We start from the raw sequence: 111,236 nt of genomic DNA, 5'->3' as shown, positions 1-111,236 counted from the left end.
CGTGGCTACAGGCTGTGCTGAGCTTGGCCAGGGCAGGATCACCTGTTTCAGTCCCTTTCCCCACTGTCTTTATGGCGTTGGGACCAGGTTTGTCTCCCAGGTCGTTCTGGAGAGCCGGCCACACAGGGACAGTCCCTGCTGGAGGAGGGACAGGGGAGCTGAGGGTGACATGTATCATGCTGGTTCCTAAGGGACCTCTGGGCACAGAGATGCCCTGGGGGCAACCCCTGTCACTGCGCTTCATGCCAGCTGCAGTGGTGAGGAGCTGGGCCCTGGCACCGTGCTTCATGCCACCTTGGCCACCCCCAGCAGCCAAGAGGCTTTGATGCCATTCAGCCCTGAAGAGGTGGAAAACCTCTTAGGTTCTACTTAGGAAAACCCCCCCGTGCGGAGGGGGAAGGCCCTGTGGCAGGTCAGCCAGCCTGGAGACCTGCTGGATCCAGCCACAGTCCTCAGCTTTCACCCTGCGCAGCCGGGCTCACAGCGGGAACGGAGCTGCAGGACGAGCCGGGAAGAAGGAAGGCTTGGGATGAGGCAGAGGTGGGGAGAGAGGCTTGGGGAAGGCACACTGGTGCCCCGCTCCTTCCCTAGGCTGGTGCTGCAGCTCCAAAGCCATCCTTGCTTGCCAGACCCCACTGGAATCCTAATGCACCGTTTATCTCTGCAGCTCCACAGCTCTATCAGAGGGAGATGCTGTGCGGGAGCCAGAGCAGGATTTCAAGCTAATTGGATTCTGTGTCTCCGTGGTTTCCCGTGTAGGCAGGCGACAGGGATTAGCTCAGTGTTTCTGAGGAATAGAGGAGAGCAAGGATGACCTGCATAGGGATTTCCTCCTGCACAGCCCCTGCTGCTAGCTTCAGCAAAAGACTTTTTTGGACAGGCTGTTGAGGTGGAAGGGCCCAAAGCAGTGTGTCCCCACTCTGTGACAGCATCGCTGTCCGTATGGCTTGTGCTTTTCCTAAATCTTTGAGCCAGGTGCGGTCCTCTTCCCAGGGAAGGGAACAGCTCAAACACCTCCTGAGCCTGAGCAAGCCTGACAACCGTCTGGTCTCTGCCGCTGACCCGCTGTGGGGGGAACCAGACAGGGAAATCAAAGAACTGGTGCTTCCTGCGTGCAACCATCAACCTGCCCGACTTTGCTCCCCTTTCCCTCCCCTTTTCCCTTCCCAGACCTAGCTGCTGGCTGGGAGCAGCGTGCATTTGAACCTTCTCCCTTCCCCCAAGTTCCCAGCCTTTTTTTAGAGCCTGTCAGGGCGGGAGCAGGATTCACCTCATTAACACAGATTTATTCCTGTATAAACATTTCATTCCTTTAATTGCAAAGCAGTCGTACTGCAGGCAGCAGTGGTAATGGCTCCATTTGCACTGGGTGTTGAGACAGCGCCAGGTGCGTGAGCCTGCAGCACTGTGCATGGGGCACGCGGCCGAGGGCACACACAGTTGTGACGTGCCGTGGTGTCTCCGCGTAGAGGTGTGTGCTGTGCAGTGCGGGATCAGGCAGTCCGGGTAAGCGCGTGGCCCTGAGCACCATGCTGTCCCGGCAGGTCTGTGGTGTCACTGCTTCTGTGGCAGACCCAGAGTATCGCCCTCGCTGTGCCGAGGAAGGGCAGAGGCCCCAAGGTGCCAAGACCCGGACTCTACAAGCAGTAGAACATCGAACAAGCCCATGTGTCAGCACTCCCTTTGCCCTGTGTCCATGCTGTGCCATGCACAAAGACGTAGTCACCTTGTTGTGCACCCTGAAAGCCGCCAGGGTGCTGGGTGGCCAGTGTCTCTGCTGTGCTGGCAGACTTGCAGGTGTCCCCAGCTCAGAACTCATGGAAGGGTCTCAGAAGTGGGATACAAGCATTTCTCCAGATGCTTGGAGCTGTCTCCAGGGACAGCCCTTGGTCACCTGGATGGTGCAATGGAGTCCTGGGGCAGCAACAGAGGGACAAGGTCTTCTTAGGGCCTCTTGGCCTCTCTGGGGCAATGGGGTGTGCCTGGGGGTCACCGTTTCATGGCTCCTGGCACAACAGTACATATCTTGGGCTCCCTGATCTGTAGAAAAGCGTGTTCCCCAGGTCCCATTGCCTTGCCAGATTTGGTGCTTGCTCAGACAGCACAGACTGAGCCATGCAGAAAGCTGGGGGTGGAGAGAGGGTCTGAGCCTCCCTGTCCGGTCTAAGCCAAACCAAGGGGAGATGCTTCCGCTAGTAGGGCCAGGGAGAGATCCCCCCCCAAGGAGATCAGGGATGTAGCCTGTTCCTGCCCTTGTCACTGACTCCCCATGGCACTACCAAAATGCCACCATCTCCCAGAAGCTCCCTGGCAGCCCGGTCCTGGCAGTAGAGCGGCTCTGGGGCCCCGCTCAGCCAGGCATCGGTGCGGGAGGATGCACCCAGTCAACGGTGTCTGCTGGGCTCTAAATGCAGGGGCAGCAGGTACTTGTCAACCTGCTGCTGCACTTCATGGGCGCTGCTCTCCCACATACTCATCCAAATGTTAATTTTATGGATGCCTTTATAAATCTTGCCACTTTCCCCTGTCCACGGGCTACATAGATTTCATCTTGTTGAGAGGTGACACTTCTGGCCTTTGGTACCAGGCTATCAATTTAATACTCTGAGAGTAATAAAAAACATGGGACCATATTAACTCACGATTACTCTGCTGCTCCTTCCTGTAACTCTTTCTGTGCCATCTGAAATCCTAGGATGCTGAATAAGTGCCTCAGCTGCTGGCAGAGCCACAGCCAGAGCCAGCCTCCCAGCTGGAACAACTACATGGCTTCCAAATTGTGAGCTGCGCTTCTCCTGCTTGCCAAGAAAATGGAGGTTTGTGCCCACCTCTCTGTTAGACCTGGCAATCTGGAGAAATGCTTGTATCCCACCTCTGAGACCCTTCCGTGTGTTCTGAGCAGGGGACACCTGCAAGCCTGCCAGCCATGCGGCATATTGATTTGCCAGGCTGAAAGGAAAGGCATTTCTCTGCTCGCTGCGAGACAGCCTGGCTGCCGACGAGCCTGGAAGAACATGTTTAGGTCATTCCATCAATGTAAAGGTTAAATGTTTAGCTGCAGCTATTGAAAACAAAGCAACAGCAGCAACAACAACAACAGCAAAAGAGTCGGATGCCTTATCAATGCCTGGATTTAAGGTGTGCATCTAAGCATCTACCAGGTACGGTGCGCTGAGGTCCTCCCTGGCCGGTGCCCTGTGTCGAGGGCGCTGCCTCTCAGCACTTTGTCACCTGTGGGCAGCTGTGCAACGGCTCGGCCCCACTTCGCCCCGCTCGGTGGCTTTGCAAAACGGATTTTTGGACTCACAGTTCTGCCTGGGGATTTTGAAGAAGCGCCCGGTGTTTTAAAGCGTGTCCGTACAATTTCTGCTCTCTCCGCTGATTAAGAGGGCCTCTTCATGCTGTAGCCTTACTTTCAGCCACTCAACCTCTGTGAGAATGCCGGTGACCTGCTCTAAGCGTTATTTGAATATAGGTCTTTTGTTGAGTAAATACGGGCCTGGAAGAGTCATTTTTTCCTGCCCTGCACATATCCCATTTCAGTAAACCAGTCGATTTCTCATACATTTGACTTGTATTGTTTTGAAAAACCACGTTGTAAGTTTCCATTTTAGCATCATAAAGCAGGTTGTCTTTTGGGCAGCATGGCTCGCAGATTTCATGCCTTCAGACCAGGACAAATATGCATATTATTAAAAGAAAAAACTAAAACCTCATCATGACGCAATATGTTTAACAGTCCCATAATGCCTGAATTCCCTCTTCCTTTCACATTTGTGGGCACGTCACAGCAATTATCCTGCTGCCGGGCCATTGCCTCTGGAGTCCAGGCTCATCCTTTGCAATGCCATGCCTTGAAGACCTGCAGAGTCCAAGGCAAACACCAGGAGACGCTTCTTCCAAGTCAGGGGCAGAGGCCCTGCTCCATGTGTATGCCCCCCTGCGCTCTGTCTGTCTGCGTGCCTTTTCTCGTCACCCCGTCTCCCCAGGGTGGGAGTTCCTCCAGACTCTTGCTGGCGTGGGCTGCCCATGGTAGGGCCCTTTGTGCAATCACACCCTGCCAAATGAGGGGCCTTTGCCTGCTCAGGAAGGGTTTTTCAGTTTATAGTCGTGTCCGCAGCATCCAGAGTAGCACCAGGTGCTCAGAGCCTCCGTTCCTAAGGCCAACTCTTTGCTGCGTGCAGGAGGCAATGGCTCCTGGCAGCGGCTGTGTGGGAGCTGGCGGGGGGCTGTGCTGAGCAGGTCGAGGTGCTATGGTGCTGCCACTCTGGTGCAGGGTGTTGGCATTAGGTGCTGGTCCGTGTAAACTGCTCTCTATACCCTGTCACCCCATTTCTGTTCATCTCTGGCAGTTGCTGCCCCTGTTAGATGAGCGTATGGTCCACTGCAACCCACAACCAGCTGGCTCCCGTGATGGGAGAAGCGGAGCAGACTGATCCACTGGGGGGACTTCATCAAAAGGCTCACTGGGGAGCAGCCGTGTGACTCCGCTGGCTCCTAAACTGGGCTCCAGTGTGATGGATGCCGTGGGCCCCCTGTGCTGCTGTGCATCAGCCCAGCCACAGGCTACGGCTGAATGAGGTGGCTCTGGGTCGCAGGTACCCAGTGAGCACCCAGGTCCCAGCTGAGCTGTCACCTGAGAAGCAGCAGCAGATGGATGTGGAAAGCCTTTAAATTCAGCACATGATCAATACTAAACTGATCTTCTGGAGTCTCTTATAAAATTACCCCAGCCTCATGCATCTAATTGTAAAAAAATCACTCAGCACGCTAGGGAGGTGTGAGAAACGCCGCAGACCCTATTTAGGATCCACAGAGCCAGAGTAAGTGACTTTACAATTGTTTCTTGCAGTAAATAATTCATCCACTTTACATTTGGTTTTAGTGCTACCCCCATGCCCCTGTCTCAGTTCCTTTCTACCAGTTTCCCTCCCTTGTCCTGGAATTCCCACGCTGGGTAGTTTCTGTCATTGTGATTCCCTGCCATGCACACACGTGGGCTTGTACACACACACACACAGACACAAACCTGTCCCAGTCCAACTTTTATTGATCGCTGTACCAGGGAGAGCCGTGCTGGGGTAGAGGCGATGCTGTTTGATGGCTCAGTCCGGTCCCTGGCCTGGCTTTGCCTCCTTGGTCTCTGCCTCAGTGCTGCTTTCGCATGGTGCCAACAGACGGAACTGTTGGGAATGCATTAACGATGCTAATAGTATTTCTATACTAATTAGTAATGCCATTTGAACAAACTCTCTCTTTATGATGCAAATTATCAGCCAGCCAGGTGCGGAGTGGGGGCTGCAGCTGGCACACAGAGAGTGGCCGTGAAGAAAGCTGTCCTGGCGTGGGACCGGGCTGTGGCAGGAACTCCTCACCGGGCGCCCATCCCGAAGCCCGGGGCTTCCCTGCGCAGTCAGAGCCACGAGGGACAAGGCAGCAGCTGGATGGGACACGGTATGTGGGGCATGTCACACCTGGGCTAGGGTGCCTGGTGGGCTCTGTCAGGATCACACACGCTTGCCGGTGTGGACTCTGGTGGCTTGCTGAACCGGAGGGCTTGTGTGTCAATGCAGGTTGCTACAGCTTCTAAAAACAGGATGATGGGAGTCCCTGCCATGGGATGAAGCGCGTCTGGCCCCGTCAGCTCAAGCAAGGCTGTTCTGTGCATCTCTGGAGGCCCCTGGCAGCACACTAGCTCCTGGGGCATCCTGCTTCAGGATAGTTTTGTGGAAAAGACTGAGGGCTAGAGTGCCTCTGGCACAAGCTGCTTTGCCAGTTTCTCACCCCTGCTGCTCCTTGCGCTGGAATCTGTCTGCCAACGGGCTGCCCCTCCATGAGGTGTGAGTCCAAGGCCCCCAGTGCTGTGGACATGCAGAGCATGATGCTCCCAGCAGCTCCGGGTAGGCACCTGCACACCATGGGCAGTGTCCCCAGGAGGGACCTCTAAGCTGAGTAAAAGGAGTCCAGTTCTGGGCCCCCCACTTCAAGAAGGACAGGGAACTACTGGAGAGAGTCCAGCGGAGGCTACAAAGATGATCAAGGGAATGGAGCACCCCTCTGATGATGAAAGGCTGAGAGACCTGGGTCTGTTTAGCCTGGAGAAGAGAAGACTGGGGGATCTTATCGATGTTTATAAATGTCTAAAGGGCAGATGTCAGGAGGATGGGGCCAGACTCTTTTCAGTGGTGCCCAGCAACAAGCCAAGGGGCAACGGGCACAAGCTGGAACACAGGAAATGCCATCGCAACATGAGGAAAAGATTCTTTACTTTGAGGGTGACAGATCACTGGCACAGGCTGCCCCAGAGAGGGTGTGGACTCTCCATCTCTGGAGACATTCAAAACTCACCTGGACGTGTTCCTGTCCAACCTCCTCTGGGTGACCCTGCTCTGGCAGGGGGTTGGACTAGATGATCTCCAGAGGTCCCTTCCAACCCCTGCCATTCTGTGTGTTTGTGTGTCTGTGTGTGTGTGTCTGTGTGTGTGTGTGAGAATGTGTGTGTGAGTCTCCACCTGACCGTGGCCTGAGGTTGCCTGTTAGGGCAAACTTGAGCATAGGAAGTTCCACCTAAACATGAGGAGGAACTTCTTTACCTGGAGGGTGGCAGAGCCCTGGCACAGGCTGCCCAGAGAGGTGGTGGAGTCTCCGTCACTGGAGACATTCCAAACCCACCTGGACACGTTCCTGTGCCACCTGCTCTGGGTGACCCTGCTCTGGCAGGGGGTTGGACTGGGTGATCTCCAGAGGGCCCTGCCAACCCTATGATTCTACGATCAGCAAAGCCCAGTCCCTAGCCTGGGATCCCATCAGGGTGGGGAGGGTAGGGAGGTGCGTGCACAGCCCTGCTGGCCCCCTCACCACTCCGCTGGCTGCCAGCGAGTGAAGGGGGATGGAGGAGCACAGGGCAGGCACCCGGCATCTCTGCTGTCTGTGGGGCCAGGCCCTGGAGCCGAGCACTCCGCGTACCCCTGCCAATGGCAGCTGGTGGCACTTGGCACCTCTGGAGCCATCCTCAGGGCTCTGAATTTGCTCTCCATCCAAGCCGTGTGCCTGGGCTGGGCCCCACACGCTCCCCATGGGTTTAGGCAAGTGGTGCCCATGGGGCTGGCTGCCAACGGTCCCCCTGTGCCACCAAACAGCAGCCCGTGGGTCTGGGGCTGTCGCGGCCGTGTCAGGCTGAGCTGACAGGCCGGGTGTGAAAGCAAGATGAATGGGCTGAAGTTGGTGAAAATGATTCTAATTTATAATCTGCTGCTTTGCGGAGCTCCTCAATTAATTCTCTCTAGATACATAAGTAGGCCACATGTTTGCTTTGCTTCAAATGTAATAAACATTACACTCTGTCCCCTGCTTTTGGTGCTGGTTCCTGTCAGAGCATTCCTCCCCATGGCTAATTCCTCACACCTGTCTCCCGGGCTCCTGGGACCTGGGCTGAGCATGGGGCGGAAACGCCAGGCTCCAGGAAACCTGTGGCACGGAGAGATAAATGGCTGATCAAAGGGCTAGTGCACAGTGCCTCTGAATATTTAGTCGCCGGCAAGGCAGCCCAGCCCGCTCGGGAAGGGGTTTTGTTCCTGACGAGCTGTTTGCCCAGCTCCGCTCCGCGGGGCGAGCAGCTGGGGCGGGACGGGGTGCTGTGATCCGCGTGCTCTCAGGCCACGGGGAACTGGCAAAAGGTGGGGTGTAGCACCAGTGGGGAGGCATCTGCCATGGAGCCAGGCCAGGAGCTGCAGCACCCCTGCCCAGATCTCCTGGAAAAGCCAGAAAGACGTGGGGAAGGTCCCAGCAGGTGGAGGGGAGCCTGCTTGGGACATTCATGGCCCTGAAGTGTCAAGATGCCCAAAGAAAGGCCTGACTGCCCCTCCAGCCAAGGACAGTACCTCCCAGGAGTTTGGGCACTGCTGGCCCAGGTAGTGCTAGTACCTTTGTCAGGTGGAAATAGAGGTGACGGGCAGTTTCTTCTTCCTTCAAAGGCCTCCTCTGCACGTAAAAACAGAACCGATTTTGCATTGCCTTGCTGATCCCTCTCACCTCCTTCCTCACCTGCAGGGGATGGAGGTTGGTTCCAGATTTGCTGATAACAAGGGTGCGGAGAGGTTTGCATGAGAAAAAGCCGTGTGCTGGACCTTGGGCTTCAGTTTTTGTTTTGATTGTTTTGTCACTGATGACAATCTTCACTCTCTCTGCCTTGTTCTCTACCTCCTTCCCCAGGACAGTCATTGTGGCCTCTTCACCTGCCTGACAAGTCAAGCCCATCTCACAGGCACTGAGTGTGAAAATGGGTTGAAAAGCCCAGGTTTTGTCTTTGCCATCACAACTATCCCCCATCTAAACCACAAGGCTGCCAGGACTGAGGCAGCAAGTTCTGGCGTTGGAAGCGTGCGTACCTTTTGCTGAACTAGTGACCCTCCTGTTTGTCCTGCCGCCTGTGGCTTCCATGGGCCCCAGGCATCGGGAGACCTTCCCCAGGCCTTCCTCTCCTTTCCACACCCAGGAAACACCCTCCATCCTTGCTTCGTTTCCCCAGCCTGCTCCGCACCCTGGCCTTGCTCTGGTGCTGTGTTGGTTCAGCAGGTGAAGATACGTAGAGCTGCTCTGCTCATTGAGATGCCTTTGGTGGAGGGTGAATTAATTGGAATCGGTATGTGCTGGGTGACGGTGCCCACTTCCATCTGTTTTGATGGATTATTGATGGCTGTGCAGAAAAGTGGGGGCAGCTTACTTGGCACTGTGTTTTCACCACCTCCTGAGGAAAGAGAACTTTAAAAATCAGTTTGGAGTGTAGTTTAATAGTGGATTTCAGCACTCCTGCCACTAACAGCCAGGCCTTTCTCTTCTCTCTCACGTGGCTTTCCCCCTTGCACCCACAGCTTCTCTGCTGGCATCTCAGTGCAAGCAAAGCACTTGCCTGGCCTTGGGCTCCCGTCCTGCCCTGACTGGTCCAGAGCCAGCCACACTTGCTGGTGGCCCAGAGCCAGCCGCTCCACGTCCTGCAGTCCGCCTTAGGGCAGGGACAAATTCCTTGAGCCCTGGTAGGCAAGAGGTGCTGGCTTCTCCCTCTGCACCACAGCACCCAGTTCTGCGCTTGCCGCAGGCGTGAGGAGCCCGGCTCTGCATCTGCAAAGTGTCTGACGGCACCGAGGGCACGCACCTCCCGCCGACCCTCACGCCGTGGGGGTGAGCATTCACTCTGCGCTCCCTGGGGAGCTTCTAGCAGGAGGAGCTGTGTTGGGGGCTCTCAAGCACAGAGATGCCAGCCTGGCCTCGGGGCACGTGGCACCCCCTTTTCCTGGAGCCCCAGACACCAGCACTCGTGTGCCCCATGCAGGCCTGCCAGGGAGAGGAGCCAAGCAGCAGCTGTTATCAGGCTCACACAGACCTTCCCATCTGGCTGCTCTTCTGAGGAGTGATCCATGCTCCCCGCAGGTGCCCGGCAGCCTTCTCTGGGAGGTGCAGCCGTGGTGGGAGGTGCAGCTGCTCTCTCTGCAGAGTCTCGGCGAGAAACAGTCTCAGCCCGTCCCCTCCCAAGCCAGGTTGGTACAACCCCGGCAGTGCCTGCAGCCCCTTTTCTCCTCTCAGATATGCAGCTGGGAGCTGATACGGAGCCCTGGGATTTGAATCGGCTCAGGCAGCTTGAACTCTGCTGCAAGAGGCTGGAAACACAAAGCTCAGCCTGTGCCTGGGTGCGGAGCATTGGGGATGGAGAGCCGGTGGGCTGCAACAAGAGGATGCACAAGGCCCTTGAGACTCTAAAGCCACTACTTCTCCCAGCTGCTGTGAGGCGCAGTCCTCTGAGTCCTCCCCTCTGCCCTGCGGAGGTCTGCCAGGGCACCGAACACCTGGGATCAGGGATGGTCAGTGTCCGCAGTGCTGCTCTCCGTCTGTCCTCCTCACGGACGTTTGCAATGTGCGGCTGGAGCAGGTGAAGGTGAAGGGAGAGCTGCCCCTCTGCCTGGACGGAGCTCAGACTGAAGACCTTCCCTGTGGTGTTGTCAAGCTCTGTGACTGCAGAGACTCAGCCAGGACATTGTCATCTCTCCTGTGTCTCCTGAAGCTTCTGGGAAGGGCTGGTGCCCCCCACCCCGTTGTCAGACCCTCTTGCTTTTGTGCAGCCTGGCCTGAGGCAGCGGTGTGGGGCTTGTGCTGTGGAGATTGAGGTGGGCTGCAGCTGTGCCACTGCCTGCAGATGCTTCTGCATGGCACAGGGCAAAGCAGCGGTACCCTCGGGTGCCTGTCCCTGGCATATGGGGAGAGGTGCTGGCTCCTGGGGACCTGTGCCAGGGTGTGTTTCCAGGCCTGAGATGGGAGTGTTTCTCCCCGATCAATGCAGTTTGTTTCAGAGGTGATGGAGCACTCACTGCAGGAGCAGACCGAAGCTGGTGGGCACAGGCGCAGCCAGGCTGGTGGAGCAAGACATTTTAAATGCTTTTCATTTGAGCCCTCTGCAGCCCGTGCCTTGCCAGGAGTTGCTCTCTGTTTTCAGTTGGCGTTGTAATTGCGTTAGATCCCAGTAAACAAGAACTTTTCCAAGTATGTTGCAAGAACCAGGGCAGTTCCGCGCATGTGGGTCATGTCCCTGGGGACAGGGCTGCTGGGTGCTGCTGGCCCAGTGACACAGCTGCTCCGCACCTTGGCTTTGGGCATCCCCAACACCTTCTCAGGGGAGGCTGAGCCGGGGATCTGGCTGCGGAGAGGGAGAGGGCAGTCCCTTGGCCACCACCCTGGGGAGCAGGACTCTGCTCTCAGCCTGGGCTGGACGCTCCTAGCACAGCTCTGCTCCCTCTGCGGGTCTTTCCTGCTCTTTTCTCACCCCATCTACATCCCAGAGAGAGGACAAAGGACCGTGACAGGTTAGAAAAGGTAACAGAGCTGAGAACCCAGGACCACCAAGCCCCACCAGCCTTCTCAGCCTCAGGTTCCCTCAGCTTTCTTGGTATTGCCCTCATGCTGAGAGAGCTGCCAGTGTCAGACCCTGCTTGCACCCAGCTTCCCCATCCTGCCCTGGCTCCTCTCCTAAATATATTCTTACATTTTATGACTCTCAGAGGTTTTTAAATTTAATGGGTTCTTTTTTTTCTTTCTTCCTTCTTATCACCTGAGCTGGATCCTCTCTGAGCTGCTGCCAGCTCCAGGGATTACAAGTGAATAATTTAGGCCTGATGGTGCGTTTGAAGTTTAAGAGAAGGAAGTGGCACGTGTAGCCTGCTCCTCATCCTGCTCCAGGGCCATGGTGCAGGCTGCTGCTGTTTCTCCAAAGGCAATTTCAAGGATTCCCTAAGGAGCCACAGGCCGAACATTGCACAGCTCTACTCGGGCATGGTCTTCCAGATCCTGGCAGCCTGGAGGCCGAGGCTCCCAGGGTACCACAGGAGCAATGGGCTCGTTTTCCCCAGCTGCCCTCCCAGGCTGCTGCTCTGCAAGGAGGCAGCTCCCCAGCACCAGCCCTGGGGGATGGCTGGGTGCACCGTGGACTGGACCACAGCACCGGACCTGGGAGAGGGACTCAAGGCTTTGCTTGCCAGCCCAGGGCCAGGAGGGCTTAAATGCCAAGCCCACGTGTGTGTCTTGGCAGCTCTGAAGCACAGTGAAGAAGACCATGGGCAAACAGGAGCTGCTGGAGAGCTGACTTATGGGCTAGCTGCTGCTGGGCGAAAGGAGGTGCCTCGAGGGTCACCAGCCTGCTGTCTCCAGATACTGGTGGGGGAAGGAGGGACTTGCAGCGTGCTGAGCAGTGGCAGTGCAGAGCTCTTGGCTGGCTTGCTCGTCTTTGCTGAGCACAGAGCACACGGCTGCTTGGGTCTGCCAGGGAGCACCGAACTCCACAGGGTCCGGCAGCAGACGAGACTTCCCTCCCCATATCCCATCAGTGGCCTCTGTGGTCTGTGCTTGCACAGTGTCAAGTGTTGGTAGTTCTCAGGACAGGGGGCACAGAAAGATACTCTGGGAAATAATTTTTAACCCCCTGCAATTCACTGTTCAGAAAGGTACACCACTTTGGTGGCAGCCCTGATGGAGGCAATCTTTTCCTCATACGCACAATTCTCTTTGCAAGGTGGCTCTGATAAAATTTAAGTATGAACTTTACTTGTTTCCAGGAGCTCTTGGAAGAACTAAAAACGTATCACAGGGTCCAGCATTAAATCCTTCCCTGCTGGGATGCAGCAGAGAACGGAAACTGTCAGGCAGTTTGAGATCCACTTAACAGCAATTAGTGCAGATGAAAGAAGCACTAACGCGAAAGCCCCAGTCTCTGTGCCTTGGGTGGGAGGAGGAAAGGAATGTGTAAGAGAAAATGTAAACATGAAAAAATGTGGCTGTGTCTCCCACAAAACAATGAATCATTTTAACATTTCCAATCCTTTTCATGCAAGCAGAAACAGTCGATCAATATGTGACAGAATTAAAGACCTGCAGTAAAACCTTGGAGCTGAGGATCTGTGAGAATTGTGAATACAGAGTAATCTGCGGAATTCTGCATACAGCATAAAAGAAAGGCAAATGTATGTACAAAAGCCGGACGGTGCAACCGCAGAAGTCTGCTGGGCAAGAGGACTCCTCTGCCCACCCAGAGGAGCACCCGTTGGAGGGGAGAAGCCATCACTGGCAACGGATATGGAGCACCTACAGAAAGTAGGAGTATTTCCCAGAAAATTCCAGGTTACAACAAATGTGGCCCTAAACCGCATCCTTGTAAAAGCCAGCAACATGGGATTCAGAATGTGCGTTCACAAAAGCTGCAGCTGTAGCCATGGCTCTGGAGGACTTTCGGCCAGTAAGGGCATCTCATAGACTTTATCCTGTGAAGTGGTGAAAACAGTCAAGAGATGCTATTCTATGATTCCATGCCACAGCTGACTTCAAGACAATGACAATTTCAAGGTAGGTTAATAGGATGATATCCCTGGGAAAAGGAAAGGCAGGAGTACAACAGCTAAACAGGTGAACACTTAGTTATGTCCACAAAGGGTGTGATGGACTATGGTTGAATCTATTCTAAAAGAGTCTATACTGGGCCATTTGAAAAGTTGTAGGGAAGGCACAATTGCACAGTTTGGAAATACCATAATTTTTAGGAAGTCAGGATCATTCTCTGGATCATGGTAATTGAGTGAGCAGAGGAGCTCGACGTGATGCACTTACAACGTGTCTTTTGGGAGGTTCAGATTCCTGCAGTTGCACTTTGGAAAAGCTGTAGAAGCTTATCATATATGCAGGGAAGGCTGCTACTGGCAGCAGCAGAACAATAGATGGCACAAGGAAAGCATAACTTTGAAGAGAACTCAGTACAACAGGGGCTGCCAGGGGGATGAAGGAAGCCGGGATCTGTGCACTGGATGTGCACAGATATTGTCTGTTAAAAGCAGTGGATCTAATAGTAGTGGCGGCTGAGCAGGATTTGTGTTAGAGGGGACTGGGCTTGATGAAAGATAAGCAGAGCTGGGTCTGATGCTGCGCCTTCCAGGTGTAGGCACTGGATAGGGCTTCCTTTCTCTTCGGTGTAGGAGGGCTTTGCTGGTCCCTCCCAACCACATTATGGTGGTCTTCCCAGTGCGTAGCCCATATCCTTCAGAGGGCTGGGCTCGGCACTAGCGGACCCCAGAAGTGGTCAGATCTCTCCGCCTTTCTGGGATGGGAGTCCAAAGACCATCCTAATACCAGAAGTAAACAACTATTTTTTGAAGCTTACATCCTCTCCACAGCTTTTTGCAGCCAGATTGTGGCTTTCGCCGCATCACAGTTTTCCTGCCATTGTTATGGGAAGATTGCGATTGCTTTGAGCCCTGTTTCTCCCTGCTCTTGGCTGGTGTCAGGGCCACAGAAGAGTGTGTGTGAGTGTGTGAGAGAGTGACTCTGTGTGTGTGCATGTGTGTTTACTAGGGAGAGAATGACAAAAGGAGGCTGTATCATGCTCCTCCTGACCTGTCCTAAGCTTTCCATCTATCTGGGACCCTTGGATGCAGCCCAGACCTGATAGCCCGAACCTCTGCCTTTCCTGTTTTCTTTGCTCTGGTTTGTTATGTTGCATATCTGGAGCACAGCCTCAGTCGTCCACTCTCTTGGAATGCCCAGGTGGTGAACCGCGCATCTAGCTGTAGGTCTTGGGAGCAAACAACTTGGAATGAGCTCCTGTGGCACTGACAGAAGGGCATTGTGTGAACACATCCCACAGCAGGGTGTCATCCTCCCCAGCTCACCTCGCAGTCACGCTGGCTGCCTGCCCGCTAGCAGAGCAAACACTTGCCATTGGGCTTTCTTGAGGACCCAGTCTGGGACTGGACCATCAAGGCAAATGCTGAACGTCTGCTACAAATAACTGTCCCAACCATTAATTTTTATAGGCTGAGTGGCAGGATTTCATGCTGGGCACAACCAGCAGAGGAGATGAAAGCTCGAAGCCAAATAGACATCACAGAGCCAGTACAAATGCTATTTATTAAAGAAATGCCTGGATTGCAGAGGAAGCAGAAAGGTGCGTCTTGAAAGGAACCTTTAATGCCTGTGAGTGAAAAGCAACAAGGGCTGGGAAGCAAGAGGAGCTGCCAGAGGCAACAGCTAATGGACCTGGTCCTGGGGTGAGCTGGCAGCAGGGAGCACGTGGCTGGGAGCCAAAGGGTAAGTTGCGCTGCTTCTCCTGTGGCCATAAAAGCAAGAGCGGAGCGAAGGGGCTGCCCGAGCTGAGCTGAGGGGCAAGAAAGTGCTGCTGGGGAAGGGGATATCCCCAGGCTCCCCCGGGGAATTGCTGTTCTTTGCTGTGGTCCGTGCAGAGAAACTGATAACTGTGCCCCGCTGTCAGCAGGGTACGTTGCAGTTCTGCTCCCTTCGGCAGTGGAGCGGGACTCCAGCTCCCACCTCATGGTCCAGACGCAGGGCATCAGCCGCTGAGCTCACCTGAGGAGACTCCTCATCCATCCCTTCCCAGTGTGTAGGCACAGCCACTCCAGGCTGTGGGAGGGCTCCAAGCCCTCCTTCTCCCACCACCGCAGAGGCCTGCCCCATGCAAGGACAAGTTTCCCCCTTCAAACAGCAAACCGGTCCCTTTCTTCCAGCTGTACATGCCCCGGCCAGGCTTAGGATACTCATGGGGGTGAGCATTGCACAGACCACTCTTGCCTTCCACACCATCTCCCTGCCCTCAGACCTTGCGTTTTCCCCTGCGAGCCGCCCGATGGCACAGCAGCCTGTCCTGTCATGCCAGCTGCTCATGCGCATGCCTGTCCCCAGCCCCGGAGCCGCTCTGAGCAGCAGAATCTGCTGCATTAGGTCGATTTCAAGAGCCCCTCCAGGTCAGTTAGCAATTACCTGCACTAGATACGCGCTTGGAAAGGAGCTTCTGATCTCTTCAATGCACTCGTTTTCCTCTTTCAATTTCAAATTCGCCTCACTGGAAATAGGCACTTCAGCCTCTTTTACAGACCATGGTAAATTAGGATTTTGTCCAGTTCTGTTGGTTTTGCTGATACAGATGTTTTTCCCTACAGAGGCAATGCCATGGCCAATCTGAGGTGTGTCCAGACCCCCTCCGTTCAAACTCTCCCAGCTGAGCCTGCAGGTGATGTCATGGTACGCAGAGTATTTCTGCACAGACCACTGGCCCTGGCGTGTGCTGAGGAGCCTCTCCCAGGATGGGCACCCTGGTGCCAGCACTCTTGTTAGCAATTCAGACTGGTGGCCCGTGTCATTGAGACATGGCCAGTGAGCAAAGGCATTCCCTCCCTTGAAGAGTCAGCTTCCGTGCAAGTTTCCCATCTGCATGCTCCCGTCTTGTCCTGGAAGGAAAAGGACTGGAAAGAAGGCCAGCCAGTGTCTTTGCATCTGTCCTTACCCTTGTGTTGAAACTTGACTGCCAACAACTTGTCACAAAGATGTTTTCTACAGCGACGTACTTCATGCTGGGCTCTTCCAGCGTAGCACTGGTCACACTGTGGGAACGCTCCGGCTGGTTCATTCTGCTGCTCAGCTGAGGAAGACGCGTTCTCCTGCTAGTGTCCAAGGACAGGCTCCCAAGGGAAGGGAGTTGCACCGCAATCATGCAGCTGGTGCATCTGCGGCAGTCTTTGGGGCCGCCGCAGAGCCTTCCCCTAGCCCTCCCCTCCATGGGCTCAGCCAGGAGCGGCCAGGGCCAGCCATCTGCGTGCAGGACACTGGGGAAGGGGTCTGGCAGTTCACTGCTGTCCTCTCCATGGGACTCCTGGGGGCTGATGTGGTCACAAAACACCCTGTCCCCAAGCAGTGGTTCAGCGCTCAGAGGCAGAAGCAATTTTACATAAAGTTCAATTAAATATTTGCTTTATAATTGCGCAACAAATTATTCATAAAGGCTTTGGAATCTAATCACAAGGCTGACACCATGGAGTCTGCAAATGACACAGTACTTGGGGAGAATAAAGATGGGGGGGAGCTGCCAGACTCTGGTGACAGACAGTGCCTACATGTATGGGACAGTGGGAATGCGCCCAGGAAAAGACTGGAAGTGGCACCAAAGAGCCTCAGCAAGGCAGGGCCATTTGGCTAGCAGGAGTAAGTGGGGTGGCATGTGAGAAATGGCTCTGGGCAATAGATTGGGGGGGGTTGGCCCACGTGTGCCCAGCAAACGGGGCAGTGCTGGGCTGTGGTCCTCCCAACCGTGTTCTGTCCGCTCCGGCTTCATGTGGGCAGGCTCTGTGGTGTCTTAAGGAGTGGCCCCAACGCCACAGGACCTGTGTGAGCACAGAATTGCTGCCTTCAGCTCTTGCCCCCATCTCCAGCAGGAATCACAGGGGGTGCAGAGCCTCTCCCTAGCCATGGGGTATGAAGAAAGTCATGTGGTGCGACCAGCCTGCAGGGTCCATCCTTCTAGACCTGTGCCAGAGCAGTGTCCAGGAAAAGGCAGGTGGCAACCCGGACATGTTGCAACCCACATTGCAGCCCCCAGGGGACAGCCACGAGGAGGCAAGGACTTGCTGCTTGCAAGAGGTGGCTGCTAAGCACAGCAGGAGCAAATGTGACCACCCAGGGACCCTCGTTAGGGAGCTTGGCAGGGGGACTTTTTCCATGCAACCTTCATGGCATCTTGAGCTGCAGCTCTGGGAGCAAAGCCCTCTCTGCCAGTCCTAACACCCAGTATTCAGCTCCTTTCGGGGTGAACTTGGAGGGCAGCAGACTGATCCCGCACCCCTTGAAAAGCATGACCGGTGGGACTGAGCTCTGTGAACCTCTGTTCTGCTGAGATGAGCTCAGAGAATGAAATCAGGTCTGCTTGGGCAGACGCCACTGCAGCCAGGTGCTGCTTTGCCTAGCAAGCACCCATCCATCCCAGATTCTGTCCCCTGCTGTCATCCTGGGCAGTGGCCTGCAGACAGCCCCTGTCCCACCAGGGGGAAGCCCTGCAGGGCACCCAGCGCTGGGTAGGCTCTGACTGACAGGGGAGCTGGATCCTGGACAGAGAGCTGGACTGGAGATGGATTGCCTGCCAGCCAAATGTGGACATTAGACAGGGAGTTAGATTAATGGGAGCTGGCTCTGCCAAGAGAGAGGTGAGTCACAGAGCTTGTCCTGTGCTGAATCTGTTTCTCCAATAGGGAAGAAGTAGGAGGATTTAGCAAGATTAATTTCTCATAGAGTTGTGAGAATAGCCAGGATTCATGGGCTTCTCGGCAACAAATTTCCAAGTAAGGAGACAGGACTTTGACTTGCTCCACGTGGCACAGCACAGATCTGTACTGGTAACGCTGGAATTCCCTGCCACTGGTCACAGGTCAGATCGACCATGCTTCTGTGCTCACACATGAACCCTGCAAAGCACAGGCTGCACAGAAGTGTCAAGAAAGCAGTGGCTCAAAAGCACCTCTTCCCCGAATTTTCCTGAAGTCGTTGTCTGCAGCTGCTGTATCCCAAACAGTGCTGGACCCCGCACAGAACACGTGAGAAAGTGGTAAGAAGGAACTCTTCTTGGCACCTGGGAGGGGTTGGTGACACGGCACCTGGGAGAGCTTGCCAGGTCTCTGCCACCTTTGCTTGAAGGAGGAGCGGGGAGCAGGACTGGACAAGAGCCAGAGCATCTTTCCTGGTGTTGATCAACGCTTCCCTCTGGCTAGCAGCTTGTGACACAGCAGGAATGACAAACCTGGCCAGAGCTGCTAGGGAGAAGGGAGGGAGAGCAGGTGGGTCATGGCCACTTTTGGGCAGGAGGTGATGGGGGGGGTCCCCCGCGTCTGTCCCTTCCATCACCAAACACACCAGGGAGGAGGATGAGGCCAGGAAGAGGAAATCTTGGTAAGCAGCTTTTATGCTGTGTTTACAGAAACTGTGGAGAGAGAACCTCAGTGCTAGTGAACCAGGAAGATTTTCTTGGAGAAGGCAGGTTTCCATCCCATGTTGGGAGTCCTCTTTCTTTCTGATATTTCTTTAGTTGTTCATGTCATGGCTCTTCAGTCTGAGCAGTTTTACAAATGTGTTGTGGAGATGAAAGCACCAGGGAAAGCTGCTCAGGATCAAGTTGGAAAAGCTTTTAACTTTCAACTCCTTACAGACAAAGGCACACAAAGGAGGTGGGGGGGGGAGTGCAAAGACTGGGAAAAGGAAAAGGAAGGAGCAAAAAGAGATAAGGAGAATAGATGAGTGAAAGAGACAGAGCAGAGAAGACAAATCACAACAAGAAAAAGAACAAGTCACTAGCGGAAAGAAAGGGAGAGATAGGGAGAGAACAAAGCAAAGGGGCCTGGAGCTCAGTGAGATGGGGAAAGTATATCAGAATACGGGAAGAGTGCTGCAGGTGGAGGAGAGCTAAGAAATACAAAAGAGCTATCTGAATGCTGGGATAAAGCAATGATGGGAATAAGAGGAAAGGAGAAGCCAGATGAGGACTAAATTCCCATGGAGATAAAGGGGATGGCAGCAAAGTCAAAGGATAACGCATCCATCCTTCTGCCGCTGAGAATACAAGACATGACGTGAAAGCGACAGGTCGACTTTTGAGAGAGGCTGCGGGACGGAGCTGTGGGGGCTGTTGTTCAGGGTTCACGCGTGTGGGGAGCCACGTTCACAAAGGGAGTGATCGCGTCACGGCTGGTCCTTGTTCCCCTGCTTTGCATCCTCCGTCATCCCTTCCCCACGGGGCCCGGGGCGGCTCCTGGCCTGTGCTGCTGCGTGACCTGGGCATACTCTGAAGAGTTGCTGATTTCAGGGCTCACAGAAGGACTGTCACAAGGGGCCTTGTTACCGTGCTCCTTTGGGAGCTGGGCTGGGGCAGGCCTGGCTGGACTTACCAGCACCCTGCAGGGCAGCAGCAAGAGGGCATAGAATCATAGAATGATTTGGGTGGGAAGGAACCTTTAAAGGTCATCTAGTCCAACCCCCCTGCAATGAGCAGGGTTATCTTCAACTCGATCAGGCATGGAGCAGCTGTGACACAGGGGAGGTGGTGACGGCAGGAGGAACAAACTTTCCCTGGCTCCCAAAACAGAATGGAAACAGAATGAAAAAGGGCACCACAACTACAGACAAGAGGTGGAACCGTCTCCACCCAGTATCACACCAGCTTATTGGATGCTTTCTGCCAGGTGGGCTCAGCTCCATCTGCACTGCCGCTGCACTGTGAGAGGCAGCTCGTGGGAAAGGATCCGGGTGTTCCCAGCGCCTGTGTCAATGTTGGCACAAGAGCCTAGCAGCTGTCCTAGGGCTAGATTGGCATTGAGCAAGGTCTCTGTTTGCAGACAGTGTTAGCGGTGGAGCAGCTGTGCTCCAGGCTTTGCTCCGTTCCCTACAAGAGCATCAGGCACAAGTGGGACCTACTTTGGCAGCAGTGCTTGCAGCTGGGAGGCTTCTCGCTCTCACACTAGGATTGAGGACATTTCTAGATGCTTCCACATCTGACGGGGCTGGTATGGAGCATTTCCTAGATCTTTTTCAGAGCCCCATTGGCCTTTGAAGGTGGGAGTCATGCAGTAGTATGAGGATGGGAAACCTTGTGCCAGCCAGTGCCAAGGTGGGGAGTCCAGCTGCCTGAGCCTGCTGCTGGATCTGAGCCCTGCTCGCGTCTTGGTCCTGGAAAGGAGGAGTCACGCCTCCCGGATTCGTGCTGTGGCTATAAACCACTCTCTTTTGCTTTCGATTCACCTCTCCCTGACCTGCAGGCCACCTGCAGACCCAGGTGCTTTGTGGACAACCTGCCACTGGGTTACCACTGTTTCTTGGCCCATACTGGCCAAGCAGAGGATTTTTTTGCCTTGTGCAAGGCACTGCACGCATGGAGCAACAGGGCATTCCCTCCTCCAGTGTTCCCTCGTGTTCCTTCCAGGGCCAAACTCCAAAGCTCAACACCAGAGATGTTGGTGGTGGAAGCAGGGGAGCATTTTCTCCCGGTAAGATCTGAGACCCTGGACAGTGGAGACTGGAAAATGTCCCACTGCGGGCCATTTGCCTGAGTTGTGGCTAAACCCTGACTTGCATGACCAGACTTATCTGTCCCAAAAATGATATTGCAGCCTCACTAGCCTTGAGCTTCTTCCCTGCTTCCACCTTCCACCCATCCTGGTGATGTCCAGAGTGGTCTGTACAGTTGGCACTCTGCTGTGGATCCTGCCAGTATGTGACTCTCTACTGCAGGTGACAACCGTTCCTGCCGCTGCATCCCCAGAGTGCTGCTGAACCTGGGTGGTGCCCACCATGGTCTAAGCAGGGCTTTGGAGGAGGCACCTGAGACCTGAAGTGGGTGCTGAGGATGCTAGCTGCCATGGCCACCCAGGAGGAGGGTCTGCTAGCCCCAGCCCCTGCAGTGCCCAGACCCTGCCTGTCATGCCCCAGAGCACCTGCCAACCTGGCACTGGGCCATCGGGATCTGGCCCCATTCAAGGGCTGGGGAAGGGTGTGCTGGGGTCTCCCTGACCTGCTGGATGCCCTGGCACCCCGGCCCAGCGCTGCGCTCCCATGCACAGAGTTTGTGCGTTCTCAGCCCCGCTGGGCCTGAGCCGGGGGAGGCAGGTTCTGCCCTTCGCCCCGAGCACGGCGGCTCATCCCTGACCCCGGGGTGGCCCTGGCCGCTCCCGACGGTCCCCGGGCAGGGACGGTACCGGGGTCAGCGGAGGCGACGCGGGCGCCCGTGGCGGGGGGCACGGCAGGGCGGGTGAGAGGGGCAGGGCCACTGAGGCACGGAGCGGGCCGGTCCCCGCGGGGGGGTCCCCAGGGCCGGTCCCCGCGGGCGGTCTCTAGGGGAGGTTCCCCGGGGCCGGTCCCGGGCGGGGGGGAACCCGGCGCTGCATTCTCAGAGTCTCCAGCAGAGGCTGGGCTGGGCTGGGCTGGGCAGGGCTGGCGGGGAAGGAGGGAAGGAAGGGAGCGAAGGAAGCGAGGGGGAGGAAGGCGGCTCTCGCCGCACATGCATCCCCAGCCACACACCCCGCCGCCCGCGCCCCGCCTCGCGCCGTGCTCGCCCGGTGCCAGCAGCCGGCTCCGCTCGCCGCCGCCGCCCGCCGCGCCGCGGCTGCCATCGGCTGCGGGGCCGGGGGCTCCGAGGCTGCTGCCATCCCCTCCCCGCCTGGCTGCCGGGGCTGCGTGCCCAGGGATGCCGCGGGAGGCCGAGAGCCCCGCACGGGGGGGCCGCCGCGGCCGCCGCCCCAGGTAAGAACCGGGGCGGGCGGCGGGGCGGGGGGAGCCCAACTTCTCCGTCCCTCTCGCCGCGCCGCAAACTTTGCCGCCGCTCGGCGGGGCTGCGGATCGGCGCTCCCCGCAGGGGAGGGCGGGCTCGGCCCTGTCCCCCCCGCCCCGCCGCCGCCGCCGCCGCCGCCGCCGCCCCGGGACCGCGGGCTGCGGGCAGGCTCGCCGCCACCGCGGGCCGAACGGCCCCGGCACCCCCGGGGTGTGTCCCCGGCCGGCGCCGGGGCGGCAGCGTTGGGTCGGTTGGGTGTTGGAGGGCGGGTGAAGCCGGAGATTCGGTGCCGCTTTGGGCATCGCCGCCAGGATGCTCAGCGTGTGGTACCCAGGGCTCTGGCAGCAGCAGGGCTTCGGCATACCCTCAGTTAAAGCGCTCGGGTGCTTCAGGAGCTGCAGCTCTTTTTTAAAGCGGTGGTACCTTCAAACGTTCTCTTTTGGGCTCCTTCCTACCCCAGAGCTGTCTTCTCATTTTTCTTACTGAGACCAGAGCCCGTCACGCTAATTACCACAGGGGCTTTGCTCGGGCATGTGTGTGAACGTGCAGCCGAGATGCCTGAGGAGTCCTGCCCGAGTCCTTTTAGCAGGCAGGGTAACATCTCTCTTTACGGAGCCACATTTTTCTAACAACAAACTAAAAATAACTGTGCTAAAACTAGCACTTTCCTCATTTAAAATGTGGTTCCCAAATGGCTGTGCACAGGCCTTCTGGGAGCAAGTGCTGCAGCCACGTCTGCTCCTCCTGCATGGCCAGCTACAGCAGCTCACCCAGGCCCAGAGCTGCCAGCACCGAGTGCGTCTTGCTCAGCGTCCTGGGAGCACATCCCGTGGCACCCAGGCTCCTGCGGTCGCTTGCGGTGCCGGCAGGGGAAGGAGGGATGCCATAGGTGCCTCTCTTCTCTTTTCTGTTTGATTTCTGGCACTTGTAACATCCCTTACAATCTGGAGAGGTCTGCGTTGTGTTTTCTTCTAACCTCATTTTATGCATGAACAAGACCAGTCACAGGGATGATGGTGTAGATAGCAGCAAGGAGAGGCAGGCTCAGACTTCAGACGTAACTTCATAAGACAGCGCAGTGCATCTCAGGGAAGCACCTTTGGACCTGAGAGGGCTAAGAAGGGTGGCTCCGCCAGAGCTCTGGTTCTCCAGAGTTTGTTTGCATGGCCTGCGGAAATAAATGGGGAGATGCGCCTCTCAATCCCTGCAATTAGGGTTAAAATACCACACGTTAAAATACCATGCATTAATATATCTGTGCTGTTAAAATACCATGTGTTGCAACAACAGCCGATACCATAGTCCTGCATGCCACCAAGAAAACCTCAGATGATGACTGCTTCTTTGGGATCTGTTTCTGTCTCTTCAGGGTGCCTAACGTTCAGAGAATGGCTGAAGCCTTCAGTCTCTGTACTTGTAGATCTCGTGCCCAGCTCAGACAGAGCCCGGGCTTTGCCATGTTTTCCCTTACGAGACCGGTGGATGCTCTCCACCCCTTTCATGAGCACCGGGTAAGGAGCACTCGCAGCAAACAATTATCAGGGTCGGAGATCGTGATCCTGGTCCGTCAGTTTTCAAATGCTGAAAATAAATTTCTTCTCTGGCTTTGGGTATCACATAGCAGGGGGAAATGGAAACAAGACTCTGAAACGGTTTTCCTGTGCTGATACTGTGTTTGTTTGTGTTCAGGGCCAAAGGGTGGTTCTGCTGCTCCTGGATGAAATCCCTGAAAATGTTGACGGGGTAGAGCCCACTAAAATCTGAATAAACTGGCCCAGATTCTGTACTGACTTTTGCATCACCTCTGCGCTCCAGCGAGGTGGGGGTCAGAGCAGGCGAGGCGAGGTCTCTGTATGAAATGCCGGTTGCTGAATAACGCAATGTTGAAATTGGTGGGCTCGAGAAAGAAAAAGTGTGTGCTGTTTCATAGGTAAAAAGAGCCAGCTTTGTTCCTGCCTGAAAAAAATATATATAAAAAAATGCCCTTTGCTTTTTGGTGCATTGACACTTTATGATATGATGTGGTGATTTCATACCTAGGACAGAGAAGTGGCAACTGAAACAAGGTCAATTTTAAAACTCTTTTCAAAAGAACGTAGCAGGTCTCCAGAAAAAAAAAATAAAAAAAAAAATATGAAAAGGCTGCTGGTGCATTGAAAATAACAGTTAATATCCTCTTTTTCCTAGCTCCGTATCAAATAATATGGTATTTTCATGATTTAAAATGCAACATCATATTTGAAAAATCCATAGCTCCTTGCCTGTGTGTAAGGATTCTCAGAACAGGGTCATAATTTACCGTTTGTTGTATATATTGTCTGATCAGCTTTTCGGTTTTTTGCACTTCGAAAATGATATTGAGCCAGCAGGCTTTTTTCCTAGCCAATTTTACTTTCCTGCTCCTAATCACTAGCCCATAGTAGTATAATTCGGTTGCAAATATTTTGGGGGGGGGGGGAAATATTTGTTTGTTTGAAATCCCTTTTGCTACCCCCAGACTTTATTTCATTAGAAGGATTAGACCGTTCATGTAAGCTTTGAAACAAAACTGGACTTTAGGTGGGATTCGATCTGATGTTATTCCTTTGAAGGAATTTTTCCTATTTTTCATATATTTTTTTTCAAATATTTTTCAAATAATTGTTTTTGCATTTTGAAAGCCCGTATTTGAAAAGTAAAGAGAAACAGATTGAAGAAGAAAGAGCGTGGTGATCCTTGTGTTCTTTCGACATCAGGTCGCTAAAGAGTATTTGTACCTAAGAATACACCCATGTATGACTTTGTGTCGTTATCTTTTAACTATGCGGTTATGCAACTGTGTTTGGGTTTACAAGCAATGACACTTCTCTGCAGATAAGTCCATACATACCCCGAGGCCCGGGCCATTTTGAGCGATCTGCTTTTTTGGAAAAATTACATGTAAAGATTAGGTGGGCGTGAGTCCCAACAAAATTCCTTGCCTGAGGTGGACTTGGTGTACCGCGCCTTGCTGTTCCCTGGATCTCTCTTGGCTCTGCCACCGGTTTATTCCATGGCATTTCTTTGGAAAGGGAATGACCGATGGGGAGGGATGTAACCGGCTTTGCCCCCGACCCTGGTTGTAGCCCTGGGGGCGTCCTGCCCCACACCCTTGGCTCTCCAGCTAGCAGGGCTCCCCTGGTTCTACCTTGTCCTGGGGTGACGTCTGTGTGTGGTGGTGCCCTGGGCTGCAGGCGAGGGTGCCGAGCTCTGCCCCTCGGATTCGGCTGCTCTAGCATCTGCAGAGCCCATGCCCGCACATCCCTGCGAGCTGTGTTGCTTTTCCCAGCCACAGAAAAACTGGGACTTTGTGGCTGGGTTTGGGCAGCAAACTGCTGCCTATCAGCCTTCCCTGCTCCCGTGCAGACCTGGTGTGTGGGGAGCTCATTTCAGGGGTCTGGACTGGGACTGACCCATTCACCGAGCATGGGTTGGGTGCCCACTACGTGCTCAGCCCTGTGAGGCATCTGTATCTGCAGTTGCATCCAGTTTGTGAGTTGGTTTCTCCTTCGCAGAGCTGTGCAGGGGCCATGGAGGGGTCTCTGTCCCTGCCAGTACCCGCTGCAGAGACCCATCCTCCCCGTTCATCATTTCTTTTTCATTTAATCATCACTTTTTATTATTTGCAAAGCCCATAAAAGGCACATTATAGTAATTTTCAGTCTTATCCTTTGCAACAACCCTGTTTACAGAAGCTAGTCCAGACTTTACTTTAGGCTGGCTCTGCGTTTCCTTCATTTTTCTTTCTTTTCATTTGTCTTTCATGCTGTGGCTGAGAGGAGATAGTTCTGCGTTATCCTCTGGGGGACGGGTTGCTGGATGGCACTTTAGTGCTGGTTCCACAGTGCAATGCCTGGGTAACAAAAGCGGACGCCTTCTTCAGCAATCCGTGCCTTCCCTAATCCCACAGGACCCGCCGGGATGCCTGAAGAGGGTGTAGGTTCTTTCTTTTCCTAAAGAAGCTGTGGGTTTTCTTCTTGGTGATGCAGTTCCTCTGATCCTCTCGCAGTGTGGTTTGAGTTCTCCCTGCAAAGGGATGTCTCTGGCTCTTTTACAGCGTTGTGGCACCTTTTTTTTTCCTTTGAGGGCCCATGGGACACTCTGGTCCGTGGTAGGTGGCAGCCGGGTGTGCAGCCGCTGCAGAGCTCCCTTTGCTGTTAACATCGCCTGGTGCGTGTAAGGCGAACGGGAGGGGGGTGCATGGGTTGGTCTGGGGCTGCCTGTGCCTCGGTGGGCTGGGCATGGCTTTTATCTTCAAACTCTGGGTGACAGAGTGCCTGCTCTGCCGCCTCCTTGCCGCGCTCACCCGGCCGCTCTGCGTGGGGAAGGGCTGTGGTGGAGACGAGTGTGTGCACCGGTGCACTGTGGTGGTGGTGGGTGTCTACACCGGGGATAGAGGCCCTGGTGCTGTCGGGGAGTTCTCCCCAGAGGTTCTATAAGGCTTCTTTGAACAAAACGTTGAGGACAGACCCTGCTAAGCTGAAGCCCTGCATTGTTCTTCTTGAGAGTGGGGGCAGTTGTGCCCTTGGGCACTGGGAAGGCAGCCAGCCCAAAGCTGGTCCACCTATGCTGCAGCCCAAGGGCCCAGTTTGGACTGGATCATCCTAAAAAGTCCCTCACCAGCTCTCATGTATCTTAAGGGGGCCATCAAGAAAGCTGGTGAGAGACTTTTTAAGATGTCGGGTAATGGTAGGACTAGAGGGAATGGAGCAAAACTAGAGATGGGTCGACTCAGACTGGACGTTAGGAAGAAGTTCTTCACCATGAGGGTGGTGAGACACTGGAACAGGTTGCCCAGAGAGGTGGTGGACGCCCCATCCCTGGAAGTTTTTAAGGCCAGGCTGGACGGGGCTCTGAGCAACCTGATCTAGTTGAAGATGTCCCTGCCCATGGCAGGGGGGTTGGAACTAGATGATCTTTAAGGTCCCTTCCAACCCTGACAATTCTATGATTCTATGATTGCTACAAGCAGTGTTGAAAATCAGAGTGCTGTTCAGAAAGTGTCTCCTTTCTGCTGGGTGCCCCATCTCAGGATAGCTCACTAAACACAAATGAAGGGTATAATACTCATTGCAACCTAAGGACATTTTTTCAGCAAATGGCAGCGCTTCTCTGGGCTCCCCATCCTGCCCCGCTTCTCTCGTCTGTGGGAAACCCGCACTGGCCTCCTCTCTGCGTGCTGTGCCCCATTCGCTGCCCTGCTTTTGCCCGCTTCCTTGCCCCTCACTCTGGCAGCACCATCAACGAGCCTGGAAAAATAAGCCCGACAGAGCTCATTCAGTTTTGACTCTACTCAGCGCTGCGTTTCCTAATTTCGGATCTCTTGTGAGAGAGCTACCCTAGCTCACCCTGCAGGACTGAGACTGGGCAAAGTCCCTATTAACACCACTACCAAACTGTGGCGTGCAGGGTCTGCTCCGCAGAGAGCCACCTTGCCTCTCCCGCACGCTCTGTCACTGCTGTCGCCTGGGCTGAATTTGGCCCTGACTGGCTGATGATGGGAGCTGTGGGTGCCATGGAGGTGATGCTGGGCCTGGTGCCTGTCAGCAACAGCCATGGACCTGCAGCTGCCCTGTAGAACTGTGTAGCTTGGTCCTCACCAAGCAGAGCCAGGAGCTGGGCTGGGGAGCGGGGTGTCAGGGGCAGCCGCTACAAGGGGTGAAGTGGTCCTGTGCTCTGGTGACAGCAGCTGTGTGAGCCTTGCTGATAGGGAAGTCCTACCAGGGAATCATGAAAGCAGAACTGTTTGTCCAACACCCTTTTGCAGATCCCCCCTGCCCTTCCCTGTTGCTCCCTACAGTACTCCAGAAAACACCCAGGGAAAGGAGACATGGGATCAATCCTCTTCACTTGCTGGTCTCACTCACCATTGCCACTTCAGGTGGGTTTTTGTTAATCTCTTCCTAATTAACTGTAGCTGGTGGCATTAACAACTGCAGGTGACTTGAAGCTTGAGGTCCTCAACTCACCTGAAGCTGTTGATGGCCAGAAGCTTTCTGCAGCCAATGGGGGGATGTGAAGGGAGTCGCCATAGAAACATCGTGGGCAATAAATGGAGCCACAAAAGCTTTGAGCTCCTTTTAGCAGAAGCCAGTTTGTGAGTGTGGGCATGGGCAGGTAGTGGTGTGCGTGTGGATGGGAAAGGTGTGTACACCCAGCAGAGCAAAGATGCCAGGCGCTTGGAAAGAGCAGCTGCAGGAGCGAGCACGGGATTTAAACACCGCTTTGGTAAGCTAGCCTTTGCCTGAGGTTTTTATTGCAAAACTGAGTCAGAGCGGGAGTGTGTGGTATGGTCCTGATGCTGGGCTGGCAGGAGAGAGCTTGTTCTTGCAGCTGAGCTGTAGCCCACACCTTACAGCACGCAGCCCCTGCTCCAGCTGCAGGCTGGGTGGCAGCCAGGGAACCCCTGTCCCCCGTCGCTCTGCACAGCAGCACCAGGGAGCTCAGCACAGCCTCTGCGGGTGGCACCCGTCTGTCCCTGGTCCTTTCTGGACCACTGCTGCCCTTCCCTATGGCTTGACACTCCGGAGCTGTGTGCAGGCAGGCCCCTGGATGCAGGGTCTGAGGTCCCATGCCTGCCCACTGAAGATGGGTGCCCTGGGGCATGCATCCTCCACTCCACTCCCAGGCACTGTCCCACGGCTGCTCCTCTCGGTTATCCCCGGCTGCCTTCCCTGGCAGAGCCTGGATTCCCCTTGCTGCCTGTTCCCTTGTAGGGTGCTGGGGGGCTGCAAGCTGGCCGGGGGGCTGGGCTTCCTGATTGTGATTGATCCTCTGGGTCTGAGTCCCCACATGATCCGGAGTCAGGAAGGACGGATAAAGGTTTGGCTGCTCCAGAGGCTTAGAAACCCTCATGGTCTGGCCATGAGGAGCCCTGGGCCAGGCTCTTGTTTTGGCAGAGTCTCTCTACTGCAGGATGCTGTTCCCCCTGCGTGGGATGCCCTGTGCAAGACAGTAGCTTCTGCGTGTGCCTGGGGATGCTGCACTCCCTTCTCCAGCATCTCTGTCTGTCACACTGGGATTATCTCCCTCTGCTCCTACTGCAGCTGCTTCCTGGAATCCCAAATCCCCAAAATGCTGTTTCTCCAGTAATCCTTGTCATTAAAAGTGGCTCCTAAGCTCAGAGCACCTCCTCCTCTCCACAGCCAGTGCCCTGTCACCCTCTCTAGAGAGGAGCAGTTTGAGATGGGCACATACTAAATGTGAGCAAATGGGCTTTTTAACATGGGACAGGACACTGTCCCCCCCCGCCTGCTACCAAACTCCAGTTACCCTTGGCCTTGGTTCCTTATGGATTTTCACTGTTCCATTTTTTAATAGTGTGAAAACATATTTTCTCCCCTGTTGTTATGGCCCTGACAAAGCACATGGCTGTTGGGGATGCTGTTGTGCATGTGTGGGAGAGGGAATTGTTTCCTCTCTCACTGGGGTCTAGAAGGTTGAGGACATACAGTTGAGGGTTTCCTTCAGGAGCTGGACTTCACTGGCTTTCTGAGCTTGGCTGCCTTCCCGCTTATGAAATACAGCTGAACCTTTTGCTAGCAGGCAGGTAGGAATAGCTGAGCATCAGCAGAGTCCTTAAGAAATTTACATCCCTGCTTAAACTTTTAAAAGTCAGCTGAATGCCCCTTTGCCACAGCCCTCCCGGGCCCTTCCCCAATGGCATGACATTTTTTGCAATAAAATTCCTGCTCCAGTAATACTGTCCAAAAGCGGGCGCACCTTTGCTGGGCATCCTCACCTGCACCGCAACGCAGGAGGGGGGGAATGATCCCATGGCACATCTGGGAGCTGCCGTGGAGGTGCCGGCTCAGCTCTGCCCACCGACAGTTGCCCCACACGCTCTCTGGGTGGCTGCAGGGGTGGCGGGCTGTTTTTTCCATGGGTTTTCCCTGTTTTTTGGAGAGGAGAGAGGGCGAGGGGCTCCTCCTCGGACCGGGTGCCGGCAGAGGGAGCCATGCATCCTCGTTTCATATGCACAGCCTGACATGCCAATTAACGAATTAATTTGAAAGGTGCTGTGAGAGATGAGATTAGAACTAGGACCCTCCACTGGGCAGCGGCTCAGGTAGTCTCACTGAGGCTGAGAAGCGACCGTGCCCTTCCCAAATCCCTCCTCTCTGCATTGCCGCCCAAGTTCATCTCTCAGGTAAAGCCTTGGGTGGGTTTGATCTGGCCCAGCTTCTGGTGGCCGTGCAAGATGTGAACGGCCTCCGTGGCAGGTATGGTGGAGGTTGATGGTAGTGCCTTGGTGAGCTCGGTGTGTGGGCAGCGGGCAAGCCAAAGGCACGCAACAGACCAGGGCTGCAACTGTGAGCCTCCAGGGACTGTGGGGTGAGTGACCAGGGAACGTGGCAGACCCTGCAGACGTAGAGCTGACCACCTTTGCCTTGCCTGGGACTTGGCAGTGGATTAGCTAAGGCAGACCAAAGCTTGTGAGCTGGAGCTGGGGTTGTGAAGTCTGACATTGTTAGTCCTGCCCAGAGAAGTGACTGTTGTGCTGGCAGGTGATGCTGCTCCAGCACACCTGGAGCCCAGGGCTCCTCATGGCCAGACCATGAGGGTTTCTAAGCCTCTGGAGCAGCCAAACCTTTATCTGTCCTTCCTGGCTCTGGCTTGTGTGGGGACTCAGACCCAGAGGATCAATCACACCAGTACCACAAAGTGATTGAGGAATGAAGTGAAATGCAAGCACTGAACTTTCCCCAGCTACAGTGGCAACCACAGGTGAGCAGTTATGGACTTGGTCTGAAAAAGCTGTTTGCATTTTTGTGCAATGGGATATTCGTGTCTGGCTGGGAAGGATGCTGGAACCATCAGTTCAGGCTGGAATAATTGGTTTTGCATCTACAGTGCTGACATGCTTTGGTGAGTTAGAGATGCGTGGGGAGTGCTTCACTGGGAGGTGACGGCAGCCAGGTGAGCTGGTGGTGCTGGGCTGCTCCGGGATGGGAGACGTGAGCTCACATCACAGGACCGAGAGAGGCTCAAACTGTTGTGTGAGTGGCAGTTTCTCACTGTGCCATGGCTGCCGCTTTCTGGCGAATGCATTCGGAACAGGGTGAGCCTGACGTCCTCTGCTCTGGCAGTGAACCTGGCCAGCAGCGGCGCTGCTGTGTGTTTTGGGGCTGTTGTGGGTTAACCCCGGCAAGCAGCTAAGCACCACACAGCCGCTTGCTCGCTCCCAAATGGGACAGGAAAAGAGGAAGGGAAGAGTAAAAGCAAGAAAACTTGTGGGTTGAGATAGAAATGGTTTAGTAAGCGAAGGTGAAGTGGAGGAAGAGAGAAAGAAAACAAAACAAGGGACGCAAAAGCAAACACTCAGCGCCTTCCATGGGCAGGTTGATCCCCAGCCAGTTCCTGAGCTATAAACCCCTCCTCTCCCTCTTTATTGCTGAGCATGTTGTTAGATGACATGGGATATCTCTTGGGTTAGTTTGGGTCATCCACCTGGTTGTGTGCCCTCCCAACCTCTTGTGTAACCCCAGTTTATTTCCTGGGGGGCATAGTGAGGAACAGGGAAGGCCTCGCTGCTGTGCAAACGCTGTTCGGCAATAGCTGAAACATTGGTGTGTTAGTTATCAGTGTTATTTTGGTCACAGATGTAAAACGCAGCACCATATGAGCTGCTATGAAGCAAATTAACTCCATCCCAGCCAGACCCAGTACAGGGCCTGTTAAATGCCTTTAATTGCGTGTCCCTTTGGGGTGCCCACACTGCAGGAATGTGCCTGGTGCCCTTTGCAAAAGAGCCCTGTGTTAGACCTGGGCAGTGTGTAGGAGATGTGGCCTCTGCCCTGTGGATCTGACAGCAAAGGCACATTCCTGCTGTCCTGGGCAGGGGCACGCTGCTGCCTGCGATGCTGCCAGGCATGCTTTCCGGAGTGAGAAGACAGAGAGGGATGGAAAGCAAGCCTCACGGAGCAGGTCTGCACGCATGCGGTGAGCTGCTGGCTCTGCTGGTGTGAATTAGCCCTGGTCCATCCCAGCGCTGGGCTGGGAGGACAGGGTCTGACCTGTGACCACGCTCGGGGGCTGTGGCTGCTGCTGAGTATCTCCCGTCAGTTCCCGGGCACAGGCTCCGGTCGGGTTTGGTGTTTCTAGGGAGGCTTTTTCCAAACCTTAGGCTGTCCCAGAACTAGAAAATCCTGCAGCTGAGTCCGTGTTGCTGATACTGAGCTGTGTCCTGGCTGCAAAAAGCTGTCTGCTGTGAAATAGAAATGAGAGGGAGGGACCATGAAGCACCAGGCTGGAAGGCCTTTTCTTTAAACCACAGCTGAGCTGGGCTTAGGCAGAGGTAGGACACAGTGTCTGGTCCTGGCTTCCACAAGGCAGCACGTGCGTTTCCCTTGTGAGCGATCAAAGGCTGGTACTGAGACTCATCTCTATCTTTTTTTATATCTAGTCCCTCACTGTGCTATCTGGTGCCTCCCAAGTATATTTAGAAATAGTAATGATGGGTTTTCTTTCTCCTTTTCTAGCCGATGCGTGAAGCGTTTGATAAGTTTATGCTTTATATGGTTTGTGTGCGAGGTCTCTCCGCGTCTCTGTGCACCAGGATGAGGAAAGCAGTTTCATGAGCTAATGCTTTTGATGCACCCCACCATGGGGGCTGGACAAATGCAATGCTTGTGTCTGTTTCTGTCCTGAACCTCTTAAAAGTTTGGTGTCGGCCCTGCTCAGGGCACCTGTGTCTTGTTACTCTGTTTTTGAATCACAGTGACTGCATGCTCGGGGCGAGTTTTGGTGTCGGTTCACTGTCAGGTCTGATGGGAGAGCTGGGTGGCAGGTGATGTGTATGGCTCTGAGCCCAACATTCGGGAGAATGGCTTTTTGACTGGACACTGCTTGGCTTTGGGTGCCCAAACTCTGCCTGAGGCCGCTGCCAGCCCAGCGGGTTATTTAGAGGGGAGGACATGAAGGAGCACGTTTATCTGCATAGAATAGCTTTGGTTGGAAGAGACCTTTAAGATCATCAAGTCCAACTGTTGACCTGGCACCGCCAAGTTACCACCAAACCATGTCCCTCAGCACATCTTAGTTGGCTTCGGCCAGTCCAACGTTTATCTCCAGTGGTGTTAGGAGTGGTGGGGGCCTGGAGGCTGGTGTGGGGGCATGCAGGGGAATGGCGCAGCGTGGCCGGAGTAAGGCTGCCCGTGCCATTTGGGTTGTCAGCACTTTCACATCAGGCTGCTTGGGTTGGGGTGGTGGGCTCTGGATGGACCTGTTCCTGCTTAACCACGCATTAGGGACTTCGGGGCTATGTGTGTGACTTCTAACATGATTGTCACTGAACGAGCTAACGAGGAGTGTGGAGAGGGAGGAGGAAGTGAAACAGCCCAGGGAATAAGGGGAAGAGACAGCAGGGGTCTGCAGCGTAGTGACAGAGAGAGCGGGATGCAAATGGACAAAGTGCGTGAGGATGACAAAGCCAGAAAAAGCCACGTTTGCACACGGGAAAGTGGGAGTGTGTCTGTGTGCGTGTGTGCTGCCAGTGCACACACTGGCTCACTCCTCTCAAGCACGGAACTGCTTTGGGGAAAGGGTGGGCACTCCTGGTGAGGGAACTCGGAGCCACCTTCTTGCCATTTTTCTTTTGGCTGTGAAGATCTTTCACTGTCACCAGCGGCGAGTGGCTGTTGGGTCTGTGTGCTGGATGGAGTGGATTAGGCCACAGAAGTCCTGCGTGGGCACTGGGGTGTTCTGGGGGAGCCCTTTGCCCAAGCAGTGCGGGGCTGCGAACGCGCGGTGGGTCTGAAGGTCTCCGAGCTGCAAATGCCTGCACCTGTCCGTGTGGGTTTCCGTGCCCCCTCCTGCGTGCGCACGCACTCACGTGTGCCAGCACGATCCTGCCTGCTCACGTGTATGCATATCTCTCCTTGGCTCTATTCTTTCACATGCACTTTGTCCATTCGCTTTTCTGTCCTCCCTGTTGCTACTGTAATCTCTCTCTCTCTCTCTCCCTCCCTTTGTTCCCTGGGCTGCTTTGCTGCCTCTTACTTCACCATGTCCCTCTTTATTCCTTTTGATAATAATAACATTAGAACCTACGTACAAGGTCCCAAGGTCTTTGCTTTGTGCAGATACATCAGGAAAGACCCTTCAAAGCCTGTGTGCTGGAGAGAGAAGATTCTCATCGTCTCACTATTGCTGGGACTGGCGGAGGCAAAGGGCCTGATTGTGGAATACGTGACCTGTGCAAAACCCCACACTGTGTCCTGTGTCTGTCCTGGAATGTCAGAAGTTAAGATGCCGGTCTTTTTTGACGGAGTTTTACACCAAAGCCCTGAACCCTTATGCCTGATTGAGGAACTGGCCAATTAATTTCCCTTTATCACTTGTGCTGAGCAGAGTGGTTGTTCCCACAGCTCCCAGTCTGTCCCTTCCTCATTGTGCCATTGGTTTGGTAGTGACATTAAAGTGAAGCTACTTGTGGATTCTGTCCTAGTCTGCTGTGCTCACGTGCATCCAGCTTTCAGAAATGTTCTCCTTTTCAACTGCAATTTGCACATTTGGCCTCTGCTGAGAGCTGATGCTTCCACGGGATGCTGAAGCCCGGTGGTCGGGAAGCAGCGTTTCCAGTGACACAGGGAGGCTGTCTTGTTTTGCAGATGTGGTGCCCGCTACATTTCCCTTGCTCGAAAAGTCCTGTGTGACTGCTGGATGCTGGTCCACAGTCTGCAAACACAACGCTGGAGGGGGTGGGGGAGGAATTAAATTTTATTTATTTATTTTTTTCCACCTGACAAAGTCGTTGGAGTTTCTTGCAGAGGGAAGGCTAGCACTGCGTCTGGCTTGCAGAATCAGATCCAGAAACCGAAGCAGTTCTTGTTGATTTGTCATAAGGGCATGGCTCTGTTGTGCTGGTCCATCCTCACATCAATGATTCGGACTCTAACTAGGGAAGGGCTCTGAAATTAAGGGACAGATTTAACACTTTATTTTTTTCCTTTTAAAGTCCTCCAAGAAAGGCGTGTCCTGTCTGTAGCGGTGTCTCAGCTTCGTTCAGCCACGTGCCACCGTTTTCTGATGCTGGCTTCCACTTTGGCGCACTCATAGGTTATGCCTGTGTTGGTGCTTGTGTCCTAAATCTCCTTGCTGAGAACTGGCTTTGGGAAAGAGCAAGCAGCAGGCAGTAAAACCAAAAGCCATCACCTGTTCCTGGAGTCTGCTGCTGTCTGCAGCCCTTTTGATTTATACCCTGCAAAGGTCACTGAAGCAACAGGCCATTTCGCATATTTACTTACCCTGTGTATTCTCCTTGAGCACTGTGACCGGTATGTGGTGTCATTACTCAAGAAAAGGAAAATGGAACTGGGGGTGGGGTGTAGCAGCAGGACCCTCCGTTCTTGTCTCTCTGAAAGGGCAGAAAGATCAGGAGACCGTAAAGCCCGTGCCAGCCTCTTTGGCCACTGTGGAGCCTTTTTACTTGCACTTATGTTGGTGGCTGTGTTGGGACTGGCCACCAGCAGGACCATCTCCTCCCCTTTTGAGCTTTGAAGGGTCTTTCCTGCTGTATCTACACAAAGGAGAACCTTGGTATCCCTTCTGAGCCACAGACCTGGGGTGAGATGTCATTTGCTGACATAGCAGCAGCATTGGCAACTCTGCTTGTGTCCAAGGCATGAAGATTTTGGGAATCCAGACCAGGAGTGCCTGTGTGTCAGTGCTGGCAGCAAAGCAGGGGGCTCACAGAGCAGGTGGCCAAGGTCCCTCTTGATGAGGTGTCTAGTCCCGTCCCAGGCTCATCACCCTGGAAGAGGGGAATGGATGATTTGCGTTTCTCTGGTGTTAGCTGTTGCTGCTCTTAGATCTGCCCCATGGCATTCAGAGCTCTGGACTGCTGTGCACCTGCCCGCAGCTCTCAGGAGAGCCCCTAATAGCTGAAGTCCACCACCGGCTACCTCCACCTCCAGGGAGGAGAGTGGTTGCTCCCTGAAGAAGGCGTGCTAATGAAAAATAAACTGGATCTGGCCAGGTAAAGTCTTTGAACAGCACCTGTAAGTACTGACGGGGCTGTTCTGTGGTGGCTGCCTCTCCAAGGCTCTGTGTCCCATTGGACTCAGCCAGGAGATGTTTGCGATGTGGAGGGTGGCCGGCATCGTTCTGCTCGTGGGGGGGGTATGTGAGAAGTGTGATGGAGCTGGCGGAGCAGGGAAAGCCTGGGTCTGGCCAGTACGGGACACATTCCCTGGGCAGAGAGGACAGAAATGGAGCAGGACCCTGTCACCCATTGTGGCCTTCAGTGGTGTGTGTTGGACCTGCCCTTCCTTAAGGGGAGGTGAGAGGAGCAGCGCTCCTCACCTCTGTGTGCAGGACAAGGCGGGGGGCTGGTGTGCCTCTCCTCAAACCGTCCCATCGCTCCCGCTCTGCAAACTCCCTTCCTCTTGCTAGTTAGTATTAGCATTCAGTTTGCGGAACGGGCTATGCAATTAACACAAAGGTGCAGTCACTCACTCTGACTGGAGGACTCGTGGGATCAGATGTACTGGGGATAGGAAGCGGAGGCTTTCTGCTGGGAAAGAATGTCACAGCACAGCGGACACAGAAATGAAAAGCTATTAATAATGATCCCGGAACTTCACTTCCATCAGCTGTTTATTTAAAGGTGCTCCGTATTCAAAGCCTCCTGATTTATGTGGGCAATAACACTCACAGTCCTGGGATCACTTTTTTAAGCAAGGCTAATGGGGTGAAACCATCATACTGCGACAGTAGAGATCAAGCTGGGAAAATGATACTGGAGAGAAAAATAAACTATTGCCTATATTATCCAGGAGCTACGCTGGGCTGGGAGTTGATGTGGGCTCCCTGCTCTTCCAGCATTTATTAAGGCTTTTACTTCATTTTTTCTTGTTCTTTGTGAACAGAATTTACCGGGCATGGAAGGATATAAAAATTTGATTCTACCAGACAGGATGCTAAAAGCTTCTGGTTTTGCATTCAAGTGAAGTTTTGTCTGTAGTGCAGCCATGTGTAGCTGTTCTGCCATGCAAGGCCCCGCGGGAGACAACCTCCCCATCCTTGTCTCCAGGGGTTCCTGTCCTCACTCAGCCCCGTTCCTGAGGGGCTGATCCCTCTGGGGAAAGGGGTTTCTGTTGGCTCTTGTCGGTTCCTTGATTTTTGCTTGCACAGCTGTGGTATCAGGGCACCTCTGCCCTCAGCTGTGTGCCAGGAGGATGGGGCCAGGCTCTTTTCAGTGGTGCCTGGGGACAGGACAAGAGGTAATGGGCACAAACTTGGATGTAGGAACTTCCACCTAAACATGAGGAGGAACTTCTTTGCTTTGAGGGTGGCAGAGCCCTGGCACAGGCTGCCCAGAGAGGTGGTGGAGTCTCCAACTCCGGAGACATTCCAAACCCGCCTGGACGCGTTCCTGTGCCACCTGCGCTGGGTGACCCTGCTCTGGCAGGGGGTTGGACTAGATGATCTCCAGATTTCACATTCTGTGAAATGTTCAGGGCTGTGGCAAGGAGGGGGTGAAAGGGCCACTCTGCTCTGGAGGGAGACCAGTTTCCACGTGGATTCTCTTCCCGGGGCTGTTGGCCCTGGCAGCATCAGTGAGGACTGCTTGGTGGGGCCATGAGCGCTGGGCCAGCACTGACCTGTTCCCTCTGGCCATCGAATTGTAGAAAACCAGGTTGGAAGGATCATCTGGTCCAACAATTCTTGGCAAATCTGGCAGCGTGTAGGAGGAGTGCTGAATGTTGGCCATCCAGACCATATGTGACTTTGTGGTATCTGTGAAGCAGTGAGCAGCTCTTTGTGAAACCTGCCTGTTTTTCCTGGGGAAGTGAAATAGCACTTATGCCACCAAGGTCTGGGGCTGGTGGCTGAGGTTTGTGTTGCTCTGGACAAACTCTGACTCCTGGGACACGACTCCGAGTGCTGTGCATCATCAGAAGCTAGCAGTGGTGGTGAAATTAGTAGAATGGAACAAATTATTGCAAATAAATAATGCAGCTATCGTTAATGATTGAATGTAAAATTTAGCCTATTGTTGTTGTCTTCAAGTTGCCTACAAGAAGATTGTAACCCTTTAGTCTGTTACAGGCTGGAGAAAGCCTTTATCTACAGCTCATTGGTGATGGGTGTGCTGTGAGGATTGCTTGCTTAGAGACCTGGCCCATCTGCTCCAGCATGTAGGTCCGCAGACCAGCAAGACGGTCAGATTCTCCTGGTTGTGATTTGTGATGGGGAGGTGGGCTTTGCTTTGAATGAGTCTCTACCTGGGTGACCATCCAGAGGCTCTTTTTGGTCTGCGAAGCTCTGCTGCCCTTTCTCAAGAACATCTGCTCATTACTGGCCTGTTTCTGCTCAAAGTGCAGCCTTAGGGACCCAAGGAGGGACCTAGGAGGGCTCTGATGGCCTGGGGCAGCCCCGAGGGGTGAGTGGTGGCTCAGTTCTTGCCGTGCTCCTCTTGGAGATGCAGACTTTCAAATGGACTTGGCCAAAATGTGCTACTTGTGAAGGAGACTCAGCTACCAGGGATTTCTGCCAACTGTGGTGGATATTTCTGAGCACTGCTGCATCTCAGCAAAGCAAACTTGCTTCCTGTTTGGGGGATGAGGCTGTGCCACGGTCATCTTCAGGTTCCTGAATTTCTGTGGTACCAAGTTTCCTTCCTTTCTCCCCAGCGTGTTTGCTGAGGAATTTCTGGGGAGTGGGAAGGTTTGAGGCTGGAGCCTCTTCTTCCATGTGCCAGAAAAGCCCATGTTTGAGCAGGAGGGTATCGCTCAGGTGGTGGTTGTTGGTGGTGATGGCCATGCCTTGGGGATTGAGGTGCTCTGGCTGCTGCACAGACGCTGCCTGGGCAAGTCCGGTAGCCTGGGCGGCCGAGGAGTGCAGATGCAGAGCTGTTGCAGAAATAATTTTCTTATCCGTTAGACTATCTTGTTTCTAATTCTTTTTTAATGAGCTCCTCTGAAAATAAGAAAATCATTGTAACAGTTTTCTTAAGTGTGAAAGATCAGGCTGAAATTGGCATTAAAAAGACTAATCGCTCTCATTCTTCCACCTTTCTGACAGCTGTCTATTGCTGCAGACCTTGTCCTGAGGTGCTGAGGATGCCACTTGCCCCTTCAGGCTGCTTTTGGCCTAAGGCACCTGCAACAGAAAGTTGGTGCTTGCTTCTAATCTGGGCTGGGCATAACTTAATTGTCCTGTTACACCGGCAAAAAAGTACTTCTAAAGCTGCAGGAGAGAGACCTGCGGTGCAGCTGCCCCAGGTCTTCTCCTGCTTTTCACTGCTCTCCTGACCTCCCCACTTCAGTGTGAGTGATCCCGCGGTGACTTGGTCTGAGTCTCAAAATGAATGTGCTGCCATGGGAAGAGACTTCCCTCGCCTCGTGTGCTCTGTAAAGAGGGGCCACACTTCTCTGATCATGAGAGATTTCCAGGGACAGAATTTCCAAGAGGATTAAAATGTATAGGGAAGAAGAGCAAGCAGCAGCGAGACCTTCCTGAAAGCGACGTGTGCCTGCCATAGTATTTATTTAATCAGACGCCTGAGTCTGCATCTGACCTTGAACCCCGAGCGCCAAACCGAGGGAAGCTTCTTTGAACCCTTGTTGCTCAGTATAATACCCACTTGTTATTCTCTGTAGGAATTTGGGGAGACTTTCGTGAGACGTGGAAAGTTGCAGACAAAGCTGTGAACGTCTTCAATTTTCCATTTAATCACACAATATTGAATGATAAATAATTCATGCATCTGCCAAACATTTGCTTAAAAGAACCCAATTCCCTCCACATTTGTCAAAGTGTAAGAATTCCTTTTGTGTTTTTTTTTTTAAATAATTTTAATCTGTCCTTTAACTCCCATCCAGGTGCCCACTTGTCTGGGCTATCAGCTTTGATTCCACTTGCCTTGTTTGGGCCAGTCCATGCCTTTCCTTCTTGTCACTTCTGCTGGCCTCCAGGGCCCAAAGAAGTGGCAGCGGGAGGCAAGGAGGGGGGTGATGGTGGTTCCTGTGTGTCCTTGGGCTGTGCCAGGGGGGTCAGCTCTGGTGGTGGTGGAGAGTTGTGGGGGTTCTCTGCCCTGCTGTGTGGGGCTATTTCTGGCTCCTCACAAGGCAGTGGGGCATAAAAGTTGCGAGGTGGTTGGGAATGACTCCTGACTCTCCACAGGGGGCTTATAAGGGGATGACTTTCAGATGCGGCTGTCTATCCAGATCCTAAAATTAAAGACCTGCTCTGAGCTCTGGAGCCTTCTCTCTGCAGCAGGAGGAACTCCATCCACCCAAGAAGTTGTGACAGAGATGCTGCAGGCATCTTCCTCATAACCAGCACCGCTCACCTGTGGCCTGTAGGGGCCAAGGATCTCTGATGCCCTCTGTGCTGGTGATGCCAAGCCCCGGGCAAGGATGGCCACGGAAGCGTGGTGGCTGGGGCAACGGCCATTGCTGCAGGCATTGGAAGAGCAGCAATGTCACCTTGTCCTCCTGCCCAGTTAGAGCCAGGCTCTCCTTCATGTGCTCTTTGAGCTGTACCTGGGTGTCAATGCCAATTTGGCAGTGCCTTCCAGTCCCTGTTTGGCCGGTCCCCTGGCTCAGTGCTGTTCTTCAGAAGTTTCTAGCAGTAGCCTTGACTAAGATAATCTCCTGTAATTTATGGATTTTGCTTCCTCCATGGGGTCCCTTCTCATTTTCTGCCAGGTCATGACTGAACTCCTTTGGTTTTGTTTTTCACCCCCCTTTCAGTTTTTATATCAGATTTGGGCTCACAGCAATGGGGCTTCTGTTTTTTGCCTGGTTGGTTTTTTTGTGTCTCCCCTCTTGGTTTTTTTTTTCTCTCCCTTCAGCTGTTGAGAACTCTGATTCTTCTTGCCACTGTTAATGATTCTGTTCGCAAGCCTTTGAGAAGCCGGACAGGTATGTCGCATTTCCTTTCCCTGCTGAAGCAATCGGTGGGTTCAAGCCTGCACGGCGCTTAGCGGCGTACGGTTTCCTGTGCAAAGGAAAGCCGAGCCATGCCCTGTCAGATCTGAGTGCTCAGGTGCTTTGTTTTGCTTTTTTGCTAGCGCTTCAGGCAGTTTGTCAGGTTCGTGGGAAAGAGTGACTCGCCCGCGATCCCTTGAATTGTCCCTTGGGATCAGCTTTCTCTTTCCCGTGGGGTTGGAGATGCCAGCGCTCCCGATGTGCGGGGCTCAGTGGGGTGGCAGCAGGAGTTTGTGCCACGGGTGTTTTGCTCTGTGTCTGTGTGTCCAGCTGTGCCAGTGAACCCCGAGCTGCTGGATACCCGGCCTTTAGCACTGCATGGAATTGGCAGAGAGGGATGAGGAGGCCAGTGATGGTTCTGTCTGGTTGCTCGGGTGTCCCGGGCTCCCGCCCATGGAGCTGATTGGGGATTTATGAGGCAGGGAGACCTCCCCTTGTGGGAAGCAGGAGGGAAACACCTTCTGCCACTGTTCCTTTGAAGCTGTGTTGCATAAATAACTGCGGTAACCGGGATCCTGAGGGGAGCCACAGGAATGTCCAAGGAGCAGGAGGGCCTGGCGTGGGGCTAGCAGAGCTGGTGTGTAACGGGTGGGCTGTGCGAGCACCTGCAGTCCCTGTGCTGCATGTCAGGAAGGGACCTGGTGAGCTCAAGGGCTCGGAGGGTGAAATTCAGAAAGGGGAAACCACAAACGGCGTGGCAGAGCAGTGGCTGCTGTCTCTGGGGTGAAGCCGTTCCTGTGCCCCGGCCATGGACAGCAATCCTCTCCGGGGCTGTGGCTTCTCCCGTCTATCTGACTTGCCTCCTTGGCACTCAGAGGCAGAGCTTTTGCGTGCTCAGCTGGAACAGCAGCTTGCCCTGAGCCCGGGTGCTCTGCTTGGTTAGTTCGGAGCCTCCTGAGAGCTGTGGTTAGTTGGCTCCTGGTCTGGGAACTGGTGTAGATGTGCTGGCCACACTGGTGCAGCTCGCCTTGCCCACTGTGGCTAGCTGGCCAGCCGCACTCCAGCCTGTGGGTGTGCTTGGCGCAGAGTGGCTCTGTGTCTTCTCTTCCCTCTCAGCCTGGAGGTGGCTTCTCCCAGTCCTGGGCAGAGGGAATCACGTACGTGTTCAGGGCCGCAGGAAGATGCCTTTGCTTCCACCTCCTCTCAGAGATTGTTTTTTAAAGGCGAATTAAAAGTATTGTATTCACGTAGACAAGGCATGAAAATTCCATATTTGGAAAAGAATTGCTGCAGAGCGAGACCGTTATGGCTGTAAAACCCTCTTCCCTAAGGCAGACTTTGAGATTTTCTTTGCAATTAAAATTTCTTTGAAACTTGGACCAAAGAAGATTTGGAGGGAAAAAAAATAAAATCTCCTGAACTTTGAAAATACTTTTTTCTAAACAATGCTTGTGTGAGAGCTTTGACAAATACTGTTCCTCCCGGTGTGTCTGATAGCAGAAAGTGACTGAACATGAGAAGTCAAAAGGTTGTGAATAGCTCCTGCTCTGACAGTCGCTGCACTCTTCTATTAGAATTTCTCAAGGCAGCATCAAAGGGGCCAATAATTAAACTTAAAGCAACTTAAAAAGAAGGGAGAAAATGGGTGTTTAGTCATATAGTGCTGAGCATTGTGTAGGTAGAGGTTCCTCTGGAAAAACAACTTTACCTGGACCGTGTGCAAGTTTATCTGAGAAGAAAAGCAGAGGCAGAAGTCCCCTGCTGGGAGAATAATTCCAAGGAAAACAGAAAGAGGAAACTTGGAGATTTACTTCAAGAACAAGCATGACTAAACTTTTACTATGTATAATGGGCTTTCTGCCCTGTTGTCACAGCTGAGGCTAGGGTGACATTAGTGAGAAAACTTGATTTTTATCATTATCTGCCTGTCTTCTGTGCTCTGTATCAGGGCTGCAGACTTGCTGAAAGGCAGATTGCTATCAAACATTGCTTTGCACAGTCTGGACTTGCACTTGGGATGTGTTCAGCCAGTAACTGTGGTTACATGAGCCTTTCGCTGCATAAGTAAAAATAAAAGCAGTTTAAATATCCTCTTCAAAAGCCTCTACAGTTTTGAATCCCTTGGCCACTTATCTCCAGCATTTGTACAAACTGTGGTGCTGTGTGCCATCCAGATCAATATCTCGCTTGATTGGCAAAATGTGTCGAGATTCTGGAAAGGAGACTGAGTTAGAGCGTCTGCAGAACGTGTCTCAGCAGAGGGATGCCGTGGCGGTTCCAGAGCTTGCAGTGGTGAAAACCTGTCTCGCTTGCAGTTGTTTTCTGTGGCGCCACAGTATTCTGAGACATTCTTCAGCTTTGTTTTATCTGAACATCGGGCCTTCAATGTCACATCACTGATGGCATCTGCTATGGAATGGGAACTTTGCAGTGCAGTGGCTGTGATCATAAAAAACCCACTCACATCAAGACGGAATCCCACACCTTTGCTCTCGCCAGTGCTGATGTCTCTTATGGAATTAGCAATGCATGTTAATGTATTCCAGCCAAAGACACTTGTTTATGGTGCCTGTGGTACCATAGTGGGTACCGCAGTGGAGCAGCAGCCAGGTTGGTCCCTAGTGTTTTAAACCTACAGAGCACTCCCTGTGGGGCGGAGGGCTGGATGCCCTGACTATTCCATTGTCCAGCCCAAAGCGGTAATTGTAAAATATCTCTTGGATGCTAGGAAGGAGCTGCAGGAAGCTATGGGGATGTGGGTGGGTGCTTGGCCCTGGTGCAGTGGTCCTGGGTTGGTGTGGCACTGAGGTGCGTTGTCAGATGCAGTGTGTGGGGTCTTGGATGTTTAAATGCATTAGGCTTGCCATGTGGCCAACTCTGGAGTTGATAGGATCTTAACGTCTGGCAAGACTGCCTCCTCCCTCGTCTCTAGATTTCAAGGAGAAGTTTGTAAAAGCAAAAAAAGTATCTTTGCCTCATCTTGTCTTACAATATCCAGTAGAGGAAGTGAGCTCCAGAGAGCCCGAGTTCATGTCTTAGCCCTAGGCCTGGAGATTATGAACCATCTTAAAGCTTTGCAGCAGCTTTGCCATGCTTGTATTACCTCCATACAACAGCTACTGGAAGCATGTTCTAGGCAGCCTGTTCCTTTTCCCAGGAAAGGGAGCATTAAGTGGATTTGAATTCTGTTTAACAGGAGGAGACGTGGTTACACACCACGTGCTGCACTGTAGGCAGCACTGGAGAAGAATTGCTGCTGAACTAATTGCAGGTTTTTTGCTGCCCTGCCTCCCAGCAAGGTCCGCCTGAGGCTGCCCCCTTTGTCATTGCATGCTCTGCCCTTGGGAAGCCACTGGAGAGCAGTGTGAGGAGCAACATGAGAGTCCACAAGCTCCCAATTTTCCAGCTGTGAGGTTGGGCTTCCACAAGCAAGTGGTGGAAGCAACTGGTAGTCTGGAGACCGTCCCTGGTGTGCTGCTGTCTGCTCCTTCCTTGTCTTTGTTGGGTGACAGGGCTGGAGCTGGGTAACTGATACTCCCAGTCTGAACTCATCTGCAGATGGCAAACTGAGCAATGAGGGCCATGCCCGGGACCATGGGGTCAGGACTAAGCTGTTGTCCCTGACCTTCCTGCTGCAGCTTCCGTTTCCTTGTATCCTTTGGGGTGTGGGCATGCCATGGAAAAGCAGGAGAAGGCCCAAGCTTTAGAGAGCTCCTGTCTCGTGCTTGGTATTCATTCTGTGGCTCTGCCTTCCCAAGGGTGGCACAGGCAGTGCCTTACTCTTGCCTCGCTCCCCAGCAGCTTATGCAGCATCCTCGTGGCCATTCCCAACAGACGGAGCGGTCCTGATGCTCGTGCAGGCAGTTTGTGTGACTCTGCCGGGAGGTGCTGAGGAGCCGAGGCAGTGCATCCAGCCCTGCGTTAGCTCAGGCGGCAAGCTGGCATCGAGGAGGGAGGGCTCTCCTTCTGCTCTGATGCAGCTTTCCTGGCTGCCGGGGGACTCTGCATTTTCTGCTGCTTGTAAGGGCTTGTCTCAGAGGAACGGTGCTGGTGTGGCAGCCCTTGCCATCGAGCTGCAGGCACGGGGAGCGCTGCACGAGGAAATGGCCTCAAGTTACGCCAGGGGAGGTTCAGGTTGGATATTAGGAATAAATTCTTCACTGAAAGGGCTATCAAACATTGGAACAGGCTGCCCAGGGAAGTGGTGGAATCACCATCCCTGGAGATATTTAAAAGACAGGTAGATGTGGTGGTTTTGGCAGTGTTAGGTTGACGGTTGGACTCAACGATCTTAAAGGTCCCTCCCAACCTAGAGGATTCTGTGAGGTCCCAGGGTGGTCACCTGGCCTCTGGTTGGGATCCCCCCTCCCTGGGCTCCTCGGATGCTGCTGCTCTGGCTCTGGGACTGCAGCAGTGTTGGGCGATAGTAGAGTTTGGAGGTGTAGGGCTGCGATGTATTGGGCAGTGCTATCTTTGTGTGCTGTTGCCTGCCTGTGTCTTCCCCCCTCCCCCTGCCTGCTTTTCCCCCGCATCAGCCTGCATTTGTAAAATGAAATAAATATTGACACGGACGGGATGCTATTCAATTTGTCCTGATCACTGGGCTGCGGTGAGTTCTGACAGAGCACAGTGTAAAACATAAGCTCAGGATGTAATTTCTGCTGTCAACATGATGTACAGTATGGCCGTGCCAAATACACGCCGACAAACTGCACAAGCTCTTGTGGGGCGGCGGTGGGGGGGAGGGGGGGACGGTTTGTGCTGATAATTGGGAAGCGGGGATGACAGAGCAGCAGGAGAGAGAGGGCGCTGCCCTGGGCCTGGGGCGGTGTGAGGGTTTGGTGCTTCACTGCGTGTGTGGAACCCTGCCTGGTGCGCCCTGCGCCTGCTGCCTGCGTGCCCTGCGCTTGCAGCCAGCCGCCCGCTTGGGATGCGGTGCTGCGGCTGGCTCTGCCTGCGACGGCAGCAGCTCTCTCTGCTTATTTACGGCTCCGCTGCTCACGTGTGGCAGAGAGAAGTGGCACTTCCAGCTGGTGGTGAAAGGTCTTCAATAACACGGGGAAATAAATGTCGTGTTGGTCTTGGTTCCTGTGCACAGGGGCCTTCTGTGGTGCTCTGTAGCCCTGGGGTCCTTTGAATCCTGCAGCTGCAAGGTCACAAGCAGGACTTGGGGCTCTTGGATCCGCTTCCTCTGGACGCGGTCTGTGATGTGACAGCCAGAAAGAAAGGTCTGCACGCTGAGAAGAGACGTGACGCTGACCCTAGCTGTGGCCTGAAGCTGTGACAGAAAAGAGGCAGGCTGAGAGTTTATGGGTGGAGAGGAAGAACCCAGTTAGCAGCAACGAGCCTTGCCACAGATGTGTCTCTGGGTCAGCGTTTCTGGGGGGCTGGAGCTCGCAATGGGTTGTGTAGATGGGCTTTGCAGTCTGGGACCTGAGTGTCTCAGAGGTGCCTTGAGGCAAATTGTCACGCCACCTGCATTGCTGCGCGTAGGCAGAGCGTGCCAACAGCTCAGCTGAGTGCAGCCGAACTTCGGACACGTGAGGCAGCCACCAGCAAACCACATGAGTTCAGACGTAGCGGTAAGACGGGGAAATCTGCTAAATGTGGAAAGCGGCATAATGGCTGAGGCTCCAAACACAAGGTTGTGGTTCCCACAGCAACGGCAGCCCAGCCCGTGCAGGCTCAGCGGGACTCTCCTCTCCCTGGCACTCGCTGCTCTGTGCCGTGCTCCGATGCCACAGGGCTGAGCAAGTTGCCTTGGGAACTGCGGGCCAGCTCGTCCGCCAGCCGGGGAGCAGCTCTGCCGGAGCCGTGCTCACCCACTGCGACATCTATTGCCCTCGCTTCCTCTGCGCTCCGCCTTGCTTTCGCGCGTGCATTTAAGTTGTTGCTTTTACTCATTTATTGATACCGTTTAGGATGTGGCTACCTCCATTTATATGCTGTAACTCTGGCAAGGCTGAAAGAAAAGGCAGCAGTGCCTGTTTCCGAATGAGTGGCGGTGCCATCCCTCTGTGCCCACGGGGCTGGCTCCTGTGTGTGGCTCCAGCAGTCGGGTCATGGAGGAAATGGGCCGCTTGCAGATGCCACTCAGGAGTCAAATGGTGTGATGAGGGGGAGGGGGATGGCTCCTTCTGCCCTCCCAGAGCCAGCGTCCGTGCTGTCTGCCAGCTGTGTGCCCTGAGCAAGGCCTGCTGGGGGCAGCCGGGGCAGCGTGCCGCCTTCCTGCCCTTGGATGCTGATGTTCCTTGTAATGCCTGGATTTGCACCGCTGGGTTGGCTTGCCTTCAGCCTCTCCACGCGTTCAGGAGGTCTTCAGTGGCTGCAGAACTGCTCTCTGGCAGTGAGAGCAGTTGACCATTGCTGCCTTGTCAGGCTTCTGGCAGGGCTTTATAAACCAGCGTGGGGTAGCCTGGGTGGCAAGGAGAGGGCGTCAGGGTGGGAAGAGTGGGAGACTTCAGCACAGAATCACAGAATGGTGAGGGTTGGAATGGACCTCTGGAGACCATCTAGTCCAACCCCTGCCAGAGCAGGGTCACCCAGAGCAGGTGGCACAGGAACGCGTCCAGGCGGGTTTGGAATGTCTCCAGAGTTGGAGAGTCCACCACCTCTCTGGGCAGCCTGTGCCAGGGCTCTGCCACCCTCAAAGCAAAGAAGTTCCTCCTCATGTTTAGGTGGAAGTTCCTACATTCAAGTTTGTGCCCATTACCTCTTGTCCTGTCCCTGGGCACCACTGAAAAGAGCCTGGCCCCATCCTCCTGACACCCACCCTTTAAGTATTTATACTTAATCCCCCCTCAGTCGTCTTTTTTCCAGACTGAAGAGACCCAAATCCTTCAGCCTTTCTTCATAAGAGAGCAGCTGGTGACTGCCTCTCCCCAAGGCTCTGCTTAATATAGTCCTTGAGAAGATATACAGGTGGACTACTTGTTAAGTTCTCTTTCTGGCAGTTGCGTTTACCAGGTACAACCCATTTGTACTCAGACTTTGGACACATCTGGAGGTGTTGCCCACAAGAGTGCTGTGGGGTGGCCAGGGCAGAGGTGCTGGATAGGGTTGTTCTTCCCACACCTGCTGTTTGCCCTGGGTGCTGGCCTGAAGCTCTTGCTCTGGCACACCTTGCGCTGTTCGGTTTATTGCTGTCTCTCGCTGTCTGGGGAACTTACTCCAACATAGCCACAAATTTCACAGACGTGAGAAATTGGAGAGATGCTGGTTGTGGCAGTGGTACGCTACATCTTGTTATATGATTCTTCTATATATCCGTGTAAGCGTGATAAAACAGGTTTGTTGTACGTGTCCTCTTATGTCTTGCTCTGAAGTCTGCTGCAGGTGGGGCAGCCTCAGCTCTGTCGCTCCAGAGCGGGGACCTTTATATCTGTGTTTGATTGACGAAGGCTGCAATTATTTCATTCTGTGAGACTTCTAACAGTGGGAAGGAACAACCCAGCCTGTCACCCGTCTACAGGTCATCTCGCTTCCCTGGGTATAGTCTCCGACGTTAAATATTTTGCTGTGTGATGATAGGGGTTCTCACCAGATTGGAAGAGTAGGTGGCCCTTCAGGAGCAGGGGCAGGAATGGCTCTTGCACGGGGAGGCCCGGCTGCAAGAGGGAGTCATGCCGGTGCCAACAACCTTCAGTGCATGGTGCGGAGAGGTCTTAATAACAAACGATCTGGCAGGGAAGAGGGGTGGGGAGGAATGTTGGTGTTTCTGTACCGTGATTGCTAACGTAAAGATGCACCGGAGACCCTCTGCTCCTTGGAGCATGAGGAGCACAGGGCTTCCACGAGTGAGAGCTGACATGTATGTGTGTGTGGAGTATGGCATGTGTACATGGAGGAGAAAACATGTGTGTACACTCAAGTGAGGCACACATATGGACAAAGGAGAGCGCCAGTGCGTGTGAGTGCTCTTAGCTGTGCATGGGATGGAACACGGGTGCGAGCCGTCGTGTGTGAATAGATTTGTGCACATTGCATGACCCACCGCTTGTGAACCATGAAGAGGCAGTGAGGAAGGATGCCTGGCACTAATGCCCCGTGTTTCTCAGTGTTTGTCCAGTCAGGCAAATGCAGAAATATCAGTGCAGCTCACTCGGTGCTTTGGGGAACTGCCCCGTTGGTGCGGTCGCACGAGGGGAATGTCAAGGGCAAGGAAGAACTAGGGAAATACTTGCCAGCTACCCCTGCTCTGAACTGCTAGGGTTCAGAATCACTGCTAGGGCCATTCAGAACCACGCAGGGGACTCTGGAGCACAGTCCAGTTCCCCTTCTATGGGGAGTCGATGACTATCTAGTCCAGGATTGTCCCCTTTCCATTCATCCTCTTTCCCCCTCCCATTTAGAGTAACAGATGACAGGAGATTAATTCTGCAAACCGATGAAGATATGCATGTTTCATGAGTAGTTCTGGCTGTGGCTGGTGTCGCAGAGCTCTAGTGGAAGCTCAGGGTGTTGGTGCAGGCAGGGATGGATGCTGCACACCCATCTCCCGGTCAGCCTCTTCTCCCCAGGTGCTCACTGGATGCAGTCTGCCCTTGGCCACAGGTCTCATGTCTTTATCCTTGGTGCCACATGGGTGTCTTGAACCTCACCCTTTGTTAAACTCTTAGCTTTAAAGTCAGACAGATGGTGAGTCCTTGAAGAGATGCTTTCCTCCTAGTCCATGGCTGCAGAAGCAAGATGCTGGGAAAACTAGCGGCAGTGGCCGGACAGCCAGCACCTCCCCTGTCAGGCACTGGCATCGCCTGGTGCGTGCGTGCAGGACTGGCGTGGTCTGGCCCTGTGCGGTGCTGGGGGTGCTGCCTACACATCTCCCACCAGCGTGGGCAGCGATGGCGCAGCAGACCTCACTCCTCTCGGCAACCAGGGCAGCGTGGTGAGGAGGGACCCTTGACAGTTGGGGCTCCTCAGTCTCGGAGTCCCTGCTGGAGCATACGTCCGTGGTGATGATAGCTCTGCAGCTTGCTGCCTTCCCTTCCCGGGTACCTTCCTTTCCTGCTACAGCAGGACCTGTGGGGCTGGGCTTTATGGTGGGGCACCTGGGGCCAGGCAGGGTGGGAGATGCTGACTGAGGCTGCAGGGGGAGGATGGAGCGGGGGGAACACGGAGCCTGGCTCTCACACCAGCACTGACACCTTGGCCTTTTGCAGGCTCCTGGGGATGCTGCCGGCTGCCCTGCACCTCCCTGTGTGATCCAGCAGAGGATGGAAGCGACCGGCATCAGCTGGGCAAAGGACCCTTCGCCAGGTGCTGGGATCTCATCCCCCTGAAGATGGGAGTTACAAATGGGCTTGTGACCCGCACATGTGGCACAGCCGCCTCTGCTGCCAGACCCCCGACGCAGTAGTCCAGGGCCACCACGGGACAGGCAAGACATTGGCCACAGCAGCTCATCCTGTTAACTTCTCTGTGAAACCGTACGTGGAAAAGCTTCCCTTCGCTTCCCGTGAATGACGGTGGCGGGTGCCCGTGCCCCGCACGCGGCTGCGGAGCCCCCTGCCCGCTGGCAGGGTGGGCAGCGGGCTGTGCGGGACCCCGCTCCCCAGCAAGACCGGCGGCAGCCGAGCACGGAGCCCCGCAGCTCTGTCCCCGGGGACAAATGCCAGCTGCCAGACTCTTCTCTGGAGACCCAGGAGCAGCCTGCAAGGCACCAGCATTGACTGCCCCTGCGTTAGCAGTGGGAGGTCCAGGACGTCTGTTGTCACAGATGTGACTCCAGCCTGCTGGGACAGGAGTGCTCCAGCTGCAGGACACGGCATGCAGCGGGGATGGGGATGCTCTGCATTGACTGGTGAGCCCCACGCTGCTAGTGTGGACTTTCCTCCTTCTCCTCTTCCCTAAAGGATGCTAATTGCCCATCCAAAAGATACTGCTCATGCAGCCTCCTAGAGTGCAATGGCGAAGGGTCTGCAGGGCTTCTCGTGGACCATGCTGCTGCTGTTCTGCGCCATCCAGGAGCTGGGGGCCTGGGCCATGCACACGGCGGTGGAGGGCCCTGGCCTCGGGCAGCCGGGGGACCCCACACTGCTGGCTGGTGGGCGAGTGAAGCGTGGCTGGGTCTGGAATCAGTTCTTTGTGGTGGAGGAGTACACAGGCACGGAGCCGCTGTACGTGGGGAAGGTAAGGTAGCCCTATGTCTCCATGGGGGTAACCAAGCTGGTGGCAGACCGGGGCATGCTGGCAGCACAGTCAAGCCTGGCAGGGGATAGAGAGAACCTGTATGAAGGTTTCTCATGGGGGACTGGTTAGGTCTGTGGACTGGGATGGCAGGAGCCCGGTCCCTGATGGGGGCTGGTGAGGTTGATGTGCTTCCAGAAACCCCGGGGCAGAAATACACCAAAATTCATATCTATGTTCTCCCAGTTGCGTGTTGGGTTCCCATGGTGTTTGGGGTGGGTGCAAGAAAGGGTGCAGCTCTGGGCGTTGTGGGGGCAGTGGGGAAGGCTCAGCCCCATCTCTGTGGGTGGACATGCTGGGCTGGAGCAGATGTGTAGACCGGGCTGGGTGGGCAGGACGGGCATCTGCTCATGCTGGTCCCTGCAATTTCTTGGCAGCCGAAGTGCTGCTGTAGCACCAAGGGCCCTCCTGCCCCAGCAGTTGCTGCCGTAGGTGCAACCCTGACTTCCTGAAGATGGTCCATCCCTGGTCCCGTAGCCCTTTCAGCATGGGGATCATGCGCTGGGTTTTGTTTCATGGCCTCTCCCTGTGGCTCCTTCCTGGTCCTGGAAGGACCTCCTGGACCTGCAGGCTACAGTAGCTGTTTCCTAGCTAATTATCTCCAAAAACTGGGGCTGGCAGAGATGTCCCACTCTAGTAGTGGTGCAGCAATCCTGCTCTTGTTTGTGGCCAGACCAAGGTTCTTGCAGGATTTACAGATCTCAGGCTGACGTGCACAGCATGGTGTGGAAGGTGCTTGGTCTGGGTGTCCAGGGCTTGGAGGGACCCTGAGGGCCAGCACTGGTGACAGAGCTCTCCTGGAGCTTGCCGGGAGCTATGTCTGTCCTTTGGGTGCCCCTGGGAGCTGCACTGTGTTACTATGCTGCTCCCAGGGCTGGATCCTTGCTGGGCTGTGCACAGGTGGTGGCACGCATGAACTTCCAGGGAGAGGCACTGGGAGGTTTCAGGCTTGTAACCAGCGCATCCTGCTCTGCTGTGAGAAGGTGTGATAGTGTTCACTGGAGCATGCTGGTCTCCTTGTGCTGGAAAAGCCCTGGTCTCCCTCTGGTAGTCTCCCTTCTCTCCAAGGGGGTGGCTGTTCCTGTTGTCCTGGCTCTTGCCCTTGCTTGCATGCCCTGCGGAGAGGAGTGCCAGCAAACCTGGAGCTTGCTGGGTCTGTCCTTGGGAACTTGCTGCTTCTCTGGTGTGTGACCACCTGGGGCATGGGGAGGCTGGACATGGACCTCTGGTCCCTCTGCTCCCTCTGCTCCTGGAGTCCTGAGGCTGAAGGAGCATTTTGCCTTGGGGTTGCTGGGCTTCGTCCTTTTCTGGGAGCTGTGGAGAAGCTGCCCTGTGGCTTCCATGTGTCGGGAGGATGTGTTACTTCTATATTGATGAAGGCAGTGCCAGATGTTGGGACCAGTCAGAGGAGGGTGCTGCAAGCCAGCTAGGGCTGCCCCTGTTGGGGAGCAGGGGCTCTCCCCAAAGGAAAATGCCCCAGAGCTCACGCAGCGGGGCTGTCTGATGGCCTCGGCTGTCTGGTTATGAGTCTGGAGGAGGCTTGAAAATGGGCTTCTTGGCTAGGGGCCAGCTGAGATTTCAGTGGTGATTTGTGTCCATTTCAGCAGACACTCGAAAGGCGCACTCCTCTGCCACGGCGCTCGGTGCAGTTACAGCTAATTCACAGCTCCCCTGGGAAGCGACTCGAAGCATCAGGCCCTGTCAAGCTCCGGAGGTAGCCTAGCAACCGCCGCATCTCCAAAACGAACCCAGGAACCTACAACTAACCCATTTTACAGCCCCTTTCCACATCAGTCACTGCATCGCCCACCCTGCTCAGAACAAACAGCCAGCCGGCGCCGCAAGCCGTTCCCTGTGAACATTGCTCCGGAGGGCTGAAGGCAACCCAGGGACGGGTTTTTCCCTGGGGTTGGGAGAAGCTGAGGTGCCCACCTGGGGATGCCAGGGCTGGGGTGGGCCCCGGCTTCCCAGGGCAGTGGTGCCAGTCCCCCCCGCGCACAGCTTGCGTGTCCCAGAGCCTTCCTCCACGGGGGACCCACGGCTCCATGCAGTGTAGCTGGGGCTTGCCCTCCATGGACGCCTCTTGCACACCTACGTGTGCTTTTCGGAGGGCCGATACCATTTCCATAAAATCTGGGTTCTCTGGCTAATCCTTCTTCTGAACTGTAATTTCCCCTGAGGCTGCTGTCAGTTTGATGTGGATTTCTTTGGGTTTTTTTAAATAGAATTATGGGGTCAGCACTAGTTACAAACTTCTGCGTGTGGACAGATCTATTTTAGATAGAGGAGAGGATTAAAGGGAAAAAAGCAGATTTAATTAAGTTGCTAATATTTAAAGAAAATTGATGAACTCGGGGTTTATGAGTTGGAGCAAACAGAGTGCGCCTTTATTACAGGCTAGTTTTTATTTGATTTTCTTTCTTTCCCAGCCCCAGAGTCATTTTTTATTTGTGTATTTTTGCTTTCTGTTTAATCGCTTTTAATAAGGAATGTGCACATTTAATTTTGACTTAATTATTAGCTAGTAATTAATGGCTTCGTAAAAATCCTGACTGTAGCCTTTTAGGACAAGGAAACTATTTTCCTCTTTAACAAACCGATCGGCCTTTTGTCCACCTTCCGAATAGCTGTTGCGGATGCTCTAGTCCTTGGCCGGAGGAGCTGAGCGCAAGGTTCCCTCTGCTCCTGGGGTGCAGCGCTGAGTTAGAGGGGGCTCGGGGGAAGGTGCAGAGGGAGTCCCGGGGACAGCATGGGTCTGTGCCATGCCAGGGCTGCCCAATTTTGCTCTCCTGCCATGCCCAGTAGTGGTGGATGTCCCCAAAACTTGGTGCTCCCTGAGCCTTCCCGCTGTACCGGCAAGGCTTGGCAGGAGAAGCATCCCTGGGATGTGGTCTGGGCCTGTGGCATCTCCCCTCAGATGTCTGTACTCTGTTATCCGGCCCTCCCCCATTAGTTGTTGTTTAGTCAAGCAGCACAGATTTAGCTCTTTTAATCTTCCCTTGTAAATCAATCACTGCAGCCCCTTGAGCCCAGGCTCCATTTTTCTTCCTAGCGTTCTAGTTTGCAGGGATGCTGGTGCCTGCTCCGAGCAGTCAGCGATGAGCAAATACGTAAAGAGGATATGCTGAGAGCTCAGTGTGGTTCTGGGAAGAGGTGCTGGGTGGTTTACCTCTGGCCTAATTATTAATCATGAGCCTGGTGTTCAGCGGAAAATTGCAGGTTTCTGTTACCCGCTCTGCACAGACCAGGTGCACCTTTTTTCTTTCTGAAAAGCTTGATCTCTAGCAGGGTAGCAGTGAACACTAGAATCATAGACTGGTTTGGGTTGGAAGGGAACTTAAAGATCTTCCAGTTCCAACACCCTGCCCTGGGCAGGGACACCTCCCACCAGACCAGGCTGCTCAAAGCCCCGTCCAGCCTAGCCTTGGAAAGGATGGGAGAGGATGATAAAGCGGAGGGGGCAGCAAGCTCGCCAGCAGGGAGGGCTGGGGCAGGACCGCCAGGGCAGGATGCTCCTGCAGAGCCAGGCAGAACGTCCCTGCAGGCACTTGCTCTGAGAGGTGCTGCCCCAGCAGGTCCGTGGCCAAGCCACGGCGGTCCCAGCGCGCCGCTGGGCGCTCAGCCCCGAGCGCAGGTCTCCTTCCCTTGGCAAGCCTTGGGAGATGTTTCAGCATGGGCAGTAATATGGGAATGTTGTGTAAAATGCATTGAATTGTCTAAGGCGTGGGCCCCTCACTCATGAAATAAATATATAAACTGTATCTAACAAGACAAATATAATGAAGGCGTCATAAAAAAGAGGCAGCTCTGGTATAAATTCTTGCTGGTAGAGCTGTGTGTCTGAAAGGTGGATTATAGAACTGCAGTTTGGAAGATTGAATGGCCCATAAACATTTTCATATTTCATTAGCCGATTAATGGACGGCTTTTTTCTTTCTCTTTTTTTTTTGGGGGGGGTGAGGCGGCTTTGCTGATTCTAAGCAGAAATTGTAGGAAGCAAATGAAAGCAGCTGATGAAACCTTTCCGGGGGCCTGTCCCATTATGGATTGTCCCAATTAATGCCCATGCTGCTCTCTGTCAAGATGCATTCTGCCTGTCCAGTTACTGTTAATAGATTTCTCATAAGTGGCTGGATTGTAAAAACCTCATAACTCAGTTTAATGCCACCAATAAAATTATCTCTGGACGTCTGGCCTGGATTCCAGTCAGCTCCTGGTCTGTGGGGAGCTGCTGTTTACCCTTTCTTTTCCTAATTTCAAATGTTGTCTTAATTAGAAAATGAAGCAGGAATTGGCTACAAAAGCATCTTCCCCAGGGTCTGTTTTTCATCCTGAACACAAGCCTAATTTGCCACATTCTCCCACGGGCTTTGCTCAGGTGGGGGCTGTGGGTGTGATGTTGTGAGGGGTTGACACCCCCCTGCGTTCTTGCCACATGAAGCCAATACAGATGTGCAGTGAGCGCGTGAGCTCTCAGCCAGGGAGATTTGTCAGCACCGACTGCCTGGAAACGGGAGTGTGGCGGTGGCTGGAGCAGAGCTGGCAGATGAGCGTGGGCTTTGGGTGGATGGGGACAGATGCTGGTGAGCTGCCTTTACACCCCGGTCTGCTCTGCAGCTTGGGAGAGGTGATCCTGCACTGCCAGGGTCCTGGGTCCTTGCCCACAGGGAAGCCTTTTTTTTTTTTTTTTTTTTTTTTTTTTGGTGTGCTGATGAGTTGTCTTTCCCTTTTCCAGCATCTCCTAACCCCTTGCAGTGGTGGGGTTTGGCCCTCGGTTTGTGGTGTGGGTGGGTACTGGCAGGATTTGTGATCTGCCGAGCGTACGGTGGCAGAGGCAGGTCTGAAGTTCAAGTTTATGGGGCCTTCCTGCATGCACAGGCGTTGTTTGGTGGTGCTCTGTCCTGCTCTGCGGTCCAGCAGCAGCAGAGGGAGCAGACGGGCATCATGCAGGGACCGTGGACCAGGGGCTTCACAGCCATGCGGTCTTGGACGCGGGGGCATGAGCATGGCCCCAGCCTGCTCCCACCCCTCTCCCTCTCTCCCTGGCAGATCCACTCGGACTCGGATGAGGGGGACGGCTCCATCAAGTACACTATCTCCGGGGAGGGCGCAGGGACAATCTTCCTCATCGACGAGATCACAGGTGACATCCACGCCACTGAACGCCTGGACCGGGAGCAGAAAACCTTCTACACCCTGCGGGCTCAGGCCCGCGACCGGCAGACGGACCAGCTGCTGGAGCCTGAGTCCGAGTTCATCATCAAGGTGCAGGACATCAACGACAGCGAGCCACGCTTCCTGGAGGGGCCCTACATCGGCAGTGTGGCAGAGCTGTCCCCCATCGGTAGGTCTCCTGGGTGGGAGGAGGTGGGTTGGGAAAACCTGCGCCCCTCTCTTATCAAACCTTGAGCTCGCTGTACCCCGCAAAACCGCCTGCAAATCCCAGGGATTCCAGCTGAGACCGGAGCTAGGGAGCCAAAAGGGAAAAATAAATAAGGTGGCTTAAGGAAAACAAGTGAATAAATCCTCTGAGCTGATTGCCAGCCTGTGGCTGAGCGCTCAGTCTCAGCCCTAAGCTGTGCCCTGGAGACAGGTTGTGGCGGTGCCAGCTGCCTGCTGTGCCTTGACCCTGGTTTTGCACAGCCCCCTCGCTCCCAAATGCTGGGAGGGACCGGGGGGGATGGATGGACTGAGCCCTTGCATGCCGAGGGGCTCATGGCTGCCTGTGGCTCAGATTAACCTGAGTGGGGTTTCTCCTCCTCTGCCTGCCCGTGCCCTGGGCCATCCTCTGTGTGCTGCTTTGCTGCTCTCCAGAGCCCCGCGGCTGCCCAGCCACCCCTTTGTGCATCCCCATGGGGTTGCCGAGCCCTCTCACCCTCTAGCCTTCCTCTGAGAGGCCAGGCCTTGGCTGAGATCAGGGAATTCGCGTCCCCTGTGACAGGAGTGTGCCTTCCCCGTGTTACCGTTAGCCTGCCCATCCCCTTCCCACTAGGCATCTCAAGTCCACTGGCAATCAGCCTCGCTGGGACGTGCGCCACGAGGCTGCATGAGTCCATCCCCCAGGGATGGCGGAGGAGGGCAGAGAGCTTTGCGCTCCCCTGAGTGTCGGGAGGGTAGAGGGAGGTGATGCATGAACTGCAGTACTGCTGCCCTTGCCCCCTGTGCCGGCCCCGACGGTGGGTTCTCGTGCTGCTGAGCACGGCTGGAGTCCAGGCGGAGCGGCTGGCTTGCTGCGGTGCCCAGAACGTCACACCGTTCCCTGTCCACGTCGGGCTATCTGTTATCCCCCATTGACTAGCCAGAGCGTGTGGCAGACTGCACGTGCCAGCGTGCGCTGCGGGCAGGCAACGATAAATCACTGTTCTCCAAAGGCTGCGTCCAGGTAGAAGCCAGCCTGCAAAAGACTGACTGACATCAAAGATGAGGCAGGTCCCCAACACTGTCAGCAAGGGATGAGTCGGCAGCGGGGAGAGTGACGGTGCCAGGAGAAGGCAGTGAGCTCCGGGAGGGAGAGCGGCTGGGGGTCCAGGGCTGAGCTGCACGAGGGGCTCGGCAGGTTGGGGAACCGCCGGGCCCCGCTTGTGCAGGAAGGTCTGGCTGAAGAGGCATCCTGGAAGCCAAATGCAGGGGATGGTGCTTGGGTCTGCGCTGCCTCAGGACAGCGCGGTCCCTCCGTGGTTAACGTGCAGCGTATTGTGAGAGCGGTGCACGGCCTCCAGCAGGTACAGATGTGCAGGAATTGCCCATACCAGAGGAGCTGCTGCTGCCTGGATTTCTGTTGACGGATGGAGAACAAGCTCTCCTGAGTCACCCCAAGCTCTCCTTCCTCTTCCACTTACCTGCACAAATCCTCTCCCGAGTCAGAGTGATCTCTTGAACTACAGCCGTGTGCTCCTGGAGAAATGAAAGGCAGCATGTGGGCAGCAAAGCAGGAGGCATCCTGTTCCCAAAGGGAAGAAAGAAATTAATTTAATCTATTTTGCTTGAACAACATTTAAAAAGGAAGGAATTCTCAACTCTGAGTATTAGACAAGGATCCCAGTTCTTTGAAAATCACTAACAATTATGGAGCTGCCTGATCAGACTGATGTGAACAAGACATATCAAAGGAGACAGTTTCTATGCGAAATTGGAGATCAGAGGGAGAAAGAAACACGGTTTCACAACATGAAAGGAGGCGATTCCTGCAAATTAAAACACTCAGAAGTTAAAAGTAAAGAGGAGTGCTGTGAACGGCGTGGGCTGTGCTTCCAAGCTGCATGCGCAGAGCGGGGAGCTGGAGCCAAGCGCCTGTTCTGCTTACCGGGCTGATGTCTGTCTGCCCGAGACAACCTTGGAGCTTTTCTGTAGCCTGGCCATGCCCTGGGGAGCGTAAGGTCTTCTCTGCAGCAGCCGAGCCCTGGAGATGGCCCAGCTAACAGGGCAGGGAGAGCTTCACACGGCATCTTCAAGTGGTGCTGCGACATGGGTGCCCTGCGGTGTGAACGCAGGGCTGGAGGGTACCCACACGCTGCTGCTGCAAGTCCCCATCTCCCTCCTGGTTCTGCCGCAGCTTACCAGTGCTTTGGCCAGGAACAGGTAGCACAAAGGACATGTCCTGTGAAAGCATAAACAAGCAAGTCTGAAAAGTAGCTTTCTCCTCCACCCTCTTGGTGTTCAGCAGCCGCCCTGCTCCTCCACCGTAGCCCTGGTGTGGACACAGAGGGAGATGGGGCTGGTCACGGACCCGGTGTGTGAAGTTCAGCTCCAGCTGCTGTAGGAAGGGCTGGGGATGCAGGACATGAGATTCTGCCTGGGCCAGGGCGGTAAAGTTCAGGATTTTCTTGTGGGAAAAACCCTGCCAGGCCCTGTTTGCGTGGGAGTGCTCCTTTTGTGGCATCAAGGCTTGGCTCAGCTGTTGTCATGGCTTGTTTTTGTGGTTGGTATTGGTAGTGATGTCTCTGAGCTGGACAGATGATCTCCCCTAGACCTGAGGGCTATTTTCATAAGAGTGAATGGGGAGCATGCCTTGCTGCCTTCCTGAATGTGGAAGGAGGTGATGCTTTGTGCTGGCTAAGTCAGAGTAGGAAGGCTGGGCAGCCTGGGGAGAGCTTGGGTTGGCTATTCATACATCAAGATCAAGGTCAGGCCCTGGGGACCTGCTGGGGAACATGCCTGGTGTCGGCTCCATTTGGGTGCAGATGTTTTCCTGGATCACCAGTTCAGCTGTGCTCTCTGCTGGGGAAGGGGCTGGGATGGGACCACCCCAGGGGGCAGGGATGCTCTCCAGCTTGGAGCCTGTTTGTGGGGACCTGTTCATTCCCCATCTCTGCTGCTCTGACAGCCTCTGCTCTGTGGCCCAGCCTGAAAAGCAAAGGGTGACCCCTTTTTTCCTCCTCTCACGCTCCTGCCTTCCCAGACCTCACTGGCGTTTGTGCTTGGGGCTGCCCGAGTGGGTGGTTTTTCTTCTCGCTCATGGCAGCTATCGGCTGCAGCTCCCCATTCCCTGCCAAAAGCATAGTCCCAGCTCCCAGAGGTGGGTACCTTCCTGGGGCATAAAGAGGAATAAAACAAATACGGTCAGATCCGCTCTCTGACAGCAGGAGCAGATCAAAGGACATTATTTGCATAATGAAGGAGTACTAATTGGGAGGGAAAGTCATTTGATTTCCTAGTGTCTAAGAGGGAATAACAAATGAGAGAACTGCACGAACTCTCACAGAGTAGCTGGGAGTGCTTTGCAGCACACCTGCCCCTTGCTCCGTGCCGGGGCCGGGGCAGCACCTTTTGGTAGCGACAGCATAACGTGCTGCTGGAGGCGATAACGCTAAGTCAGGGTGGACTAAAGGCCTTTCTGATCCAGAATTTTGTCCTGACAGCGGCCAAAGTGGATGCTTGAGGAGGAGGAACAGCACACGCAGCATGTGTGATGCTCCTCTTAATACTCTCCCAGCCAACAACCAGTTTCAGCGTGGGGATTTCTGCAGCTGTGGGTGGTTTCCCTGGGTTTAGTCACCTCCGCTGTCTGTCTTCCATGAACTCATCCAGACTCACTCTAAACCTCTGCAAAGGGAAAGGAAAAGGGGTTGCTATTGCTATCCGATGGATCAAAAGTGGCAGATGCAAGATGGTCAGGAAGGTAAGGCCAGAGTTTGGGATTTGCAGGGGACAGAGGTGGTGCTCGGAGCTAACCTCGGCCCATGGAGCCAGGCTGAGCGTGTGCCCCTGGAGAAGTCAGTGTTTTCTACACACAGAGCGCAGACCTGAGGCTGGCACTGAGCTCCTGCGCTTGGAGGAAGCACATCCAAAATGGCAGTTTTACCTGGGCTCCCTTGGCATGGCAGGACCAGCTGCAAGAGCAGGCTTCACCTGGCTTGTCTCCGGAAACCTCATCTGCTCGGGGGGCTGCTGGGGCGTCAGAACTAGCTCAGCTGCCGAGGACCGTTTTGCGGACAGCGGGGCACGGGGCCGTGGGGTGCGGCTGTCGGGGGGCAGGTTTGACCTGGTGCTGGGTGAGGCTGGCAGGGAAGGCAGCCGGAGTCGAGTGGGGCAGGGGGCTCTCCCTGCTCAGCCCCCAGCCTGGGCTAGCCAAGGACCGGTGTGTCTGCAGGATGGGGCCTGAGCCGCAAACCCCCTGCTGTCCTGTCACCTCAAGGAGAAGCTGCGGGCTAAGAGCTTGCAGATGCTCTGTGCTGGCATCTGCCTGGGTACCCCAGTGCAGATCACTCCCGAATCTCTGAGTCGAGCAGGGTTTAGTACCAAAGGAAGAGACCTGGAGCTGCAGAAGAAAGTAGGATGGGACCCAGCCAAGTGCCTGGGAACTGCAGGAGCTTCACCTTGTAACAGGAGATGCTAAAATTAGCTGTGTCTTGGGCTCCCTTCCTGAGCTCCCTGGGGTCTGCCGAACAGCTGTCTGCCGCACACGGGCACGAGCCCAAACCCAGCACTCGCTGCCTCCTGCGAGACAGCTCTGCGGGTGGCACAGAGCGGGTGTTGCCACCCAGAGCTGGCTTCTGTGCTGTTTGGGGAGCATGAAGAGCCTGGCATGAGGGACACGCTAGGAAATGTGCATCCTTTCATCAGAACATCGCTCCTCCCTTGCTGCATCTTGCTCTCCTTATTTCTCTGTGTAGCACCAAGTCAAGATTAGAGATGATTTGGCTGTACAGACAGGAACTTGGGGTCAAGCCCTGACTCTAGCACAAAGCTGGCTGAATGCAGAAGTGATTATTGTGAAGAGAAATGGTTTAATCTCCACGCTGGAAGCAGAGAAAAATACTTTGTTTAACATGCAGCCAGAACACTTGCAGGCAGTCTGATTTTTTTTTTTTTTATTTTCCCCTGATAAGAAAGTGCTTAAAACACTTGTGTGCATCTGGAAGCTGCTGGGGCTTGCCCTGCTGCTTGGTCCTCAGTGGGGCTGCACCTTCACACTGCGCTGTTGGTCATGGCGCAAGCTCTGAGCTCTCTGCCCTGCACATCTGAGCATCTGCTACATCCCCTCTGCATGTGCTAAGCCCCTCCGGGAACGTGTTCCCCCTTGATTTAATGCTTTGGTTTGCTCCCCGAGACACCACGTTTATCTGCTTGGTGCCAGGGGCTGGGGTGCCTTCTGGCCAGACACCCCAAAGGATGTTTCCGTAGTTGTATGTCTGAGCGATTCCACCACAGCCAGGTTAGCTCCCTCGGGCTCGTCCTGGGGGACACGAGGGCTCTGCAGTGAATCTCCTCTGGGTCGGATTTGGCTTCCTACCAAGTAAGGATGTTCCTGAGATTGCAAGGAAGTCACTTCTGCTCCAGTAATTTTTAAGCTCCGCTGGTTTATTTACTTCCCTGATGTCCTGCCTGCTTGCTTCTGGGGTGCATCAGCCACCGCGTGTCTTGGGGCAAGAGAAAAGCTGTAAATTGCATCACTTATAAAAATCTCAGCTGCCCACGGCAGCCAGGTGCCTGCGATGGGAGTGCTGCACCCTGGCATCGGGCCAGGGCCTGTGGCTTTGCATGACAAAGCACTCCTTTTGGGGTCCTTTATATTCTGCAGGGCTGAGGGGACCATGTGCTGCCCCTGAGCTGACCGCGTCTGCACAGAAAGATGCTCTAAGCACGGGGAGAGGGTTGTCCTTTGGGCTCAGGCCCAGCTGGAGGTGAGATTGCAGCCCCAGAGCTGGTCTGGAGAGCGGCTGGAGGCTCCTGCCTGCACCAGAGAAGGGGTGAAGGCTGCCATGAGGAGGGACAGTCAAATTTAACAAGTGTTGGCTTTCCCTGCTGTTTGCCTCTCTGCAGGCCTGGATCCTGGCTGCACTTCTGTCCCTGGGGAAGTGACAGGTCCCGTCGGCTTGCTTGTGGATTCAGTGCAGGGCCTCTTTACTCTTGGATGTGTTTGGAGTTTGCCTGTCGACATTTATTTTAGCTAAACGTGTTTGGAGTGAGTGGCATAGTAAGTGGTCTGGAGCCATTATCCTTCTGCGCGCAGACGGATGGCACCTCCCCGGATGGCTGAAACTGGCTGCAGAGGCTCTGGGTCCCGCAGGGATGGTGGTGATGGATGCTAGGACAGGTCTGTGTTAGTATTTCAAAGGTGCTGTGCAGAGCCCAGGACCTGTGGAGCCCCATCCATGCCAGCCAGGGCTCAAGGACCGCTCTGCCTGGCAGGGTGCTGTGCCGGGGCAGCTGGGCGAAGACGCTCATGGCTGCAGCGGAGAAACGGCTCCTTCATCCCACCAGCTCCCAGGGGGCACCGTCAGGCACCCTTCAGTGCTGGCAGCCCCTCTCTGCGCTGCTGATCCCAGCTGGGCGCAGCAGAGATGGGATTAATCTCCCTGCCCTGCGGAGTCAAGGGCTGGCTGACGTCCCTGGCACGTCTCCAGGTCGGCTCAGGGTGTGGAACGGGGACAGCCCAGGCAGGGCCTGTGGAGCCGGGCGATGGCTGGTGGCCAGGGTCTGTGTCCCCTCCTGCGGCGCCGGTGCGGGCTGCGTGGGAGGATTGCTCTGGAAGTCAGAGTCTTGGCCCCGCTTCCCTCTGGGGGGAAACAGAGTTTGTTTGATCCGCTGTGCCAGATCGCACCTCTGCAGCAGAAGAGCAGGAGATGGACTCTGACTCATTAATTCTTATGTAAAATTGCTGGTTTCCTCCAGTTGTCGGGTGAGCTAGCCAGGGAAGAAACAAGGTCTTTATCTCGTTTTGCATGTCTAATTATTGCTCTGGATATGAGTTGAGGCTTCCTGGTTATGGGAGGTGGGTTATACCGTACGTGAACGTGATGGATATTTAGGTGTTATTTATTGCATCTTTTATGGCTAAGGCACATGCCAGAAAACTAAATAAAAGTCGTACTCGCTGTACTTGCTGTGGGCAGTGCTGTGCTTGGAGAGCAGGGAGTAATATCAGAGCTGGGGTGGGAGGCAGCGTTCCTAGGCTTGTCTCTGCAGGAAGGAGAGGATCAGGCTAAACCGGAATTCCAGATGTTTGTCCTTCATATTGAAGGAGAGTGGGAGGGAAGGGTGGAAAAGGGATAAGTGTGGGGGTTAAGAGAGGCTGCTGGAAAGTTGGACTCCTAGATATCCTATGAGTGACCTTGAGCAGGCTGCATTGCATCTTCACAGACTAGAAGTTAAGGCACAAAGCGGGGTTCATGTTCCCTACCTGCCTGTTGTGGCTTGTCTCTTAATGAGATGCCATGAGAGCAGGTGGGGAAGGATGGAGCCTTCATCACCTTCAGGATCGCTGGCTTTCAGCATCATCCAGCTGTCTCTGAGCTGAAGGTGCCTTGCTGCAATGCTCCTCATGCTGCTTGGTTTCCCCTTGCACTGGAGTGGAAAGGGCTGGTCCCAAACACGGGGCTCACGCCTGGGACCTGGCAGCCTGGATCTGCTGCCCCGCAGCTCCAGCTTGGAAGCACCCAAGAGCCCGAGGCAGCCCCGTGGCCAGGAGCCTTCTGTGCTGGCACTGGAAAACTGAGAGCAGCAACATGCTTGGCTTGTCCAGAGCATGGCTTAAAATGGAGAACCAAAATGCACCTCTGGATGGGCACGGATCCTGCCTTCCTGTTGGACTCTGGCACTGATGCAGTTTTGCAGTGTTCAGGTAAATACTGGAACACAACGAATACAGCTCTTTGTCTGGTAGGGATGGATTAAGAGGTGAATTATACAATTGAGTGAGTGCATCTGGAGAGAAGCAGCATGAGATGCAAACTTTTAGTGGCTACCCCTCCTCTTTAATGATCATTGGGCTGGGTGACAGTGCTGAGATGGCTGGGATAGAGAGGGTTGTGGCATGGTCCTTGGGGCACTTGCTCCATCTGCATGCATGCAGTCATGACGCAGGCTGTACCGCATACAGGGCAAGTGCAGGCAAATAACTCTGGGCCTGCGTACGTGTGGGTGAGTTTCGGATCTCCTCACCCTTTGCCTCTGGGGGGCCTGGGCAAGAGCAAGTGGTTCTTGGCGTGGGGGTGATCTGCCTTGGCTCATACCTGCTGAAAGAGTTGTGTGATGGCAGGCAGGGGGAGGAGGAGGAGGCAGGACAGACCCTTTCAAGGAAATGCAGCAATAGTATTTCTTGAACAGTTGTTTGCAAGGCAGGGAGCTAGTGTTGCTGCGGTGTAATCTGGACGTGCCTGGCAGGGATGCGCCATAACTTCACCGGAGACAGCAAAGCATAAATATGTCGACTCAAAGTAGCCTGCTGCTGAAGACGGATGAGGGGGATTCTCATGTTATCAGCAGAGCTGCAGCTCTGAGAAGATGCCAGGGAGAATGAAAAGCAACCATGGTAACTGCTCATTTTCTTCTAGTGAACACCCTTTCCAGGAGATCAGACGTGAACTGGGCTAGGGGGGAGCGTGTGCATCCCAGCTGCTCGCAGCAGCATTGCTATCTCCACTGTCTCGGCTCCTGCCCAAGTCCAGGCTGGGCTGGTGCAGAAGCTGCCTGGATTGCCTGCAAACTGTGGGCTTGTGGTCTCCTGACAAGGGAAGAGGAAGACATCAGGGCCTGGAGCTCCTCATCCTCCATCTGGATGGTTCCAGCTCCATTTCTGCCCGCTGTGTCATGGGAGCAGAGGCTGTCTCTGACTTTGTGCGTACCTCTGGTGTTTGGGAATGTAATGGGTCTAGACTCAGATGCTGATGACTAGTAGTAAGCCTGGCTCTGGGTTATTCATGACATGGGTCTAGCCAAGATCATCCTGTGAGATTGTCTTTGCAGCGTATGGATGGATGCTCTGTAGAACAGAAGTGTTCCTGGACCAGAGTGTGGTACCTCTGGTCCTCAGCTGGTGGCACAGCAGCCCTAAGAGGTGCATAAGGCAGAGCGGAGCTGCTGGACGTAGCAGTGTGAGCTGTGAAATGCTCTCTCCTGGCCCCTTCAGTTTGGGCTGGTCTTGTGCCCTGGAGTCACCTCTGAAGCAAAACCTGCCTTTTAACTGCAATCTTTGCTGGGGGATCTTCTCTGTTATAAATTTCCAGCTCCTCTGCCAGCCTTGTCGGCTCTTGGCCCTGGTAGTATCTTGCAGCAGGGAGTTTCCCAGTTGGTTTGATCTTTCCTATGAGCAGCTCAGGGCTCTTCTGCCTGTCCTGCACCTCATCCCACCAGAGAGGTGACTGGTGTCAGTGCTTGACCTGCAGGGCAGGGATGCTCTAAGTCTGGTGCTGGAGGTGGAACTGGGTAGCCTGTCCTCGCAGGTCTTTGGCCACACTGTCTCCTTTCTCAGAGGCGTCTGTAGGTAGGATTAGGTTTCCCCTCCTTCCTCCCTTCTGTTGTCTCTGTAGATCTCAACCCCTTTGCTCTCGGGCCCGTTCTCATGTCCTGGGTCCTGCTTTTGTCAAATTGAACATGATGTCAAATTAAAGCCATCACAGGGACAGTTGGAGTGAAGCACCCAGTTTAATAAGGCAGCGTTGAAAATCAATAACTTAATTGCAGACATTTGATGGACTTTTATCCAATTTATAGTCCTCCTGCCCTGCTACGTGTAGAGCATGAGGACGTGGTGCTGCGTCTGGCTCTGGGCAAGCAAAAAGCCTTTTCTCTTCCACGGCTGTCGTCCCTTTGCAGGTCTGTCTGCTGCATTGTGGGTCAGACCCTGTCTGGAGGTGACTGTGTGGTGGTGGTGACAGGAAAGGGGCAGCTGTGGCAGTGACATCTCATCCCCAGCTCCTTCCCAGACGCTCCAGCAGAAGTCTGCTGGGAGAAAAGCTCCCAGCTGTTCAGACCAGTGATGTCTTGCAGAGCAGCTCCTGCCTACACAGCAGCCCCGAGGTGGCCCAAGGCCTGATCCCTCCTGCTGCTCTGCAGGACAAAATTTGCAGCAGGATCTGGAGTCCTGGCTCTTGGGACTTTGTGGGGAGGCAATGCTGCATTTGCACCCTACTCTTTTCATTTCCATCAGCATGTGCGAGTGATCAGCGTTGGCCCCTGTTCTGCCAGCCCCCGGCCCTGAGGTTTGTGTTGCTCTTCTCGCCTCCTCCCTGACTTTTTGTTTTCCTCCTTGTCCCTGCTGCAGGCACCTCTGTGATGCAGGTGATGGCGTCTGATGCTGATGACCCCACGTACGGGAGCAGTGCCCGGGTAGTCTACAGCGTGCTGGAGGGCGAGCAGCACTTCACTGTGGACAGTAAAACAGGTGAGCAGCACCCAGCTGGGCTGGGACCCTCTCTGTGGGACATCAGGGGACCAGGTCGTGGCTGCGCGTCCTGCATCTGTCTGATGCTGGGGTCCCCGTGCCACGGGCGTTGCTGGGTGTTGGAGAGGAGGATGCTGCCCGGCTCCCTGCAGTGCTCGCAGCACCGTGGAGCAAGACCTGCAGCTGCCAGCCCGGCGTGCCCTGCCTGCGCCTGCACCGGCCGCGGCTCCTCTGTGCGCTCTGTGCCCAGCGCACGAGTGCACCCGCAGGCACGTCAAATCTCAGTGTGAAAGGTTTAAGCACTACCAGAGGGGCCTTACCAAAGGCTGCATTGTTATCACCGGGGCTTTGATTAAAGGTAACACTTTAAATTAAGGATCGGTTTATAAATGTTCTATTAATATTTAATGAAAGAACAGTAGAAGCTGCTCCATTCCTTAATAACTTATAATAGACCCTGTTGTAAAATGCCTCTGTAATAAATCCCTAGCAGATGATGCTCTGACATACTGGTTAGAGTAGACCATAACCAGGAGATGTTGGGGTATATATTCTCCTTGCCTCCCAGGAGTGTGACTCTCATTACCCTTAATGGGAGCCTTGCAAGCTTTCTAAGGAAGGAAGACACTCAAATGCTAATAAGAGGTATTTAAGGCACAAAGCATGCAGTAAAGTACCCACAGCGTAATGAAAACTTGTCAAAGGACAAGCGCGCTGGGTAGCTGCGGCTCTCCTTGGAAAGCTGGACAGCAAAGTCCCCACCACCACCACCCCGCTGCTGAACCGCAGTGACACAGGCTGAGACCAGCCCCGGGCTGAAGTGCCCAGTCTCTGTCACACTCACTTTCTAAGGCTGTTTTTACGCAAGTCTGAGTAGATATTTGTTCGGAGGCTCTGGCATAAGGAGAGTGTAAGGAGTGCCTGAGCCTCAGCAGCTACGTAAAACCATGTCCCTCCTGAAAACCGGTCTGGTGTGCGTGGGCAAGCCAGTCACAGCCCCGACTGTGCCACCAGCCCCGGGTACCATTGGAGGAAAGCTCAAATTTGGCAGCTCCCAAGCACACCTGATGGCAGAGCTGTGGTACGTGGTGGAAAATGCTGTTGTGGGGAGAGCGCACAAGAAGCGGGTTGGGGCTGTGCCCACTCCTGGCCCAGGAGCTGCTGCATCAGGGCTCTCTTCTCTCACAGATTTGCTGTGTTTTATTGGGAGGAGGGAGATGAGGGGGAAGATGGATGAACAACGGGCTAAATACTGAAAAATCAGGTGCGTGTGAGATCCTGTTAATCTGAGTCAGCTTTGTGGGAGTGGAAGCCTGGCTGCTGGAATGAAGAGGGACCACTGGGAGCAAAATGCACAAGCCGGGACACGCAGAGGCTCAGCTTCCTGCAACAACATTAATGCTCTGTATTAAGGCATAAACTAAAATGTGCCCTGTGGGACTGTGGTGAGAATTAATGTCACTCTGGGAATCCAAGCTTCTTGATTCCTTGACTTTTTGTGTTTTAATTCTCAAGCTGGTTGTTTCATACGCTACGGTGCTGGGGAGGGGGGGGTTGATTTACTGTTCTACTTGTTTGTGATTCATAAAAGCAAAACTGCTGACAGTCTGCAGAAGAATCCTCGGGCCCCTCTTGAGCATGTCTGTTTCCAGAATATCTGCCCGCTCACTCAAGCAGGTGCCGGGGCTGACTCTTCGGTGATGTCTGAGCTGGGAATGGTCTTTTGTAGCTGCCTTGCCTGGACTTCAGGAATGCGATGTGCAGCTCTGCCCCGTCGGCTGCTTCAGACGCGGTCACAGCCTGTCCTGCACCCCCTGTGGCCTCGTGCCTGGCGTGAGCTGCGTGTCCCTGTCCCTGCATGCCCGGACGCGTGGCTGGGGGCAGCAGGTGCAGGACTGGCAGTGCTGAGGGGGGGATGGCCTGTCTCTTTGGTATCTGCCAGGAGCCAACGCATCCGCCCAGGCAAATCCCACCCCACTCCCACTCTGAACTTGGATAGGTTTCTCATGCTCCGCACGGGAATCTTAGTCTGACTGCCTTGGGTGGCCCAGCTTCTGCCCTGAGCATAAGATTTAATTATCCATAGCAGCAGCATAACTCTCAGAGCCACCATTGTTATTAATGGCCATAAAAAGAACCATAAAACCCTGGCATGATACATTTCTTATAATATATGGTAATGAAGAACAATTTGTTTTCCCTTTTTGGTTTTGACCTCCTCCTTCACCTTTTCTTGCAGGTCCATACACGCACGTGCTCCCTTGCACACCACCGAAGCCCATGACTCCTCCCAGCGCGGGTTCTCTCTTCCCTACCTTTACAACCAGCTCTTTTGGCACTGTCCTTCATAGTATAGGTGCCGCATGTACAAGTGTGCTTTGCACACTTGTTTTCTCTCTGTTCTTGGATGTTGCTAGCTGTAGTATTCAGCTGGGATTTTGGATTCGATGGACCCTTCAGAGGCAGACCCAAACCGTCTGTATGCCATGCTATGCCAAGTCTTACCACTCAATACGACCTGAATTCCCAGTGTCTCAGACGTATTTTTGGAGGGGGACAAGCAACTAAATGGCCCCACTGGAACAGTGGGAGCTGCAGCGCGGCATTTGCTGTTGTCCACAAAGTTATTGGAGAATTACTCCTGTTCCCACAATGTTGAACGATGGTGAAGAAAAAGCACAGCTGATGCATATGAGCTCTTCTTTCTTTCGTATATACCAGCCACTATCTCTTGCTTTGAGAGCTAAGTTTCAGAGACTGAAACTGTCTGTTGGTTTGTGTTGTGTACCTCAAATGAGGTCCCAGAACTTACCCCGCACATGTGGAAGGTTTAGGCCAGCTTTTTTTGGTGTATGAGTTGGGGAGCTTTGTATACACAGACTTTGGAGGTGTGATTCTCTGTGCCAGCTATGATAATATCCCCTAGACTCCTTGCAAGAGCCTGCAGGCAATAGTCATATTTAGGCTTTGTGCTGCCTTCCTCCTTTGTTCTCCGTTGCAGACAGGGTGCAGCTGACCTTTGGCTGCTCTTTGTAAGGGGGAGCTGCGTGGCACTGCGTCGCGGCTGCCCTGCTGCTGCCGGAGGAGGCTGTGCTTCCAGGGTGGTCAGCACCTACATGTGCTCTGCTGCTTCCGTTGGGAAACAGCCGCTTCTGCCGTCGGGGTGAGCAAGCTTCAGTCCGACTGCAGAGAGCCCCTCTGCCCCTGCAGCAGGGGCTGGCTGGTGGCTGTGGGGGGCCACCAGCCCCAGCTTTGCCCAACCAGGACATGGGTCAGGAGGTTTAGTGCTAGTTCCTATTCTAGCTCTAGGAGGGGAGAGGAGGAAGCTCATCCTCACCAAGATCCTTCTAACTTACCCTTTTCAAATGCTGAGATGAGCACGGGAGTATGTGACTCCCAGTGCATTTGCATGAGAGGGGAATTCAGTGTGCATTTAAATTCGCAGGCCAAATTTTCATGTTGCTTTTTATCATCCTGCGCTCCCTGCACCTTCGCAGATAACTCACCTTTATGGGGCGAAGCTTTTCTTCGGCGGGCAGCTGTGCCTGCCTGTTCATGTCCGCTCCCGTGTTCTTTGCAATGCCCTTTCTTATCTCTGGCCAGCATGGCCGGAGGCTCGCTGCTGCCTACGATCCCTGCCCGCAGCCTCAAGAGGAAAACCTGAAAATACTCGACACCCAGAAGGGAAAGGGAAGCATAACCTGGTGTCCACAGCTCCAGCAGTCTTGTGCATCCCTCTGCAGGGATATTGACTGCTACGGAACCATCACAGCAGGTAACATCGTAGGCCTCATGATATTTGGTGCTTCCCTAAAAGCCCAGCTGGTCAGTTCGGGAGAGCGCAAAAGGAATCCTGAGAAACCTTTTTACTGAAAGGAAGAGGTTGTTCTTAAAGTCTGTCATTCTGCTGTATGCAGGGAAAAGGCAGAAGGATTCAGAAGGCTAATTGAAATGCAGTCTGGCATTTATGATTACTTTAGAAGTCAGGAGCTGTTTTGAGCTCATCTCCTGGTTTGGAGACGTAGCTGGTGAGGGCTTAGGTGTCCTTGTGCCAGGGAGAAAGAAATACTGACCTGCTGTGCCAGGGAGAGCAGGACAAGAAATACTGGCCTGCTGGGATGAAGCTGGTGGTTATTTGTGTGCAGTCATTAGTTGTTTCAGCCTTGCCCTGTTTGGAGATCGACCACAGCCCTAGTCCCGGGGTAGCAGGGGTAGACTGGGAGAGGAGTTGTTGCTGGGAACGTGCTGCGTGCTGAATCGGGCTGTTGAACTGTTGGATCTGTGTGATGCGGTGGTGGGAGGCAGAACATGTTTCTCCGCAGCTCTTGCCAGTTTGTTAAAAATGCTCCTCAGTGCCTGGGAACACAGATATCCGTGTGTGCTTGTTCTTGTGTGTGCGTGGGTTTATGCAGGTCTGTGCCCCGTCCCAGAAGCTCTTCGCCAGAGCTGTGTACAGGGACGAGGGACTCTGAGCATGGGTGATGAGAGTCTGCAGAGAAGCCGTGCTTATTTAAGGTGATTGCTCTTATTAGGAAGACTGAATATCAACAGTCCTTTTTAGACACTGGTGCAGGAACTTTGGTTGGTCTGGGGCCCAATTGCATGTTTGGTCATCTTGAGGAAATTAGGGTATATCTACTAGCGTGCAGTGGGAATTAATATTAAATGCTGAGGGATTTAGCTGCTAAAAGAAGGGACAAAGGAAGGGTAAGCGTGCTGGCCCATCTGTCGGAGCTCACTGCCTACCTCCAGGGCACTGCTGCCTCTGCGCTGGTGTGGGCAAGGCTGATTCCAGCCAGGAGCGAGCCCCTGCTGGATGCTCCTCTCTGAGCAGTGGCAGCAGCTCTGTCTCTGCGGGTGCTGCCCTGGGATCATGCTGGTTTGAAAAGGACTTGGCCACCCGCTATGAAAGGTACCACGTTAAAAATCTGTTGGCTGCAGCATCCCTCAGCCACAATAGTTGTGTGACTCTGCATCCTTCTAATTAACTTGAGCTTGGTTATGCTGATGCAACCATAATGTTTCCTTTTCTGGATCTCAGGTCTGTACCTTATTTGCTGAAGAGCCGTGAACCTCCTGAACCCTGTGCCTAGCACCTTGCTCAGCTTCTGCCTCCCAAATTGTCCTGAGCTGAAGGACAGGAAGGGGGGCTGTGCATGGAGGAGAGATGAAGTGCTGGTTCCTGGGGCTAAGACCCCACCTGCAGTGGGCTGACCTCCTCCGGGATGTGTGACTCAAGCAGCACTTGTGTCTTGGCAGATACGTTGGTATTTCTATGACCCTGCAGGCAGGTGTGGGCACAGGTAAGGAATCTGCAGTCTAGTTGGCAGATGCCTTGCCACCCCTGGGCTGAGGCAAGATCTATTTGCTTTAACTGACCAAGCTGCTGGAAAGGAGTGAATCTGTTTTATCCAGCTAAATAGAAGGGGATAGAGAAGACGGATACAGACTCTTTTCAGGTGTGCACAGTAAAAAGACACAAATGGGAGAAAAAGAAAACTTGTCGCCATGAAGGTGGCATTTCCATCCTTGGAGGTACTCAAAATCTGAGTGGACGTGGCCCTGGGTAATCTCATTTGCCTTTGAAGACTGCTGGCTTTGAGCTCTAGTTGGACCAGGGACCTGCTGAGGATACATCCATGTACATAACTCCACGACTTGCTGGCTTTGCACTTCGTGGCAGGGAGCGAGTTGCTCCTGACTTCCCTCAGCTGGAAGGTGCCTTTTCCAGAGGGTCTCTGAGGACGTGGATATTGAGCTAGAAGTACCTAAGAGCAGAGCAAAGCCCGTAATGATGGGGTTCCTGGAAGGCAGTTACCTGTTGAATGCTTTGTCCTGCTTTCCTTTTATCGCCCAAAGAGTGTCTGCTGTTTGAGCAGATTTGATGATATTTATGTGATGCTGTAAGTGTCCCCTTGCCTGGTAATTATACTGATTAATCTGGATCATGCTGGAAAGCCACATGTGCCTTGTACCAGAGGGTATGCCACCATGCGTCTGCATTATTCAACTATAACAGATGCTGACAAGAACTCAGGAGATGAGTCTGAGCTGGAGGTGGTTCTTGCTTTGTTAGCAGTGTCTGGGAAGGACAAAGTTTGGCACTTTTACTGGCTGGAAAGATCAACCTTGGGAGATGATAGTGAGGATTTTTCCATGTTCTACATGCAGCAGCAGAGATCTCTGCACCCTGAGAACAGCCCTGCCGCCATCACCTGCTGCTGCATTGCAGAGTCCGTGGGGGACAGGTTTTGGGAGCAGAGGCTGTCCCGGCTCCAGGAGATGGGACCATGCAAGTTTGCTGCTGGTGGGTGTTCATGGCAGCACTCAAAGTGCCACATTGAAGGAACTGGTGTGGAGTATGTTTGCAGACCCTGATTTGTCAAGGATAAGAAAATGGTACGCGGTACCTCAGCCTAAAAGGCAAAACCAGCCTGACATTTGGGGTAGGAGCTCGGTGTGGCCCATGCAGCTCCAGGGGGAGCAGCTTTCTCGGTGACAGTCCTGCTGGGGCTCTTGGAAGGGCAGTTCGTCTGCATCAGACTCCCACTTTTCCAGGATGGACGGGACAAGCAGCAATGCGTCTTGGCAGGAGGTGGTTTCTGCTCACAGTCTGCTCCCCCGTCAAAGATGAGGATTTTGTCTGCCTCGTGCCACTAGAAGAATCGGAGCTGGCTGGGGCCGTTTGTCTGCCCTGCACGTGCCAAATGGCCTGGACTTGCTCCCTGCTGGGATGGGTGACCTTGGAGTTGTTCTGGGAAGCGCCTGAGCACTTTCCTCCCATCTTGCATGGCGTATTATGAGCTATATCATTACGAGCAGCTCAGTTAAGTCATTACAGCTTTGGTGAATGCATGAGCTTTTTTCCCTCTCATCCCAATTCATCACTATTGTGCTGACATGAATCATTTTCATTATAAAATGCTTCAGACCCTGTTAATTAACAGAATTGCTTAAATTTCAATGAGATAGTGCTTGCCCAGAAATAGCGGTTTTGTATTCATAGTGGAGAGGCAGGAGAGGGCTAGAAGCATGGCCGGCGGAGGCCAGTCCCGTGCAGCCCTTTGGAAATGGTGCCTGTGCAAGGCCAGTCCTGCCTGCTCTCGGATGGGAAGCTGGGACGTGTGCCTGGAGATGCATTCATCGCTCCCTGTCGGTGTTCCTCAGCCCCTTTGGATGAGGTGGGGTGGGACTCCTGGTCTAATAGCTTCCTCTGAACAGACCCAGGATGAACGAGGATGCCAGTGCAGACCCTGGGCACCATCAATGGATCTTCCCGCGGAGGGGTTGGGATGCTCCCTGGCAGAAACTCTGCAGTGCTCTGTGCTGCATCTCACCTGCATGCTAGCCAGGAGCGGGGACCTCGGTGATGGAGCGACAGAAGGGCTAAGAGTTACCCACGTGCAAACAGGCAGATGCTGGAAGTGTTAGAGAGATGGTGGGTGAGACAGAGCCTCCTCTCGATTGATGGGGCTGAAGGCAGTGGGAGTCCAGGTAATCACAGAACCGAAATGACAGAGGGACAAGAGAAGCTGTGTGAAATTGTGCCTGTCCACAAGAGCTGTGGAGCAGCAAGGATCTGAAACAGCAGTTATGTCTTTGTAATAAATCCTAACGGTGATAATCGTTGGAATAATTGCTCTTTTCAGAAAGCAAGGAGAGATAAATGTCTCCAGAACAGTGTTGCCAGCTCCTGCTGCACCTGTAATGTCATGCAAAGGTTAGGGGGGGGGGGGGTTATTTCATCCTCCCAGCTCAGCGGTGTTTCTGACTGCCTTTGGGCCACAGCACCAGTGGCTCCTTGGTGTGAGCCATCCACCCATGGCCTCTGTCAGGAAGGTGGAAGCTGTGGCAACGCACTGGCTGTGGAGGACTGATGCTTGGAAGCCTTGGGGTATGTCCCTGGACCCACACCTTGTCTCCTTGCAGCCTGCTGGCACCCAGATGTCCCCTCCACTGTCCTCAGGTTGTGCCGAAGCCTTCCCAGAAGTGTCTGCCTGGAGCCTGGATGGCTGCGATGCTCTGCCATTGCTGGCTTGGCCGCACGTCAGCAAATGTCTTGCAAGCCACTGAGAGCAACTGGATGATTCTCTGCTGTTTGCTTGGCACAGGACAAGCTCCTTGTCTCCTCCAGGTCCAAATCCCCTCGCTGGAGACCCACACCATACAGCCAGGCAACCCCCCTCCATCATCTTCCCCCCGCACCAGGCAGGATTACTGGTGAAACAAAGCAAAGCTGGATTTTTGCAGTTCACACTAGGAGGAGGGAAAGCTAATAGTTAAACAGAAAAGCTTGGAAGAATGAACAATTACAAAACCAGAAAACAATGTCTAAATCTGTGAGAATGTTAAGAAATGGAGCTGGAGGGGATTTTAAGCTGGTTCCTAGCTGCTCTGGGGCGTCGCTGGTATAGTGGGACTGGGAATGTGTTGTTAATGACCTTGTATCCATGTGTGCGCTCATGCGTGCCCCTGGTGCCACCTCAGGGCAGAGCCATTTCTTTCTTTCATTCTCAAAATATTTCTTCTCTGCTTTGTTTCCATGTAAATAAAACACTCCTGTGTGACATGGGAAGTCATAACTTCTGCCATTCATGATGTTTTCTGGGTTTTACTACTCTTTGTTTCTTGTTTTACATTCCTTTATATTTTAGTTTGGTCATTTCCCCCAGGCCCAGATGACTACTGAAGACCTAGAAACACTTTTTAAGAGACTTCATTTCATAAAAAGTACTAACGTGCCATACATTTTGTTAAGCCTTATGGTCTCTAGAGCATTCTCAGCCCCTGACATAAAGCGTGCAGATCATCTCTGGTGTCTTTAACTTAGAGGGACGCTTGAAAATGAGGGCGTTTGTGCAGACAGACTTTTGGAAATACACTGCAACCCTCCCCTTCTTCTCCAAATCAAATGGGGGGGGCCCCTCCAGGCGTGCTTGGGCCACCAGGCACCTGTGAAGTAGAGCTTGGCACTGTGGGATGTGCTGTTGGGAATGCTGTGGCGGGCCTGGCTCCTGCCCCAGCAGATAAGGATAAGTGGGCTGTTGCGGATTTGTGCCAGAGGGGTTTCGTGACTCAGCCTGGGCTCTTACACTGCTGTTCTGTGCGAACCTCGAGGCTGGCCCTAGTGCGGCCCCCGCATCCGGGCGAGTCCTCTCCCTCCTGTGCCTCTGGCCCTCGCCAATCCCTCAGCCAGGCTCCTAGAGAAGAGCAAACCTCTGAACTGGGGGTTAACCCTGTCAATGGTACCGGCAGCCCGCAGCAGAAGCAGCAGTCGGGAACCTTTCGTGCAACACGCCTGCGAATTGGCTGCAGAGACCTGGTGGGATCAGGTTGGGCCCGTGGCCATTCCTGGGATTTTCAGGATGCTTCCGCCTGGCTGACAACCCCTGGTCTTGTTCTTCTCTGCAGAGCCCTCTTCTCCCCTCAGCCAGCTTTTGATTATGTGAAGGCTGCGGAAGGGTTTGCTCCCTCTGCACCAGGGCCCAGCAGATGTTGGTGGTTGGTGCCAGCGAGGTGGTCCTGGGGCAAAGGGAGCCGGCAGCACCCAGAGCTGCCTTAGGAAGGGCATTGCCGGTGGTCAAGGGAGGTGACCATTCCTCCTACTCAGCCCTGGTGAGGTGGCACAAATGCTGTGTCTGGTTCTGGACTGCCAAATATGAGAGACGCGGGCATACTGGAGTGAGTCCAGGGAAGGGCCGTGAAGATTGGTGAAGTATTGGAGCATCCGCCACATGTGGAGAGGCTGGGCAATCTAGCTGATCCTGTTTAGGGCTGGGGCTTGGATGAGGTCATCTCCAGCGGCCGCTTCCAGCCTCATCTTGTCTGTGACTCTGTGGGTGCTCTGTGACCTGCCTGTGCTCACGCTCTCCTGCCTGTTCCCAGGGGTGATCCGGACAGCCGTGGCTGACCTCGACCGTGAGACACAGGACCGGTATGAGGTGGTGATCCGTGCAACGGACATGGCGGGACAGCTGGGTGGCTTGTCTGGATCCACCACAGTCACCATTGTAGTCACCGACGTCAACGACAACCCACCGCGCTTCCCTCAAAGTAAGTCCTGACGGCAGCGGGGGGCAGCTGCTGGCTCTTGTCCTGGTCCTGGCCCCTTGCGGGCGGTGGGACAGAAGCTCAGCTCCCAGCACAGCCTGGCAGGTGTCTGCAGAGTGAGCCAGCCCCGCTGCTCATACGGAGGCAGCACCAAGGTACCATAACACGCACAGCTCCTTGGGTGAATGTGACCCTGCCTGGCAGCGTGATGGAGGGGCAGCGGCTTTGTCTCAGCCTCTCCAGGGCCCCGGACAAGATCCCTCCTCCTGGTTCTGGGAGTGAGGAGGGCTGTGTGGTGGGGCCCTTTCCTGATCCCTCTCTGAGCAGTGCTGGAGGAGAAGGCAGCCTGGTCTGTTGTGCTGCTGCCTCCCAGGGGCTTGGGCAGGGACTCAGCTGCTGGCCTGGCCACTCCTGGCTGCCACGTCAGAGCTTGGCATGCTCTGCCCCACCACGAAGCCGCCCAGCTCATAGACAGCAGCCTGGACACAGCACAGCTCTGTTTTCCACAACGCTGCTAGTGGCCCGTGGCTCAAGCTCGTGTCTTCTCCTCCCCAAAGGATGATGCTGCTGGGAAGAGCAGGCTGTGCAGCCTCTGCAGTGCACACCAGCTGCAGAGACCAGCAGCGCGTGGCTGGCAGACCAGAAAGGGTGCTGCAGCTGCAGGAGGCTCAGCTCTTTAGCTGCAGCTCCTAGAAATCAGAAATGGTCAAGTTTGCAAAGAATCAGAGAAGACTGATTGCGGGGCAGCGTCCATACAGAGAAATCAGCCCTTACTTCACCCGGCACCTTGAAACATCAGCGCTCCCCAATTGTCTTCCCTCAGCCCTCGTTTTTGGCTGGGGTTTGTGTTTCTCCTGGTAGGGCATTCTGGACTATAGACACTGGTAGAGTTTGGGCAGCCCTGGTAGCCCAAGGGTGCTCCCAGGGCGGTATGGGAAGGGCCGCATCAGGATGGAGGGAGTTCAAAGGGAGAAGCAGTGACCACAGTACCTTTTTCTCCTCCAGAGATGTATCAGTTCAGCATCGTTGAAACTGCCCCCGTGGGCACTGCCATCGGGAGGGTGAAGGCAGAGGACTCTGACGTCGGGGAGAACACGGACATGACCTATCAGGTGAAGGATGAGGAAGGGGTGGAGATGTTCAAAGTCACCACGGACAGTAATACCCAGGAGGCTGTCATCTCAGTGCAGAAGGTGAGAGATGAGGAAAACTGGTTGGGTAGGGAGGGCACAGAGCTCTAGGAGGGCCCTTTCCTTTGGGGACTCCTGCTGCTGCATTTGAGTTGAAATAAATGCTCCTCTGAGCAGTAGCAGTTGCGTTTCTGTGCCTGCAGGTGCAGGGAGAGACCCTGCCTCTGTTCTGCCGGGATGGCAAAACGCTGTGTCTGGGAGGAAAGGCTGGAAAGGAGCCGCAGCTCAGTGCCCGCTGGAGCCTGCACAGGGCTCCCTGGGCGGCAGCGAAGCAGCGAGCCGTGCAGAGGGGAAGCCATGCGTAGGGCTACGGAGACGAGTTCTTACAGCTGTTATTGATAGCACCTGCTCGGGGAGAAATATCCCCACCTAATTCCTATACCTGACCAACAGCACTTTGACTGTATCTGCTTTTGGTGGCAAAAACAATCAAGCAAACGCTTGATGCAGGCAAGAAAGAATGATTGCTCACCAAGGCTGCTGCATTCTGCTCGCCTCCCCTGTAGAAATAATAGCAGGGTGATTAATGGTCAAAACCTGCTCAGTTGCAGCACAGAGTCTGCCGTCTTCCCAGTGAATCCCAGCTGCCCGTGCCCTGCATAGCCTGGACACCCTGTTGGGGCTCCTGGGGGGAGTGGGCTGGAGGCTTCCTCTTCCTCCTGCCCCCCCCCAGCGTGGGTGCTGCCAGCTGGAGGGCAGAGCACAGGCATGAGAGGTCCCAGCCTCCTGTGGAGGTGCTGCCTGGGGAGCAGGTGGCTTTAGTGGCATCCCTGATGTCTCCAGTGAAGGAAGGGGCAGCGGAGGGGCTCCTCAGGCTGGGTATGGCTAACCCTCTCCTGTTGTCTCAGCCTCTCGACTACGAGTCAAAAAAAGTGCACACTGTCGTGGTGGAGGCCCTCAACAAGTTTGTGGACCCGCGGTTCGTGGACCTGGGTACCTTCCGGGACCAGACGATTGTGCGGGTCTCGGTGCTGGACGTCGATGAGCCCCCAGAATTCCGGCCCCCCTCCAACCTGATGGAGGTCCAGGAGGATGCACACGTTGGTTCTGTCGTGGGGATTGTCACCGCCCTTGACCCGGACACAGCGAACCATCCTGTCCGGTAAAGCAGCCACCTAAACCTCAATCATCATCCTTCCTTCCAATGGTGGGCGTGGGGTCACCTGCAAGGGACACACGTGGCCTGGGGGGGGCTCGTGGCCATGGCTGGGGCAGAGGGGAGGTGATGGCGGAGGAGGAGAGGCCATGCAGCGGAGGTGACAAGTGCTGCACGCGTGGCCAAGCGTGTGAGTGTGTCCCGTGGGACAGGCAGTGGCAGGTGAGCGGCAGCCCGTGCACGAGCAACAGGCAAGCAAGAGAAGCCATCTCACAGGTGACAGATACGTCACCAGCAAGTGATGGGTTTGTGAGTGGCAAGGGAGTGTCGGGGAAGGTGGCTGGGCGATGCTTGCATGTCCTTGCTGCTGACAGTGAGGCGTCTGCAATGGTGCCTGACACAGGCCAGGCAAGCGACCAGAAATGACAGGAGGGCAGCGGCGAAGGATGACAAATGAGGTGGGACTGGGGAGGTGCAGAGCTACAGCTTGGCTGTGCGTGTGCGTGCATGAGTGCACAGGGACCAAAGATCAGAGGAGTTTATATTTGGGCACAGGACATAATCCAGGCAGCAGCTTATCTGCACAGGACATTTCCCATTTCCATTTAATTTGTGGCTAAAGAGATTGTTACCTTGTTAAATTGTTATTACCTAAGGCACAAAGCAGCTTTCTGGCTCTGCCAACTGGCCTGAGTCACGAGCAGTTGGGATGGAAAGCTGGTGTTCAGAAAACATCCTCAATGTGTGGAAAATTTCCTTGAAATGTGTGTTCTCGTGCCAGGTGACGGCAGGGCTGCAGGCACCTTGTGCACAGCCGCTCACTTCAAATGAGCGGCGGTGGCTTTGCATTTGAGAGCTCTGGAACGAGCCCATCCCAGCAGGCAGCAATAAACTGGGATGCAGCAGGGTCAGGGATGTGGGCTGGAGGAGGACGTGGCCAGCAAGGGCTCAGTTACGGTATTGATCCCATTCGATGATGTCCCTGTGGCTGCTTGGGGTGCTGAGCTCCGGTGCTGTGCAGCCATAGCGAACGCAGTGGTTCAATGTGGGGTGAGAGCTATCTTGATGGAAATTAAGATTGAGACGTTTAGAAAGCTCAGAAAAAGAATTTACACATGGAAAGCTGCCATCTACAGATGCCTGGCAGCTAGCAGAGAGTGTCGTGTCACAAAGCTGGATGCTGAAAGTTGTCTTTGGGGTGAACGTGAATGAAATCAGCCTTGGCGTGCCAGGAGCTATCTATGTGAGCGTTGCACCGCTTGCACTAGTCGGTGCTGGCTGTTGGATATATTCTCGAAGTTCCTCTGCTCACTTTGTCATGTGGCTACCTTCTCCTTTCGGTCTACACATCTGATTTCTTTGTGGCCCACCCTGAGCACGTGGCTGTTAGCTTGCACTCTTCAGATGCGGGCAGTCCTTCTACATGCGTGTATGTGTGTGCGTGTGCTTTTTCACTCGACTGTTTCTAGCAGTGCTGCAGAACATAGATTTTATTTTCTGATCTGTAATTGTAGGAAAGGGGCCTTGGGGACAGAACTATTCGTATTCTCATTTTTTTTTTCTTGTTCTTTGTGCTGCTTCCCCGTGGAGCTTGTTGCATTGTTTGCAGACAGAACAAAAGAAAGCAGAGGAGGGAGGCTTTCTACTGCTGTGCAGAAGGTGATGGGGACTTGGAGCAGAGAGAAGCAGATTCGAGTACTCAGCAGGAGCAAGAGGGTTAGAGCCCAAACTTTGTTATGTCTCTCTTATAGCAAACTTAGTGCCAGACAAGGCAATGACTCGTGCTCAGGCACGAGGGCCCAGCCAACAGGACTCCCAGGCATCTGCTGCAGCTTGGGAATTGCCGCGTGTTTTCCCTTGTCAGGCTTGATGCATCCAGATATGTGTCCTCCCTCCAGCTATCCCCGGGCAGGTAGCTCATCCTGCGTCCCCCGTGCTCCCCTGGGGCATTTGGTCTCTATCCGTCCATCTCTCCACTCCCCTGCGTTCTTGCAGTGCCTGCTGTCGTGCGCGGTGGCAGCTCCGTCCCTTTGTGATGCTCCCTTGGTGCTTGCCTGGGGAGTGGGGGTAGGTGAGCCTTCCCTGCCGTTTTAACCTGCACCGACTGGAGATGCAGGTTTGTATCGGTCGCACCGATGTGGCACCAATGCAGGAGGAAGGTGCTGTTGGATCTCCCCTGCTTTCCTGTCCTCTGGCCAGCCGGGTAATTTAATAAAATACTTTGCCATGTAGGCAGCTGTTCACAGCTTCAAAGCGGTGCACAAACATTAATGCAAGCATCCTGCAGCACCCTGCCAGGATGTGACACTAACCCGTCAGCAGGAGACGGCAGTAAGTCACCTCGCACTTGAAGTGTGCTACTCCAAAGTACGGTCACAAGAAGCCAGCACTTGTACTTCACCTTGGGTACATTAGAGAGCAACTGGTCCTGCCAGCATGACCGGTATTTGATCTTCGGCTCCTTGAAGTTGGTATGAACGCTTTCAAGTCGCTGCAGTTCTGTGGATCCCTTTAACTTCCTGATCCTTGTCTGCTAGAGGTGGGAGCAAAGACATGGCTGTGTTTCTGCGGTGGCTGCTGTCTCCTGGACTCTGGTCTATGTGTTGGCTCTGCGCTGTAAATAGGGGAGAGCCACAACCTTCTGTCATGATGAGACGCGCTCTCCCCTTGAGGCAGGAAAGAACAAGGATTGCCAGAGACAGCAGAGCAAAAATCAGCTCTGTCAGCGTTTCCAGGTCCTGCTGACACCAGGCTGCCAATAACAAGGTTTGGGAAGTATTTTTAGCCAAATGGGAAAGGAGATGCCCTTGGCTCTTTGTTTCCATCCCCAGGCCAGCACAAGCAGGGCTGTGCGGCTCCTGCTGCGCCATCCAGCCTGCAGCAGCTGCTGGAGGCACGTTTCAGCCTGGCGCTCCCCGGCCCTCCTGGTGATCCGCTTGTCCCACAAGGATGTGGCCACTTGGTGTCAAGAACAAATCCCTTCCAGATGAGCCGGGCTGGGTCGCAAAGTGACCTGTTACGAAGACATGAGGAATGAAGGGGCATCCGACTCCTCTGTTCTTGGGAGGCGTCCCCGAGGCACTGCTCGCTGCCCCTCTCCCAGCTGCATGTGGATGTAAAGCCCCTGGCAGCCGCTTGCCCGGGCGGGGCACAGGGTGCCTGAAGAGCATCCCGTCTCTCCGGGTGATCAGCCCCAGCTTGTGGCTGCTCAGAGGGACACGCATCCTCAGGGGGAACGTGAAAACCCACCATGGTACGGGCAGGAAATGCCTTTCTAAAGGACCGGTGCTTCTTATTTTATTCCACCTTTGTTTGTTGCCTAACAAAAGATGGAACCACTATTTTTCAGAAAGAATTAAGTTTCCAGTTGGCTTTTTGGCTTTAGCTGTACGTTTCCTGGGCGTAGTGCAATTTTTCTCATCTGAGCCATTGTATGAGGTAATACAGTGATAGACTGTCTGTGTACGTGAGGCTGTTTGTATGGGAGCCTTTTGTTTTTCTCTCTGCGGTGGGAGCCTGTGCTCTGATTGTGTGCGTTCCAGGCTTTATCAGCACTGGGAAGATGTTGCTTGGGATTTAAGGTTCTCAAAGATATTCTTGTCTGGCATTCACCAAATCCGGAGACAGGTGTTGGACATGGGCATTTTATAGACTCTAACAGCACAGCAAGAACTACAACCTGCTTCAGCACAAAAGGGAGAGGAGGAAAAACCAAACACAACAAAAAGCTTTTCACACAGTGTTTGAAAAGCTCCCTATTAACAAAACACACGGCGTAAAATGTGCTCCTTGTTGCATTCGGGGGGAGAAGTGAAACAAACTGCTTGAGAAATGCATTCACGAGAAAGATGAGCACCAAGAAAGCTGTCTAAATTAAACAGTCACTTGTAACATCCAAACCAACAGGCAGTGCCAGCAGGAGGAGAGGAAAACGGATTACAAGGTCCGCATCCCAATCAGAGCTGGGGACTGCAGCTCCAGATATGGAGCACCAGCCAGCTTTAGGAGGAAAGAGCGTGTGTCCTATCTCCGGGTACCTGGAGGACCCAGGGATTAATTGCCACATCTTCCCAGGTGAGAAGCGCTGCTGGACTTGGGGACGGATGAATACGAAGCTGGACTACCTGAGGTGGAGAGGTTTGTGATGGTCAGCACAGACTTTGGTTGGTAAAGATGGTGCTGCACAAAATGATGTAAACTGCGCGTAGCGGATAGTTTCTCGTTCTAGCTGCAGAGTTAGCCGTAAGCTCTTGGGAGGGGAGGCCTGTCGTTGTGTGGAGCAGGTTGATCTGCAGCTCTGAGTGGGTTATGGCTGTGGCTTTTGGGGGGGCAGATGGACATCCTTGTGCCCCCTCAGCCTCCAGCTCCAGTGCCAGCCTAGTGCTCCAGAGCCTCCAGATGGAGAGCTACAGACCCACCCGGACTGGCCACCTCCAAAATCCCAGTGTGTAGAAGCCGGCTCAGCCCTGCTTTCCTGGCAAACACAGGCAACACTCGGAGCTTTGTCTCCTTTGCCCCGGCGCAGCGCTGAGAAGGTGGCAGCTCTGTGCGTAGCAGTGGTGACAAAGGGATCAGATTTCTGGTTTGGTTTGTGCCCTGCCACAGGGTATGGGCGGTCAGTCCTCCGCAGACAATTCAGAAGTGACAGAAGACAACCTTAGCAGCAAAACAATTAGCAGCATAAGAAAAGGTTACTGGTGCCATGAGGCAGAGCACTCCCCTACCAGCCTCCTGCCCTCCGGCCATGCAGGCAGCCGCTGTCAGATGTTCCCAGGCTCAGCGATGTCTCCCATCACTAACTGGGTTTTTCTGCATAGCTATTTTTTGCAGTCATCTTTGTTTATGCAGCAATGACACGAGTGTGAACAAAACAGGCATGTGCTTACCCGAGAAGCAGGGAAGGCGTATGGAGAGTGAAGTACCGTCTTGAACTCCAACAGTATTCAAAAGTGGGATGGAAGAACAGGACATGTTCGAGGTCAGGTGATGTGGGAGAACAATGGAAGCAGTTATGCAAATGCATCAATTATGCTACTGGGAAGATATTAGGTGTTGTCATCCCGGTTTCTGTTCCTCCCCCAGCAGTACATTGGACTGGTGTGTACGAGTCAGAGTGGACAGACATCTCCTTTCCCTTTGCAGTGAGCGAGAGCAGAGTGGATGTGAAGCTGCAGTACGTGCTAAGACAGTGTCACTGTCCCTTCTGGAGTTGGCTACGCGCCTGTAGAGGCTCTGTTTCCAGCTGGGAGTTGGGGCAGAAAATGCAGGAAGGCTAGGAAGTCCCTGGCAGCTGGTTCAGTGATGGCTAAGCTTGTACCTGGCTTTGTGTGGCAGGTCCCCATCACCTCTAGATGCAAAGAGAGGGGAGGAAGCCAGCCACGTAGCTGCAGAACATGCTAGATCGTGCATGTGCGCAGATGAAACTTAGTGATTTTTGAACGTTTTTCCTTAACTACAAGCAAGTGCTGTTGTATTTTTCTCTCTCATCCCCCTGTCTGTCTGAAAGGGAGTGAGCTAGGGAATGTGATCTGGTACTGTATAACACTTCAAACAGCGTAGAAATGCCTTTGTATGTGCCTCCGTCAGAGACAGAGCTGCCAGGCTGCGTGGGTAGGTGTCCCTCAGAAGGCACTCTCAGCTGCAGCTGGTCCCCCCCGGCCATGGGACACAAAGGCATGGAGGCCATGGCTGCCCCTGTGCAGTGGCCGTGAGCTGGAGTTCCTCGGCTGCGAGCCACATGGATGATGGACCCACCAAGCACAGACGGACTGTGCCAAGCACTTGGGAAAGACCCCTGCAGTGTGCGGAGCACCTCCACCATCCGGAATGAGCTTCTAGCCTAGAGCCTGTCCTGCTCTGCTCCTCTTGTTTGACATGGTCCCTCAGTACTGTCCTGTCTCGTCAGCTTTCCAGCTTGCTTTGTCCCCACATTTATCTTCCTTCTGTTGTCGGGCATGTGACTGAAGGCTTTAATTTATTCACAGCCCTCCTTTCGGTAATTTATCCTTTGTACTCTTTGCTGTCTTGTATTATTTAATTCTGTAAAGCACTCTGGGATGCAGTGTGTATGAAGGATGCTGTACACAATAACATTATGCTGTATTGTTTGTGATTTGTAGGCCTTCTGGATTTCTCATTCCGATTGCAGTGGTGGTGGTTGTTATTTGTGTTACGGCTGTGCTTGAGGGCCTCAGCTGCATCGGGCTTCCCTTCCAGCCCTGTCCCCAAGGAGCAGATATCTAAATGTGCCCTGGTTTCATGTTAGCTTGCTTTATTCTGCGTGTAATGGTTGGAAATGCAGGATGTGCCACCGGGACTGATTGCGTGGGCTCGTGGTGTCGTGGCTAAGGCGCAGGGCTAAGCCCGTGTGTCTGACCCTTCTCGTAAGCTGTGCAGTTGCCCTTTGGGAGGAGGTGGGAGTCGTGCTCTCCAGAGGTGGCCCGGGGAGCTGGGGGGCTGTTGGTGGGATGCCCAGGGAGGGGGCTGTTGGGGGCAGCGCTGGAGCAGCTGAAGGAGAAGAGCGAGAGCTGCGTGTGAAGGGTCTCTGCTGAGCAGCTGGAGCCGGTCGGAGCTGCAGGAGCTCTTCAACCTGCTCCTGTGGAACTGGGACGCCCAAATGAGGGCACATCCCAGGGCTGCTGCGGGGGGTGTGCTGTGTTGCCTGTGGGGGTGTTGGCTGTTGCCCACCTTTGCTGCCAGGGTTCTCGCTCCAGTTGCTCAGGTTCAGTCCAGATTCAGAGGAGACCGTGCCATTTGTAACTGCTGCAGCTGCAGTCAGGTTTTGTGCAGGTCCAGCTCCCAGCCTGCCCCATGCTGCCGCACCGGCCCCCGGGTCTCTCACTCGGGTAGGGGCTGTAGGAGGACCAAGAGAGGGTGGTAGGTGAGGTGGGCTCCTCGAGCAGGGGTGCCCCCCTTCGGCTTGGGTTGGTGTTTTTCCTGAATCTATAGCTCAGAAGCTTTCCAGGCTCACGAGTGGAGTTACAGCCCATGATTTCTATATTGCTCTGTCTATCCTCAGCATAAGGTTCCCATCAGAGCAGGTTTTTCCCGTTGTCCACAGTCTGTGCTTAGTTCCACTTTATGCACCAAAAGCCGCACTTTAATTTTACGTGAAGGCTCTGGGCTTGCAGCCTGGTAGAAACACGGCCTTCGTGTGCCACGCTGCAGCAGAGGAAAAGCGGGAGCGGTGACAAAGGGCCTGTTGCATTAGATCCCTGCGCTCCTGGGGCTGATGGCGAGGTTGGGCTTGGCACATCCAGCTGTTCACAGTTTTCCCCTTCTGCCTGGCCTCAGGTACGCCATCGACCGCAGCACAGACACAGAGAGGATCTTTGACATCGACGCCAACACAGGTGCCATTGTGACAGGAAAGGTCCTGGACCGGGAGACGGCAGGGTGGCACAACATCACCGTCCTGGCGATGGAAGCAGGTGAGCTGGAGGAGTGCTGCATGGAGCAGACAGTGTGTTGGGCCGGAGTGGGGCAGAGGGGGAAATGTGGGCGCATTCACTGCAGAGGTGACCAAGATGCAAATGTTAATTACCACTGACGTAAAAAAAAAAAAAAAAAAAAAAAGAAAAAGCAGCAGCACTGAGTCTGACATCTCCCTAGACAACCTAAAAATACTCTTCCTGACTCGAGCATTAATAAGGGAGCATGGTCGAATAGTATATTTGATGAACACTAATCAAATTTGTTATCTATGCGCCAGCTTTGCCAGTCATCCCCGTCCCGCTCGCTCCCTGCATTCGCACCTGCTGAGTGGCTCTGGGGGTCCCTGGGGGGGGTCTGTCTTCACGTCACCTGCATCCCCCCAGTCCAGCCATGTGCTGTGGGTGGATGCCCCATCAACGGGAGCCCCGTGGCACGGATGGCTGCCAGTGCTCGCCTCTGCTGGGGGCTGACGGTGGTTGGGATTTGCAGGCTGTACCTGCACGCTGGGTTTGTGGCTCTGGATGCTTCCCGTGCCCTTCCTCCTTGGGTCTCCCTGTGGGGCTGCAGGCTCGGCAAGGCACAGCAAGCAGTGGATGGGGGGTCCCAGCACCGCAGCAGTGGGAAGGGGCTGCGGGGACAGAGTGTCCCTGAGCTCCCGTGCTGGGGATGGGGGGAGCAGCAGCGATGCCGGGGTTGGTACCACCAGGCTGCTTCGTCTCTGGCCGCAGCGCTTGGCCTCAGCCTGCAGCCCACCAGGAAAAGTCTCAGGCGGAGGATGCGGAGAAGCTCTTTTGTCCTCACCTGAAATTAGCTCCTTTTCTGACCCTCCCACGAGAGCCCCGGTGACGGTCTCTTCCTTCCCTTACGGCTGTGCTGTCCTTTAGCCTGTATTTACAGTAACTGCCAAATCCGCTCACACCCAGCTGGGAGAGCCGGGAAGGAACAGCTTAGTGGCTCCGCAGGTTTTGTTAGTTTATCTTCCCTCCATGTGGGAGGGGGGGCAGCGGAGCCCGGTGTGGATGCTTCCAGCAGAAGTCCTGTTTGTCTTTTCTTCTCCAGTTAAGAAAGAAAAAAACAAACCTGGGTCCTGCTGCTCAAAGGAGCTCGGAATAAACTCCTCTTGAGGAATGAAAAGAAAATAATAGCAGCAAAGGGCAGGCTTTGCTTCCCTGCAGGTGCTCCGCTGCAGGTAGGAGCCTGCCCTGGGCGTATCCTGCTGCCCTCCATCGCGTTTGCACAGTGCCCTGGCTCATGGGCTCCCCCGGTCCCTGCGTGCGATGGTGGATCTGGCCCCGTGGGCCCCAGGGAGTGTTCTGTGTTCCTCCTTTTTTTGAGCTTGATGATGGAGAAGGAGCTTCAATGCCAGGCACCGTGCTGGGAAGCAGAAAGGCATTGCTGTGTTCTTCAAAGTTTTCCACATTTGGGATGCGCAAGTTGACGGGGCAGCCTGGGACCTGCTGTGCTCTGCCACCCCATGGCAGCTGGTACCAGGGAGCTGCTTTGGCCGCAAAGCACCTCCTGACATCTGCAGACGTGTGCCAAGACCTGTCCATCATGGGCAGGAGCCTTCCTCGGGCTCTGTTCCCAGAGACCCCTCAGGAGTTCTGGTTCTCATTTCTTTGCTCGTTCTTGAGCAGGAAGATGCCGTTCACATTCAAGGCGCCATGTCGGGGCCTGGCTTGGGGCCCAGAGGTGGGTTCCTGCTGCGGGGTCACCCCACCGTGGTGGCAGCCATCTGCTCTGGCCGGGCCGGGCTAGGCTAGGAGAGGAGGGAGCAGTGTCCCTGGCCAGACCCACACTGCCCCAGGGGAACGTCTCTGGCCCCGCTGTGTGCCCCAAGCCCCACTCTGTGCTGATGCTTTGTGCCTGCCGGCCGGGGTGACCTCTGTGCCATCTGACTGAGGTGCTGTCACAAGCCCTGCCTGGCATCAGACAGTGACGGGCAGGAGTGCTGGCTGCACTGGAGGGAGGGTAGCCCACTGCCGAGCCATGGCACGTCCCGGGGCTCTGCCAGCGGTGGCCGGGGAGGAGAGGATCACGGTGTTGCAGCACAGCTCAGCATCCAGAGGAAACTTGAGGTGACAAGAATCAGAAGGACGATATTTACACGCAGCGGCTAGGATTTCAGAACAAGTCGGTAAATGCTGCGGCTCCCCTCCGGCAGGGAAGCCTGTCAGGCTGGATCGCTTCAAAACCCGGGGAGACTCTTCAGCGCTCTGACTTCTCCCGTGGTGAGCTCTGACTCATCCTTTTTAACTGCCCCGACAATCCTCCCAGTGACATTATCCTTAACGTTTTGTAATCATGAAATATTAATGACTGATATTGAATTTAAAGCACAATTTATGTCTGAATCCTCTGGCGGAAAGGGCAGTTGTAAAGGTACAGCCTTCCAAGTGATCGAGGGGTTTCGGAGCGGGGCTGTGCAGCATCTGTCACGTCGTGGCTGGCGCAGCGGGATCAATGTGGAGCACGGGGTGGCTGGGAGCCTCCGTGTTGTTGCCGGCATGTCCAGTTTGGCGGTTCCTGGCACTTGGCCGTTCCTGGCGCGCCGGTGTCCGGAGCCGGGAGGAGCTGGTGGGGCCCTGTGGCGTTCGCCATGGCCATGCAGGTTGCATCTGGCTGCCGTGGGGTTTGGCGTGCCACCGGGCAGGATGTTATCAACTCCGGCGGAGGCAAGTGGTAAAAGATTCTTCCTCTTTCCTCAGTGAGATGTAAACTTTGCAGAAGGAACGGAGTGAGCTCACTGGGCGTCCCACTGCCCAGGCTCGTGCCTGGTGCTTGTCAGGGCTGGTGGGAAGCTGTGCCCCCTCGATTCCCACGGCTGATGGGCACATGGCCTGGAGTGTGTCACACCAGGGTCTTGCCTCCCTGTGTCCTCCACAACTGCCCTCCCTGCCTGCTGGCAGGACAGTCCTGAAGAGGGTTTAACCAGGAAAGCTTGCCCGCCGACAGCACTTTTTCCTGCAGGCAGCCTGCCTGTCAGGTTTGAGCAGCTCCATACAAGAGCTGTCCCCCCACCTTTGTGACCCCCATCTGGGACCCACTGCTGCTGCAGCAGACACGGGGCCCAGGGGTGCATGTCCCACCTCCAGATAACCAGAGAGAGTGTTTTGGCATCTGAGGAGCAGTGAGAAAAGCCGCAGAAGGCGCCGGGCTGCAGCTGATGCTGGCTGGGCTGCGTGCTGCTGCCGGGAGGAGAGGAGGAACAGGTTTTCCCCCCCCTCAGAACAGGCACTTCCCGGCGGGATCCGCCTCGGCCGGCTGGTGACCAGCAGAATATTTGGCCTTGCAACATGGCAGCCAGCAGGAGCCGTGGGGGCTGTTCAGCAAATCTGGCCTGGGACCAGGCCAAGCATTTCCAGAGATAAATCTTCATCTCGCTCGCAAGCTGTTTACCTTCCTTGGGCTAATATTAGTGATTCTCTTCCTGTTTTCCTCTTTGCTCATGTAAAATGATGAGGCCTTGACTGCTGTGTCCACTGCTGGTAATTGAGATGATAAATCTTCCTGCTGGAGACTGGCTTTAATCAGAGCATTGTGTTTGGATGCGATTTAATGACTCTCATGCTGCTGAGTTCGGGCAGGACTCGGGAGAGGTGAGAGCCATTTATATGTTACTTGGCTTAACTGCTGCTTCCACTTTGCTTCCCCTCAGCTGGGAGCCACGTTTTCAGCTCCAGCCTCTGCTGTAGCCGCCTGTGTCCAACGAGCCGTACCCCTGGCATGGCCCTGCCTTGTCCTTGCCATCAGCGCTCCGCTTTGCCATCGGGCAGCTGCCCTGACATCCGCAAAACCACCCTGCGCTTCACAGCCATGGCGCGAGTGCTGGAAAGCAGCATGGCCCGTCCCAGTCCTCTAATCTGCATTTTGTTCTCCCAATTTGCCGAGATAATGAGGATTAAAGTCCACTTTAGCCTCTTCTGGCTTCCCTACTAATGTAAAATTTTTAAATTCAGAACTGTACTAATTTGGTCTTGAGGCAGAAGAGGGTGGGTCGTACACTGTGCCCAACAGCGTCCGTGAGCTGTGTTTTCCCCGGGTGCTGCAGCCACAAAGAGCAGCCCAGGGGCCTCTGGGCTTCCCTCAAACTGCTCTGCCCTCCCCCACGAACGTGGCAGAGCACCTTCCTGCGTGCGGTATCGCTGCCCGGCTGCGTGTGCGGGCAGGAGTGCAAATGCTACGTGTGCTTCAGCAACGGTTGGGTTTGGAGCTTCACAGTAGAGGTGCGGGTGTGAAAACGGAAAGTCCTTTGTTGTGAGTTTGTGTGAGGGTCTGGCAGGATAGGGACTGGGTCCCAGCGCAGCGGTAACCATGGATCCCCTCCTGTCCTTGGGGAGGGATCCCCTCCTCCCCCTTGGGGAGGGGCTGTTGCAAGGGCATGTAGCGATAGCACAAGGGGCAATGGTTTTAAACTAGAGCAGGGAAGGTTCAGATCAGCCATTAGGAAGAAGTTCTTTACACTGAGGGTGGTGAGACACTGGCCCAGGTTGCCCAGCGATGGGGTGGAGGCCCCATCCCTGGAGACATTCAAGGCCAGGCTGGATGATGCTCTGAGCAACCTGATCTGGTTGAAGATGTCCCTGCGCACTGCAGGGGGGTTGGACTAGATGGCCTTGAGAGGTCCCTTCCAACCCAACACATTCTATGATTCTGTGATTCCTGCCACGGCAGGGGTGGCTGAGCATCTCAGCAGTCCCTTCCCATCACTGCGAGCGCCTGCTGCAAACCTTCCAGCCTTTGAGAGCTGTTGCCCAGAGCTTCTCAGTGCCAGGCTTGCAGGCAGTCAGCTGTCCAGAACCCAGGGAGAGGGTAAGGTGTTGGCGTTCTCCATCTGAATGTTTAAGACAAGAATATAGTACTGTTCAGGCTATTTTCACGGTTAATTAAGAAAAAATACCTTGGGATGTGGAGGAAGATTCAGCTGGAGCATTTGAGGCTTGGTCTCAGTGTTGCCGTGCAGCAGGACTGTGGCTTTCTCCCACTCCAGAGCCACGGCACTGCCTGTCCCATCCCACCCCTTCCCTGCCCATCCCGTCCCGTCCCTGCGCTGCCCACCCAGCAGCACCTCGGCACAGGGATTCCGGGCCACGCTCGCTGCTCATCCCGAGCTGTGCCGTTCGTAGCATTGAGGAAAGCGCAGACGCTGCAGCGTGGAAGCGATGGGCAGAACTCCTGTCTCCCACCCCCGGCAGGCTCCAGCGGCTCCGAAATAATTCAGCCCGTGTTGGCAAAGGCAGCCGCCAGTCATCAGCCTGGAGCTGCCGTACTGCACTGCTGTGTTCCCAGCGTCTCCCCCTTGTTCTGTGTATTTTCCATGTCTCTTTCCTCAGTCTTTTCAGATTAATAGCATTCCAACTCCTGGAGGAAATGCAGAAAAACGGCATGTTTAATTTTAATTTAGGAAAGCGTTTAGGTAGCAGCCTAGTTTCCTCGCTGCTGTCAATCAGGTTTTCTCAAGGCTGACATCAATTAGTTTAAAAATATTGAATGTAATTTTGCCTGACACAACATATTGCAGCCACTGCAAAATATAATTTATTTTAGAAGAAGAAATAATTAAACTAATTTGCATGTCAGTCAGCTGAGCTGGAATACCGAGGAGAGATGCTGCAATGGAAGACGACTTTTTTTTTTTTTTTTTTTTTTTCACCCCCCTCTCTGGTCGCGCTCAGCCTGGTACGTGCCACCCTCCACCTCATCCACGGGCCAGGTGCTGCTTGGCAGAGCCTGGCGAGGGCACGCTCCCGTGCCTTCCCGCAGCCCTCATCCCCCCGGTCCGCGGTACACACCTGCCGAGCCTTTCCTTCTGGAGCCCGCGCAGGGGCACGCGCGTACGGTTCCGTGTGTCTGGAGGAAGCACAGGGCAGAGCTTTTGGCCTCGCAGGTGTGAAGTCCGCATTAGTTAGGCGCATCGTGCCTTTCGTCACAGATGTACTCCAACTGTCTCATTCGCGCTTCTGCCCGTCATAAATTCAGTTTATGCCACACAATTTACAGAAAACATATTTCAGAGATGCTTTGGAGATTTTTTTTTTTTTTTTTTTTTTTCAAATACATCCAACCATTTTTCATATTTCCTACCCTTAAATCCAGGTACTGGCTCAAAGGAAGAAGGAGGTTGATAAAGAAAGCATTGGAGGAACCTTTAAATAGATCGTGCTACAGCCAAAAATCAAAAGAAGCCAAAGTGTGCCTCACTGGAAGAGCAGACACCGCCGCAATGGTTGCATTTCTAACCTCGACATTCCTAGAGATGTCAAATTTTAACCCTGTCACTGAGCCAGGAGTAAGCGTGAGCCTCGGGCTTCCGCGATTTTGGAAGGGGCAAAAGGAGAGCTTTTTTATGACAGGGCGCATTTAGAAAGGACAACTGTGCTTTGAGCTGCGCTCAGGGGAGCGGGATGTTAGTTATGGCTCTGGCAGAGGGGTCGGCGCCGGCCCTCGGCGCTGTGCTGCGGTGCGTGGGTGACCCCACTCACATGCGCGGCATAAAACACTCCCGGCAGCTGCTCGCTGATGCTGTGGAATGGGAGAGACCTATGGCTACGCCCAGCCCTAAATACGCTGATCGTGTCCCTCCTGATGAGGCTGTGGGAGGGGATCTCGAAGGGAAGCTGCCATGCTCAGGCTCAGCCAGGTGTCCCAACCTGGCCCCGTAGGGCCACCATGGCGCGTGCTGTGCCGACAGGTCCTGGGGAGAGTTCGGCAGCACTGGGATCGGCTCCTGCTTGCAGCCAGCTGGGGCATCTGGGAAAGGAACCAATCCTCCAGGTCGCAGTTGGAAAGGGGAGGAGATGAGGTCCCGGGCTTTTCCTCCACCTGGGCTCTTCTTCCTCCTCCTGGGCTCTTCTCCCTCCCTTCTTTTTCTCCCTTTCTCTGGCAGTGCCTCCAGGGCAATGCCAGCTTGCTTCAGAGCTGAGCAGCAGGGATGGTTATCCATCTTCCTGCGGGCTGAGGAGGGGGCAATGAGATGCTGTCGTCCTTGCTGGAATTGAACCCTTTTTCCTCCTGTTTGTGGCTCCAGTGGGCATCAGGCGCACCCCTCCGCCTCCCCCGGGCTCCCTGCCCTGCTGCCTCCCCCTTCCTCTGTCCCTGAAAGCGACTGCAGTTTATTTCACTGCACCAACATGCCTTTTAAAATAACACATCGTTCTAGGCTTTTAGTCACGACTTCTGCCTCCCTCCCCCGAAAACAACCATCTAATCACCAGAGCAGCTGGTCTGGGTGAGAAGGAGTGATAACGCGAGAACGGGGTGAAGGCAGCTCTGGGGAGGGGGCTTAGGTTCCCAGCTAATTATGGAGCAGCGCTAAATCTCCTCTCCCCTGGGTCCTCCCCCACCTGATCTGCGGGGGCCAGCATTAATTTTATAGACAAACAGGCAGCAGAGCTCCTGCCCGAGCGAGGAGAGAGGCATCGGGTCTGTCACAGTTGCAACCTCTGGGTGAAACAAAGGAGATGGAGTACGAGGGAGTTCTCATTTCTGGAAGCACACGAGGTGCTTCAGAAAACATTAGGCCCTCCAGAGTGATTTATAATCTTATAGCGAGGGCTCAATGTACCTTTGCGGTGTGTGCCGTGGGGTAGAGCGGCACTGCAGTGTGTGGAGCTGTAAATTTGATCTCCGTCCCATGTACGGAGCGAGCCTGGGGCAGGACCGCGCACCCCTGCGGGAGGGGAGCGGGCTGTGAACCCCCCAGGACTGCTGTGAGCCCCCCCCCAGGACCACTGCCTGTGCGAGGCACGGGCTGGCGAGTTGCGGGGGTGAGTGGCCTGCTCTAGATCTTCCCGCGTGACCCGTCTGTGCCGGCTGGCAGATGCTGCTGGGTTCAAATTCGAGCTGCTGATGGCAATGCAAAAACGGGAGCCAGCGTGCAGGTCCCAGGTCCCAGGGCAGGAGCCTCCTGCCTTGCCAAGGAGGGTTCAACCCTGGCTCACCTGGGTGCGGTGGAGGTGCAGGTGGCAGATTTCTTCACTGCCCTGTGCTCTTAGTTGGTCCCAGCTGTTTCACCTCTGCTCGCTCGCCTCTCAGCTGTGGCTGCTAGCCCCTGGGGGTTAAGGGTCAGGACCCAAGTCAGGGTGGGATGTTCTTGGATCTGAATTTCCTTGTCCCCTTTTGGTGCCGGCTGGCTACAGCACGGATGCTCGTTGGTGGTGACTGACCCGTATCGTGGGGTCTTGATCGGGGCTGTTCAGCTTTTCCAGGGGCAGATCAGGTCAACAGCAGCATTTCAGGAGTCCTTGGTACGCAGCCCAGCGGTTGTTTTTTTTACTGGAAAACAAGTGTGTTGAGGCTCAGTGATGCTCTGCAGGCACCACTGGCCCACAGACAGTGTGTGCCAGGCACAGGCAGAGGTGTGGAGCTGCCATGGCCTGGGGAGAGACAGGGACAAGGAGGGTTTGCTCCCTGCTAGCAGCAGATGGCACTTCTTGCTGAAGCTCTGCTTCTTTTTTTGTTTCAGATAATCACTCACAGGTATCGAGAGCCTCTCTCCGTATCCGTATCCTGGACGTGAATGACAATCCGCCCGAGCTCGCCACCCCCTATGAAGCTGCTGTGTGTGAGGATGCCAAGCCAGGCCAGGTAGCGGGTGTCCCCCAGCCCTTCTCATGAGTCCCCAGCAGCGCCTGCAGCCGTCTCATGCTGCGAGCAGCGCTCTGGACCAGTGCCAGCCTGCCCGACCTTCCCCTTCTGCCCAAACATCTTCCCGTGCAGCTGCTGTCACACCGGGAGCCGCTTTGCTGGTGTCCTACAGCTAAGTCTGTCTACAGGGGCAAAGGCTCATCCCTCGCTGTGGCAGAAGCTGGTGATGCTCTGCTGGGCCAGACACTGTGGCGGGGCTGTGGAGGCAGCACTAATTCTCATCTCTTTCTCCCTGTAGCTGATCCAGACAATAAGCGTCGTGGACCGTGATGAGCCTCAGAGTGGCCATCGTTTCTACTTCACGCTGGCGCCTGAAGCCACCAACAACCACCATTTTTCTCTGCTGGATATTAAGGGTAAGCCCTGCTGCACCCTGCCCTGTCCTGCAGCCTCCGGGCTGAGCAGCACAGCTGGTCCTGGGAAGGGGACGGGGCTGTGGGCTTACGGCCATCTGCGCTCAGGATGCTTTGGGCACCCTGCAAGGCTCCTCGCCAACCTGAAATGGTGGGACTGGTCAGCCAGCAGTTTGGATTTCCTCAAGGAGGCTCTGCCAGCTTTCTTCTCTGCTGCAGACAGGTCTAAAGCACCTCTTGTGCTGGCTGGTTAGCCTTTGATGTTTTCAGGGCTCTCGGTCGCTTTCTTGATGTGAAATCTCCAACCTGCCCACAGGCAAGGAGGTGGTGTGGATTTACAGATGAACACGCTCCCATTTTGAGCATTAGGATTTATCCCTCTCCAAGGTAAATCCTGGAGCCGCCGTGCGGGTGGGCAGCCCCTGTGCCCCCAACAAACAGGAGCAGCTCAGGAGTCCTGGGAGGGAGCGGGGCCGTGCAGCAGCCAGCCCTCGGCCGCTGCGGGCTACCTGGGACGTGGCCAGCAGAGCCAAATTCCCCATTCGGTGGTGGCTCAGGAGCGTGGTCCCTCTGTGCTTCCTGAGGCTCATCCTGTCCTCTGGGAAATGCAACCGGGCAGGGCCCGTCTGTTCCTCTGGGAAGCTCTGGGGTTCTTTGTGCCTCTGGGCTGAGCGGCTCCCGAGGACCCGGTCCCCGCCTGCTGCTCTGACCGGGGTGCAGGTTTTGCAGACTGCAAGGTCAGGCTGCGTTTGTTTGGATGACAACAACCCAGAGAGGTAGTTATCAGGCTGCTTCCTATTTTTGGCTGGTGTTTTGGGTGAATTTAGGTGCTGATCACAGTGATATGTACAGCAGGGATCCTTGCAGACACCAGGATCTTCTCCAGCCAGACGTGCACTCGCTTATCAAAGGGGCCAGCACAGATGGAAGCCAGCAGACCACGCTGAAATGCGTCTTTGTTTTGTTTTGTGGGGTTTTTTTCAAACCATTTTTTTTCTCTGCTTTTGCAGTTTCATCTGTCGGAAGTCTGATTTAGTTTGTTCTGAGCTTATGGGAGGAACTCTCTGCTGATGTAAGATCCTGCTTGCTCGGTTTGGTTCGGCATTATTAGGGATGGTCAAAATGGAACTTGTAGCAAAAAGCTTCAGGCATAATCATAGAAGGACGGATATTGCTGTGTGTCCTCAAAAGTGCAGCTGTCCCTGACCCGCGACCCTCCCCCTGCACTGATGGGGCAGCTGTTCACCAGACCTTTGCTTCTTATCATGTAAGCAAGCTTTAATCCTCTGCAAGATTTTGCCCCACGCCCAGCGATTAAGTTCCTTCACTTTCTCTGAAGGACCTTATGAGAACCTGCTGAGTTACACCCCGCTGTCTGTCCCTACCCGGACCCCTCCGGAAGCTCCGAGGGGCCCGGGGTCGCACTCCCTGCTCTGAGCGATGTCTGCCACGGCTGGGTTGCGATCCCAGAGCCATCACTGCTCCTCCTGTCTGGCAGGAGGGACCTGGCCAGGGCTGGCTGGAGCTCAGGGGGGGGCTCCTTTGCTGCCTGGCGCTGTGCGGGGTTCGCCCCCCATTCGTTCAGCCGGGGTTCACCAGCAGCAACCCGAGAGCTGGCATTGCAGGAGGGTGCAGGACGCAGGCTCGTGCGCCGCCATCTCCTCCGGAGCTGCTGCTCTCTTGAGTGGGACGAGGCTCTCGTTGCACAGGGTAATCCTTCGTGCTGAACGATCTCACCAACTTCGCATGTGGTGCAACACTGCATAAAATGAGTAAAAGCTGGCATCACCCTCCCGCCTTCTGTTCTCGGGAAAACAAATGCTGCTCCTGCAGGGTTATTCCCAGGGTGTTTGGAGACCCTCCCAATTGCCAAGCAATGCTGTCTTCCACAGCAAGAGGAGGCGGCTGCCTGTGCAGATGGAGGCCCCCCTCATTTCTAATGTGTGTGCGTTTTGGTGTCATCTCCCTTCCTTGGATTTTTCCCTTCCAACCGTTTCTCCAGCCCATGGAGCGCCCTGGGTGTGCTCACCTTCGCCCCCTGCTCTCCTGGGTTCCCTTGCTGCATCCTCCTTTGTCCCCCCCTTGCCTCCCTCACATGCCTTCACCCCTCTTGCACTTGTCTCTACTCCTCCACATAAATATCAGTGGTGACAAACTGCTACCACCAGCCCATCTGTTTCTTTGTACAAATTTGTAGCCAGTTTTGAAACGTGATTTATAAATATTGCTTTTGCAGCCAAGGAGTGACACTGATGGATGTCAGCACAGATGGATTCACTAAGCTCTTGCTTAAATCCTTCTCTCTTTTGCTTTGCACCTACTTCCCTCGGCTCCTGCAAGGCAGCAGAAAGCCACCTCGGGAGGGTGACTTGTCCTCAGCACGGCAGGGACCGGCGTCTCCTCGGGAATGCTCCCATTAGAGTTCGTCAGGCAGGGCAGGGCTGGTAGCTGGGGAGCCGGGGGGGGCTACGGCCAGCAGGGAGTTAACTACGAGCTGCCGGAGAGGTGTCCGAGGGGTGGGCTGCTTGGGCAGGCACCTTGCCAGCAAAACTGACCCCACAGGAGGCTGGAGAAGCAGGAGAGTCAGATAAATCATAGAATCACAGAATGGTTTGGGTTGGAAGGGACCTTAAAGCCCATCCAGTGCCACCCCCTGCCCTGGGCAGGGACACCTCCCACCAGACCAGGTTGCTCCAAGCCCCGTCCAACCTGGCCTTGAACCCCTCCAGGGATGGGGCAGCCACAGGTTCTCTGGGCAACCTGGGCCAGGGGCTCACCACCCTCACAGCAAAGAATTTCTTCCTGATATCTAATCTAAATCTACCCTCCTTCAGTTTGAAACCGTTACCCCTCATCCTATCGTTACACTCCCTGATAGAGTCCCTCCCCAGCTTTCCTGTAAGTCCGCTTTGGGTGCTGGAAGGCTGCTGGAAGGTCTCCCCGGAGCCTTCTCTTCTCCAGGCTGAACAACCCCAACTCTCTCAGCCTGTCCTCATAGCAGAGGTGCTCCAGCCCTCTGATCATCTTCGTGGCCCTCCGCTGGACCCGTTCCAACAGGTCCATGTCCTTCTTGTGCTGAGGACTCCAGAGCTGGACTCAGTACAGTGTCAAAGCGCAGAGCCCCACCGCCCGGCTGGGAGCAGAGCCAGGCAGGGTAGCGCAGGAGAGGACTCTGAACGCTGCCTGGGCTCCTCCAGGGCTCCTGGTGGGCAGCGTGGAGGAAGCCTGCGAGGGCTATAGGGAAAGCCCAGGGTGATCAATAATGCAGCCTGTCCATCAGATGAAGAGCTTGTGGAGTGAGTACCTGCTGGTAAGTGGGCGTATGGTGACAGGGCAGGTCTGCTGCAGCCTGATGCTGTCAGGACACGCTCAGGACACTGCCGCTTGCCCAAACCCTGCTGGGTCTGGCCCCAGTGCAGCCAGAAGTGCACGGAGTGGGGCTGGCCCTTGCAAAGAGCCTGCAGTTCACCCCTGCGGCCCCGCTCAGCAGCTCCCAGCGGCATGCAGAGCTGCCCCGGCTCTGACGCTCTGGGTCAGAGCTACAAGAGCAAAAGGTGACCCTTGCAGGAGACCTGAATTATAGCTGGTTTGCAGGAGTCAGGCTTTTGGAAACAGCGCCATTTCCTACTGGTATCTCTCTCTTCTTGCTTTTGTTCTGTCCAAGGGAGCGCTCAAGCACTTCCTAATTCATCAGACAAGGAATAAATGTCACGTGTGGTAACGACAACCCCAATCCAGAAGGAAGATGCCCAGCAAATGAAGTGCCTAAAGGAAGAGATAGAATTGGAAAAGCTGACCTCACCCAGGTCCAATTGGTGCCATTCCAAAGGCATTCACCGTCCTCTGCCTCCTAACTCACCTTTTGCTGGGTCTTTCTGGCCTGAGAAAATTGATTACAGAAGGATCAAAGGCAATTAAAGCCTGAAACCATGTTCTCCAAGAAATGCTAATTGTGTTGGAAGGGATGGTAGAAAGCATCCAAGCCCAGAAACCTGGAAGGGGTGCTAGATAATCTGGAGCGACACATGGAGCTACTGACTCCAGAGCTCAAGGGCTAGGCGAGCAGATGTCTGAACTCTCTGCAGGTCTCATTAAGAGCATGTAATGGGTGATAGAAGATCTGAAACTCATAACAATCAAAAGCAAAATGTTAGGATTTGAGGATTGCCTCAGGATAGAGGAAGCCTCTCCAGCCCCACAGGGATGCCGTTCTCAGCACGAGCAGCGCGGATGCTGATCTGATGGCGGGGGGAGGGGTGAAAAAGAGCACCAAGTCTTCGGGGGGGCTGAGCACAAGGTCAATGAACAGCAGTGGTGCTGTGGCCTGGCACCCAGAGAACTTGGGAGAAGGAAGAGGCAAAAGGGAAAAATGGGATTATTCTTCTACCAGCTGCGCCTGCCTGTGGCTGGAGCGGACTCTGCTCCTTTTGGGCAGCTCCAGTGGCAGCATGGCCATGGGGTCCAGCCAGGAGCCATCTACACCTCCCCGGAGCTGGCGTGCCCGGGCACCGGAGCTGCAGAACAACTGCCGGAGAAGGGGAAGGCAGATGCTCGTGTGGCCTCGGGAGTGTGGGAGAGGACAGGGATATCAAAACCCAAACTGGAGGTAGCTCGCTCCCTTCTGCTCTCCTAGCGCTGTTCAAGATTGAGTTATGAGAAGGATTTATTTGTTCTGTCTTTGAAGCTGCCAAGAGCCTCTTTGGAGAGGGAGTCGGAGAGACTTAATTATTTTCTTATTCCTAGTGATGTTACGCTACCACCAGAGCATATTGTGTTCCAAAACTTTCCTCTTAGAGCAGTATTGACTGGTCCCTGCAGACACTCAACCCACCTTGGTTTCTGCCTCGTCTGGTGACTTGCTCCTCAAGCAGACAGAGGTGCCATCTCCTGTCTGTCACACGAGCTGGCATGACACGACACGGGATAACATCACTGAGGGGTCGGGGAGAGGGTGGCATAGGAAACATGCAGAGGAGATGACAGTTTGTGTAGCAAGATGGCTTGGGGCTTCAGGGAACACACGGTGCAACCCTTAGAGCGGTGTGACCGTAGCACAGAGGACTATGCAGGGGCTTAGTCTGGGCAGGACTGGGCAGGAAAACCTAAGCATGGAGATACAAACTCAACTGTGCAGGAAAGCTGGATTAACGTCTGCTCAAATTTCAGTACCACCTCCTGGGAAATGTTGCTCCTTAACCTCGTGACCCCAAAAATGGATTTAGCAGGAAGCTGCTGCAGAGGAAGAGGCATGGGAGGCTGCAGGGCCCGGCCCGCGTGGCTTTTCTTTGCACCGACTTGGGCTGTGCCGATACAAACACACCTACGCCAAGCCACGCATCCTGAAGCAACTGCCTTGGGTCAGCTGCATGTAAAGAAACAGCTGTACCGAGAGAAATTACATCATTTTGTAGGAAGTTGCTTTGGATGCGTTTTCCCAGATCTGGGCAAAAATTTTCTTCACTTCTATTGTCAAATAGACTACATTGCATGGCAGCAGCACTGCTTTTTCTGGAGTATCTCAGAAGGGAACACAGAAGTCTGGAAGTAACAGGGGTGTAAGAGCAGCCCAGGATGTTGGGGAGCCGTGGGGGCAGCAGGGAGGGGGCTGGAGCCTGGAAGGGGCTGGAGTCTGCCCGAGGGGGGTCTGGCTCTCCAGCCCCCGCGAAAAACGTTGTAGGTGTAGACATGACATTTCTGTGGATCTCCCTCCTGTAGAAAGTGCTCGTGTCATCTTGTTTGGGAGAGAAAGTGTAGTTTTGTGATGTTTGAAATAGCGTTTTGCAGTAGGGATTTTTTGTATCTCTCCGTAGCGCCGAGTTTGGGGTTACAGAGCGAGACCTCAGCCCCTTCCTGAGCTGAGGGTTCTCAGAGCAGAGCTGTCTGTCGTGCTGCTGACAGATTTAGGTACTGGCTGCTTTATTTTGACTTTGCGGGTTCAGCAGTGAAAATACTTCTCCTTCCTGTACGGGGAGGTGAGGGGGCTCAGCGCTGCGACGTGCTGCCTGAGCAGCCTCCGCTGAGCCGGGGTTAGTGGCCACCTCCCTGCGACTTGGACGTGTGTTTCCCCTTGATTTCTAGAGACTGTTTCTAAAAATACAGCGTGCCTTGCGGCAGGTCCCTAACAGGAGCTGGAGCTGGCTGTAAACAGGAGGGTGTCACCAGCCTTCTGCTGTATTTCCCGGGGGGCGAGGAGCTGGTGCTGCACCTGCTGAGAGAGCTCCCAAGCACAGCGGTTCGTCAGGCCTGGGCCAGAGACGGGCTGAGCAGCACCTGGAGGAACAGGGCTGTGCACGGGCATCCTCCGAGCCAGGATCCGACCACGAGCTCAGGCCGGTTACTCAACTGGTGTGATGGTGCCAGCGGAGGCGACCTTCCTGGGCTGATGGCCAGAGCCTTGGGGGTGCTCACAGCAAGTGGGTCTGTCCCATTTGTCCTGTGGCTTCCTCTCCACTGCATCCAGATGCCCGAGGCTTATGTTTAGCTGGGCTAGCTAGGAGTTAGTCCTGGCCTCTTGCTGAGATGGTGCCATTAACGTTATTTATATCTCCCTGCTATGCTGCAGCAAGCTGAGGGAGCAGCACCAAATGAGATCTTGTTACCTTTGTGCAAATGATTAGCATAACAATATTATTTTTTTTCCTAGCTCATCCTTGGTAGGCAATAGGCAGCTTCTCTGCTGCCAGCAGCCTGCTGCACTTGCTTCATCCTCTGTGCGTCCCGGGGGGCTGGTGCTCCCCTGCTCCTCCTGGCAGCTCTGCCGAATTCCTCTGCGCTGGGGCCACGTCCTGCTCCAGGAGTCTCCGCGGCGGTGGCAGATGTCCTGCAGGACCAGGTGTCTGCCCAGGCAGAGGGTCGGTGGTCCCTGCCTCGCCTACAGAGAAGCCGGGCAATGCGTGAGGGGGCAGAAAGATGGTGCTCTCTGCTGTGGGCGATCCCCTCCATGGGCTGCCAGCGCTGCAGCACTCGGGTCACGTCTGGCTCGAAGCACGGGTTGGTGCTGGGCGCTGCAGCCTTGCAGGAGGAGTGCTGGCATTGCATGCAGTATCTCCCTTCCAGGGCAAACCGTCCCCAGATCAACTCGCACGAGCATTTGCCTTACTGCCGTCTTCTGCTCTGTGCTCCTGAGGATGTTGCCTGCCTGAAGTCTGCTGCTGCGAGCAGGGATGAGTGAGGTTACCTGGAAAATTCCCTTAATGGATAAAAGATGCTACATACAAAGGAAGATGTTCTTTTTCTAGTGACCTGCAGCACAGTTCTGTGTGCACGAATAAGATCTGGTTTTGAATATCGCCCTTGTGGCATTCAGCGCAGCCTCCACCTGTTGGCTGGTGTGGTCTTCTCTCCAGAGTCCTTGCCTTTTCCCCCCTGAGCTCTTCAAGGCAGACCTGTGCTCTCAGCTGAACTGGAAGAGATGACTTTCTCCCTGTCTCCTTTATGCTGGAATCCCAGCTCTCCCCAGCTAGGGCGCCAAAGGCTCCGCTCTCCCCAGCCACAGGGCCGTATTCTGGCAACGCAGAAAACTCTGGTGGGCTGAGTCCAGAAACCTAATGAGAGGAAGCAGCACTCTGGTATCTGAGTGCTGTTCTGGGCACAAGCCCGAGCACTGTTTCTGGGCACGGACAGCCCATCTTCCTCGCTCTCGTTGCACCTAGCCATGCTCGGCTCCAGCACACGCTGGGTGGGCTTCACCTCTGCACCTTCATGTCGGCGTGGGGGACACAGATTGCCCCAGCTCCTCTTCCAGACTGCCCTGAAGCAGAGACCAGCCTTGCCCTCACGTGGCCTTTGCTGGGGTCGGTTACAGCACTCATGAGGTCCGTGCCTCTGCCGTTTGTACTGGCAGAGCTGGGCGAGGGCTCAGCACTGGGATCCTGGCACACTCTGCCCAAAACACGTTGCCCCCAGCCCTGAGCAGCCCGGGTGGAGATGGGCTCTGTGCTCTGCTCTGTCCCGGCTGCTGCATGGTGCCTCCGGGATCTGCCACGCATCCCGTCTGGCTGGTGGATCGTCCCCATCCCTCGGCTCGGCGTGTGCCGGCCCCCCTGCCCTGCTCTTGGCTCATCTCCTGTCCCCGCCGTGCCCCGAGTGCTCCCATGCAGCACCCGATCCATACGGCAATTTCCGCGGTGGCAGGCAGCCCGAGAGCCAGAATTAGAATAGATGTCTTTTCCGATCGAAGAGCTGATTGATACAGAAAGGGGCCAGTCCAGCATAAATCAGGTGCAATAAGGAGAGAGTCTGTAGACAGCAGCACCCTGCTGTGAGCGGGCCAATCTACGTTTTATTAGATAAAGACTGCAGACAGTCGGCAGCGACTTCTGACATCTGGCCGCAATAGTTGAGCTACTGTTCAATCCCTTCCCGGCTCTGCTGCTGGCTGGCAGGGAGCAGCACGCACGAGCAGGGAGCCGAGCTGATTTCCAGTCCCTGTTCCTACCCTCCCTCCTCCGGGTCGCCTGGGCACAGCTGCTGCTTGGGTTCGTCTCTGGCGCCGGGGCCCTGGAGGGGCCCATGAAGTGGCCGTGTTAATGGGATCGTAATGGGTTATGCTGTGCCGGCTGAGCCCCTGAAACAGCAGGGTTAGAGCAGATGGGAAGGAGGATGGCTGGCTGGGCTGGGAGGTTTGGAAGGAGATCTGCTTGCTCCTTCAGAAGTTACAAAGGATCCTGGGGGTATTTGGCTCTCTGGCTGAGGCAGGACCCTTCACCCGTGGCTCTCGGGTTTGGAAGCAGTAACTGCTCTTGCAGGTTCAGTGCCACGTGCAGACCCCCGTCCGCTCCGGTCTCCATTCAGCAATTCATTTTTATTCTGATTCCTGCTCTGTGCCGCTCTCAGAGGGTCTTCTGGAAGGTTTTTTCCCCTCTCTCTGCTCCGACTTCGTTGTTTGTCTGCACAGATCAGACACTCACATGCCGTTGCTCCTGTGTTGGGTTCTCCATGCCCTGGGCATGCTGGCAGGGGACACACCGGGCTGGCCCCAAGGTGCCCAGCAAAGGGGAATGTGCTAGCACGTAGTGGGCCCCTCCAGGCACTCGGGCTGCTGAGGGGCTGCGGTGCAGGGGAGCCACGAGCTGAGTCCCTGCTCCCCTGTGACGGAGAGGAGGGAGGCCCCATCCCCTCTTTGGGCAGTGGCTGGAGTTGGCGCACGATCAACCCCAGTTTGTCTTGAGTGCGGAGGAGCTCAGGGCGAGTCCTGCTGGTTGTGCTGTGGGAGTGACTTTGCTGTGGGTTTACTTGTTCCCTGCAGACAACACGGCTGCAGTGCACACACAGAGGATGGGCTTCAATCGCCAGGAGCAGGATGTGTACTTGCTCCCCATTTTGGTGGTGGACAGTGGCCCCCCGGCCCTCAGCAGCACGGGGACTCTGACCATCCGCATCTGCGGCTGTGACAGCAACGGGGCCATCCAGTCCTGCAACAGCACAGCCTACGTCATGTCAGCCACGCTGAGCCCCGGTGCCCTCATCGCGCTGCTGGTGTGCATCCTCATCCTGGTCGGTGAGTGTCCGCCTGTCCCCTGGCCTCCTCCCGTCCTGTCCCTTCTCCTCTCCATCCAGCATCACACCAGCGAGCGCAGGCCATTGCTGTGGGCATGGTGAAGGCTCCTTTGCCACCTCTCCTTTTCTCCTCTCCATCCCGCATCACACCAGCGAGCACAGGCAGTTGCTGTGGGCATGGTGAAGGCTCCTTTGCCACATCTCTCCTTGCTGGTAGCTGCAGCGTGCAGGGCAAGAATCATAGAATGGTTTGGGTTGGAAGGGACCTTAAAGATCCTCTAGTTCCAACCCCTGCCCTGGGCAGGGAGACCTCCCACTAGACCAGGTTGCTCAGAGCCCCATCCAGCCTGGTCTTGAATGCTTCCAGTGATGGGGCATCCACAGCTGCTCTGGGCAACCTGGGCCAGTGTCTCACCACCCTCACAGTAAAGAATTTCTTCCTGATATCCAATCTAAATCTACCCTCTTTCAGTTTATAACCGTTACCCCTCATCTTATCACTACGCTCTCTCATAAAGAGCCCCTCCCCATCTCTCCTATAGGCCCCCTTTAAGGACTGGAAGGGGCTATAATGTCTCCCCAGAGCCTTGCCCCCTGCCAGTGGGGGACCATCAGGCAAGCTCTCACGTTTGCCCCAGCTCCCCTGCGCAGGGCTCAGCAGGGCAGCCAGAGCAGGGCTCCCTCTGCGCAGGCCGGGGGGAGCTGCTGCCCGGCGGAGGCTGGAGAGCTGCTGGCTTGCTCCCTGCCTCGCTGGGCAGGAGCCGAGAGCTGCTTGCAGGCTGCCGTGCCGTACCCACGGCAGACGGGGTACGAGTGCATCCCAGCACGGTGGCCAAGGACAGCAAGTGTGGGGCGTGCAGTTGCGCTCTTACCTCGGCGTGCGGGGAGGGTCAGGGTTGGAGTGTGGATGCTCGCAAACCAGAGCACTGCCCAGGTCGGAACCTGCGCCCTGGGAATGCTGCTGGCTGCCACTGACACGCTGGCACAAGCTTGTGTTTGGGCCATCACGGCACGGTGTGAAGGCGCAGGGGAGGCGTGGGCTTCTGTGCTGGTGGGAAAGGGCTCTGAGAGAGGGGCGTTGCAGTGCCCTGAGGTTTAGCATAGGGCAGTTGATGGATGCTGCTGCTGAAAGCCCTCCGGCATCGGTGCGGGCTCTCAGCTGGCTCCTGAGGGCTGTCCGGACACCTGCGGAAGCCAGCGCCTTGTTGAGTGAAGTCTCCTCTCCTTGGCTCCCCATCTCCTGCTGTGTCTCCGTTTAGAAAACCCTTTCCCACAGGGTGCACTTTACACTGGTTTCATTTTCCAACGCAGTGCAAACAAATTTCTGCCTAATTGCCCAAACGAATAAAGTGCACATCGGTGCTTTAAAGGTGATGGGATGAATGGATGATGATCCAGGACGCATCTGCGGCTCGTTGCTCAGGCTCTGTGCCATCTGCTCCACATTCACTCTCCCAACATTTGGCTGCTGCTGCGATTCATGCACCCCCTTTTCCCACTCATCTTCTGCAGAATCCATCGTTTGTCTGTCCAGCCATGCCTTCATCCATCCGTCCCTCCTGTCTCAGCTGTCGCGCTGCATGGGAAAGGAAGCTCCTGGTCCGTACTGGAGCCCGGGCAAACCTCTGTGACACAGCACAGATGCTGTTTGGTGGCTGATAGGAACCAGCTGATACACCGGGGGTCTCGGCTGCTGGGCTCCCCGTGCCTCTGCGCCCGCTGCCGAGCACCGGCCGTCCTTGCCCCTGCGCCCATCTGACCATCTCTTCCTTTCCCAGTGCTGGTCCTTCTGATCCTCACGCTGAAGCGACACCACAAAAGCCACCTGACGTCCGAGGATGACGAGGACATGAGGGACAATGTCATCAAATACAATGACGAAGGGGGTGGCGAGCAGGACACAGAGGCCTACGACATGTCAGCCCTGCGCAGCCTCTATGACTTCAGTGAGATCAAAGGTGGCGACGGAGGCGGGGGGCCAGGGGAGGGGGTCCCCAGCGGAAACCCGGCCTCCGAGCTCCATGCCCTCCCACAGTGGGTGCAGAGCCCAGACCTGGACTTCTCCGTGTTCAGAGACTATATCTGCAAGAAGGTGGAGCAGGCGGACGAGGACCTCTCCGTGCCACCCTACGACTCTTTCCAGACCTACGCCTTCGAGGGCTCGGACTCCCCCGTGCCCTCCCTGAGCTCCATCAACACCTGGTCCAGCGGCTCGGAGCAGGACTTCTCCTACCTGGGGGTCTGGGGGCCGCGTTTCCGGCAGCTGGCAGCGCTCTACGCGGGGCGCAGGGGCGAGGAGGACAGCGAGGAGTCCTAGCCATCCCGCCAACCCCTCACAAGGCTCCTGGCGCCTCCTGGACCGGGGCTGTGTGCCACAGGTGCCACGCTGGGACAGCGTGTGCCTCCAGCTGGGCTCGGTGGCCGCCAGAGAGGGTCTGCGCTGCGGAGACAGGGAGCACTGGGTGACACGCTCCTCGGCAGCTTCCTCCTGTTCGGGGCACCTCTGCACCCCCACGGTGAGGCCAGGGTGCCCAAAGGAGCCACTGTGCCCATCGTCATCTCCTTAATACCAGTTTCCATTAAAGCACTACACATTAGTTTAAGAAAGAGAAAATCTAATTCAAGAGAATTTGGATGGGGATTCTCCCCCACGAATTATCATTTAAATAGATCTGTTCAGTGAGCCCAGTTCAGGAGAGGAAGAGCAAACCTGGAGCCTTTTGTCGTCTAAATTGGTTTTGTCACTTGAGTCAGAGCATTTGAAGTGCTTTGATTTCTTTAAGAGCTTTCCTTGCAGAGGGAAACAAGCTTTTAACTTCTGTTCAGCTTTTTCCCCCTTAGGTTTGCTTGCTCTTTGGAGTCCTCCTTCTCTCTGCACGTGGGCTCCTCGGCGGCATCGGAGGGAGCGTGGGGCGCTGGGGATGCGCCTGCTGGATGCGGGCTCCGGGCTCACAGCCCGCACGGAGCGACGGCTGCACTAGAGTTCACTTCAAACCACACTTCACCTCTAAGCTGCAATTGCTTCACCTCTCAGTTCTTAGACCTTTCTTGGGGTTATCAGAGATGCTTGTGATTTGAAGGGGCTCTCCCTGCACAGCGGGGGTCATCTGTGAGGTCCTGATGTGCCCCGTGGCCCTGGTGATGGATGGGGACGTCCCACCCGCTGCCAAGGCACGGTGCTGTGGCCGGAGTCATGGAGCAGCCGCGGTACTGGAGAGCATTGTCAGAGGGGTGCGGAGTGGCATTCCCTGTGGCGGCTCTGCCAGCCCCTCGGGGCAGGCTGGGCCTGGGTCTGCAGTGCCCTCAGCCGAGCTCTAGCTTCCCACCAAATGTCACGGGCTGCGCAGGGCAGAAGGCAGGACATCAGCATACCCTGGCCTTGAGTGATGGGGGAGACCTGCGTCCCGGCTAGAGGACCGTGCTGCAGGGCACGAGAGAACCACAGCCCCCTGGTTTGGAGAGATAATTCCTGCTTACACCCAGCTGTGACAGCAAAGCATCACCATCGGCAGTAGAAAAGCCATCCCCAGGACAGGTCCATGAGGCCAGATCCTGCTGGCACTGCTGTGCAGGCTGGGCAGTGGGTCTGGGACACCTCAGGGTTACCCCAGCTGTCCCCACCCCGGCACAGCGCCCTGCAAGAAACCTGCGCAAGCTCCCGCAGCGGGGCCACCTTTCCGTGAAACCTCTGGTTTCGAGAGGCAGGTCAGGAGGAGGCCGGCGGGATGTGCCATTGCTCCTCGGGCTGCTGATGCTGCTGGAGGTAAGCGCTGGGTGCCCCGTGCCTTTCCAGCCTGCTGCCATCCCCCGGGGTAAATTGAGCAGCACTTCGAGCAACACCCCTGGGCAGCTTCTCAGGCCGTGCTGGCTTGTGCAGCTACTTATCTGTTCCTGTTGGAAAAAAAAAAAATCAATTATATCATTGATAGGTAACTAATAAGGTCTCCCAAGGCCTGACACATCCTGGGCTTGTCATTGGGTTTGTCCTTTTAGTTTAGCCACAGACAGTCTTTTCTATCCTCGGAGAAGGTTTAAATGTAAATGTACACGCGTGTTCATTTTCCACTGTGTTTTGCTTCCCGGCTGCTGGCGTTGGTCCTTTGTCTGCAGCACGAGACCTGACAGCGGAGAAGGGCAGGACGCGTCTTTGCCACGGCTCCTGCCCCGGGCTGCTCCTGCCCGCTGCCGCCACGTCCACCCACGCAGGAGCCGCAGCTCGGCTTTCGTGCTGGGACCGGGAGCTGCTCGCTTCTCAGGGTCTCTCCGGTCTCCCCCCGCAAAAAAGGAGGTGGCAGGCATCCCGCTGCTGGCACCCGCACCCCGGCGTGCTGCTGGTTCACTGTGATGATGCTGGGAAGGCAGCGGGGCCAACAGGCTGCTTCACGCTGGCCCTCGAGTGCCGACTCCGGCCACTCCACCTCAGGCAGGTGAGGCCCTGAACCCCAGAGCAGGAGAATGGAGAAAGCCCTCTCTTTCCTCAGGAACGTGTTCGTGTTTTCCCTCCGGGCTGAAGAGCTGTGCCCTCGCCCCTCCGGAGCTGGCCCTTCCTCTAGCAAAAGTGTTGTGCAATAGCAGGGCTCTGTCCGTAGGAGATGGGGTCTGACAGGGTACATGTTTAGCAACCCTCCCACCAGGTTATTCTCCATCCCTGACCAGCCAGTCCTCCCCAACGCGCATGCACGCACACTTGCGTTTTAATTTCTATCCCACGTGTAAATACGGGAGGAGCGCGGATGCCGAGCGAGCCGGCTGCTCCACGCGGTGCTGCCCCGCACTCCCTGCCTGCCTGCACTGGGCAGGAGGAGCTGGCGGCTGCCACCGTGTCTGATGGAGTCACTTTGGTTTCCTTTCTCTACCCAAATGAAATTAGGAGGTTGATTTCCTCACCCCTGTTATTTTTTCAAGGTCTTTCTAGGACCTGGGAATAAATTATTTCCTTGTCGTCTAGCCTGAGTCTTATTTGCTTATTTTTGTCTTGTTTTGTTTCCTCATATTGCACTGTCAGCAAGGTCCCACCTGTGCCTCCCCGGAGGAGCCAGCCAGCCAGGTTTTGTCCCACCGACAGGATGGTCCATGGCACAGCCTGGGGCAGTGTCTTTCCTGCCAGGAGCCGGCAACCAAACCGCCTGCCTCCCGCAGCAAGGTCCCACCAGCAGGACGCTGCTTCTCTGGCTTCTCAGAACCATAGAAACAGAGAGTCGCCTAGGTTGGAAGGGCCCTTTCAGATCATCGAGTCCAACCATCAATCTGTCACTGACAAAAACCATCATTAAACCATGTCGCTAAGCACTACGTCTACCTGTCTTTTAAATACCTCCAGGGACGATAATTCCACCACTTTCCTGGTTCCTGATTTTCATGGAAATGCTCATCAGAAAAAGCTTCTTCAAGAGAAGGGTCAGTTATTCTGGCTGACTTTGAAGGAAATGATGGGGGAAAAAAATGCCTGTGGCTTTCTCCATCTCTTCAGGAGGAGAAAGTCGGGTTGTGCTTTGAGTGGTATGAGGTGCTGGGTGTGTGGTCCAGGCTGGCTGTGGTGCCTCCTGGCCATGTCTGCTCCCAGCAGGAGACACCCCAGCACCGGGGCCCGGGGTCTGAGCCCCCACGGCTGGGCTAAGGCTCCCCAGTGTTGTCCCACAAGCACTGGTCCCCGTGGGAGAGCACCAGCAGCTCGTCCTGCGAGGGGAGGGGGTCATCATTCCTTCATCCTGCAGGACAACAGCAGGAAGAAGAAGAGGCAAACTGCACACCAAGCAACAACAGAAAGTCCGATGATGCATCTTCGTGATCTTCCTGTTTCAGCCAACAGAGTTCCTTAGTGTTCCTTAAAAAGTGCTTCTTCAGTGTGGTTCTCTTGAAGTCACCAACAGCCTCGTAGCTGACCGGGTGATCACTCACAAGCTCCCATCCATGGACCTCTTCCCAGCTTCAATACAGCTGGGCATTGTCAGTGGGTTTTGTGACCATGACCCGTCCTCACGTTGGCAATGGCGTGTATTACGGCAGTGTTCAGTTATTGGCTGCAGCAAAAAAATCTCCTTCATATTCAGTTTTAATACTGAAACGTTGCAAATAAATGACACTCTAGCCTGACCGCAGATAAATCAATTGCTGGTGGGTTTCTTGATGGCGAGGGACTGAGGAGGGAGCAATGTGTTAATGGAAAACAAGCGTGAACCTCCCTGAGCCCAAGAATCCTGGTCAAGGCACGCAGCCGCGTACGCTCCGGCAGGTGGTGGCTGGATGCGGTGACAGCAGCTGGCCAGCACAGAGAGAGGGGGACACACGCTAAACTCTGTGGTGGCATCAGTGTAGGTCAGCAGATAGCACAGGCAGAATTTAAACCTCTCCATAAAGTGACAGTCATTTAAATAGCATCTTGCAGTCCTCGCTCCGAAAAAGGCTTATTGATCCCCGAGGTCTTTAAACGTTTCCGTATCCTTCACCATCCCCGTGCCTCCGCTCCCACCCTGCTCCCTCGATTATTCACTAAATGTTATGGAAGAAGCATCTGGTGACCTTTGACGGCAGCAGTTAGTGGGATGCTGTAACAGAAGGAAGGAGTCTTGAGGCCGGAGGGTTTTTCAGGCGCGCAAGGTTTGCTGCCAGACCCCAATGTACGCGCAGCTTTTCTTGTCACAGTTGCAGCGAGCGCCTCTATAGCT

General features: G+C 54.8%; 1 protein-coding gene and 1 long non-coding RNA gene across 5 annotated transcripts; both read left to right on the top strand.

The window, feature by feature from the left end:
- Nucleotides 1–11,878: 11,878 nt before the first annotated feature.
- LOC134522363 (uncharacterized) lies at nt 11,879–16,246 on the top strand. 2 transcript variants are annotated; one of them, XR_010073042.1, is made up of 3 exons: nt 11,879–12,879; nt 14,340–14,613; nt 15,480–16,246. It is a non-coding gene; the product is annotated as an uncharacterized LOC134522363 (long non-coding RNA). The 2 variants fall into 2 exon arrangements; XR_010073044.1 differs by having other exon boundaries at nt 14,071–14,613.
- Nucleotides 16,247–21,271: 5,025 nt separating this feature from the next.
- On the top strand, nt 21,272–110,935 carry CDH22 (cadherin 22). 3 transcript variants are annotated; one of them, XR_010073032.1, is made up of 13 exons: nt 21,272–21,591; nt 49,674–50,643; nt 55,750–56,044; nt 66,185–66,304; nt 76,190–76,357; nt 77,360–77,547; nt 78,393–78,646; nt 85,934–86,070; nt 94,539–94,660; nt 94,959–95,076; nt 104,321–104,572; nt 106,350–108,334; nt 109,577–110,935. XR_010073032.1 is itself a non-coding variant. In XM_063349865.1 (12 exons), the coding sequence occupies exons 2-12, from the start codon at nt 50,419–50,421 to the stop codon at nt 106,886–106,888; spliced, it is 2,418 nt and encodes an 805-aa protein (XP_063205935.1). In that variant the 5' UTR covers nt 21,272–21,591; nt 49,674–50,418; the 3' UTR covers nt 106,889–109,569. The 3 variants fall into 3 exon arrangements, 2 of the variants coding, with proteins under 2 accessions (XP_063205935.1, XP_063205937.1); XM_063349865.1 differs by lacking the exon at nt 109,577–110,935 and having other exon boundaries at nt 106,350–109,569; XM_063349867.1 differs by lacking the exons at nt 21,272–21,591; nt 109,577–110,935 and adding an exon at nt 27,768–27,865 and having other exon boundaries at nt 106,350–109,569.
- The last annotated feature ends 301 nt before the right edge of the window (nt 110,936–111,236 follow it).

This window comes from Chroicocephalus ridibundus, chromosome 12 (assembly GCF_963924245.1).
Source record: "Chroicocephalus ridibundus chromosome 12, bChrRid1.1, whole genome shotgun sequence".
Lineage (NCBI taxonomy): Eukaryota > Metazoa > Chordata > Aves > Charadriiformes > Laridae > Chroicocephalus > Chroicocephalus ridibundus.
The sequence above is the reverse complement of the archived record's forward strand: the minus strand, read 5'-3'. Positions and strand labels throughout refer to the sequence as shown.

Coding starts and splice junctions, on each gene's coding strand:
- CDH22 (XM_063349865.1), top strand. CDS start 50,419: ATGGCGAAGGGTCTGCAGGGCTTCTCGTGGACCATGCTGCTGCTGTTC. Junction 66,305..76,189: donor CACTGTGGACAGTAAAACAG/GTGAGCAGCACC, acceptor GCCTGTTCCCAG/GGGTGATCCGGACAGCCGTG. Junction 94,661..94,958: donor AGGATGCCAAGCCAGGCCAG/GTAGCGGGTGTC, acceptor TTCTCCCTGTAG/CTGATCCAGACAATAAGCGT.